Source organism: Ostrea edulis, chromosome 7 (assembly GCF_947568905.1).
Source record: "Ostrea edulis chromosome 7, xbOstEdul1.1, whole genome shotgun sequence".
Lineage (NCBI taxonomy): Eukaryota > Metazoa > Mollusca > Bivalvia > Ostreida > Ostreidae > Ostrea > Ostrea edulis.
In genome coordinates, this window is record NC_079170.1 from 24,760,892 (window position 1) to 24,905,070 (window position 144,179).

Sequence of the window (144,179 nt, forward strand, 5' to 3'; positions counted from 1 at the left end):
TGGATTTTATTTTTTATACACCTTTTTAAACTTTATATATTATAACAGGTTTACTAGATCATATATATATATATATATACACACACATGTATATGTATTGTGTATATATCTCATTGCAATGTCAGGGCCGTAAATTACATGGAGGCGGAGGAGGCAGCTGCCTCCTCCAACTTTTGAGCCCAAAAAAATTTAAAATTTAAAGTTCATTAGAATTTATTTTGTTTCCAATAACTAAGAACATGATACCTCCCTTAAAAAGCATTCCAAATCTTTCTTTTAGAATGAGTTAGTCAAGTAACATCTTACAAGGCCCTAGAATCAAGGATTTTGCACGAAACGTGTTCAGTGTGCACAAAATGTGCTCAGCGGCCCCCAGACCCCCGCCTAATTTCCTGCCTCCTCCAAATTGAAGGTTAATTTACGGCCCTGAATGTACACGTTTTCTTTCTTCTTCATGTTTTACACTTGTATGTTGTCTTGGTTACTGTGAGTAAAAGACCAACAGTCTGGTACAATAAATTTATTACCAGACTGTCAAAAGGCACTGTCCCTTGGTGCCCCCTGTAATCAAGTCAATAATTCATACTTTAAGACTTTGTACCATCGTTTTCATTATAAATGTTAATTATTCTATTCTACCCTCCCCGCTTTAGGCATAAAACATTCAGAACTTGATCCTGCATGTACATGTGTTTTATACTTGCATAATGATGTTGTACTTGCTATTATACTGATTTGATTACAATTTTATATGTATTCACACAACGCTATCATTATCCGCTGTCTCTGAAACTAGCACTGTCCTTAGATGTGTGAAGCAGTTGGGTTATTTTATTGTATATTTCATTTTGTTAATTTAAATTTGGTCTGCAATCAGTATTTCATATATGATTATAGATGTGTGCAGTGCAGAAATGTGAACTCTATCAGTACTTTTGAATGATTGTTATTTATTTTCATTCTTATAATTAATTGCTTGTTAACCTGTAGCAGCCAATAGAGCAGATTAAATTTTTGTCCATGCAGAAAGCCATATTATTCCAACTATCTGTAACAGATAATGATAGTACCCATGCTCAGTGGATTAAAATCCAAGGTAGAGTTTTTAATATACAAGACACTATTGTACATGTACTGGGAACTATATATATTCCACCTATAAATTCTTGTTTAAGCATTTCTGATGATATAGAAAGAAATTTACAATTTATGTCGCCCTTCTCTCCAAGATTGATTGTATATTGTTTAATGCCCCGCTCAAGAATCTTTTACTCATATAGAGATGTCATAATTGCCGGTGAAGTGCTTCAAAATTTAGGCCAATGCTCAGCTCTTATGGCCTTTGCAGGGATCTTTATCATGCCACACCTGCTTTGACACGGACCCGGTTTTTGCAGCCTCATCTGAAGGACTGCCCCATTTAGTCGCCTCTTATGACAAGCAAGGGGGTACTTAGAACGTATTCTAACCTGGATCCCAAAATTTTAAAAAGAATTAGAATAGTAGTTATCATAAAGAAGTTAAAGATGTTGAATTGTTAAGCATGATGGATAAAGAGTTTTAAATAGCAATAGGTCATCTGAATGACTAAGATGATGTAAACGATAATTCAAAACAAATAGCAACAGAAAATGAAATATTCAGAGGTCATGTTTATTACATTAATTATTGAAATCACAAACATGTATACAGCTAGTTTACAAAAAGCTCAATTAAATAAGAATGGTCCAATTACTTAATGTAAAAGTTTATCAAAACTGAATTTTATCTATTCCTTTTTAAAATATTCACAGCTGAAAATCACAGAAGCTTTGTCTAATAAAAATTCCATGAATTAACGTATTTTAATCGCTGACGTTGACAGTGATGGTTTTGCCCTTGGGGTCATCAAATCTGTCCTGTGTGTTGATTGATGACAGCATGGAGAATCCAAAGAGAAGGATGAGAGTGACCACAAGCATGGCAATGATTCCCATCCAGATGACCTCAGTGAAGAAAGGGATGCAATCCCAACCATCCGAGAACTTGGAATTCTTCACACCAAATGGCTGCAGCTGTAAAGATAATACTATATTGTTATTAAGAATACGTTTAAGAAATAAATTTTATTTTTGAAAATACATGAATTATGCGACACTTAACGCCTGTATACTTCATGAAGTGTGTTCGCGCCTAACGAAGAGTATGCTGGTGTGAAGATGTTGCCGTTCATGCCTCCATGTGGTTTCAAAAATAAAATTTAATCTTTAGATAGAATTACATTCTACTTTCATTTTTGTTGGAATTCTGAGTCGTCAAAATAGTTGTACTATATTCATCAAGATTCCTACGCACATTGAATTTGTTCACATTCATGAGGAAATGGCTAATATTCCTATTGGTATAGATATCGAAAGCAAAAACATTGGAAATATAAATATTTGACAGTGTTATCTAAAGTGGATGTGTCCAAAGCATATTCACGCTGATTAATGTAATATATCATGGTATGCAGATTAAAAATATAAATATCAGCAATATTTGTCTATTTCTTTCAGATTTGATTGCCTAGGTGAGTCAGCTCAGTAGGCTGGTGTGATGAACTGAAGATCGTGGGTTGGAGTCCAGCAGGGTTTTTAATTATCCCCCCCCCCCCCTCAGATTACTTTAAATTAAAACTGTATTTTTTGACTAAATGAAGTAAATTAAAAACTTTTCAATTTCAAAATATTGTTGTACGATATATCCTTCATTTTTCATCCACATCAAATCCTCTGGTGTAGCATTTCTCCTTAACAACACTGAAATCTCACCAAGAAAGCAAGACTGAAATCTCACCTAGAAAGCAAGACTGAAATCTCACCTAGAAAGCAACACTGAAATCTCACCTAGAAAGCAACACTGAAATCTCACCTAGAAAGCAAGCAACAAGACAGAGAGATGACCACGAATCCTTCAAATTAGAGTAAGACCTCACCTGGAATCCATCAAATGAGACCGTGACATTTCCCCCTGTGTGTTTTGTCAGCCCTGCTAAGCTGGAGCAGTGGTATGAGAACCCTTCAGGGGCTGAGACACTGTCCATACGAAGGTTGTCCGTTACACTATCATTCAGTGTGATGGTGGTCGAGTTTACTTTCCAGTACCCCGAATAGGCTGACGATGCATTACCCATCGTCATATTCATGCTGGAATATAAAGGTGTACAAAATAAGATTAGAGAGAACACAGCAGCTCAATTTCTATAGTGCTTGTTCAAAATACATAAAAGAATGCAATTACAGAGAAAACTGAACAAAGAACTTGCAAAGGACAGATATTTACATTGTACATTCACTTGCATAAAATTTGCTTTAAATCCATATATAAAATCTATATATAATGTAAAATATACCTCATATCCATTTTCAATTGTGGATCATCATAAATTACGTGCACCCTACAAATGATAAAACCTCAAGTCTTCATTATTTAATCAACAGGCCCTTTCATTAACACAAACAAGAGACCCATGGGCCACATCGCTCACCTGAGCAGCAGTTCCTAGCAATAAACAAACTTGAACAAAACTATCATTATACAAGCAGTTTGGTTCTGAAACAGAAAAAACTTTGCAAAGGTAACGACTAAAAATTCACTAATTATCAAACCTGACAACAAATTCATTAAATATCATATGCCCTTGTAGACGGGTATGACCTTTCAATCACCTGAGGATGCTTTGTGCCATTTAGTTTGGTTCCCTTCACATGGTTCCAAACAACCACTTGCCCACTCACACTGGCGACTATACTTTGCTTGTGAAGGTTAGTATCATTTTATCTCTTAGTTTGCACTCTGGTATTAAATTATGCTATAGCCTATATTCCTACTAAACTTTTGCAACCTTGAGTACATTCTAGTCTCATATGAAAGCAACAGGAGAAATTCTAGGATTATTTTAGCTCAACTATGTTTCAACATCAAACTTCGATGTAATGACTGGTTTCAGTGGTTTGCTACTGATTATAGCAACATGTTAGGAATTAAAGAGAAACTCAAATGGACCTGTATAATCGTATATTTCAGTATTGTGGAATGGCAGAAATATACATGATAGTCTTCACAAAGACTCTTTGGTCCCAAGACCAGGGCCAGTGAATTTTAAGGTCGGGTCAGTGAAAATCAAAATTAAAGCAGTCCACTAGGCTTGTACACTTTTTGTAAGTCACATTCTGTCTTCAATCATTCATAAACAAGCCTGAAGTTATTGATAAACAGATCAAGAACAATATGAACCCCTAATCGTCAATCCCCGATACAATTAAAAAGAATTCAAAATGAAGGAGGAAATAAATTCACTGTACATGTAAAGAATGAACAGGCACCGGTTGGTGACCCTTATTCAACATCTCCAAAAGAGGTATACAAAGCGCACTTACTCGGCAGTGTCATTAGTACAGTTGACTAAATTGCTTCCGATAAATTTATTTGTATCGTTGAGATAGTAAGATACATTGTTGGCCACTATGTTGATGGAGCGTATGTAGACGAGGACACAGGTAAAGTTAAGTAGCGTTCCGTTAGCGATTTTTGTTATGTTGGTGGGCATGTCCGTGCTCAATAAACGCCTCTTCGTCAATGCTGCCTTGTTCTCTGCCTGTAAACAAAATGAAAAAAATGTATCAATTTTATTGTTGAAGGAATTTAATGAGAATATATATTTTCTTACTTGCTTGTGATATATTACTGATATTCAATAATAATAACCAAGCTCATCTTAATGTACCTGTACAACAATGGTCTTACTGAAATACTGTGCTAGAATACTTGCGAAGGAAAACTGGAGGCAATGTCTACTGGAATGTCCTAAATCTTACAATCAAAATAAGATTGGGAAAACTGGGAACAATACAGGGCTTAAAATCACTTGCATGTTGGGCCAATAAACACACTCATTCCTATCTGAAAATTGATTGCTCCCACCCCCCACCCCCATCCGCTTGAAAATTTCCGAAAACATCAGCTTGCAAACACAGTAAGAATGGTCTCTGTTGTTAGATAAAAACTGAAACATCTCAGGAACAAGTTGTCTAGATGTATAAAGGTCGCAATTACCTAAGCACTTATTGACTTGAAACATCAACACGTACCACATCCCTTATTGACAAAAAATCACAATGAAAAATATTACGAGTTCAAACAAGAGGTACTGTGAGCAATGCTCACTAAGAATACCCCCCGCTTACCCCAATCTCCCAAACGGTGTTGGTAATAGGTAAAACTTCAGTATTATGATCCAAAAGGTATCTAGGAACACAGCATCTCCATGCGATGAAAAAAGCCGTTAAAGAATTTAAATGGAAACCATATTGCTACTTTGATGTCCAGTGCACTTGACCTTTGACCTTTTGACCCCAAAATCGATAGGGAACATCTTCATCCCATGGATAGTCCATATGTATGATATGGTGACTGTAGGTGGAAAGGATAACGCTTTAGAGCCCGGAAACCATATTGCTACTTCGATGTCCAGTGCGCTTGACCTTTGACCTTTTGACCCCAAAATCAATAGGGAACATCTTCATTCCATGGGTAATCCATATATATGATATGGTGACGGTAGGTGGAAAGGATAATGCTTTAGAGCCCGGAAACCATTGCGTCTACAGATGGACAGACAGACCGACGGACAACCCGATTCCAGTATACCCCCCCCCCCCCCCCCCCCCCCAACTTGTTGCGGGGGGTATAACTAGAACTGTCCTAACAGAATAATACCCCCTGCAAGGCACTTTGGATGGTAGGAAATAGTGAATTTGTGCTCATTGAAGAACAAATGATTTTTAACATATACATAACTCTCTTACTCTTTTGGATTTTAATGCAGTTTCAAATTGTTTTAATCAAACAAGAAGTAAAGGAGGATTTTAAATACTGTCCAGGATTCTGTTGGCCAATTTTAACACCGAAAGTTTTGTTTTGGACAAGAAATTTTAAACAGAAGTTTTGGAAATTTCAATCAAAACAATCGATCGACGAGGAACAAGAGCGTAGTGAGTCCAAATCAACTCTTGACTTTTCTATGTTTATTGTTGTCAAATGATATACAGTTAAATCCCGGTCCAACTGGAGATTATCTATGTATTTGCTGTGATAAAGAACAAATTTTAAACACAGAATTTGGACCTGGAAAGTTTGAGTGGATCTGCGATTCATGTATAGATATTTGTAGTGGAAATTCCACCGTGGATCTGAGTGTGAATGAAATTTTAACAACTTTACCTAATTAAAGGTATCAAATTTGCTCATGTTAACTTATGTGGCATACTCAATAAGCTTGACCAAATCAAGATTTTACTAAAAGATGGAATATTTGATGTTTTTGCTGTCACAGAGAGCAAACTTGATTGTCATATTTCCGATTCTGAAATTAAAATCAAAGGATACACTGTTATAAGGCAGGGCTCGAAATTAACATATGCCCGTCAGTCTGTGACTGGTTAAAAGTCTGGCGGACTGACTGACATTTGTTTTAGTCAGTCCGATGGGACTGGTTAATTTTCTAAAGCATCATTTTGGAAAATATAAAGTTTATGAAATTTTATTTACACATTTGGCATGCTTCGATCTGTAGATATATGAAGATGTAATATATAAATCCCACATTTAAGTGAACATTGAAATATTGTCTGAGGCATATTGAGTTAAATTTCATTTTAATAACATTAACGAAATATGTTTAATTTTTCTGGAAAACTCTGTTGGACTAGTAAATTTTTCTGCGGACTGGTTGAAATTATACCCCATCAGTCCGGCTGGACTGGTGACATAAAAAGTTAGCTTCAAGCCCTGTAAGGAGGGATCGTAATCGGCATGGAGGAGGTGTACTCATGTTTATTAAAGAAAAATGGACTGTAATGAACATATGCAAAGATGAAAATTTAGAATTTATGACAGTAGATATCAAACTTAATTCGCCAAAAATCAATGTAGGAGTTGTTTACAGACTGCTCGATTCCAATTCACAATGGATAGAGGATTTCGAGGAGCGGATGGAGGATATGTCAACTTCCTGTACCGAACAAGTTATCATGGGCGACTTCAATATAGACCAATTAAAGTCTTCAAGTTTTAAATCCGCGATGGAAACATGCGGTCTTACTCAAATGATAAACGAGCCTATCCGTGTGACGTGCGATAGCAGTACGTTAATAGATCATATATATGTTAACCATCCCGTATTCTATAGCTCCCGTGGAGTAATACCAATCGGGCTGAGCGATCATCACCTTGTATACTCGATACGAAAGAAATTTAAAGCTGTTTCACCACTTGACCATATTCATGTAAAGTATAGAGATCAAAAGAAACTAATTGAAAGAGATTTTATTAACGATCTTAATGTTGTTGATTGGAACTCGCTGAAATCATTACCCGACATCGATAGCATGTGGTCGTCTTTCCATTCTATGTTCATGACAGTTGTCGACAAGCATATGCCCATAAAAGAACGACGTAACTGCAGTGATTCTGAGAAGTGGATAAACGTTGATATTCTTTCAGAAATGCGACAGAGGGATATATTACACCGCCGAGCAATAAAGTCATGTGACGAATCCGACTGGAAATTATATAAGACCGCAAGAAACAGGGTTGTGATTAAAATTAACGATGCTAAACGTGAATTTGTGGAAAGTGCAATAAATCAAGCCAATACAAAACCAAAAGACATGTGGAAAAAATTAAAACAATTCTTAACAAAGAAATCGGCAACTGCTACGCCAACATATTTAGAAATGGACGGACAACCCGTTACAGATACAAAAGAGATGGCCAATACTTTTAACGACTTCTTTTGCGGCATTGGACACAAATATGCAGAGAAATTTGACAGTTCATTGCCTGAAATTGAACAATTAATGCCTAGGGGGTCTTTTATCATTCCAAATATTTCTATTAATTTTGTCAGAAATGAAATAAATGCTATGTCAAATTCGAAAGCTACGGGGTTAGATGCTATTTCTGTAAAGCTGTTGAAAATTAGCTTGGGTGTGATTGGTGAAATTTTAACATATCTGTTAAACATGTCTATAAAAAGTGGTGTGGTTGCATCCGAATGGAAAAAAGCTAGAGTTACCCCTCTTTTTAAATCTGGTGACAATTTTATGGTGAACAATTATCGATCCGTGTCAGTTTTAGCAATCGTGAGCAAAATTATAGAAAGGCATGTTTTTAACTCATTTTACGAGTATTTGGATAAAAACAATCTTTTAACGGAACATCAATCCGGTTTTAGACCAAAACATTCTTGCGAAACAGCACTTCATAACATTATTGATAAATGGTTAAGTAATATAGATAGTGACAAATTAACAGGTGTTCTTTTTATTGATCTTAGTAAAGCCTTTGACACTGTAAACCACCAGGTATTGTTACACAAGCTTTCATCATTTGGTATTTGTCAAAATTCTTTTAAATGGTTTCAGTCTTATCTTATCGGAAGATCACAAAGTGTTAGATGGAAAGGTGTTTTGTCAGATGAAAAAGATGTTACAATAGGAGTGCCTCAGGGGTCCATATTGGGTCCATTGTTCTTCATTTTATTTGTTAACGATTATCTTAAATGCTTAAAGCACTCAAATGTCTCTATATATGCAGATGATACATCTCAGGATGTTTCACATCAATCTATTGATGTTATTGAGCAAAGGTTACATGATGATCTTTTAAACTCTATGAAATGGATGGAAAGTAATAAACTTACGATGAATTTAGAGAAAACACAATGTATGTTGATTGGCACTGCACAAAAACTCTCAAAGTGTAGAAAAATGTGTATCAAAGTAGGAGATATTGTTTTAGATACTGTTAAAACGACCAAACTTCTTGGTGTCCAAATAGATGAATGTCTAACCTGGTCTGTACACATTGATTCTTTATGCAAGAAACTTTCACAGAAAATAGGCATTTTACGTTGTCTGCAAACTTTTATGTCAAATGCAGCATTATTGAAAATTTATAACACTTATATTTCCTCATTTTAACTATTGTTGCACAGTTAGGTGCTCAGCCAAAAACAGGGTTTTTATTGACAGACTTTTTAAGTTACAGAAAAGGGCAGCCAGAATTATATTGAAGGTGAAAGTAACTCAGACTTCTACAGCTGATATTCTTAGTGTTCTTAAATGGATGCCTGTTCATGATTATTTTGTATATAGAAAACTAGTGCTTGCTTTTAAGGTTCTTAATAACATGACACCAGAATATATGAACGTTTTTAGTTTTGTCAGCCAAGTTAGTTCCAGAACAACAAGAAGTAGCAATAGTGGCATTTTGTATTTACCAAAAGTTCAAACTGAATATTATAAACGGTCTTTTAAGGTATCCTCCACAATTTTATGGAATCAGTTGCCCGAGTCTGTCAAAAGCTGTGGTTCTATTACATCTTTTAAATCAGCATATTTGCAACATTATTTCTCAAATAAGTGATATATATGTTTATTTTCCCCCCCAGTGATATTGTGTGTATATTTTATATTATGTTATCTATTTTTCTATTCTCTCATTTATCTGTCTGTGAATATGTTTTATACAGGACCACAATGTAAACTAGTCATTTGTACTAATTGTGCTATCCTGTCTAAATAAAAGAATTTATTATTATGTACTCTGGACAATGACAACTTTTAAATACCCCCACCCAATAATCGAAATAGCAGGAGCACAACTTCATTACTCATATAAGATATACACAGAGTTTTTATTAAATCTGTTCATCAGAGTTAAAGATATACTCTGGACAAATGATGTCTATGGATAGTACACACAGACACGGTGATTCCAGTACCCTCCTCCCCCCAATAAACTTTTTGGGGTGTATAATGGCTATGAGATTTCAGCATCCCCCCCCCCCCCCCCCCTGAACTTTGTGGGGTGTATAATTTCTATATAAATCATTAAATGACTCGACATTTTGTTTTTCTTTAACCCACAATACTTTATTTTTGACTCAGTACTTTCCCCAAAATACATGTAACTTTTTTAAATGAAAAATTCCAAAATGAAATGGTTCAGGACCCTGTACCAAAAAAAGGGCCTATTAAACCATGCAATGCCAGCTGGGTTTTCTAACCTCTTTCAAGGAATACACACATGGTATAACTGTGACAGATGAGGGACTATGTCTTAAAACAAGTCACACATGCTAGGAATAACTGAGGACTTATGTTTCTCTCGTTTCATTGTCTTATTATAAATACATGCAGGGGAAAAGTTAGCATGGGTCTGCCCAAGCCAAAAATGGATATTTTGACTTTAAGAAGCTATTTTTGTTTTTTAGAAAATGAATTCTGTGAACCAATTTTGAGGTTTGAAGCTTTATAAAAATGCCAATAATAGTAAGTAAGTATTGGTTCCGTAACCTAGTCTTAGGTAAAGGTCCTGCGCAATCTACTAACACTTGACTGAAAGGTTCTTCAAAAGCTGGACCTTGTCAATGACTCTAACATCACTGTCATCTCTGTACTACTCTTGCGGACATTTTTGTAAGGCCCACAAATTTACAATCAGTGCACACTCTGCTGATTGGGTAATATAATGATTCAACCAATCAACAAGAAGAATACAATGAGGAGATACTGACCGCTAAGTAAAATTCAAAGTCAAAACTGGATATTGCGTAAAATAAGATTCGTACATGTAAATGGTGAAAATTATTGAACCTTGAAATTTACGGAAGCAGAATCGTTATATAAAGAACAGCAGTGGAAGTTTTCCAGTCTGGAAAGCAGAATTCTGCTTTAAAGTGGAGAAAAATCATATCTGTGTATATACATTTGCAATGTGTCAGGTAATCATGAAATAAAGCTTACACCACTTACAACTTGTGAGTCCCGGGCGGTGTAGACTGCCGTGTACCGGACACCTCCCTTGCTCAGCTGCCTGATCACCTTCCCAATGGCTTCGTCTGCAAATCCCATCATTAGAAATTTACATTCATCAATGGTTGGTCAACAATAAAGCTTTGCTGTTTTATTGCATTAATATTTAAAATCACTGCGATGCACAAGTGAGCTTTCAACTTGACATAAAAGACTATACTTAAAAAAAAACAACAAATAAGTTGTGTCACAATTATAAATAAATTGAACAATGGAACGGTAACTCTGCTGATAATACATATTCCCCCATGTTTTCATTATCTATATACCTCCATAATACAACCTACACAGTCATATTCCTTAATCAAGCATTACTATACCTTTTACTATCATCAATCAGGGCCATAATGCAAACATGATATTTTACACATACATTTATCGTTTTGTTGCTGTTGATCTTACGTGGTCATTGATTTCGTCCGAAATCTTCGTTTTTTTTTATTTCCCGCCGATATCTATTACATTCTGGGATTCCAGGATGTAAAAAGATGTAGTGTGCAGACGCCGATCGAAAATTGTTAATGGCAGCATGTAGCAAACGGAGGTTGGCAGAATTTTTTTTCTTCTAATAACATGTTTGGTTTATGACCCTGACTAATCACCAAAAGACTTTCAATACTACTCCTTTTTTTTTTTTTTTTTTTTTTTTTTTTTACAGTAATTTGAACCTGCCATATGATAATAATGGTAATCACACACACTATATCCAAAAGCATATACCCTGGAACATACTCTGTAGGAAATCAGAATATTGCATGATAGATTCCAAAATTCACAAAATCTATATTCCTGTAAAACTTGTATATGATTGTTAAAAATACATGTACCATTTCTCCTAAAACCTTCCTTCTCATTAGGGCTGTCCAATATTGAGGTCAATGTCACAATGATGAGATTGGGAACATTTGAATCAATGTTAACTTTGCCGATGTCGTGACCTTCCACCTGGTGAACTTTTCCCTTGAACGTCTTGGTCATGTCATCCACAGCGAGGCTGGGAAGGTGAACTGATGGGAGACTGACAGAGGACAACTCATCCATGAAACCCTAGCAAGAACAATTACGAAACATTTATACAACACGGATCAGAGTATATCAGCACTAGAAGAACAATTACGAAACATTTATACAACACAGAGTGTATCAGTGTACTAATAGATCATTCTGCAGACTTAAGGTTATCAATATGGTTCCTTAAAATCCATTAATGGTCTATCAGATTTGAAAGTGACCCACTAAAAACTTATACAGTCATGCCGTAGTCCCACACATCCTCTTGGTCTTCCCAATCTGTGGTACTGACATAATCTTGATTTCTACATCTTCGTCACACATTACTAGAATCCATTGTTATACATTTTACTCTGTATAGAATATTTAATCGTGAGTAATTCCGAGTGCTGCCGACTACAGTACCTCAAGAAAATACAGACATGATAATTTAACTTTACCATAATATATTGAGGTTTGAACATGACTTTGCTATGACAACTTAAAAATATTTAGTGGTTTATTTGACAACCATTTGCAATGACATCACAATGCCAAACTAAGCAGTAACATTGATGTAATAAGGCCATTGAAGTAATTATATTCAAAAGAGCATCTATGGCTGTTTCAGCTCATTAAACCTGACATGCATGGAGAGTTCTATAAACTGGGATATTATTATGGTACCTTAAACAAATCACAGCTAAATTCAATGTAGAATATGTTTATTTATTATTATTATTATTTATTTTTTTTTTTTTACATATTGTGCTGAGGATAATTCATACTGTTGCAAATAATCAACACAGAGATGTCACAATATAAACACTCAACCTTAAACAGATGTCATTTATGAAGAACTCTTTTAAACATCTGGAGGTAGATGTAAATCTGGGTGATAATCACCAAGATATTTAAAATCAACAAGATATTTAAAACCATTTTATAAACAGTACATGTATTAGATATTGACAAATGAAACAAGATGTACTGTGAGCAATGCTCACTAAGAATACCCCGTGCTTACCCCAATCTCCCAAAGGGTGTTGTTAATAGGTATAAATGACCTCTTTCCTGAGTGTAAAAATATGGTATGCATTTGTAGAAGAAAATGGAAGATATAGTCCGAAAAAACAAATCCATGGCATAAACCTATAATTTTGACCTTGAGATCAAAGGTCAAGGTCATAAAGAGGTCATGAATGTACATGACACATAGTCTCATGGTGATACACCCATGTCTTATGGTATGACTATGTCAAAACCCTATAATCAATTTTGACCTTGAGGTCAAAGTTCAAGGTCATACAGGTACATGACACATCGTCTCATGGTGATACACTCATGTGTCAAATATGGTATGCCTATGTCAAAGAACAAAGAAATTATGGCCCGGACACGAATCCATTGTAAAAACCTTTAATTTTGACCTTGAGGTCAAGGTCATATAGAGGTCATGAAGGTACTTGACACATCGTCTCATGGTGATCTACCTGTGTGCCAAATATGGTATGCCTAAGTCAAAGAACAAAGAAGTTATGGCCTGGACACGAATCTGCACAGACAGACAGATGGACGGACGGACAGACAGAGTGATTCCTATATACCCCCCAGAACTTCGTTTGGGGGGTATAATAATACTTTCCCAATCTGATTAAAATAAGATCTTTGATCCACTCCGTTATTGTTATGTCACTACACAAAGCAGTGTAAGCAGTGACGATTTGATTGGCTAAACCAAAGTTGACACTGATGTGACCCCATATGAGACGTCTTCAGATCTTTGTGTAGCGACATAACAATAACGGAGCGGATCAAAGATCTTATTTTAATCAGATTGGATACTTTCCTCATCCGCCATCATTTAGTGTATTTGTTTTAAAAATTAGTCTGATTCTTGTATAGAAAGAAACCATCTATGACATGCAATACTGCATTTCAGAAATGACAATATTATAATCAGTGTGTCATGGGGTGCTGACAATGAATACAAACAATACATTGCTGTGTTGAAACACCTCTTAAATTTTGATAAAAATAGTACCTTAATGTTCTTGAAGACCCCTCCGTCACTCTCCGGATTGTACACATCAGCATGTTGAGTGAAATCCTGGAGGCTTAGCTGTCAGAGAAAGAAAATCAGTAGAATTAGAGTGGAAAATACATATCAGTGGATCAAATGAAAAATATCAGCAACTATGGAATCAATTAAACAAAGTGATAAATGGAAATTCATGAAAAAAGTATGAATGGAATTAAAGGGACTGATTCACAATTTCTGAAAAAAAAATGTTTTGCATTTTTGATGTTAAACATTAAAAATATAACTCATTTAATGTTGATAGCCAAAATTTTGACCTTCTGAATGCAAGAATAAAAGCAATATATTAGCCTTAAATCTGTGTGATGTAAACAAAGACTTGAATCTTTTTATGTATACAAACAAACCAGTGAAATATTAATTTTGTAACATAAAGCATCTCAATTTTGCATAGTCACAAATTTTAACTTTTAGATGACGCATTCTACCCAAAGAATGTTTGAGATGTGAAAGATATAAAAAACTTAGATCGATATCCATTTCTTTTGAAAATTTCGTAAACATTAACATATCACAATCTTTGTTTACAAAACAAATAACAAACTCTCTAAAATGAGCTTCTGTGATAAAGTATAACGTTAATTTTTATGTGAAATCTTTTAAACACATTAGACAGTAGGTTTTGGTCATTAAAAGTGAAAAACAAAATTTTGGGGAAAATCGTGAATCAGTCCCTTTAAAGGGAACAAAACAATGGAAAGAATTTAGAGAAATCAGGAATATTGATGATCGAACAGATCACTGACTTGGTCTTTTAATGCATGTATACATGTGTATTGTATTAACAAATTGAATAGAAAACTTAAACAACTTGTTTTTATTATTGCATGATGATTATAGAAAAGAGAACTATCATCATTGTAAAAATAACATTGTTTCCCGACTTGAAATGATGACAAGGATTCTCTTTCATCAAAATTTTACCTTATCCTGAACGAAGACAACAAGATTTCCATCTTTTCCTTTGGTTAATGGATTGAGGTAGTGCTGGGTAAAGTCTGTTGATACAATAGTTTTACCTGAGTTGGTCTGTGGCAGATCAGCAAGAGATCTGGGCAAAAAAAGTGAAAGTAAGTCAAATAAAGTGCACCGCCACGGCACATGATACGCCCGTCACATATTGTTAACATGAACATATCACCATGAAGAGATAGGTATGCATGGAACCAAATGTCAACCTTCCTTTAAGAATCTTACCCACTTTATGGCCTCATGTGACATTGCTTCAAATATTGATAATGTAAGCTTAATGATTTTTAAAAGGATATAAAAACATTTTCCCAAATGTTTTCAATGAAATGATTAAAGTGCAAGATAGCCCTTTATCCAAGTAAACAACTTACAATAAATGGGAGTACTCAAAAAGGTTGATTTATTCAACATATCAAAAAATACATATATCAGTATCTGCCTTTGTCAAATCTTCAACTATAAAAGTAAAATATGCATGGTGATGTCAATATAAATAAATATAGATTAAAAATGGTTATTTCAAACACTGGTGCATCTCCTACGGTGTAGTTATTAATTATAAAAAAATAATACATCATATATTTCTCAACTGGTTGTGTTAGACTTGAGAAATGCACATCTGCAGCTTTGCTCATTGTATTTTAAGGAATGAAGAACAATGCACAGCGTAATAAAACATCAAACATTAGTCATTATGTTTATTCTTAGACTGTAAAACTGTCATCTTAGTGAGACATGACAATCTGCACCTTGTTGTTGAGATATAAAATAAAAATATATTTTACAATATCATATTAATTCTTAAACTTTATACCAAATTAACTTTCAAAGTAATGGCTACCAATTAGAAGTGTTCTAAAATTTGACAGATCAATTAGAAGGCCAGATTCCTCTGCCCAATTCCCGATTGCAAGAGATATAGATAGCACCTCCTTGATCAGATTGCTGTAACAGAAATCTTCTAAACTCATTAATTAATCTGTAATTTGACAGAATGCAATTTTTCTGTTAGCAAAATGCCTCCTGAATTGCTTGATAATTACACCCATGGGACAAGGGAAATTTCTCTTGTTACTGACACAAAAGAAATAATTTGTTTGTTATATACTGCTGTATAGTACAGTGTATATAATGAAGAATGTGTAGTTTCTTGAATTAACATTTTTTAATATGGTTATTGCAATACTATTTCATCTGTTCAGATTTACACAAATGCCCAATCTGCAGCTTTGTTCATTGTATATCTTTTTTCTGAACAATGCCACAGCCATAACAAAACATCAAAATACTAATCATTAAAATAGGCCTTTATACATATTGCAACCATTTGTTGTCTTAGTGAGAAATGATACTCTGCATATAGGTTGCTGAGAAAAAAAATTAAAAATTATATAGTACAATGTCAAATTAATTTTGAAAATAAAGACTAACCACAACAAACAAATTCACTTTCAAATAATTTCTGGTATATCTGCAATTAAGAGGCTAAGATCTCTCTGCCCAATTCCCTAGAGATAAAGATAACACCTGCTTGATCATGTTGATCAGAGATGCTCTACACAAAACTCATTAATTAGTCTTGTCAAAATGCCCTTTGCATGCTACTCCCATGGGACAAGTGGAATTTCTCATGTTATTGTTAGAAACAAAGGAAACATTACATAGGCTAAAAAAAGCTGTACAGTATATCATAAAAAAAATATGTGTTTTCTTGATGTAACATTTTTGAATGAGGTTTTCTACAAAACTCTTATATGAGTAGGGATTGTACCAATTATAACATACTTTTTTCAAAAAATCACTTCAACTAAATGTCACAGTGACCTTAAAGTACAGTGCGACACACCTTCTACCTAAGATGCATAAGTTGACCAAGTTTCATGATTCTAGATCAAATAGTTTTCAAGTTATGAGCCGGACAGGGTTTTACCATATTTGGCCATATCTTCTTAATTAAAAGTCACAGCGACCTGGTTTTAATGTGCGACACACCTTCTACCCAAGATGTATCAACTGACAAAGTTTGATTATTCTAGGCCTTATAGTATTTAAGTTATGAGCCGGACACGAAAAAGCTAACAGACGGACGGACAGACGGACGGACATGAAGGCCATAACATAATACGGCCCGTCTTAAGACGGGCGTATAAAAATTTATTAAAAACTAAATATGACAATATACATTATTATATAGCAAATGATGGACACACTCCTGTATGCAGTGCATGCCAGATCATGTTTCTGAACCCCTTCAGGACTCCAAAATTAAATAGAGAGTTTGACAAATCAAAATCATTAATGTACACATACAATGGAAGTTTAAGATGGAAATTAAATGAATCTGAGACAGTTGTGAATCAACAATGACTGTATATTTCCAGAGTTTTATAAATCGGTTGGTCCAGCTGGTAAATAATTTTGAAGACAAGTCTGGTTATCTTTGGCTGAACATGCTGAAGGTCTTGTAATACATGTATGTAAATATGTTCAATTAATTTGGATCTTTATTCTCTTTGCATGTATGGTGAAACAAAGTAAATGTTTGACTCTGCATGTTTAAATGAATAATTTCAAGCACCTTTATCACTAGAAGTTATCTTAAAAATTGCTAAAACACATCAAAGATGCGTATGGCTGAGTTGCAGTTTGGAAAATTATGTACGCTTGCATTCACGAAGTAAAAATATGCACGTATTTAATATAGTTTGTAAGTATGAAGCTTTGAATGGCCGCAATAGGTATTTAGTGTGATACTGACCTTGACCTTTGGATTTCAAAAGCAACATGAATCTTGTTTGTCATCAGGATTTGAAGTCTGATAAACATGCACCAGCAAGTAAATATATGAAAGTTAGAGACAAGCTCAAATCTACAGTTTATAGTGAAAAAGAGACCTTGACCTCAAAATAAATAGGAACCTTCCTGTTTTAGATGTGATCATGTTATGTAAGTCTCACAAAGATGCACAAAAAGTATGAAAGTTAGAAACCGGACAAGCTAATTATGGACGCCGCCCGTCTGACTGGACGCCCATCCTTCGCCAAAAGCCGAGATTTGCTAGGGAACTTGGCTAAAAATAATGGTGATGTGGCCTATCAAGTTCGCTATTAGTGCAAGACCTGGCATAAAAAGAAACAAGAGACCCATGGGCCACATCACTCACCTGAGTCACCCTGGCCCATATTTAAAGATTTTTCCCTATATACATGTATTCAAATGCAAAACCTTGATCCCTTATTGTGACCTCTTACCCCCAAAGGCCATGACCTGAACAAACTTGAATCTGCACTATGTCAGGAAGCTTTCATGTAATTTGAACTATTCTGGACCAGTGGTTCTTAAGATTTTTAAATAACCCCATCCTTTTTTTTTTTTTTTTTCATTTTCAAGATATCTCCCCTTTGATGGTCCTTCATTTGAACAAACTGGAATCCCCTTCACCTATGAATGATGTGTACCAAGTTTAATTGAAATTGGTCCAGTGGTTCTGGAGAAGAAGATGAAAATGTGAAAAGTTTATGACAACGGAAAGTTTTCATCAGAAAAGCTCACTTAAACCTTTAGCTCAAATGAGCTAAAAACAGAAAATGGGAAGGTATGGAATTTTAGAAAACTGCCCCAAAGGTCATAAATGGTTGGAGTGAAGAAGTGGGGATGACTTCTGCAGGCAAAAAATTGGAAACGAAAAAGCAGGCAAGCATAGCTAGCTTTATTTCTGGTTTAAAAACATTTTTGCTTGTCAGTAGTGACAGACCATGAAAAACTCCACTGGAAATTTTGAATTCATGCAAAGAAGCAAAGAACAAATCATCAACTGCCACGCATAAACGTGTGTTATCATTAAATGAACCCATAAGACACCAAAATATATATCTAACCTAAGTTATAAAGTGTCGTTTGTAAGGTTTTAAAAACCATTTTTTAACAACAACTGACAGAATAGATAAAGGTATACCAGAAGTACAAAGTGACTCGGATCGCTGCTGTTCTCAGACAGATGAAACATTGTGGGTCATCAAACATACCAGGCATGCAGAAATTTGTGGAAAGAGAGAAAGAAAGAAAGAGTAGACAGAGAGGAAGAAAGAGAGACCTGAATGTGGGAGAGTGATGCAGAATTAATCTCACTGAAGAGTTCCAAGAGTTTAGGATGCCTTGAAATAGATTGGTTAAAAATTACAGTTTTCTTTTTATTGCTTTAAATTTTTATGCTTAATAAATGCTTTGTATAAAGTAATTGTCAATCAGTAAATTCTGTATCTCTAATAGTAGTACAACCTATCATGAAATATACTATCGGAACTCTCCCATGTTGAGAAGTGAATATGAAATGGTGGCCATTTGCAATGGCTTCAAAAATAGCCATCTTTATTTACTGTGTGATTTACACCATGTTTCATTGTAATAGGGAGTTAATAGGATGTTTAAGGCTAAAAGTTGAAACGGACAAGAAATTCAGTTTAACCCATTTTAATCGCAACAAGTGATCAAAGTTCAGACAAAATTTCCCGAATCACTTTGTGTGACACTGGTCCGAGATACGGAAGAGGTGTCAGTCCAAATATCCAGCCTCGACGAATCTCGCTGCAGGAGAGTGAGACTGAGTGAACAAAGCGTGCTAGATAATGAAAGTTGCTGAGAGAAGCGAGACAGATTCAAGTTGAGAAAGAGTATTAAATAATATGCTTTACGGCGTGACCGTGTTTGAGGGCGAAGCAAAAAGTATTAGCATTCGCATGTAGATCAATAACAGGACAAAAAATATCCCGAAAGTACATGTAGCACCTAACGTGTGAGGACAGAGCTCAATCAAAGTATTCTAACTTTAGACATTTTTGATCTGCCTACTCATTGAACGCGGGAAACTATATGCAACTGATGTAAACAGTGCATTGTAACGTCATATTCAGCGTCGGTGTTTAGCAAATTCATAAACATAGGAGGAGACAAGGTACAATTGCGTTACTCGAGACCAGGAGTGATTATAGGCCCTATATGATTAAGAAAATAAGATTTACATGCTTTTACAGATTTTATGTAACATCTCAGAACGACGTGAACTTGGGTACATGAGATTCAAAATGGAGAAATACATGTCCACGCGCTAGTATTCGAATTGACGCCATTGGGACCAAACTTTTCAAGTTCCATAAGTATGGTTTAATTTTTCATTAGTTTTCTATCTTTTCCTTTTAATCGTGTATATACGTGTTGCATATAGGGAGAGCTCCGTTCTCACGGCCCTTCGCCCTCTATTAATTTGTTTTAAAGGTTCGTATTGTTTTCTTAATTTTTCATTCAAGTAACCTTAAACAGGTTGGGAACACTTCCCCTATAGCGAGATATTCTCGCTAAAACGTGATTATCCCTCTTTAGCGAGAAATAAACATGACCATAAACAGGTGTTTTGGCGTCTTTATTGAAAATAATGGAAAATCCCGTGCAACGCTGAATAAGTGCGACACGCACTCAACATGATGCGAATTGTTTCTATGAAATTGACAACATAGTCATGAAATTGCATATCAAAGTTGCTGCGTAAGAGGGAAGCAGTCTGAAATCCAATACACATCGTGAGTGTTTTTGTTTTGATTCATATATTTGCAGAAGTATCAGACATTTTAGCACTTTTTCTTCTTTTCACGTGAATCACGAAAAGATGTACTCCGCGGGTGTTTTTCTCGGTTGTACGGGGTATATTTATTCTCGCTAGAGAGGGATAATCGCGTTTTAGCGAGAATATCTCGCCATAGGGGAAGTGTTCCCAACCTGTTAAATACTGACCAGGAAATATTTGTTCCGACTAGTAAAATTTATCAATTCATCGGTCCATCTGACCACAGAATTTTACTTTATCTAAAAAACTTCAGGGCATTTATTCTTGCAAAGCCTCATAGTCTTAGCAGTGACGACATGCTCCAATAAGGTCACAAATTTTCAACAACATTCCTACGTCTCCATGTTCAGAAAAGTGGGAGGAGTACAAAATTTTAGGGTTCTTTTCATAGTAAATTAATGCACAGATACACCAATAATTCATTTTGAAAAAAAAAAATATTATACCTTGAAGAAGACCATAACAAGACTGGAACTTTACTTGAAAAAGCGAAGGAAATACAACTCAAAATGATTAGTTTTCTTAGTCCTTCCTCCATTTTTTGGCCGATGTCAATAATCACGTGAGATAAATGTAATATATGGAATGAAATAAAGAGACTGTAAAATTCCGGTATCAATCGTTCACGTAATCGTGAAATTTAAAAGTTTTAAAACTATTTCTTAATCATATTAAAGAATTATGATATCTAAAATTAATTGTTGATGAAAATACCTTACCAGCAGATTCTGGTTAAGTCTTAAAGAATCTTTTCTGCTACGGTAAAAAAAAAAGTTGGCGTGTGTTGCTTTCGTTAAATAGCAGAACCTTCTCTGTAACTTCTCGCGATAATTTGCGGTATCTTCCTTTTCACTTTGTCGCCATTATGGGTATGTTGTGTTCTGCACGTGGTTCCCATTTTTGTACAATTTTTGAGAAGTCATTGTAAATATAATTGCAGAGTTAGCGAAATTTTCATTTCACAAGTTATCTTTTCTAATTTCATAGACGAATTAGAGTCAACAATGGCAGCATAACAAGAAATTAGAGCATTTGGAAGGAGCGATTCCTAATTAAAGTTATTTCAAATAAAATGTGCAACAGTGTTACATAGACTTAAGTAACGAGTTAAACTTCATAATAAAGTTATTATTTCCTCGGTGGAAGTGAAAGCTGAGGCACACAGATTAAGCATTGCTGAATGTTAACATACTGCAAAATATTTAAGGAAGAGGTAAAATGCAAGACTCCATACTTTGACAGGTAAACCCAGGGGTTTGAGGACTGCCAGAAAGTTGGTAAATCACCGTCGTGACCAGAAATGGCATGATAACGATTACAAAAAGGCCCATTTACCCTCAAGATGGGTCAAGCCCTTCCAGGGATCTTCCCACGCCAAGGGAATTGTTTTGGAAAAAGTGTAAGTATTGATCGGTATGTTGTCAAAGATGGTGTAAACTTGACCAGGTAAATGGTTAGAAATTTGCTAATTAAAGAGAGTTTTGACTTTTGTCAAACATTGCACAATTGGTGGATCAGTGTATTTCTCAACTCTAGAAAACCTCATGGAATTGAGTTTACGAGAGTTGACTAAATTAATTTATGCATCAAACCAGAACACAGTGTTAATTTTTTCAGTAAAAGTATTATTCTGTATGCAAGTTATTATTGGTGTGTAGGGCTGGGACGATTCAGGGTTAGCTCGATTCGGTTCGGTTTCGATTCAGAACAGCACGGTTCGGTTATTTTCGATTCGGTTCATGTTAGGTCCAATTTATCTAATGACACCACAAAAATTAACAATTTTAATGAGTAGCATATTTGATTTGATTTAATTCAAGTTATATAACTATATGTTGTCATTTGTAAACATCATATCTATTCATAATGGCATTTTATAACTTTGATAGAAAAAAGAAAACACTGACAGTTTATCAAAATTTGTTATATTAATGTGCTGCATAAGTTTTGGATTATTAAACAAATCTATAGTGAATCTAAAATGTATATGATATTGTTTTCATTGATATGCAAAAATTCAACAATTCTATCAATTGAGTCTTTGAAAATCTCTCCTTTATTGATTTACTTTTCTCATGTTAACTGTCAAATCTGTGTTATTACCTACGATGTTGATTTCACTCCACCACTGACAGAAATGCTATATGTCATGTAAAGATAAACTGCAATGATCTTACGGACCATATTCTGTTGGTATCTGAGTGGTGAAAATGCTAACTCTTAACACAGTAGTGATTTAAATCTCCGTTGCATAAAAAACCACATGTTTTCAACATCACTCGGACGCCATATTTGTTGTTTTGGTGTAAGTAAAATCTAAACCGAACCGAAATCCGGAATTTGTAATCGGTGCATCGAATCAAATGGTATGAATCGCGGTGCACCGAAATTTTCGGTGCACCGCACAGCCCTATTGGTGTGTTGTTTTACCAGTCTGCCACTGAAGGAAAAGGGACCATAAATAGTTTGTGTCTGAAGGCAGTCATGAAAATAGCGGTTCATAGAATCACTGAAATAACCGCTAATCACCGAAATTACCAAAGAAATGACCGAAATTACCAATAAAGGGGCTGAAATTACCTCCGTGTATGTTCATCTATGTACTATCTAGTCACACATCAAATTTTATGAAGATTGGTAACAATTTAAAGGAGTTATTAAACCGATTAATGTGAAGCGTAAATTTATACGAGTTTCTTCCCATGTTATATATATTGTATTCATGGTATTGATTTATACAATGTGTGATAAATAGATAAAATAAAATATTTGTCCTGAATTTTATATTGCCATTTGGAACTTACTGGCTATTCATAGTTCGCTTACTGAGTACCTGTCGGTAAAGGGAAGTAACTCAGATTCACACGTCACAATAATCGGTTTTATGGAAACAATTCCTTCAAATCGTTACCAATCTTCATGAAATTTGATGGGTGACTAGATGGTATATAGATGAACATATACTGAGGTAATTTCGGCCCCTTCATTGGTAATTTCGGTCATTTCTTTGGTAATTTCGGTGATTAGCGGTAATTTCGGTGATTCTATGCACCCTGAAAATAGGGTTCGAAATTAACTTTTTCAAGCACTAGCACTTGTCTGTACAGACTAGTGACTATTTATGTTCACTAGTCCGTAAAGCATTTCACTAGTCCGTCCAGTATGTCATATAAAATGATCACATAAATTCATTTTATTCGATAGTATTCAATGAAAACGAACGCTTCACAGCTTTACACAATTCAGTTTCTGACGCCTACGGTAACCATACTTTATTTTGCTTTCACAATCTTCAGCATCTAAGAGACTGACAAATATGCAAAATCTTTACCAATTCAAGATAGATATTCGGATTTTCACTAGTCCGTACAGATTAGTGTCATAGAGAGTTTACTAGACCAACATGATTTTTACTATCCATGGACTTATGGACATGAGGTAATTTCGAACTCTTGAAAAGCAACACCATTTGCAGATGACAATAATGCTTTATATTTATTTTCTCTGCTAATTTGTTACTTCAGAACACAAAGTTTGTTTTGGATTGATGAAGTGAATAATCAAAATTTTGCAGGTTTTATTTTGTTTTTAGTGTCATCAATCTGCTTCTGTTAGATATACAGATAATGAGTTTCATGACAAGTAATCCAAACATTGATTTACAGGGTTGTGATTAGCTTTTGAAACCTTAGAGGCCAAGTGAGCCTGACTTTCAAAAGTTTACAGGCCCACAATTTGATCCAAATTTGAGCCCACTTTGTATATCAATTACCAGTAAAGACCAAACAACTGAAGAATGTTTTTAGTGACAAGACATTACATCTACCGTGTCTGACAGTCATGACTAATTAACAAGCCTATTTTGGAAAAACGATCTTGATTGTTTGTTCTCATTTATGGAACTAAGTAATGGTCTCTGTTAGTATAAATTTCCCCTCTGGGGTTTTGAAACCAATTCGGTAAATTTAGGCAGTTATTTAGGTCACATATATGCTTGACGTTGCGTACTTAGGATCTGCTTTGCACTTAATACGAATAATCTTGGTTAGTATAATGTTTTATTGAAAAGGAAAGTACATCATAAAATGAAAATGTTCTGGAAAATTTGTTCGTCATGTAGGCAAGGTGATTTTTAATATCCAATCGCCCACAGCAGATATAACTGGTATTGGCGAGTGGTTATCCACAACCCTCATTTAAAAGGAGGGAAGTTATCGGATTAACAATTTGACATGTTGTCATACACATCAAATTGATGTAGAAAAGAAAAGAATGCAAAGGAGACATTAATTGACATGCAACATTAAAACATGATTTCTTGGTATGAGTTGTGTACATGTGAAATATTTACATGTATTTTTGTGAAGGGAAAATGCTTGTACTCTTGAGCCTTGTACCATTATGCTAAATTATTAGAATGAAAATCATTAAAACATTTTTCTCTCTTTTAGTGGTGTTGAAGCTAAACAGCCAAACTCTGCCATTAGGAAGTGTGTGAGAGTGCAGCTTATCAAGAATGGGAAGAAAATCACAGCTTTTGTTCCCAATGACGGCTGTCTAAATTACGTAGAGGTATAGACTGATTTAGCGATATAGTCTTCATATTTACTGGATAATAAAAATAAATTTTCATGTATAAAGGGTAATTTTGTAAACCAAGAATCTGTGCCCTGGATGCTGCTAAATAATTTTGAACACACATAAGGCCAATTCAACTTAATTAGTAGATTATCATCTGGGGTCACAAAAAAATATGAGGAGGGTTGGAGGATTTTAATTTTTATTTCCCGAGAAATAAAAATTAATGACAAAATGCATCACACTTGTAAAGTGTTAATCAAGTTAACATTAAAAAAATCCTTGGTAGAAGATATAAAACCAATATTCTGTGACTTTAATCATTCACTCATGTCAATGGGAAGCAAGTTGTATTGAAAATGTAATTTTTGTGAAAATAAAAAAAATCAGGGTGGGTCCTTTTTTGAGGGGCGGGTGGGGATGATAATCTATCAATTGATTTTAATTGGTCTAAGCTTAAAAAATACAAGTTTGTTGATGTGAGACCAATTTTTTAAAATAAATTGTCACTGTCGGTGAATGGGATAATCAAATTGTTAAGTGTGACAATGGCACATTACCAGCTAGTGTTGATGTGGCATTTCTAAAAATATCTTACCACTCTCTAGAAATTCTCTCTGAGCGGACCATTATCTTACCACTCTCTAGAATTCTATCTGAGCTTACCATTATCTTACTACTCTCTAGAAATTCTATCTGAGCTGACCATTTTCTTACCACTCTCTAGAAATTCTATCTGAGCTGACCATTATCTTACTACTCTCTAGAAATTCTATCTGAGCTGACCATTATCTTACTACTCTCTAGAAATTCTATCTGAGCTGACCATTATCTTATCACTCACTAGAAATTCTATATGAGCTGACCATTATCTTACCACTCTCTAGAAATTCTATCTGAGCTTACCATTATCTTACTACTCTCTAGAAATTCTATCTGAGCTGACCAATTTCTTACCACTCTCTAGAAATACTATCTGAGCTGACCATTATTTTGTCACTCTCTAGAAATTCTATCTGAGCTTACCATTATCTTACTACTCTCTAGAAATTCTGAGCTGACCATTTTCTTACCACTCTCTAGAAATACTATCTGAGCTGACCAATTTCTTACCACTCTCTAGAAATACTATCTGAGCTGACCATTATTTTGTCACTCTCTAGAAATTCTATCTGAGCTTACCATTATCTTGCTACTCTCTAGAAATTCTATCTGAGCTGACCATTTTCTTACCACTCTCTAGAAATACTATCTGAGCTGACCATTATTTTGTCACTCTCTAGAAATTCTATCTGAGCTGACCATTATCTTACCACTCTAGAAATTCTATCTGAGACGACCATTATCGTATCGCTCACTAGAAATTCAGTTACAAAATCCATGTCGTATTTGCAATGAAAATACTTAACACTGTTAATGTGAGGAAAGGGGATATCAATTAGATTTATGTGTACTCCATTTGATGCAAACTCAATATGAAAAATATTGTTTATAAACATTTGAATACTTCAGATACATAATATATTGATTTATTTCATCCTTGCACAATAAATATTGACCAGGTTACACACCTTGTCATTGGTGAATATATGTTGTTTATTTGGACATATAAATTCAAACTCTCGAAGAAGAAAAACTATACAATATAAAGGATCAAAATTAACAAATCTTCAAACATGAAATCAATTTCCCAAGGTCATGCTCATGATATTTTGATGTTATAAAACTACTTCATTCTTCAGTATGCTGAATTGAAGCATATTTCGATTGTTGTAGGAAAACGATGAAGTTCTGGTAGCAGGATTCGGAAGAAAAGGTCATGCTGTGGGAGATATTCCTGGTGTACGATTCAAGATTGTCAAGGTGGCCAATGTGTCCCTACTCGCTCTGTTCAAAGGAAAGAAAGAACGACCTAGGTCATAAAATGTACAAACTGTAATAAATGTTTGAGGGAAATGCGTTTTGTATTACTTGTTGAGGAAGGAGAAGGGAAAGCTGAGCATTATCGCTATGGAGATTTATTACTGGTCTTGTGTTTTCCGTCACTATACCAACTTTTATTACGTCCTTACTGTCATAATTCATTTTCTGTTCATTACCTCTAACGGATGCATTGAAATGAAACTTGGTATATAAATACATGAAAATAATGAGGCCAGGTTCTTGTTTAGTTCTGGTTGAATGATCTCCTTGGACAAAGAAAATTTCAGATACATATTTGAGTTTTCATCTCATTATCTGAGTCATACAGGAACATTTGTTTAAAATTAAGGCTATTATAGATATGTAGCAGGAATACACGGGTGAAGTTAGTGTTTGGGTTAGGTTTAAAATATTTTGGCCCCATGGCCTTAGAAAATTTTGAATATTAAGTTTTCGTCCATTTTCTTAATTCTGCATAAATATTTTGAATTTAGATTTGGAACTTAAAATACATCCGGAAATGTGCAGGCCAATTTCTTATTGGTCTGGTTGATTTTTGGAAGAGTTGAGACACTTTAAGTTTGAACAAATTCAAACAGTTCTGTATAAACATTTTGAATTGAGGTATGTCCTTAAAAGGTACGAGTTTTGAAAATGTGAATTTGGCAACCGTCAAATGTTGCCCCTTTTAGAAATATGCAAACTATTAACAGTACATGTATCTCGGTGCATGGACATTTGGGATATGATATACACGGGTCAAGTTGCTACAGGGTTGCAGTAGGAGAATATCCATCAACGCTTCTTGAAGTTTGGAAAAGTTCAATCAGTTTCTCTTCATTATCTTGTTCAAACATGGACTTGTTGAATTGGAATTTGGTAGATCAATATATACTGAGAAGATCAAGTTAACACGTGGATCCAGCCAGATAATTCCTGTTCCATGGACTAACAATTCAGTTTCCACTCATTGTCTCGGTATTGCATGGATATTTTAAATTGAATTTAGGATTGAGATTCATCCTGTAAATGTACAAATTGAGCCGGTCGAGGAATTTGTGGAAGATCGAACTGCACCAATTACTCTTTGAAAATTTTTAAACAAATTGGTTTCCACTAGAAATATCTTATAGAGCACAGAGGATATATACATCTCGGACACCTGTATAATCATGCACTGGGCATTCCAACCTTTATTTTATTTCTCAACTTCATATTTTCATTGTTTTTTACACCGCATATTCCGACAAACCGTGCATGTGAGATCAGAGAGGTTTCACTGTGTGTACATACGTGTGTTTGAGTCATTATCAAAATCCGCCAAAATTTGTGTCCCAAGCACAAAAATCAATTTTGAAAAGCGAAATTTCCAAAACTTTCATATGAAATTAGTAATGTATCATGAGTTTTAATTCTGCAAGTAAAAAAAATATGTTGCAGCCAATTACTTAGGCTGACAACTACCCTTAGAACTTGCAAATACATTGATATTTTGATGTTCCAAGCCATGAAACGGACAAATTGGAGTGTTAAAGTGTATTTTATGCTGCAGATTTCAATTTTTTTTTATATATCATCATTTATTATATGTATGTGTGAATTCCTATAATCATGTGAGTGTTAATAATTTGACAGGTGTTGTTCTGAAATTATCTGTAAAGTATTGTCCCACAGATTTATGTCTTTCCTGTTACAGAAACTGAAATGCAAGGAATAGAAATATGATACATGATCCAAATGGTATTTCAAAACTTTCCCTGCCCTAAGTGTTGTTTTCACTGTACCATGCTACATACAAAATGTGGTTCTGAATGTAAATAAAGGAGAAAAAGTCCCAAGTAGAGAGTACATTGTAGGAGTAGAAAATGTACGAGTCTTTCCTGTTACATTGAAAATAATGCAAAATATGTCCACAAAAAACATTTAATTTGCACTGCAAAGTAGCTTGTTAAGTTTATTTCAAAATTTCAGAATTATAATTTAGTATAGAGATTTAATTAGGGAAAATAAATTAGTTTCACATGAGAATTGTCTCTCCTGTTACTTTCTCTCCTGTTACATCACCTTTTGTAACAGGAGGGACAAGATTTTGTAACAGGAAGGATAAAATTAAATTTTCTTCTATCTGAAAGAAGTAAATATTTTCAATTATTGAATGCAGACTTATTAGAATCTCCATCAAAAGACAATTGTGATTTGGAACTTTTACCATTTTCTGACTTAAAAATCATTCGAGAATAAAGCATTGCTAAATATGTAACAGGAAGGACGGAGTTTGTAACAGGAGGGATGCTCATTAAAATTGTTTCTGTATCTTAAAGTAAATATTGGTTTGAATGATTAAATGCATGCCTATTCAAATCCTCACTAAAAGACATGTATGATTTAGAATTTAAAAAAAAAAGAATTGGTCAGAACATCATTTAAAAATTTAAAAATAGGAAGGACAGATTCTGGCAACAGGACAGACATACTTTCTATTTTAGTTTAAGGACAAAATACTATTTGAACTAATGAAATGTATGCTCATTTGATATTTACTCGTTAAGTAACAAAAAACATACAATCCTGATTTTTTTTCCATAGAAAATATAATTATTGGTTAAATTTGTAATGGATGCAGATGGACAGGGTTGTGTAACAGGGACAGAGAACATAAAACTTCAACACTCACAGTATACATTATTTGAATAGAATGAAATGATTAATTTCTGGCTTTCCTTTAAAATGCATCTAGTATGATATTAAACCTCTTGAATATTTGGCAACATGCTAACATGCAATACCAAAATGTGGCAGCATGAACAGGACAATTGTCACAGAACATATGTATCTATTTTGTTGCAAAAGAGAGAATTGAGACAATCATGGAAACAAAAGTTCTTGTATCACTAAGTTGATACACAGTCATTCTTAATTCCTCTATTTTAAAATTATCCAAATTTTGCAATCCTAATGTGAGATCAGATGATATGCATCACTTTATTTTGACAAGAAACTTAATTACTACAGAAAGTGACATGTTATAGCTATAATTACGGAATTTGATCAGTTAAAAAAAAGACATGCTTACGTACCTTATAATAAACAATGAGACTTGGAGTGGTATTGAAGAAATAAAAGTTTATAACCACAGTTTATCCGTCATCAATATAGGAAGGACCTAGCGAATACTTAATTACTTTGTATTGCTTTTCTCTCTTCAGTTTTGCTAAAACACCAATCAACATTCCTAATCTCATTAGATTGAAATTAAATGTTACAGTATACAATGTAAATATATTAAATTTGAACAACTGGGAGTGCCATCATATTTGTCATGTTTTAATATACATGTATGGACAGGAGAATTATCTCTGTTGTTGTGAAATGGTAATAATTTACTGAACCTTGTTTATCCCATTGTCATCTTTTAGTGCTAACTGATTATGTCTCTCCTGTAACATTCATTTAAGTAGATCAAATGATGGTTTGATGGGTTTTTTAATATATGTATTGTATTTTGCTAAGAAACACTTCAAAGCCTTAAGGTGAGTCAATTTCCAAATGTTCGTTATTCTGACATATCTTAAAAATGTTACTTTAATGCACAAAAGCTCATTCAGTCAAGCTGTCAATCCTGTAACAAAAAAAGAAAATCTTTGATTTCTTTAATTTTCTTCGTAATTTGAAAATACAAATGGTGCAGAATTATCAACAAAACTATTTTGAAAAGTGTGGATTCTTATGTTTAAATAAAAATAATTCTAACAAGTGTGAATTTTCCTTTCTTAGTACCAAAAATGTCTCTACTGTTACAATTTTCTTCCCTCCTGTTATATTTCTTTATTATAGAAAAAAGTTGAGCTTCTGTCTCATAATTTTAATTCAAACATTTCTGTATTTAATTATTCATTTTTCCCATGATTCATCTATAATAGATATAGACAAGAAAATTTATTGATAGATTATAGATTTATAAAAAGTCAATGATTTGTCTGTCCTGTTACGATGACTGTATTTCCTGTTATAAACACTCTCTCCTGTTACAGGTAACATAATCACTAAACTTTCTTTCATCTAATATCATTTTGTGCACCAAAGTCGTTTGAAATATTTCCAAGTTGTTAATATCTACTAAAAAGAGTTTTTCAAAACTGTTTTGCAATAATTTAATAAGTTAATCATTTTAATAATGTACAGATTATCTTGCTGATTAGAAATTGTCACATTTTGCAATGTTCATAGGTATAAATTGTTGTCATTGGTTGTTGTGAGAAGTGTTTTTTATTTTGTTCCACCATCATGTCAATGCAGTTTGCAAAAGTTTCCATAATGATTTTGATTTTTTATTGGCATTTTAAAATTTGTAACAGGAAGGACATATTATGATGAGTGGTGTCTTTTATATATCATCATATTCCAAAATTATGCTGTTTCTTGATCGGAGTTGTATCTTCTTAGGTTCATTATTATGTGTTTTATTTCATCCAACTTAAAAAATAAGGTATCAGAAACTTAAAAATTGTCATTTTTCAGAAGGTTAAATGTCTGCCGATTTTGATAATGACTCGTGTATGTAACAGTGCGTTATTAAAAATTAAAATCAGGCTGTTGAGGGTTCTGTAGTTAATTGTACATTGCAACTCTGAAATAATTGCATCGATAAATATATACATTTATATGAGCTATATATACAAGTGGTAGTAGGAGGTTTCGATGTAGTGTTCTAGACACCCCCCCCCCTACGTTTTCTTTTTTAAGGATGAAAACGGGGATACTGTGATGAGGTTGTGTTCTATGTTAATAAAATGAAGTTCTTCATGAGCCACAATTGCACAATCTGTCTCCAACTGAAGAGGCATTGGTTCACCCAACTTCAAGCTGTCCGATCTTAATAAAAAAAATTGATTTCTTTTAACTTGGCTGCTGCGCTGTTCTGCTATTTCCTTTGCTTCTTTCATTTGATGTTTGAAATTGTCAATACATTTACTGGAAGGTGCGCATCAACAGGCACCCCCCTCCCCAACACGAGTGAATGGGGTCTGGCCAGTTGTGTCATGCTTAAAACAACTGAAAACATAAAAAGTGGAGCTATATATGCATTTTCCCAGTCCTTTTTCTCTTTGTTGATTGAGTGTATATTGTTTAACGTCCCTCTTGAAGCATTTTTAACTCGTGCTGGAGACGCCACCATTGCCGGTGAAGTGCTGCCAAATCTAGGTCTATGCTCGGCGCTTACGGTCTTTCAGCAAGGGGGGAGGGGTCTTTATCGTGAAAGGTGAATATAACGAATAGTGATCAATCTCATGCTGTGACACGGGGCCTCGGTTTTTGTTGTCTCATCCGAAGGACCGCCCCACTTAGTCGCCTCTTACGGCAAGCTAGAGGTTCTGAAGACCTATAATCTAACTCAGATTCCCACGGGATCACTTTGTTGAGAGTGTTAAATGATTAGGAGTTTTTCGACTGAACGATGTTAACTACGATACATATCTCTTGTAATTATTTTGCTAGTGAAGTTAAGTAAGGACATTGGTCGGAGTGAAGCTAGCTGGTGGGTAAAAACCATAATGGACGATCATAACTGATATAGCATCTCTGCAGTTGTATGAGCTATCTGGTTCTTTTTCAGGTATTCTTGAGCATATCGGGTGAAGTGGTCTGTTATGACTAAAATGGACCCGTACAATCCTTTACAGGTTCCCACACTTAGTGGAATATGCTGCATGGAGGAGTTCTATGATGTTGATACTCGACTTCCTCGGAATGCATCGTTCAGTTTTCATATGCAACCATCGTTCTACTACTGGCCAGTAAAACTAGTCTCGAACAAGTAATTGTAATTGTAATTAAAAGATTTATATAGCGCCCTATCAACATTAGTTCTCTAAAGCGCTTTACAAATGTGAAAGAAAAGATAATATAAAATCGATGTGCACATACATGTGAATAAAATATTCATAGTGTCAGAATTAAAATGCATAAATATTATTAATATATAGCGATATGATATGATTACAATTAAGTGAGATAACTCCGCCACGACCTGGGTAGCCAAAGTAGTCATGAAGCCCTCTTATAACTTTTTCCTTCAGCTTTTCTGGTATGTGTGACCTGTGATGCCGTGTATCCATCTATGCTTAGATTTCCATTCTCATTCATTGAAAATGAAACATCCTGTATATGGTTATATGATTGTTATCTTTGGGAATTTCTTTTCGCTTAGGTCGAATTTTTTTCTCCACGGGTGGAATCCAAAACTTTATAAATTACCTGCTCTTCTTTCCAGTCAGTGTCTGCAACTTGTAAAATCTCAATTTCTTCAGTGTCCTGTAACACATCAGATGTCATGCACATTGATTTTATAACATAGGAATCTGTAAGAATTGATCTTTGACATATGGTTGCCAAGGAATCCATTGAAATATTCTTCGTTGCCTCCTCTGAATCTTGTTTATTGGGTAAGCGAGACAAAATATCTGCATCCATGTTTGCTCTGCCAGGATGGCAATGGATTTTAAAATTGTACACCACAAGCGCAGAAACACAGTTATGGCTCGTTGTATCCAGTTATTGTCAGTGCATATCCCATTATGTTACTGTCGGTGTAAACACAGAATTTATGGCAGACCAACCCTAATCGACTACGTACAACCGACTACACGTGTATTATATATATATTTATGACCCGCAACTTTGGTTTTAAAATGGTACATCTGGCAAACATGCATGATCCATGTTATCTAGGACAAAATGTATGTAAGGTAGACAGATAAATAGATAGATAGATAGATAGATAAATAGATAGACAGATAAATAGATAGACAGATAGATAGATAGATAGATAGATACTAAGACAGAAAAAATGACAGACAGACAGACAGACAGATAGATAGATAGACAGACCCAAAATTGCTAAAATCTGAGACAATTTTCTGGCTTGAGACATTGTTAAATACATTACCGTGGTTAGGTATTTTTACTAAAGCATGATCTTTTTAAAAATATATTTATTGGGCTTTATTTTATAAGGATTAAAAATCAATTTTGAAAATTGAAGTGACTCTTGTCCTTTGAGAATCATTGAATAATAGATTTTAAAAAAAAAATGATTTGTACTTGCACAATGCAAACTGAATGATTTCATACCGCGTAAAATTTTCCAAACCATTTCCTTTCCATAGTAATTCGGAATAAAGTTGATCGATCGTACTATCTTCATTTTAAGTTTAGACACCAACTACCAATTTCCGATGAAATGTTTTCCAAAAACAAACAATGAGCCATCGTTTGTAAGTTCAGCTAATTAAGAAATTGTCATATTTTTGTAAGACAACAGAACTTAAACTTTTCGGTAACTTAGTTTATTTACAACTGTTGTTTACATCAAAGATCGCACACTTACGAGCCAGGTTTGATTTTAAACAACAGCTGTTAAATACTTCGCATGTCAAATGTGCAGCGGTGCATTCCTAATTACTTCTGTAATGTCTGGGTTTTTATTTACAAGTGTCATATTCACAATCTTGTTTTCTAGGTAATATTTAAAACTCCACAGTTAAGGAATTAAAATACAACAGCCAGTAAATCTGACGATGTATATACGACAAATAGTCGCAGTTTGTTTAGAATTTAAATCAGTTTCATTGTACACGTCAGTTTTAGCATTCATGAATATGGATAATCATATTAATAGATGTTGAATATATGTATGTATTCACATGCTAGAAAAGTATGTCTACATTTAAAAAGGCCTGTGGGTGAAATGTATCTCTGTTTACTGGACCTTTTAAACCAACTGTGATAAATGCAATGCAAGTACATGAATAAATGTAATTCAGATCAAAACAAATAGCCAAAGAGGTGAAGAACTCATAAGTTTTGCAAACTTGCTTCTGATCCTTTTGTATATATTATAATATACAATATTATGAAATACGTTCAAAACAAAGAGAGAATGCACATCAAGTGAGAATACACCTTTACATTTAATGAAAAAATTACTAGTTCTCAGATATTATGGAAAATATAGAAATGAAGATAGGAGCTCTCCCTATAGGTAACACGTTTATACATGTTTAAAAGGAAAATATAGAAAACTAATGAAAAATTAAACCATACCTATGGAACTTGAAAATTTTGGTCCCAATGGCGTCAATTCGAATACTGTCGCATGGTCATGTTTTTCTCCATTTTAAATCTTGTGTACCCAAGTTCACGTCGTTCTGAGATGTTACATAAAATCCATAAAAGCATGCAAATCTTAGTTTCTTAATCATATGTGCATAATCACTCTGACATTGTAAATCTACTTTAGGAGGAAATAAAGAATGAATGAATGAACTCCTTGATTAATGTGCCCTATGTTTTTGTATTTGCTAAACACCCATGCTGAATATGATGTCACAATGCACTGTTTACATCAATTGCATAGCGTTTCCCGTGTTCAATGAATAGGTGGATCAAAAATGTCTAAAGTTAGAATACTTTGATTGAGCTCTGTGCTCACACGTTAGGTGCTAATATTTCGGGATATATATTTTGTCCTGTTATGGATCTAGATACTAATGCCAAGATTTTTTGCTTTGCCCTCAACCACGGTCACGCCATAAGACATATTATCCTGGATATGATATCTACGACCAAAGAAATTACGTGATATGATAAGAATTCCATGTATTTAATTATTCCCTGAATACTTATCACTTACTTCGTTTGTGTATCAGTTGAATTTGGGTGATGAAACAGCCTATGAGAAACATGCTGAGTACATTTACTTATGCAGTGATGAATATTCGCCCCACTCCCGCATGTAAACAAGTTGTTTCGCATCTTATTATGTATGAGAGTTCTACAAAGGGAAATAACTCGAAAGTATCTCGAAACCGGCGTATTGGAATAAAAAGATTGAAAATGTAAATACTGGTATCTATTTAGCCATTTGATGATGTGATTTAAAAACAATAACAAATAATGTCTCTTCAGTGATGCTCAACCAAAATTTTTGAAATCCGAAATAACAGTAAACTTGTAGGCCGTAAGAGCTATTTTAGGGAAAAAACTGTGTGACTTGACAAAAATTGGCCCCTCAAGTCCCAGACTTGAGCATGTAAAAAAAAATTAACCCCTGCTCCCTGCTATCATGTGCCGCAATATATCTATCACCAGTTATTCCTTGTATGCCATAGAGTTTAGGAAAACATTTCTCTTGAAGTGATGGATTCAAAGTAAGAGAGAATGATGAAGGGGTAAGCATAACATGCGAAAAATATGGAAACAAGTTTCAACGAGAGTTCCAGCGTATGTGGAAAGAAAAGATCCTGTGTGATGCCACTATCATGGTGAGTGACTAAAATCATGAAATTCAATGTTTGTTGCATTTCACTATCAGAGAGATAGATAGATAGATAGATGGATAGATGGGGGAGAGAGAGATGAGCAAAATATTTGATTACCTGGTAAGTTAATACATGATTTGGATTTTCATAAAACTCAGAAGATCACAAAAATTAAAACTTTACCAGTTGCATATTGTTCGTAGTGTAGTATAGGAGAGAGGAGAAAATCTTTGGCTGGACCAGGAATCGAACCCGGAACCCCTGCATAACTAGTCAGGTGCTCTAACCACTGAGCTATCCAGGCCGATATCCACGGTCCGTATAGCCCTAATTACAACATTTCTCCCTCCTTAATCTGTCTTTACCCTCAAAGACACACACAAACCAGGTTCTTTTTCGCCCCTGGCAGGACAACCTGCAAGACCAGGGGTGGTCAACGGCACCAAATGTAGTATATATAGGAGAGAGGAGGAAATCTTTGGCTGGACCGGGAATCGAACCCGGGACCCCTGCATTACTAGTCAGGTGCTCTAACCACTGAGCTATCCAGGCCGATATCCACAGTCCATATAGCCCTATTTACTACATTCCTCCCTCCTTAAGTTGTCTTCACCCTCGAACACACACACAACCCAGGTTCATTTCGCCCCTGGCAGGCCAACCTGCACCACCAGGGGTGGTCAACGGCACCAAATGTAGTATAGGAGAGAGGAGAAAATCTTTGGCTGGACCGAGAATCGAACCCAGGACCCCTGCATTACTAGTCAGGTGCTCTAACCACTGCAATATCCAGGGTCTGTATAGCCCTAATTACTACAGTAGTAATGGACATAACAATGTAGTACTGTGTACAATTTGTTGAAGAAAATATAACAATATGTTTAGGAAATAGGAATGCAGATTTTAGGTCAGTGTCCACTATCCTTAGTTACATGAAAAAAATATTTTTATTACATTTTATTTTCTTCTCCTAGGCCATTGAATTACATGTATCAATAATAGCTTTCCATATTTATAATCATAATTAATGATTTTTCATTCACATGGATATCATCAATTGTGACAGTCATAATTCATTTATACTCATATATGTATGTAAATAATGTTACAGTAATACCTTGCATTGCAAACAATTTCAAAATATTGGAAAGTATTGTATTATGTAAAACAAAAAAAAATTGATTTGAAGAATGACAGTTGATCAGAGAGGTAGTGGACTGTCAGTTTCCAGTTTCAGAATATGCTGATCACATTGTATTGCATTTTACAGACCAAGTCAGGGGAAGATATCCCCACACATCGGACAGTCCTGTCGATGCACAGTGACTATTTCATGGCCATGTTTACTTCTGGTCTCCAGGAAGCACAAGTCTCCAATCCCAAGATAAACTTGACAGAATACCCAGTGGACATCGTGAAAGCTGTACTTAAGTTTATGTACACAGGCAGTTTGACAGGTGAGCTATTTTGTAATTCAGTGGGGCGACTTGTAAAAGCCTTGCGAAATTCTCTGGTTACATTCGCAATTTTGTTGTCTACTTGTTACTTGTGTAATGCCCTGTCTTCTTACAAAATGAACCATTTATTTGTAAATTCTTTTGGCATTGTGAAATTTTCCAACAACATGACTACTTGAAAAGTCTTTTTTTAAAATCCTGCCTAAATATGATTTTTTATGCACACATTATAAAAGTACATTGCTGCACATAGAAATCATCAGATATCTATTCCAGCATTTTTGCTTGAAATATAGCATTTATGTGTTACGCATTTATTTACATTTTTATACGCCCATTGTCAGATGGGACATATTATATAAATATTGCATGTAGTTGAGGGTAACATTGAAAATTTTCACCCCGAGAAAACCATTGTCAACCGAGGCGTAGCCGAGGTTGACAATGGTTTCTCGAGGGGTGAAAATTTCAATGTTACCCTCAACTACATGCAATATTTGTTTTATTATACTGAATGTTATGTAAACTGGAAAGCAGAAAAACTTACGTCTGTTGACATTTAATCAATCACTGTCATGCAATATTTCGTATTTCGATGCGGGTACTCGCGTTTATTACTAACGCTCAAATGACGTCGTCTAGCAATCTACGGCGAACCGTATGCGCATAAATTTGACGCATGTGATAATTTTTTATAATATCACCCGTTGTTAAGTACTGTCACCCATTGCTAGATACTATCACCCTGGGGTGCGTGTTTTCTGTTCTCAGAGAGTAACAATATGTTTTTTCAAATGCTTCTCGATCAATCAGGTTCGAGTATTTTACATGAAAGTATAATAATATGTTATGACGCTTGTCCATGCATCTGTCTGTCTGTCCAAGGTCATGTTTTCTGGACTTTTTTCCATAATGGATGCATGTATGGCTTTGAAATTTGGTCACAATTTCTTCCTCAAGGTGTGTAAGAGTGAGTTTGCATTTCAGCTGGATTGGTGCACCTTGACCTACTTTAGGGCTATAAGTAGGTCAAACGGTTTTCTAGACATTTTTTCATTACAGATACAGATATTGGCCTGAAATTTACTCACAAGCTTACTCTTGAAGGAATACAAGTTCATGAGCATTTTAACTGGATTGGTCCGTCCTTGACCTACTTTCAGGCTAAAAGTAGGTCAAACAGTTTTCCGGACATTTTTTCATTTCGGATACAGCTATTTTCCCGACAAGCTTACTCTTGGAGGAATACATGTACAAGTTCAGGCTGCATTTCAATTGCATTGGTACGCCATGTCTTACTTTAGGGCTAAAAGTAGGTTAAATGATTTTCCAGATTTTTGTTTGTTATGGATATAGGTATTACCCCGAAATTTTGTCACAATCTCCCTCTCAGAGAAATACATAATCAGTTCACTGGTCAGATGGATTGATGCACCGGCTTTTCTATTCCAAATATGTGTGATATCAATTCAGAGTGCATAATAAGCTTACAGGTTTAATTTAACTGTCCGATAGGCATATATTGTACCATTTGTGGTACTCTTGTTTAGTCATAATGCTCCGTGGCCGAGTGGTTAGAGCATCACGCTCAAAAACACACGGCCTCTCACCTCTGTCGTCGCGGGTTCGAATCCCGCTCGTACTGTTAAGTGAGAAAGTTTCCCAGTTTACTTTTGGAAGGTCGGTGGTCTCTTCCCAGGTACCTGGGTTCTCTCTTCCACCAATAAAAACTGGGTGCCACCCAGATAACTGAAAATTTGTTGAGTGTGGCGGAAAACATCAATCAATCAGTAGCTAGTTACTTTGTTATGATACATTTCTGAGTGTAGATAAGCAACATTTGCACTAGCTGACACACAGTCTGTATAGAAATTCATTTGGACATTGGAATGGTTACAAGATCTTGCATATAGTATTTTTTCCAGTAAAATAACTAAAATTTGATAAAGTTATATGCAAACATGTATTTGATTTTTAAAAAAAATTTTGTCCAAGGGAACAAGAATGGGCACACATTAGAGGTCCAAAGCTTTGATGAGCATAATGGTACATGAGTCTCATGTCTACACTTTACTAATATATGATGCAGTTTCATTGATTGACTTACGTTTATTTATAGTAGATTATTAATGCAAGGTGCACCAATTTGCTTTCACAAGGTATTTTCATGAGATTTGGGAGAATTTTTTTTTTTGAAAATCAGTAGATGTGAACCACCGATTTTGCCAATGGAGATATATATATATATATATATATATATATATATATATATATATATATAATTATAATTTAATTCTTATTGTATCCTTTTCTCTGATTGGTCAAATTCCAATTGAGGAACGCAGGTTATTTTTGTATAACCTGGTTTGGTCAGCTGGTTTGGTATGGGCCAGGACACACCCCCTTGACAACCAGATGCCGGAACTACTTTTCTGCATTTCTAGAAACATATCTGCATAAACACAATGAAATCAAAACAATTTAGAAATAAAATGTTTTGTTTGTTTTCTTATATCATTCATTAATTTTTTTTTTTATATAAGCATGATAAACATGGAACTATTTGTTTTGGTGTGATTGTTGTCGTCTGCTATATGTAAACAAGCAAAATGGATGCAAATTTTGACCTGGGCTATGATTTCTGGTTTGGTCAGCTGGTTTGGTATGGGCCGGGACACACCCCCTTGACAACCAGTGACAATCTCTGTGATTCAGTTGCAGATAATGATCATGATGATGAAAATGACTTGAATGTTCTCCAGTATCTCTTTCAAGATGAAATGATAATGGATGAGGTATCTGAAGTAGCATTACAAGATGCATGTGCATCTGTTTCAACTCGTGCAGGATTAATTGATTAACCATGATTTTTACAAATAAAAGTTGCTTTATGGCGTGCTATGAAGGTTTATTGAGTCATCTATTCCACAGGCTTGAACCGGGAAACAGTGCAGGACTATATAATGTTGATGGACCAGCTACAAATGCTGTATCTAAAGAACGCTTGCTGTTCTTACATGGAGGATAACATTGACACCAACAACTGTTTAGGTAACCATGGCAACAGTTTACAACAAAACATGTCTTCTTTGTCAATGCTAGATAAACACGTTATATGCATTTGTAGAACAGAATACTCATGGATGTTGGAAGGAAATTTGAAGTGGGGTGGGTGGGGGTGCTAACCATCACAAAATGCTTCTGACAAGCAAACAATGGGGGAGCAAATACATGTATCTAGGCAGCTTTCTGTTGATACGTATTGCATGTCTGATTGATATCTTACTGGACTATTTTATAAATGTAGATTTTCTCTCAACGGGTCACTGTTTATGTACATTTACGAGTCATATTTTAGGAAGAATTAAAGATCCTCATTTTCAATTCCATTGATAGTCAGTTTGATGACGCTGGATGTTGCTACTTTCAGTTTGACAAGTATGAGTAATCCCTTTTCAGATGTATGGATGTTGCTACTTTCAGTTTCACTTTACAGATGTATGGATATTTGCTCAAAGATTTTCCTGTGGAGAAATGGAAAGAAAAGCTCTGTCTCACGTTAAACATCAATTTAGCTTCATATCAACTCAAGAAAATTTCCAGCATTTAGACTGCGACTCTTTGTTATTTCTCTTAAGACTGGATGATCTTAATATAGGTAAGTATATACATATGTAACTCTATATACTATAAATAATACTATCAATATTTTTCCACTGTCTTTTTCATCGTGTTTGTCACTACATGTATTTGGATACAATGTGAACATTTTCTTTGTCACTTTTTCTTTTGAATTTTCCTTCATTGACCAAATCGACTTGGAGACTCTTGCTTTTAAATTTATGTATTTCCCATGAGTTCAGTATAATCTATGGATTGGGATTTTAAAAAAATCTTTGGTGGTAATTTTGTAGTCAGAGAATCATTTGATTCCGTGTTTTTGTACAGTTCCTTCTCATTTTTTACGATATGGTAAAAAACCCCACCGTAATTAAGGCGCCTCGTAAAACAGTGATTTTTATTGTATAATGGATCCCAACGTAGGAAATGTTAAATAAATAAATGAAAATTTGTATGGATCCCTCTCTCTAAGAAATTGTTTGAAATTGTTTTCCATACAATAAGAAGACAATGAAGAAAAAATATCCTTTGTTTTCTGTTTTTAAATGTGACAACAGGCAGTGAAAGAGTGATTTTGGACTGCATTCAGAGATGGCTGGAATACCATAAAGGAGCAAGCGTGGAGACTATCTGGAACATACTTAAGTGTGTCCGACTCAATCAGGTGACGGAGGAAGAGATTTGTCAGTTTTCTGAGAACATCTTCCAAGGAAAACCCAGCCAAATGCAAGGTACCTTAATCTAGGATGGGAGCAAACCCAAAGTATATATACAACCAGTATTTTATCCATCAAATTTTATTTTTACTACGAACATATACAATTTTACTAACCTGTAAAAATCTAAAACATCATGAATAATAATTGTACAAATAACACCGATATTTTACATCATGAAAAGGTGAAGATAACAAATAGTGGTTGATCTCCTAAATCTTATAAAGAATACAAAATAGAGAGCAGAAGAAAGACATATATATGCACACAAGAGGTGAAATCGGTTGCGTAGGAGGAGTAAACATTCCCTATTGACCTGTGATACCGGTCGTTAACCCTATATTAGGTAGACGGAGTTATCCGTAGTCAAAATCAGTCTGAACAGAACAGACTAACAATTGGTATGAAACACGTCAGACAGCATTCAACACAATGACAGGTTGTATTTGCTTAGATCATTATAACGACCATAGCATTTGCGAAATGCTCGCTTTATATGAGACTGTTTAAACCTCCTGTAATATAAACTTATTTGTCAGTGACCTGCCTCAAATTATAAATTGTTTATACGCAGAACATGATCTCGTGTAGAAAAGCAGTTGAGTTTGTTTATTTGTTTTGTCTCTTGGAGAATTTTCACTCATATTGAGAAGTCACCAGCTGTAGGTAAAGTATCACAAATTTAGACCCATGCTTAGAACTGTTAATCTGCCAAAGCCTGTCGCAACACGGGACCGCCGTTTTTAAGGCCATATCTGAAAGACAGGCGATTCTCACTTCGAAATGCCGAACGTTCGGCGAAGGAGCATTTACTATCTATGTTTACGTCTTAATTTCAATGCAGCCATGGCATGAGTTTGGCTCGAAGTCACGACCTCCCAATTTCAAAGCAAATGCTTTATCACTGAGCTACCGCGACCAGTCGAATAAGATGAAAGATGTATACACCATATGCAGGTGTTTTAAATGGAAAAATTGCTACATAAATATGGGGAGTTGACAATGGGGAAGCTGAAATCAATCCCATTTGTCTTAAGGTTGTTAGTTGTCGTTACATTGTAACATCTATGTTCAATAAAATATATAAAACTGAATCAGATATGGAAGACTCCGTGGTGTCTTTTATGTCGAGTTCTCTGGGCTATCGTCGTCACAAACCACGGTTTTGAGTCCACTCGCGCTCCCTCATGATGGAGAGAATTGTGGGTAACTGACGATGCTGGGTCATGTGGGAGTAGTGGAATGGACACATGAATGAAAATGAGTATTGTTAAAAGATGAAACGTCGTTGATATATCTAAATGTAGAAGTTGAATGCCACAGCAAGACATTTTTCTCCTCATGTAGAAGCTATTTGAATAAAGTCTGCCGTACACGAATACTAATAACAGGTCAATTCATAAAGGAGCATAATTTGTGCTCATAAAAATTCCAACAGACTGTTGGAAGATTTGATCCCCAAATACTATGTAGATATTGTCGATGAGGGACTCCAGCATCTTTTTAATATTAACTTCTGAGTACTTGTTCGTAGAATCAGAGCATTGTTTTGGATGACTGATCTCAAGACTCTCAGTATGAATATTTCGTGTTCCATTTATTGAAGAAGGCGATATCTATGATGTTAAAAAGTCTAATCTTTAATTTATATTCAGTCTTAGAATGGTGGCATAATGTGTTGAAAAGTCATACGTTTTGATGCTGTTGATTTGGGAAAAGTTTTGTAAATTCAAATGTGCTAGGAGTTCTTTGAATGTTTTTAAATCTACATTTGATTTGTACTATTTCTCGTTGGAAGTTTCTCCTTCACAGAAGTTAATACATGTATTTTCTTGAGGAGCAAAGATAGAGTCTTGGTAAACATTTACTGCATTCAGTACACGTATTTCTGTGAGGGTTCTTGTAAAGGTTTGGCATACACTGTATGTGCGTTTTGATTTCTTTTTCTGTAGATTTGCAGAACTACATACAGCATTACAAAACTAGTCGTAAAGATCGACCACGAAATCAGAGAAAGCACATCTTTGTTATTGGTGGTTATTTCCAATCACGGACAGGGTGAGTTGAACATAATATTGCTGTGCATTGGATTAATACCTATAAGAGGTTAAAATTGTTTTTAAAAAGTTTTAAAGTCTTAATCCTTACAATCAAATGAATATGGTTCTAAAAGTCTTTGAATTGTTAGAATGAATTCAAATTGCAATGTGAAATCCCTGTACCTTTGTAATCGTAATCAAGCAGCAGTTTTTAATTATAATGACTAATGGAGTTATAATGACTAATGGCTAAAATCCTTGATTTATACATTCTCTAATTCCAGTCCTTGCTCACCACGTCTTCAAACGGTGGAGCAATATGACGTCATAGAAGACACGTGGAAATCCACCACCCAGTTTCCCGTACTGGCTTCCAGTTTGTACGCGGTGGAGATGTTGGGAAAACTCATTTGTTTTACTTCTTTCTCTACATTTGTTATAGGCGTTTTTGAATTTGATCTGATTCAGCTTAAATGGAAAGACTGTTCTTTGCTATTTCCTGAAAATGCTCTTAAGAGTATCATGGAGTGCTTTAAAGTTACAGGTGCTATTACATACTGTAGTGAGTCCAATGTATTGTTTGTATTGTGTAACAATAACACAAATGCATACAGTATTGACTGTGATAATGGGGACCTGAGAGTGAGCGGAATACAGAATTGGAAATATCCCATGAATCCCTCTTTAGCCTCGTTTGCAGCAGTTGCTCTGAACAAAGATTTGTATGTTCTTGGCGGTGAGGAAAGACTCTCCGTAAGGGACGTCACTCAGGTCAATGACGTTATGAGGTGTAATATTCAGCACAAAAAATGGGATGAAGTAACACCCATGCTAGAAGCCAGGGCCAGTTTTGACGCAGTGAACTTTGGTATGATCGTTTTTGCTATAATTCATGTACATGTATACATGCAATGGATTTTTAATTTCTTCATGGTTATTATGTCTTCAAACTGGTAGTGTCGGGAACATATTGTTTGCTCTTCTTTAGTCCTGAATTTGCCAGCGCGAATTTATGAAAGTGGTTTAACAGATCCAATTTAAACGTTGTGAGCTGATAGGGAATCACAAGGACGGCTGCAATCACTTTTCAAAATGGCCGTTAATTCAAAATAGCTGTCAAAAACGTAAAAAAAAAAAAAATCAATGATTTTTATCATTTTATCGATATGTGTTTGAAAAACACACCAAACGATTATGATGTGAAAATGAGCTGTAGTGTATCTTTTAATTTCTCCTTCACTATGTTCCTCCGTGTTTTGAAAATATATATATTTGTTCATTAGATGCTGAATTGAATGTAGCACACACGGTACGTGTACATGTGCATATAAGAAAGCTGATCATTAGTGCTTTAATTATGCCAATATATGCATATAATGCCATATATAATTTTACATATCACAGCCACAACTCAATGCAAATATAACATTCTGGCATTTACTTAAACCAACTATTACTCGAGTAACTGAGTTTACAGTGCCGCGCTACCTCATGACCCTACTATTTATGTGATTTGATCACGTGACTAAGACAAAGGCCTATTCGAACACTGTGATAGAAAAATACTATACATAATTATAAATATTATAACAACTACAAGTAAGAAAGGGCAATAGAGCTCCATGAATTATGAAGAAAATACGTACATGCATATGATAAAGGAAGACAGCGAACAGTGATCACTCACGAATACAAAATTGAGTGCAAGACAAACACGGGCCCCTGGATATACCAGCGATAGGATCAGGTGCCCAGGAGGAGTAAGATTTAAAGTGCAAAGATGCTGCTATAGGGCACACCTTGGTCATGGTAACTCACTGCGCTCACTAATAGTATTATAGAGAAAATTTACGATATTTTGGTCATAATAACACAGTAATCCCCAGCATTTCCTGTGTTTTACAGATGGCAGGATTTACGTGATTGGTGGGTTTAACACGAGGAGACTTCGGACCGCTGAAATGTACTCACCATTAACAGAACAGTGGACTACAGTTTGTAGCATGAACAAGGAAAGGAGCCATCTTAAAGCTGCCGTGCTGTCCAACAAACTCTATGTGATTGGAGGTTAGTTGTGTCTATATGTTTAATGATGACAGTGCTACTGGTGAAGCAAGCGCAAAAGATCAAGTTACATAAAATTAAGACGTACACTTCTAACTCTCCTATGATGAACCAGCCTGGTCATTTCTAGACTAATACGCTGTACTATAACTTCAAAACAAAGATTGCGTACACTCTAGAAAAAAAGAGGGGCATATTGGTTTGCACCTGTCGGTCGGTTGGTAGACCACATGTCCGCTCAATATCTTGAGAACCATTCACTTGATGATAATGATATTTCATATTAGGGTTGGTTATGAGTAGAAAAGGACCCCTATTGTTTTTCAGGTCAAAGGTCAAGGGTCAATCTACTCTGGACATAGGAATATACTGTCCTCTCAATATCTTAAGAACCCTTTGCTTGACAGACATCAAACTTGGTACACTGGTATATCTTTAGGAGAAGATGACCCCTATTGATTTTGAGGTCACATGGTCAAAGGTCAAGGGTCAAATCAATATAATTAAAATCAGACTTCTTAGATCTGCGCCGTATACTCTGTGTAAGTAGATCTGACATAACCCGATTAGGGGTCATGTTCAGATGAACTTTATATCAGCCAATCAGCATGTCGGCTTTGAAATCATCGGTGTTCACAATTCAAGGAAAATGGCTGTGATTGTTTGGTTGAAAGAAAACATATCGCAGCTAGATGTGATGTTACAATGCACCGTTTACGTTGACTGGCGTTATATTCCTCGCGTTATTTAAGTAAACCATCTTGAAGACTATTCAAATTGTACCCATCCCTATCCATACATAAATCAGAATTCACAATTAATTTAATTTGGGTGTATTTCATATCGTACATTTTGTTGTTGGTATGAACGGAATAGATTAGGCATTATTGCAAAAGTTTAAAATTTGTTATGCGAGAATATACAATTTTACAGTGTGGAATAAACTTCATGGGAGAGAGATTACAGCAATTTGTTTACGAATTGCCAGGAACCACCTAAATAGCCATCATTGTCTGTATGGCGCAATCTGACTGGCTGATAGTTCTCATGAATATTCCAATCGAAAGGTCATGCTGACAAACCCCCTATGGGGTTATGTCAGATCCCATTGTAGCGATTGTGAGTGTATTCTAGGATCTGATTTTAATTAGATTGGGGTCAAACTGGACATTAGAATATACTGTCTGCTCAATATCTTGATAACCCTTTGCTTGACAGACATCAAACTTGATACACTGGTACATCTTCAGGAGAAGATGACTCCTATTGATTTTGAGGTCACATGGTCAAAGGTCAAACTGGACATTAGAATATACTGTCCGCTCAATATCTTGAGACCCTTTGCTTGACAGACATCAAACTTGGTACACCGGTGCATCTTTAGGAGAAGATGACCCCTATTGATTTTTAGGTCACATGGTCAAAGGTCAATGGTTGAACTGGACATAGTAATATGTTGTATCCTATATTTTAAGAATTATTTGCTTGATTGACACCAAACTTGGTACACTGGTACAGCATAAGGAGTAGATGACCCCTATTGAATTTTAGGTCACATGGTCAATCCACTCTTGATATAGGAAGATATTGTCTGCTCAATATTTTGAATTGATGATACTACAATCTATAAAGTGATGTGTGTGTATAACCCTTTTCAATTTTGCACCATGGGGGGGGGGGGGGCATATGTGTTTTACAAACATCTCTTGTTTAGAGTAGTGTCACATATTGCAGAGATTAACAAGATTTTTGTTGAAATTTATCAGTAAATGGCATCATGCAGAGTCGACCAACAGGGAACCAGAGTATTGCGGAATGGGAGTCTTAGAACTAATTCACGAGTTGTTAACTTTCGATATTATCTTTGATAGAATAGATATCTTCTGTATGTTGTGTTAGTCAGTAGAACTCACTGCACTGACTATAACATATGCAGGGATATTTTAGGGTCTGTAGGGGGCCGAAATAAGGCCCCATTCCCAATGCTAAAAAGCAGGTATTTTCCCCAATTTTTGCTTTGAAATTTCCATAGAATGAATACAAATCAAGCAGGGTAGCCAAATCATTCATAAATCTTATTCACAGGCCCACAGATTACAATTTTTGCTTTAAAATTCTTATGCAAACCTAATTTTTTGGCCTCTGCTTATTTGAATGAGGTGAGCTTTGACCAAATTGAAAGTCAGAAGGAGCCCATTTATACCTTAAAGCACTCTGAATTGGGTTTCCCCTATTTCTTTGTAATGTATGAAACATTTTTCCCAATTTCAAGCAAATATCGTTATTTTTTCCAATTGGAAACGCCCTGGCCCTTGAAATCAAGACCTTAAAAGAACCCTGATATAACGTTACATTGGATTTCAGCAAAATTTCCAATTTTCTGGTCCCATGAGGTTCCAAGTTAGAGTAGGTCCTCAGTTCCCCTTGTTTGTCGTAAGAGGTGACTAAATGGGGCGGTCCTTTGGATGAGGCCGCAAATCCCGAGGTCCCTTGTCACAACAGGTACGATAAAGATCCCTCCCTCCTCAAAGGCCGTAAACATCGAGCATAGGCCTAAATTTTGCAGCCCTTCATCGGCAATGGTGAGGTCTCCATATGAGTGAAAAAATTTCGAGTGAGACATTAAACAGTGTAAAAAAAACCCCAAAAATCAAACTAATTTTCGTCCACATATTTGAAGGATTGAAACTGTCTATTTCATATTGCTGTACCATACGTTTCAATGGCGCCCCATAGATTTTCAAATTTAAGGTAAATCGTGATCTCTTGTTTAGAAAAATGTAAATGATAAAAGAAGTAATAATTTCTTACATGCTTGGAGAAATATATGACAAAATCTTTTGATTTATAGAATTATTTTTGTAATGAGTACACGAACAAAAATCTTGCACGCTTCTGTAGTTACGAAATGGAAACTTCGACCAATATTGCTAATATGAAAGTGGCTTGCTTTCATAATAGATGCCACATGGTTCTCAAAAGTGAGAAAGGGTTCGAAGTGCATACTAAGCTTTTTGACACAGGATGCAGCAGATACATATTTGTTGTTTATATAAAGAGAGCACACTTGTTCCATGTGCACTCTTTATAAGCACTTATAGACAAACCTGCCGTCTTGATGCAACATTACTTAAATCTCTACAGAGTTTTGAAACTATCTTTTTTTCCCCATTTGACAGGTAAATCGTACTCTAGATTTGAAGGTGGAGCCCGGAAGGTGTTGAGCACAATGGAGGTTTATGATTCGTACACAGATACCTGGAGTTTTGTACAACCCATGCAACAGAGCAGGTGTATGTTTGGAGCGGTTGTTCACTAGGAATAAGACCCAAAGCAATGTTGGACCAAATATAGCATTGCATGCTTCCAGCTGAGTGTGTGTATGTGTGGAGCCATCGTTTATTGGAAAGAAAGAAAACCCAAAATAATCCCCAATACATTTGATATATATATCTAGATAGGCTACCAACAATAGGGGTCATCCAACATTGAAAGAATAATCATATACAGAAAATTTAATGCAATATTGTGGATATGATAACGACAAAAATTGTCTCTATTTTATGGGTCGTCACACATTGACAGATTATAAACTGTGACTTGTATATTAATGACATAGCTATTGGTGCAGCACATCTGGTGCCTCTTTAGTACCACAAAAAAAACCGGATAGAATTCGTATATCAGGGGTTTGTAGGGTTGGGGATTTTCTTTTTCTAAAATTTAGCTTGAAATATGGTGATTTTTTGTTACTGAGTTTCATTTTATGGAATTATATCTTGGTAATTCTATAGCTAAAGAAAATCCCCCACATCCAACTCTCTAAAATTACTCGATTTCAGGTACGTATAATAGGGTTATTTTTGCCTCATGTTTTTGTCCTTCTACCCTTCAAACGGTTTCATCCCGTTTTAAGTTCGCCCAGACACAGTTGTGTTAAAGAGGGATATAAGAGAGAACAGTTTTGTCCAGTCTTAAAAATTCTCCCTCTGAAAATGAGGGCGAAAGGAGCTAAAATAAAACGAGGGCGAAAATTTCCCTGTTAACAGTAGTTATGTTCACAACAGAATAAATGTGTCTTGTGTGCTGTCAAACACTGGCATATTAATCACGATGTCCTACAATATAATTATATAGATATGCTGCCAACATAGCATATGTCTCGTTTTGGCTGTTTGTCACTGACATAATATAGATTACAGTGATTTGTAATGATGTAGGTATGTTGATTATATAGGAGGTGTCTTGTATGGGGCGAAAAATACTCGCGATGATTTGTAATGCTTGTATGTTAATGTATCTATGCTGATGGTAGAGCTGGTCTTTCTTATTGGCTGTCAAACACTGAATATTTACCGTGTAATGTATTATTGTATCTGTACTGCCAAGAATCACTGACAAAATACCGACAGTGACTCGTGATAATTTGCCAAAATACCGACAGTGACTCGTGACAAAATACCGACAGTGACTCGTGACAAAATACTTGTGACAAAATACCGACAGAGACTCGTGACAAAATACCGGCAGTGACTCGTGACAAAATACTCGTGACAAAATACCGACAGTGACTCGTGACAAAATACCGACAGTGACTCGTGATAATTTGGTTATGGTGATATTGGAGCAGTTGTCTGTTGTGGTCCAATCGATCATTGAGACTATATTCAAAGTGGTACACGCAATAATGAAGCCATGCGGACAGGTAGCGCGTGTCCGTTATGGACCGTTGATCGTAACCACGGTTTTCCCTATGTTAATTATTTATCAGAGCAGGTGTGTGGCTGAAACTGTTGCCAGTCACCAGAAATTGTGATGTGACGTTTGAAATAAAAGAACACTTTCTTTGGAGTTCGTACTTTTGTATTATAATATAACTGTAGCTACGCTGCCAAATATTCAGTAAACAATATTGTAACAATATTATAGGTATGGTGAGAACTAGTTTGACAATTATTTGAAAGTATGATGTAAGCATATACATGTACATTGGTGGTGATATTCTCAGTGTAAAAGAAACTTTCATGCTAGTACTTATTAAAATACTGAATGAACATTTTGTTGAGAAGACATGACACAGGGGGACCTCTTATCCCACCGAGGTCAACTGTGTAACTTTAGTATTATATTTCGTCACAGATGCTGAAGAAATTCGAACGACTCGTTTGTGAAATAACGAATAGCTTGAACATTACGACAGTGACGGGAATTCCGCTTCCTGTTGTGTTATGGAACATCACGACAGTGACGGGAATTCCGCTTCCTGTTGTGTTATTGAACATTACGACAGTGACGGGAATTCCGCTTCCTGTTGTGTTATGGAACATCACGACAGTGACGGGAATTCCGCTTCCTGTTGTGTTATGGAACATTACGACAGTGACGGGAATTCCGCTTCCTGTTGTGTTATTGAACATTACGACAGTGACGGGAATTCTGCTTCCTGTTGTGTTATGGAACATTACGACAGTGACGGGAATTCCGCTTCCTGATGTGTTATTGAACAGTACGACAGTGACGGGAATTCTGCTTCCTGTTGTTATTGAACATTACGACAGTGACGGGAATTCCGCTTCCTGTTGTGTTTAACATTACGACAGTGACGGGAATTCCGCTTCCTGTTGTGTTATTGAACATTACGACAGTGACGGGAATTCCGCTTCCTGTTGTGTTATTGAACATTACGACAGTGACGGGAATTCCGCTTCCTGTTGTGTTATTGAACATTACGACAGTGACGGGAATTCCGCTTCCTGTTGTGTTATTGAACATTACGACAGTGACGGGAATTCCGCTTCCTGTTGTGTTGGACACTATATGGAACACACAGTGAACACAATCACTATCAAGTGTCAAGAAACAACACAGTTTTCTTTGTCCCGTACTGAGGAGAGGTTCTTTCGTTTGTCTACGACATTTCGTTTGTAGGACTCGAGAAGTGTCAAAATCTCCATATTGCCATTCCCCTCAGCAATAGCATAGGGGGTCTTGCCAGCCTGTAATAAGGGGTAATGACATCAGTTTACTGTATACTGCAATGTTTTCGCTCAGACACACTGATAAACGACTTTGCTCTGATTTGAATTTGATTTAAACCTAGCCTAATATTTGTTTCTTTGTGGTTTTACTGGACACGTCCCATATTTTATATATAGATACGGCACCAGTTGGGGGGGGGGGTGTAAGCGCCACAAAATTGGACCTATGCTCGGTGCGTACAGCTACAGCAGTGAGGATATTATCGTGTCAAAGCTTACCATGACCTCCGTGCTGAAGGTCAAATTTTAGAAGACCCGTGATTTTCACCTCTAATGCCGCGGACACCTGGCGAGGGAACAGATTTTGCCTCTGTTAAACGTCTTGGAGTTTGACGTGATATCCATGTTGCGAAGTGATCGCCCAAAGTACTAGACTTTTGCGACCGGTCATAAAACTTTGTATTACCAAAAACGAGTAACAAAGGAATTTGCTTTTACCCTATCTGCATAAGGGGAAGTGGATGATTAAAAAAAAAGGGGGGGGGGCAAGTATTTTTTACACATATAACCATGATTAAATACAGATTTTAGTACAGGAAGTGTTTGATGGGGACCGTGTGTCGCTTTGGAGGTATATATAGGATATCCTCTATAGGTAGATCTCTGCAGATCTGTTTTCTCTTTCAATGATTTGTCTTTCCATATAGCCACTCCTTTCGAATGAAGAACTTAAAAATATGATTTTAAAGTTCACGAGTTTAGGACGTTGATATAAGACCATACTACAAAAGCCACATATTTTGTACATGTGACCGTGAATTTTGTTATATGAGATCATTGAAAAAATATGTGAAATGACCTGTACATTACTTTTTAAACTCTTAATCCAAGTGGCTAAATGGAAGGCGAAGATAACGAACAGTGATCAATCTCATAACTCCTACAAGCAATACAAAATAGATAGTTGGGCAAACATGGACCCCTGGACACACCAGAGGTGGGATCAGTTGCCTAGGAGGAATAAGCATCCCCTGTCGACCGGTTACACTCGCCATGAGCCCTCTATCTTGATCAGGTAGTCAAAATCAGTGTGCCAAGAACGGCCTAACAATCAGTATGAAACACGTCAGACGGCATTTGACTCAAAGATAGGTTGTATTGGCAAACTAGATCGTTATAACGACCATAGAATTTGCGAAATGCTGACTTTAATCGAGACTGTTGAAACCCCTCCACCATCAACTTGTTTTCAGTAGCCTGCCTCGATTTAAATGTATCTCTGTACCATGAATACTTGTTCAAAAGTATCTTTATTTTAAGACGAATAGATTATGCCATTTCCATAGGAATCATCGCAAAGTTAAAAAAAGAAAGAAGTCAATTTTGAAAAAATTATACCGTTGAATTCAAAGTTGTTGGAAATGCTTTGTAATACGTACATTGTTTGGGACAGAAAAGGTCGGACGACAGGAGAGCAGAAGTTTAACCGTCCCGAGCTGACCACGTGAGACAGCCAAATGAAGTGGAGTATTCCCGCTCTGTAAATAAAACAATCTCAGTTTGACTTGTATAACAAAATCACTCATTTTTGTGATGGTCTAATTTTCGCGATCTTTGGATATCAGAATATTCAGGATTGATTGTGATAAGTCCTGTCAAGAATTTTTCACTCATATTGAGACATCACCAGCTGTAGGTGAAGTACCACAAAGCTTAGCGCTCAGGGGTGTATAGCAGTGAGGGTTCTTCATTATGTTTTACGTCCCGTCGAGTTTTCACTCATATTGAGACGTCGCAAGTTGTAGTTGAAGTACCACAAATTTATACCTATGCTTAACACTCGGGGCTATAGCAGTGAGGGTTCCTTATCGTGCTAACGCCTGCCGCGACACGGTACCTGAATATTCAGGAAGACAATCTCTATTGAATACGTAATGAACTAAAAACACTTTATTCCTTTTCTCATTAAAGAAATCATAGTTCAAGGAACTTGGCTTTATCTTTTTGAAGCGCAATAGTTTGTTAACTTGAAAATGATTGACAAATGTTTTTAAAAAAATTGAATGTACAATGTGTTTTCTCAAAAGAGCTACATCACAGTGTTGATCAATTCACCCCTACCAACTACAATTTTGAATCACTGTATCTACAAATTACATATGTTTTCAAGGTCCTATTTTTATGCCCCCGAGACCGAGGATCGGGGGCTGATTGTTTTTGTCCTGTCTGTCATTTTGCAATTCTGTCTGAAACTTTAACCTTAAATTGCTAATAACGTTTAAACAGCAAGTGATAGAGCTTTGATATTTCACACGAGTATTCCTTTAGAGAAAACCTTTCGGTTGGTACTAAACCTTTTGACCTTGACATTTGACCTACTTTTAAAGAAATTGACATTGGTCATAACTTCTAAATGGTAAATATTAGAGCTTTCATATTGTACATGAGCATTTCTTTTGACAAGATCTTTCTACTGGTACCAAGATATTTGTCCTTGTGACATTGGCCATTTTCGGAATTGGCCATTATCGGGGGCATTTGTGTTTCACAAACACATCTTGTTTTTAATGTTTTCAATTCCTCAAAATGCACGGTATATACATTGACTTACGATATGATGGCAGCATACACGTAGGACAGGCTGTTACCTTAAGTGCACGGCTGTTGACATCAGCCCCCTTGTCAACCAGGGTTTGTATTAGCTGGTTTCTGACGATGGGATCATCTCTCATAACAGCCTGATGTATCGGGTATATTCCATTCTGAAAACGATAGCAGTCGTATTGGAAACCATTATGAATTTAATAGATAGACTGTTATTTTAAATACATCAGTCAAAACTTTCATACTACGGCAAATATCATATATATTGATGTTCTGCTATGACGTAATATGGTATTTTGAATTACTACTGTACAAAAATGTATAAACCTTGATGGTTGGACTCGCTGCAGTTTACACTTGCACGAAAGAAAAGAAACAACATTGAAATTTTGATATAACATTTAATTGCTGTTTTAAGATTTAGAAATTCATTTCAAAATTAAGGATTATCTCCCTCATGCATAGCTCTTATCCTTAGACGAATTTGACTCCACTTTTTTGGCACGCTATATTTGGCTATAATAGCTCTAAAACTTCAATGTTATTTCGGATTTCAAACATTTCGGTTGAGCATCACTAAAGAGACATTATTTGTCGAAATGCGCATCTGGTGCATCAAAATTGGTACCGTACAAGTTTTACATATTTTAAGACGTTGAATTGTCTTTAGTTAAAGCTTTCATTTTCCGTCGTAAAAACATATCTTGGTCTTGCATTGTAAACGTATATTTTTCTTGTTTTCATTGGATCTTGTTGCAGCAAATCTAGAAAGATTACGGAAAATTGCTACATATATAGCTCCATCATTTTATTGACCAGGTCATTTGAAGTTTTATCTACAATTGAATGAATTATCATGTGTTTAAAACTACTATAATGAGATATACAGTATACCAGTACTGACATATTTTATTATGCACTATGCAAGTTTCATAGATCGACTTTGCAAAAAAAGACCTCACTAGACCCCCCCCCCCCCCCCCCCCCCCAGATGGAATGCCATAGCGCTACTGTTCCGGCCATATCAAAATCCACAGGTACAGTGTAACGTTCAGTGTACGATCTGAGATTAATTACCCGCATTCCGATAGATAAAGTAACATGGTGACTGCACCCCAACCGTAAAATAGCTCATGGGCTTTAATGGCCCTTGTAATCTTAAACATAGATAAGTCAAAACTAAAAAAATAATCTTGGAGCTGATTCATTAAGGAAATATCTTTTAGTGGGTTAGTCTACCTCTCAGATGACCATTAAAGGACTTTTATATTCAATATAAAGGACCCTTCTCTTCACAACAACGGACCCTACTCTTCACAACAACAGATCCTACTCTCCACTACAACGGACCCTACTCTCCACTACAACAGATCATACTCTCCACTATGACAGATCCTACTCTCCACTACAACAGATCCTACTCTCCACTACAACGGACCCTACTCTCCACTATGACAGATCCTACTCTCCACTACAACGGACCCTACTCTCCACTATGACAGATCCTACTCTCCACTACAACAGACCCTACTCTCCACTACAACAGATCCTACTCTCCACTACAACAGATCCTAGTCTTCACAACAACAGATCCTACTCTCCACTACAACAGACCCTACTCTCCACTACAACAGACCCTACTCTCCACTACAACAGATCCTACTCTCCACTACAACAGATCCTAGTCTTCACAACAACATATCCTACTCTCCACTACAACAGATCCTACTCTCCACTATGACAGATCCTACTCTCCACTACAACAGATCCTACTCTCCACTACAACGGACCCTACTCTCCACTAAAACAGACCCTACTCTCCACTATGACAGATCCTACTCTCCACTACAACAGATCCTACTCTCCACTACAACGGACCCTACTCTCCACTACAACGGACCCTACTCTCCACTATGACATATCCTACTCTCCACTGCAACAAATCCTACCCAATTTCTAACGTCTGCCAGAAAACCACCTTTCTGTAAGACAAGTGTTTCCACTCAAACCGAAAGCACTCCCATGGTGACTAATATCGAATTATACACTTGGAGACCATTCTAACACCACCTGTCTAATGTTTTACTTATTTTGCACAAAGCGATCCTGTTTTTCCTTACCAAGGCATTATTATTTCACATGACCTAAATGTTGATAATACTGCACTACCTCTTTAAGTAGGTATTTTCAAAGATTCATCTAATATGGTAGTTGAGTTGCTTGTCTGATTACCCGTTTCAATTAGAGTTCACCCTTCTCCATTCTGCCTTGCATTATTCGTTAATAATTGTCAATTTTAGTCGATAACCAATGGAAAGGTGAAGATAACGAACATAGATTAATCTCATAACTCCTATAAGGAATATAAAATAAAGAGTGGGGCAAACACGGACCCCTGGACAAATCAGAGGTGGGATCAGATGCTTAGGAAGAGTAAGCATTCCCTGTCGACAGTTTACACCCGCCGTAATGCCTGTATCTCGGTCAGGTAACCGGAGTAATCTGCAATCAAAATCAGTGTGTAAAGGACGACATAACAATTGGTATGAAACGCGTCAGACAACATTTGACCGAATAACAGGTTATATTGGAATATGGATATTTTGGGAGAGCATATAGATAGTATCTAGTGAGTTTGTGATCCTCTTGAAGCCAAGATAGGGATGCTAAAGCCTATGGAGGTAGTGGAGTTGTTGGTTTTTTTTTTTTTTTTTTTTTAGAATTTCCTTTACTCCAAATAAAACTTACAAATTTAATGTACTTGTAATAAAGACAGAGACCTGAATATATTTTCAGGGCTCAATTCAGTATACAATGCATTTCTATTTCTTACAATTAACACTGAACACCCCTCAATATTCACAGTCAATCATCCACTTTGATTTAGATTCAAGTTTGTTAAATTTTGACATTCGGAAGAAGAATGAGATCAATTTAAGGGTACCATGTTCTTACAATGGAATATGTCGAAAGTTTCTGCACACGAACTACGATATTAAACCATTTTGCAAACACATCTCTGTAATATTGATTCATTTAAACCAAAACAAAAAACGTACACAATCAATACAATGCTGTTAGATTTTACTATAAATAAAGACTGGTACATGAAAGGTGAAGATAACGAGCAGTGATCAATTTCATAACTCTTATAAGCAATACAAAATAGTTGGGCAAACACGGGCCCCTGGACAAACCAGAGGTGGGATAAGGTGCCTAGGAGGAGTAAGCATTCCCTGTCGACCGGTCACCCCGCCATGAGCATGACATGTCGAGGTTCAGATAAAGACATTCTTTACGTACATATGTTGATTAACCTAATGAGAACATCGGTGTAACACAGGGGTGTATAGGACTGTCAAACTGAACGCAACATTCGTTATCACTGTTCGTTATCTTCACCTTTCAACACTTGTTATCGCTGTTCGTTATCTTCATCTTTCAAAATTGATTATAACTGTTATCTTCACCTTTCAACATTTATTATAACTGTTTGTTATCTTCACCTTTCAACATTTGTTATAACTGTTCGTTATCTTCACCTTTCAACATTTATTATAACTGTTTGTTATCTTCACCTTTCAACATTTATTATAACTGTTTGTTATCTTCACCTTTCAACATTTATTATAACTGTTTGTTATCTTCACCTTTCAACATTTGTTATAACTGTTCGTTATCTTCACCTTTCAACATTTGTTATCACTGTTCGTTATCTTCACCTTTCATTGGTCTTCAGTTTAAACATATTCTTGGAATTACATTTCACTGTTTGTCCTCTACAATTGTTGTCGGACTTGGGTACTGCAGATAGAGGAAAATATTTAGAATTGTACATACTGCATTTCTGATATTGACATTTGCGTCCGGGTCCTTAATAAGGTCATCAAGTCCATCCTGTTCTTTTCTTAAATCTTTTATTGATGCCTATAATTATAAAAATCATCATTATCATCATCATCATGACTATTGCCAGAAGTTACACATATCATATTAAATTTTCGAAATTAAATCACAGACTAATTATGGGAAAATTACCTATCACGATTATGACTGCATTAATATGAATAATTTTGTTGCGACTATCATGTACGTTATTTTCACACTTGAACAATTATGACTGTCCATAGTATATTGCATTACATACATGAGTCTCAACACAATGTGCTCATATGCCCATATTCAGATTGATATTTGTAACATACGTCATCAAATGATCGCGTCCTTCCCTTTTCTTGAATCCCCTTTGGTACCTTCAAATAAGAACAGATAAAGTGCAATGAAAGGTGAAGATAACGAACAGTGATAAATGTCATAACTCCTATATGCCAGGTGAAGATAATGAACAGTGATCAATCTCATAACTCCGGCAAGCAATACAAAATAGATAGTTGGGCAAACACGGACCCCTGGACACACCAGAGGTGGGATCAGGTGCCTAGGAGGAGTAAGCATCCCCTGTTGACCGGTCACACCCGCCATGAGCCACATATCTTGATCTGGTAAACGGAGTCGAACTAGCATTATCACCATCATTTATATGAGATATATTACCTTCTTCGAATGCCAGTTATTTCATTGTTTAAGGAAGCATTTCCAGATCTTTATTTACAACTAAACACGTAAGTGGATGATTTTTGTTTTGTTTCTATGACCTTTCTCGTATGTTAAAACTACTGGTTTTATAGCTCCTGTGAAGGTATCATTAGGAATAGTTACCTGTTGTTTGTCCGTTGAGATGAAAATCATTTCATTTTTACTTACCGATTTTGTTTACAGTGAAGAACTTGCTGGTTCCACGGCTAAGTGGAAGACCTGTCTGTTCTTTGAATTTCAGTGGTGGCATTACATATGTACCTGTTATTCTACTGTTTGTGCAAAACTTACTAACTCTTTGATAGTGGAGGACGATTTACCGGTTGATTTACTGTAAGCGTAAACATTCCTGGGTATTCGATAGAGGAGGTGGTCTTACCGATTGCTTTGCTGTTAGTGGAAAACTTACTCGCTATTTGACAACCAAGAAGAACTTACCGGTTCCCGTGCTGTTAGGGGAAGTTTCTTCTCCGGTTTCTTGCAAAAACGATTGAATATATAATTATGTACGGAAGAAATATTATATTTCAGGCAAGTATAATTAATTGGTATTAAAATCCATACTTTCAAAAACACTGAATAGAGGAAGTAACTAATCTTTCTTAGTAATGATTTATGCGCTAAGTCCGCTACTTTCAATCATCTTTCAAATTCTCTGTGATATTTAGTAAACTGGAAATCATGACATGAAATGACCACTGCATATTCTATGTGTTGCATATCGGATCAAATGTACCGTCCTGATTAAAATTTTTACTGATTATATCGCACACAGATGATCTGGATTATCCAAACACAGAATCGTATTTACCATTTTCTTCTTTGCTGAAAAATTGGAATAAATATCATTTGAGTGGAACGAATATATTGCAATAGATCAATACTTCCATGTAACAAAGGTCTCAGAACGCTTAAAAGAAATCTCTGACACATTTTGTGATGCTTGAAAGTTAAGATATCTCTTTTGAATAGCTCTTTTTCATTTAGCGTGAAATATATTTTGCCAGATAATACAAGTAACCCCACTAACAAAAAGTAGGAAATAACACAAAACATTCACGATAAATATTTCAAGGTTTTGGTTAATTGTCTTGTGTTCGTGCTATTTGCAAATACCAAATTCAGATTATCTTTTGATTATGCTTTTTTTAATGATTTAACATAAACTTAAACCTAAATGTTTTATAATGTAATGCCATTGAGAAAAAAAAAACAACACCTTTTTACAGTTTTTGTCAATTTTCATTTTTTTTTTATATAAATGTACAAATACATGCTGTATACAGTCATGCTCTACATACTCTGTACTTGTAGTGCTTGTTAATGCACTGCGCTACAGTTTCATCGTTCAATTGTCAATTATATTGTATAATAATGCTTTTGCATTTAAAGAAAAAATGAAAAACAAAACAAAACATGACGCATTTAGTTGGCATGTTTGCCTAAGTCTTGATAATCATTATTGTACAAATATTTAGTTACAGGAAAGATAAGAATCCAAATGATTTCAACAATTGCCCTTTTTCTAAAGAAATGATCAGGCAAAACAACAAAAGAGACACCTTTTGAAAATAATTTATTGTGTTTCAGAAATGCACATATATATCTATGAAAACTGCAAACAATTGATTATCTATAAAGCACTACGTAGACACATTTACAATGTAATTCATACACATTTTAGAATAAAGACTGAATTCTTATTATCTGAATTGGTGCTCACTAATTGCATACAAGTAACTGTGAAACGAAAGCCACTCTAGGAGATGTGGTATATAGAGGACATTAGGACAACCTATTCTGCACAATGTCTCTTGTCCCAATCTCTCACGATGCCACTTTGTCACTGATTGCCTATATGGTTTTTGGTGGGTATCCAAAGGTGTTGGGTCTAATTGAAGCCTTTAATAAAAGTACGAAATCATATTCAGTACTGCGATAAAATGTGTGTGTATATAGGAACGCAAGGAAACTAATTTTGATTTACATTATATAGTAAGATATTTCTGTAACTGATAGTGGTCAACTATTGAAAAAGAAATTGTTGAAATCTCTTTCATGACAACCAGTGTAGATATTAGTTATGTGGTTTTCTTAGCACTCTATCACCCTATCCTAGAAACATCCGTGTTGGTCGTAGACGAGTATCTTAAACAATGTACGAGCTATTGTTTTAGTATTATATGATAAAATGCTTGTTGAATTATTGACAATCGTAGTCAAAAATTACTTGTAAGTTGAAACATTGCGTTGAAATGCAAAGAAAATCCCCTCCTATCTTTTTGTCCCAAAGTCCGAGTATTAATGATTAAATATCAATTGAATTTAAAGGTGGAATCAACACTCTGTGCAATTAACAGTGCCGTATTTAATCAATGTAGGAAGTAATTTCTTAACTGGTTCTGGTTTTATCACAAAACAAAACAATGGAGTTTCTCAACAAGACTTTGTCGTACACTCTAGATAAATGAAAGATATGTATTACCTTTCTCCTCTGTTCTATGTTCTTTTAATAACTTCATCATTTTTTCATCTTTGTTATTATGAGCATAGTCATAAGGAGTCATACCATCCTGCAAACAAACATGGAAATTTAGAATTGTTCTAATACAGTGATATATTCATGTTGGTGATACAATGTGCAAAAAACCGAATATCAATTCCAGGGTTTATTGTCTGTAATCCACAAAAGATTAAGTTAATTCATTAGGCAAATCGATGGTAATTATTTACAGGTAAATTTCATGCTTCAAAAGAATAAGTAATGCATTTTCTGTTTGGAAGACCTGGATACATACGTCATTTTCTATATGCCGCTGTGCTTTATGATCCAGGAGAATCTTGACAGTTCGATGTTGCTTTCGTATCGCCGCCATGTGGAGAGGGGTATTTCCGCCCTGTTAGGAATGGCACTTACTGATAGGTATATTTTGTTTTTCGTTTTCATGTCTACAACACTTTTCAGAAATACAACATACATGTATACTATTTAATGTACACCGATTAATTCAACATTTCTGCATGCTAATACATTTCGATAAACAAAAAGCGCTTTGATTTTAAAAAGACTACCTTTTAATACGCACTATTTTTATATTTGTCTGAAAATTTGCAGTCTAATTAGTGTTCTTTATTGCTTAAAATTTTGATATATGTGCTCTTTCTTTTCTCTTTGTTATTTTCTGACATCTCTTTTAAAATATTGTTTAAAGAGCTGATTCATATATACTTTCAGGAAAAGATATACACATTGCAGTAAGATTGTACACATATAAGAAATGCATTTTTCAAAATAATATTACAAAATATGAATAAGTGATGTTGGGAGATCACGTGATCAACTAACGAGCACTGATTTGGAATAAATGTATGCATTCTGCATGATTAATACTGAAATAAAGCACACATACCTTTAACAATAGCTTTCCCTGCATTCTCTGTAATTTGATATATATTTTTGTAATAAACAACAACTGTATTTCCATTCTTCGAAATTTTCCTGTGTTAATGTATTTGTTAGTTTCAGTAACTCCGAAGCAGTGTCATTGTTCATGGAATATTTCTTATTGATGTATCAGTTACAAATGTTTGTTGTATTGATTTGTAAAGGATGTGACACTACCACGAAAATTACACAGCAATGAAAATAAGTAAATTACAGAAATGAACAAGTCTGAACTTTGAATATTTGCGGGTTTTGTTTTCCTTACAGGTATCGCTCTGGCGTTAACGTCGGCGCCTCTACTGATGAGGCGTTTAACGTGTGTTTCTCGCATTAATGGGTCGTTCTTCATTATGGCCATGTGAATAGGAAATAAACCACTCTGAAATGCATGAGAAGTGAAATTTTAAACTTTACATAGTTATCAATAAATATATTTGGTTATAAATATTTCGATACTTTTATGTTATAAAGAATCTATGATTGCGTGAGAAAATACTACATTGATGGAAGGGAGAGATACGCAAATGAATATTAGGTCTAGTTTTAAAAATACTATAAACCTAGTTTGAGCGCAAGTATTTCATAATGAATAGGTGACAAGAAGGATTTGCGTTGGCGTAACAACATGAATAAGGTAATTAGGACGTCATGTAATTCCTTACCGAGTTCTGGACATTAACGTTGGCGTCGGGGTCCCGCAGTAACTGTTCTAGTTCATCCCCTTGGTTTTCCTGTGATGAAATTGTTATTCAGTATTTCAGTCTTTCAAAGACACAAACATTAACCAAATTCAGTTCGAATACGCCTTCCCAATTCTCAAAGTGACATGTACATGACAGGTTTGAATCAAAATTGTCCCAACGATAAGGTAAGGAATCTACTCACCTGAACATGTTGATAACCAACATTTCTTTTTGCTGTTGGATGCAAATATTTTGTATTATGCATATATTGTATTGCTTTTTCTGGTCAGTAGTATGTAATTTTAGTATTTGATTGGAGGCGTTGCTGTTCAATATTTTGTATTTTATTTCATTGGTGTTGTTACAGATCAAAATTCTGTATTGTATCTGAATATTGCTGTTGCGGAATGATATTACGCATTGTGATATGATTGGATAAATCCGCGGTGCTCTCCGATTGGCTGATACCCAACAACCACGGTGAAATAGAGGAGAATATAGCATAGAGATATGACATTTCAAATTTGATACGATCAATGTGGGTTTGGTCACCTAATGAAGAGTCGTGTCTTTACTCATTTTCGAAAATCTTGCACTATAATTGTAAAAAAGGAGATTTCAGTGACACACGTTTAACGATAACAACATCGAACCCGATCTAATTTTAAATGACCTATTATCTATTGTTTGGTGGATTTTTCATATTTTAGTAGCCGGTTTGTCATAATTATAATGGAACAAAAAATCGCGTCTCTAATCACTTTCAAATAGATTGTAGTATAGCTGTATACAAAAATGACCAGTTTGATATAGTTTTATAAGCTCTAGCTGGTTTCGATGTTGTGAATAATCGAATCATTTCATCTAACAATTGTTGACGTTTTGGAGGTCATCGTAATGCTTTAGCTAATCAAGAAGTAAAATATTGCAGGGCTCGTGAATATTGTACTTTTCAGGATTGATCTAAAATACCAATAATTGTATTGTATTGGTGTTGTTGCCAACCTGAACTAGTATATTGTGTCTTAAAATAAAAGTGAAAATTTCTGAGCTTTCTGGTTGACTTGTGTCAAACAAACTAGAAAAAATAGAATGTAATGTTCACCGGCAAGTGCCCTCGTGATGGTTATAATATTTGATTTTACAGACCAAACATACATTGGAAATTCCCTTGTTGATATCATTGGTTATTATGTTTGTTTGTCCAATTAAAACTCGTGTCTCTACTCACTGCCGACTAGGTCTAGTACTCTAGCTGCAAACTAGTACTCTAGCTGCAAACTAGTACTCTAGCTGCAAACTAGTACTCAAGCTGCAAACTAGTACTCTAGTTGTAAACTAGTACTCTAGCTGTAAACTAGTACTCTAGCTGTATCATGAGGTCTATAACTGCCGGTTTCATGTTTTGAATGATACAATCGTACAATAGAAGAATTATTGACATCGCTGGGCATCGTAAGTATTGTACTTCTGTTACAATTTTAATTTTATTCAAGAAATGAAGGTAGAAGCAAACCACTTTATTTTATCGAAGTTACACATTTTTGGACAAGTAAATTTTTTGCAAGAATTTTGAAAGTACAGCGCCATGTTATTTCGTTATGTTATTTTACGTTTGCAAAACAATTCTATTAGAAATAAAATGATTTTCATCACAATTGACGTCAGAACTGAAATTAAATTGTAGCAATCCATTAGTGCATGATGCTCAGGGTCAATAATCTACAATCCGACTTAATGAAGTTGATATCAATGACCAATATTCATTACATTTAATGATGGCCGTCCTTCTAGATTTTATGAGTAGTGGAAATTACTACCCATATTACTTTTCTGCTCTATTAATTCCATTCTTCTTGTAAACATGGTGATTTCTATCGGTACAAATATCACCAGTTCTTAAAATTAATTTGTACGAATGGGCTATATGCTCAACACATTATGTAGCAAATACACGAAGTTTGTTTTACGACATACTGAAGTAGGACGGCATGGGATAGTGTTGTATCTCAGTCAGTGAATTAGTTAAAATATTAGAAATACAGACGCAACATTTTCACTCTTTTTCTAACAGACAACAGCAGTGCTGTAGCCCGCCATAATGGTAAGTTTGTTTCAGTAGAATTAGCGACGGTAGATTGAGGAAGAATTAACAAATCCCTAATTCGTCCGATACAATGAAGTAGACCTTATATAAGATTTATTGTAAAAGCCATATACATGTATACTGGTAGTACCAGAGATTGCAAACCCACATCGGGAAATGAAATGAATGATTTATTGCAGGCCTGTGCTGCTTGTCCACGTACTTATATTTGCAATGATCATAAATACAATACTAAGAACACAGAGTTAACATTGATGTCAAAGTGAAGTTAGTAATGCTTATAAATTTGGTGTTTCGCAAACATTTTCTTTCAAACCTCACAAGTGAGTTTTATATAGTGTTGTGACACGTGTGGATGATAAATAAACAACAAGGAAACGTTCACCACCCGGAATATATATACCTGATTGGGATCATCTCCTACCAAAGCAAGCAGAGCGTCATTTTAAAGAAGCAAAACTCTGAATTCAACACGTACAACGTCATTTATTGTACTATAACAAGGATATAAAAGTGTTCTGTCTAGATAAATTACTATAGCATTTTTAAATAACATTGTCATTCATGAGCTGAGAAAGGTGTGGGTACATTCTGTTACACAGGGAACATAAAGACACAAGACAGTAGATACATGTAGAACAAATATATCATCAAAGACAGGGTTTATGAAAGAACATCGGTGTGAACTAGTATATTCCCCCGAGATCAAAGGTTAATGAGAAAAGATTGTGACGTCACAATACATATCACGCATGTGCAGAATGTCTTTGTCATAATAGAACACACGTGGAGGATTTGTCCTTACTCCGCTCCACATTCTGTTGTTGCTCCTGCAGCAGCCTCATCATCTCGGCGTTTCCGTTCTGTTCAGCATAGTTGTATGGGGTTTGTCCTTCCTAATAACGACAGAGCAGTATCGATTAGCAAGGTCTCGCTAACGGGTGTTTCAGACAGGATCCTTCACCTCGGGTCACGAGGCAAAGGACACCTACGTGACTTAAATTAGAAAAAAATTGATGTTCGCAACTTTAAAATAATGTATGGGAGAAGAAATATACGAGAGCAGTTACTGTTTCGCAAATAAACATAGGCAATAGAAAACATTTTGAAAACTTATGGGACCCCAGCGAGTATGTCCCAAATGAAAATGTAAAGATAACGATCAGTGATCAATCTCATAAATTCCAACAAAATAGTTAAGAGTAGGGCAAACACGGTCCCCAAGACAAATTTACAATTCATGTACATTAGAAGTAACTGGCCATCTTTTAGAAATGAAAAAAAAAGATTAAAACATAAAAATTACTTACATCGTTAGTCGGTGATATGGCCGGATTATAAGAGAGCAGGATTCTGACCGTGTCCAGTTGATCCCTTGCTGCTGACATATGGAGAGCCGTATTACCAGCCTAGAAACAGTGTATACAATCAGGGGATGGTTTTGAATGACAACAAATCTACTTTTCTAAGAATTTCGAATTCGGTTTGCTATAAGTCTCGCACTTCTTTATCATGGAACCCTCACATATGACAACCAAAAATAAAGCAACACACCAAAAGCCCCCCCCCCCCCCAAAAAAAAAACAATAACATCCCCAAATCCCCAACCAAACAACCAAGCAAACAACAACAAAACTCAACAAAGCAAACATCCCCCCAAATAATGTATGCATGAATATCCCACCAACATTTTCAGATATGAACTTTTGATTACTTTTATTACATAAGATCTGGCAAATGTGATAAATTGTCTGTATTATGTTTTTTGCCAGTTCATTTTTATTAAAATAAAAACTAGAATGACAAAATTACGCCATACATACTAGTATATGACGATAATGAATTGTAAACAATGTGTTAAACATTCGCAACTAAAAAAGAAGACAGAATAGACAATTATATAACATTTGTATCATATAGTAAAGTAGATAGAAAATAAAATGAGAAAGAAAGGTAGTAAAGCCCTTTCAGAGCAATTAGCAGCAGTTAAAGGTACACAATAAACACAAGCTACCATGTGAATAATTTAGTAATGCAAAACAAGAAATGGACCCGAAAACGGATAGGGAACTGCATTGTATGGATATCTGACAATAACAAAAAGTGCCTGATGGTATCAGGAATTTTGGGGTGGTAATTTTTTACCCTTACAGATTCAGAGATGATGATGACTATTATATTGTATCTATCATATGCAGAAGATAGAGCCAATAAACTGTAAATATTGTGAAATAACACGTGGTGCATATGACACGAGGTGCGTGCTGTGTAAATTTTATGACCTCAACCTTTTACCTTCAATAGGGATTTGCCCTGTGCTCGCTATTTCCAAAAACACGAACATAAGATTATTTGAACTTATATACAGGATTTATTTGGAGAAGTTTTCATTCATGTAGAGAGATTTAAGAGTAGGAGAAAGGATGATATATTTTCTACTATGAACTACTCCATGCCATAAGCTTCGTTATTTCCAATGTTAACTCATAAGCATGCAGGAAATACTGAATACAAAGTCACAGAAAAGTTAAAATTTCAAAATCATTTCTACCTCATTATGATCATCATTCTGTCGTAAGGAAAGCACATTTATTGCTTACACCAATTTTATAAGAAATGCCAAACACATGTGTTACGTCACGTGGAAAGTCAGTTTAATCGACAAGTTCTGTAATACGGAAAGTCAATTGAACAAAAGGAGGAATATCAAATTGACAACATACTGTCCTAATGAGAATCTGACTTATTGACGACATATTCCTCCCAAAGCTACTATTACGTATAGAAGAATCTAGTTTTGTTTAAAGTATTTGGATTCGTTTGAAAGACTATTCAATAAATGTCTTATGAAGCCGTAGTTGTAACTTAAGATTGAAACAATTGAATTTTTCTTATTCATATCTATGCATTTTATACATTGCAAGGAGAAATGAGACTCACAGGTATGGCCTTGACGTTGATATCTGCTCCATTGTTCAGAAGTTGTTGCACCATATTGTTTCTGCTGGTAGGATTATTTCTTAATATTGCGACATGTAACGGAAATAATCCCATCTACAAGAAAATAGTGAACTATAGATAAAAAATCGTCCAAACTTCATTTTATGCATTCAGATTAAAACATAACACATTTTATATCTAGCTCAGTAATTGTTTTATACATTTTTACAATGATTTAGAGTAATACCTGAATGTATCTTTTCATTATGAAATATAGTAGCAATCTTTATTTCACTGATAAACATTATTCGTGTAATGCAAAACAAGGAAATAAAACGTATTCTTAGTAATTCATATAAGATAAATCTTAAAAATGGTCTCACCTGGTTCAGGTGTCACTTTGTGAACAATTTAACAAATTGTACCTTCGAAAAATACATGTATTATCGAAATGATATATGTCTACAGTAAGTATAATTTTAAACCGCTATAGAGCTACCTCTCGATGGTAATGAGGAATATTACTGTTAACAAGTTTCAATCTATAATCTATACGATATCAAGAATTTTCTCTACAAACTCTAGATGCTTTTAAATTCTCAATAAAGCTGCAATGCTCGAAGCTGTGTCTGGAATGTGATACATTAAATAAAGTATGTAAATGTAAACTATACATTTAGAATGCATATACATGCATGTGTCCAGGTATCCGTGTTTGCCCAACTATCTATTTTGTATTGCTTATAGGAGTTATGAGATTGATCACTGTTCGTTATCTTCACCTTTCATGCATGCGAATATGAATTCAGGTGGGCACTTTTCTGTACATATATGTAAAATGAACGCATTGTGAGGTGCTAGTTTGTATTTCAATTGTAAACGTAGCAATGTGAAAGGTAAAGATAACGAACAGTGATAAATCTCATAACTCCAATAAGCAATACAAAATAGACATACTAGAGGTGGGATCAGGTGTCTAGGAGGAGTAAGCATCCCCTGTTTTACATTAATGTGTGAAACAATACGTAATGTGCTACATCACCGTGTTGGGTATGTTGAGATTAAAGTAAATGTAGCAATGTATGAGACAATACGTAATCTGTTATATCACCGTGTTAGGTATGTTGAGATTAGCGTCTGGATCTCTCAGTAGGTCATCCAGTTCATCTGGATTTTCCTCCTCTATCACTGACGTAATAGATTCCTGGTAAAGAACAAAAACAACGTTAATTCAGTATCATTATTTGCTCTGTGATGTGAATGTATGAAAGGTGAAGATAACGACCAGTGATCGATCTCATATTTCAGTATTTCGTTGAAAGAAAATCGAAACCTTTCTACGTCGTACGACACATAATTATGATAGACTTCTTATTAAATATAGATGGTATATTGGTTAGTTAATTTGAAATATATAACATGGTACTGGTGGTTCATATCATTCAACTCGACACAAGAGACACACATTTATCACACTTGCTAACAATGATATTGATTATTTGAACAGTTTTGTCCTGGCGACATATACTTTTCATTATAGACAGTAATCATGTACCTTTTTACAAAGTGTAGTTAGGAAATATTTTCTTTTCGTTTTATCTTTTATTCCAAACACATGGATTTTGCATATGATTCAATCTTACATTAATTAGGCAATTATTTTAAAAGGTTTTTTTTTTATCAAAAGATGAAAAATAAAATACGATAAAATAGATTTAAAAAAAAATCATTTCCTTTGTTGATGCCCTTAAGCACAATGCTGAGAGTTGCTCATAGATATAGCTTTTTCTTTAAATGAATATGTCTCTCTTTCTTGTATCTATGGAACAATGGAAGCAGTATATATCATGCTACATAACAGGAAGGGAAGGATTTGATACTACATGCATTTCTGATTACAACAAACATTTCAAATTACAAATCATAAATAATCCAGAGTCGAGATACTGTAAGCGTATATCTAAGTGTAAGTCTGAAATCAAACCATCAATCAAAACTTTTTGTGCGTCCCATTGATGACCTATTTTGATTTTCTTTTTTTATATGTGAAGAAATTGGTCGCAAATGAGATACAAGCAAAAGTTTGATTAAAGCAAATTTACTCCAGAATGTTAGACAGTAACTGGTTAAGGTGATGTCTAAAATTGCGTTACACGGGTTACAGCATGCATCAAATGGCAGGTGATGATTAGGAATCAAAAATAGTAAATCTGAAATAAAATTGTTAATAAGCAAGTACAATCAGGTGCGCCTTTCTCACCCCTCCAGCAGATTCGGGCCTCGCCATAACAGGAGCCGGGACTGGCTGTAATAATTATAGTAATACTATTTTAATTTTAAAAATACTTCTATATTTGTGTAACATATACGTAAAGACTGATACCCATTGTTATGTATATTAACACAGTCTATAATTAGTATAATATGAATATTGGTATTATTTATAAGGATCTATTCTTAAGAAAATTGTCTAGATACAGGTGGGGTATATAAATATAGAAAATAGAATTATGAAGCTCAAAAACTTAAAATATGATTTCAAGTATGTACATGAACATCAAATTCCTGAAAAATAAATTATACGTAAAATATTACTAAATTCAAAATGTCATTTTTCATAAATATAAATCAAACATAATTATAATCAGATGGTTTTTCCATGCTGAAATAAACGTGGAGTACACCCAGAGAAGAAACAGAGAAATACAGTGACTTTGAGTTGTTTAATGGCTGATTCTAGGTACGAGTTGGTAGTGTCAAACGCATTTCTTAATAATTATTGGAAAGTCGCTGAGTTGCTAAGACGGAGCATTGATATCAATCAGACAAGAATTTAGTTGCAAATGTGAGCAAGCTGAAATTCACCTGGAGTTTTGAGATGCTTTCAGACGTGAGTTTGGAATGCATTCTTTCTTATCCAACGGAAAAGGACCAAATTATTGCGCTGTTAATCAAATTGTATGGCGAATATTCTGTGTACATCCAACACAGATCAGACAGCATTTTACATAATTATGACAACTTAAACATGCATGTTTCTAAATATTGAACAGTTTACGGATAAGGAAAACTAGGTCAGATAAATTTACCGAGATTATGTAATTGTTTTCTAACACAATATAACACTTGTTACTTGTCTTGTAATATTATAGTCCAGCTTCCGTTATTCTGGTGATGTGATTATTAACCGATTATCATCGGTTTTCATTGGTATAATTAATTCATTTTACGAGCGGGACAGAGTGTTTGAAATATCACATTACTTCAATGGTGTGAAAATAGCTCTAGTGAAAATATCGCTTTTGATTAACAGGCAAATGGTGACTTTCACTACTAGAAATGTAACAAAATGATATCGAACTCTGATTATGCAGCAAAGTAATAATCATGTCGTGAGTAATAGAATGGAACTAAATATTTCAATTCAAATTTCTCTGTAGGTAAGAAAAATAATTATATAAAGAATATCATTAGATAAAGATAGGGGAAATACATATAAGAATAATTATAAGACAAAAAGAGTTGGTACAATATAAATGTTAGACAATATTAAGCTTACTGTGTCCTCCACGATCCGTGGTGTTTCCTGGTGAATTATACGGAATGACACTCGTGTTATCATTAATAAAAACAGTATGTGATAATTATTATCATTATTAAACACCAGTGACATGCATGATTCAACAAAGTAAATTATTGTGTCTTGATCTACATGACCTTTGAAACAACTAAAATCAAAAGATAACGATGTCATTTTAGAAACATCAGTCACTTAAGCTGTATATTTCTAAATCAGCAACATAAATTTCTAACGGTATGAAAACATATGACAAACGAAAACCAACGGTTTTACTAATGCAGATTTCGATCTTAGCCGTACAATTTGGCAACTTCTATCAAATTGGGTGTTAATATCAGAAATGAAGATACCAAGGATATATTTTATGTTAGGGAAAAAACCCATGATAACCATGCACTTTTCAAGCAAAACACCTCTGATCAGTAACACAACACAACACAAAGGGCAACTAAATTAGATTACCGCAAACATTATCGAATAACATAATATGGTCGTATTCTCTTTAGAGAAGTCGACAGACAGCCTATACGCACTTCTCTTCGGAAACTTTCATGTTTTGATTCTGGAAAACATGTAAATACCGCAACCGGTGACGGTTATGCTTTGTACGACGTTTCGACTCAAACATGCCTGAATTTACATACATGTAACAGAGAAGTTATTTCTTCAACTTTATCAATAATTAATACATCTGTCACAAGGAAACCAACACTTATTAACAGTTAATCCATTTTCAAGTGTTCCCTGTCCCGGGTTTGAATTGCGTGATAATTTCTATGACGGTAGAAAAAAAATCGAAATTTCGAAGTTGGAAAATTAGTCAAAACAGGAAGGTTTGCGAAGAGAAGTGGATGTAGGCTATGCTTGTCCATTTCTCTAAAGAGAATAAATATGGTCGTAGTTAGTGCCCCTACCAATGGTCAAAAATTATACTCGATCATGCAAACCCATGCACTATATTAAACTAAATGATGCATGCACACATTTAATGCTCATCAATACGAATCCGGGATCAGCATGCGACAAACCTCTCGATCGGGTTCGGGATCTCGATTTCCTTCTGGTAATGGCGTGGGTTGAAGGACTCTAGAAGGAGAGAGCGGCGGCAGAGAAGGTGACTCAGAGGCCCGATCGGAGGGCACTGGAGACTACATATATCAATAATCAGACTGTCAGGATGCAGTATCGCATTAACATATCTTATCGTTATTTACAATAACTGTACAAATTCTGTTTTTCACAATAACCCTCTTCTGTTAATATCAATTTCAAAATAATTTAAGGAATATTCAACCGTTGTTATTCGATTGAATTTATGCAAATATAATATATTTAAGTATGGACTAATAAAAATATCAGAGGATTGATAATTTGATCATGGTTTTACGTCGGTTTCGGAATATTTCAGCCATTTTACGGAGGACAATATCTAGAATAATCAATGTGAAGTACAGATCGAGTTAAAGGGGAATTGCATCTGAGAAAGTCATATTTACGCGGATACTAGATTGTCAATGATTGCTGACATAAGGAAAGGTGAAGATAACGAACAGTGAAACCCCTATAAGGAATACAAAAATAGAGAGTTGGGCAAACACGGATCCCTGGATATACCAGAGGTGGGATCAGGTGCCTAGGAGGAGGAAGCATTCCCTGTCTACCGGTCAAATCCACCATGAGTCCTATATCTTGATCAGGTAAACAGAAAAATCTGAAGTCAAATCAGTATTCCAAGAACGGCCTAACAATCGGCATGAAACACTTCAGAAACATTTCATACAAAGATAGGTTGTAGTGGTGAACTAGAAAATGCTGACCTTAAATGATACCTCTGTACCATCGACGTGTTTGCCAGTAGCCTTTCTCTATTTAAAAACTGATCATACGCAGAACAAACTCTTGCGTATTGAATCAATTGAGAGATATAAACCTGTCGACAGGGGATGATTATTCCTCCTAAGCACCTGACCCAGCCCCTTGTGTATTCAGGGGTCTTTATTTGCCCAAATCTCTATTTTGTATTCCTTATAGCAGTTATTAGATTGATCACTGTTGGTTATCTTCACCTTTCGGAAACACCATATGCAGGTGATTATGGATTATTGCTACATAAATGTGGGAAGTTGACGATGGAGAAGCTGAAAATAATCCCGTATGTCATAAAGTTGAGTTGTTAATATTTATTTTCAATAAAATATCCAAGTACGAAGCAGATAATTTAATATTGTTAAACATGAAAGTGTTATATATATGTACATGCTCTATTGAAATTTGCGGATATAATATTATTTATACCACCCAAGTCAACAAGACACTCCCCTGGAGAGGAATAATCCTATGGAATGTGAAGGGTCTATATTTTCTAAATATTGTGATATAAGAAGTCAAAGTTTTTCTGCAATGTCGTTTGATGGGGGTGATAATTTGCAACCAATCGTACATGAAGTATACGATGTTGGTTTTAAATATATGTTGGGATCATAGACATTATAGCTAATTGATACTTCTGTGATATGACTGGCCTGGGTTTTGGGAGAGTCTACGGGGATCGGCGATCTCGGGTCTAAAACAAGCTTTAGGGAGAACAGAGGGCATTGACAACCATTGTGCAAGTGTGTACAAAACTGATTTACGTGTATGTCTTTGGCTTTGATGTGAAAAAATACTGTATAAGTCTGAATCATTATTCGTACAAAATACAGAAAACAACAGTGCTCTGAGTGATCAAAAGGAGGATGGAAAAAGTCAAGGTCATATAAATATGATGATACCATACCTGATAATGAGGCTCAGGGGAGGTCGCTGGTTGAGGCTAAAAACCATAAACACACAGTCATCTACAGCATATACTTATACTATACTAGCGATGATGTCACAAACAGAAGAGAGAATCCTTGAATGATTTAATAATTTTAATAAAATGCAGACATTTTATGTGCAGTGTGTGGTCTTTATAGAATACAGCTGAGAAATTCTGAAAAAGGTCGAATATTCTCTTTCAAGCAGAAACCAAACTCCATTCTTGACATGCGTTGCCGTACTACATCATGCGAGCTAATTACATTTTGATATTGTCTGTTAATCATGTTCAAAACAGGAGGTAACCATCCTTTAATGCTTGTACACTCATTGTGTTGGGTTCAGAAGTTGGATAAAAAGTGTCTCTCTAAAATATGTCCTAAAAGAGACCAAGTTCCAATATAAATGATTTTAAAAAATCCTGCTTGAACAGAGAGTTATAAATCCACAAAATTTTGTTATTATTTCATACAATTGTACTGTTGTTGTGTGAAAAGACAATGAAATGTTGAGGATCTAGATTAAACCTACATATAACGGAGCGTCTACTTTTACAAAAACGTTAAGTACACACGATATAGGGCTGCAGAATTATAGTGTTTGTTGGCAATCATCGCACAAAGCTCTAATGGCGATGCGTGAAAACTGGGTTTTTGTGAATTGAACAAACTATTAAGCACGTTTTACAAAATCTGAGAACATGTTTTCTTAAGTATATCCAAAAAAGGAAATGCATATCTTCAATGTCTGCGTAACCACTGCTTAAAAGTCTTAATGATATTGAATGAGAACTGTCGTAGTTTTAAGTTATGCAAACTAAACCAAATGCTATTTCAAAAATGATGAAGTTATACAAAAGACAAATCTGAGCAAATGTTTTCTCATATTTCTTCACAATAGGGGGCGTACATCTTTCATGAGTGCATAGCTTGAATAATCTTAAATGAATCCGTTACATGTTCTAGACGGTAGGACGGAAAGACGCAGACAAATAAAATAAAAAGGTACAAAGTTTAAAGACAATTTGTCTATACCACTTATCAAAGAATTATAGCTATGACTGGCAGTTGTCGCAAACTACAATGGCATCTACATAAGTATGTACACACTTACAGTGAGTATGGCAGTTTTCTGTCTTCTGAGTAATTTTACGACATCCAAGTATTTCCTGCTTTCTGCTAACGCAAGAGCATCGTTACCATCCTACAAAAATAGCTTCTCCATATAAAAAAGCCTTTCAAATAACCAAAGTTTGTAATTTTCTATTCTGGAGAATTAAATTTACAAGCACAACAATGTGTATAAAGTTAATCGCCATGTATTTGTGAAGGGAATAAGCAAAAACGTTTGCCCACGCGCTTTCATTCGTTTTCAATATGTTAGCAAAAAGCAATCTCTTGTCACTACATTAAAGTAAGTCATATATAGCAATAAAAATGTCTGAAATCAACAGATTGTCAAATAAATTTTTTAAGTGTTGTTTTCGTAAACAAAAGAAGCATCATTTCCACAAATTATATGATTCTGAAATGTTGACCAGTTTGTAGAAATAAAGCTTATTACTTTTACGGAGCAATTTTCTGAAACTAGAAAGAAATAGTAGTTAATGTGAAATAAAAATCCGTCATGATGAATTTACCCCATTGTCAATAGCAAAGCCCATGTGAATTTAAAAAAAGCCTGAATTAATGTTTTACACCTTATAAGGAATTGATGGAATCCCCCCCCCCCCCCCCCCCCCCCGCACAATTGTTCCGCGTATTCTATACCCTCTTAATACACAGTACGTTTTGTTACATTCAGTTTGAGGTTTACTCAGCAAAAAAAAAGAAAAAAAGAAAAAAAGGAAGCAATCTCTTTTGCTAATAATACCTACCAAATCTTTGTGAGTTGGATCCGCTCCCCAATGAAGCAATTGATCCACCACATTGTACATTTGGTTATCTGGTCTCAAACTAGTTTTCTTTATTGCCAAGTTAAGTGGAGTGTCCCCTTCCTAACAAAGATAAAATAAAATACATTAATTAACAGAGATAAATAGAATACGTTAACTAACAGAGATAAAATAGAATGCGTTAACAGAGATAAAACAGAATGCGTTAACACGGATAAAATAGAATACGTTAACTAACAGAGATAAATAGAATACGTTAACTAACAGAGATAAATAGAATACGTTAACTAACAGAGATAAAATAGAATACGTTAACTAACAGAGATAAATAGAATACGTTAACTAACAGAGATAAATAGAATGCGTTAACTAACAGAGATAAAATAGAATACATTAACTAACAGAGATAAATAGAATGCATTAACTAACAGAGATAAAATATAATACGTTAACTAACAGAGATAAATAGAATGCGTTAACTAACAGAGATAAAATATACGTTAACTAACAGAGATAAAATATAATACGTTAACTAACAGAGATAAATAGAATGCGTTAACTAACAGAGATAAATAGAATATGTTAACTAACAGAGATAAATAGAATCCGTTAATTAACAGAGATAAAATAGAATACGTTAACTAACAGAGATAAAATAGAATGCGTTAACTAACAGAGATAAATAGAATGCGTTAACTAACAGAGATAAAATATAATACGTTAACTAACAGAGATAAAATACAATGCGTTAACTAATAGGGATAAAATAGAATGCGTTAAGTTAACATTTTTTCGTGGGAGAGAAATACTAGTAATCTATATATGAACAATATTCACTATCTTCATGAACAAGCCAATAATTATGCAAAATGCAAATATTATTTCTGAAACTGAAAAATTAACTTTAAAACTCATTATACTACATGCATGTCAATTTTTGTTTTCATGCGATCCCTATAATAATATTTTGTTATAATCTGAATGCTTACATAATCCCTGAGGTTAACATCCGCTCCGCCTTCCACCATTTTACTCAGGAGGTTCAGGGCTGGATGTTGGTACAGATTGGTGAACATGTAGTGAATGGCGCCAGCGCCATGCTGCAGGAAACAAAACACACATGTAAACTGCTACAAGATCTCAACAGTGTTGTAATAAAAGAGGTGAAGATAACGAAAAGTGATCAATCTCAGAAATCCCATAAAGAACACAAAATAGATAACAGGGCAAAAACGGACCCCTGGAAACACCAGAGGAGGGATCAGGTGTCTAGGAGGAACAAAGGTGAAGATAATGAACAGTGATCAATCTCAGAAATCCCACAAAATAGATAACAGGGCAAACACGGACCCCTGGAAACACCAGAGGAGGGATCAGGTGTCTAGGAGGAACAAAGGTTAAGATAATGAACAGTGATCAATCTCAGAAATCCCATAAAGAACACAAAATAGATAACTGGGCAAAACGGACCCTTGGAAACACCAGAGGAGGGATCAGGTGTCTAGGAGGAACAAAAGGTGAAGATAACGAACAGTGATCAATCTCATAACTCCTATAAGCAATACAAAATCGAGAGTTGGGCAAACACGGACTCCTGGATATACCAGAGGAGGAGCCATGTGTCTAGGAGGAATAAGCACCCCGTTTTGACCGATCACACCCACCGTGAGCACTCTATCTTGATCAGGTAAACGGATATAATTATACATATACATGTACATGTGTTGATATTACAATATGTAACTTTCTCTAATATAATCAAACTAGACATTCATTTGAACATCTACTCTTCATATTTTAATTTCTGATTTAACTTGTTTCTTTTTATAAGTTATGTTTTCCTGCTTTCAACATTTCACCTGATTTGTGTAGTACTTATACATAAGTATGTCGAGAATAACACGCAACGGTTGATTATCGATCAATCTTTTTTTCGATGAATATAAAATACGCATTAATGACACATGTAAGCATATGCTTACTTTGTTGAGAAAGTTGCAGTCCGCCCCCTGTTGAACACAATCCAGTGCTTCCGTCTCGTTGTTGTCCATCACCGCATCTATCAACCGTCCCTGTTAGCAGATGAAATAAGAAATGAATTTCGATTGGTAACATTGAACATAAGTACATCAAACATCACATTTCAGTAATTTTAGAGCGAAATGGTTGTCTCGCAAGGTAAATGAAAACTAATCTAAGATTATTTTAATCATATTCATATAGAAAATTAGCATATTGATAAATAGAAAAACAGTCGAATCATATCAAATAAATGCACGTGGGATCATAATGTAAGCATTCCATTATTTTTGTGTAGCACCCTACGGCATCCTCGGCTGTCAATACACCTACCCCGTACAAATCTCCTATTGACTTTGTGTAGTAATTTCGGGCTTCCTCGGGAGTCATCGAACCATCTAGAACGTTAGCGAGCTCAAAATATTCTTGAGCCATCGCTAAATCATATGGTGTTCTCAGACTCTAAAAATAGTAAGAAAATTGTTAAACAGTTCAATATATATGATTTATTTCCGGTAATGAAACATACATTAAAGTGTATATTATTGTACAAATGATACAGATAATTTGTTGACGTACCCTGTTTCGTATATCGAGGTCTGGTTTGTGCTCTAGGATCATCAAACATGTCTGGAAAGCCAATCGTAGGACGGCGTGTTTGATGACGAGATGGAGGACAGTGTCCTCTTCTGTGGCGGTTGTGGCGTTCACGTCACTTCCGGTTTTGATAAGGGCAGCGATAATATACTCCATGTCTTCTCTCCCGCTGGTTGCGACAACATGTAACGGCGTCAGACCATCCTGTATTGACAAAGAAGAGAACGTAAAACATCTTGCGACGACAAGGAATATCACCAAACCATCTGTAACGTGTCAATGTAAACAGACAGGGGTGAATGCACAGAGTAGAAGTTAAAATTCTTATTTCCCTTTTTTTGAAATAATTAATTTATGATATGGATTATAAAAATAAGGTACCTTGATCACCATATTGACATTTCCCCCCACCAGTCTGGTTAGCTCCTCGGCTTTCCCTTCCATACAAGCTTTGTAGATCTGTTTCTTTACAGAAAATAAAACTGAGTTAGAAAACTTAACAGTTATACCCAGAGTAACCGTGCATTGTAGAGAGTATGCATTTCAATTATATGCATGCTGTACCGATACTTTTGATTATCAGTGTCTTTTTGTAGGTCTTTAAGAGTGTTTTGTTCTACAACGAAATACGTGTAAGGACAGCCACCACTAAATTTCACTTTTAAACATACATGAGGGCATGAACAGTAACGCTTCACGGTCAGCATACTTTTCACGGTCAGCATACTTTTCACGGTCAGCAAATTTTTCACGATGCGCTAACACGCTTCATGAAGTATGCTGACGAAAAGCCCGGCAGTTCTTGTCCTTATGTATTTTCAAAAATCAAATATATTTCTTAAGTATGCAATTTTATTTTCATTTATTACCATTTCGCATTATTCTATTTCATCTTTATTTCAGTCGATGGTGGTAAACCAACACGCATTTCCTTCGCTTGATGATATAATGGCTATTTATAGATTTGTTGTTAATGTCTGTAATTTCTCCAACACAAATTTCGAAATACATGTCATTTGTATCTCATGCAAAATTAATTCAATGGTCCATGTTTTTTTTAACCGTAATTGATCATGTTTATAAACATAGCATTATTATGCATGTTTCCGTTCTATTTGATTTAACAATGTTTCCAAATATACTGTTTGTATATATTATAGAATTCTTTTTTTTTTTATATACATTAAACGATTCATCTAAATTCATCATCATAGGGAAAGGGGCGAAGCTGTAAATCAGCCTGTGGAAGTCTGTGTTGCATACGGAGATTATTCACGATTTAGTATTTAGGATTCTGTATGCATTAACACCCCTCCCCCCCAAAACAAGCAGTTAACAATTATTGCGACTTTTGATAGTTACAAACATAGGTTTCATCGTCTATATCCCCGAAGAATCTACCGTAAACCGAATATGAACAATCTACCGTAAACCGAATGTGAACAGTCTACCGTAAACCGAATGTGAACAATCTACCGTAAACCGAATGTGAACAATCTACCGTAAACCGAATGTAAACAATCTGAGCGCATGGGATAATTTTATATCATCACCTGTTGTCAAGTATTGCTTACATTTACTAGATATTAAGACACCTCGGGTGTGGTTTCTGTTCCCAGAGGGCAACACTATGGTTTTTTTCAAATGGATCTCGACCTATCAGATTCGGCTAAATGACATAAAGGATGATGAAAAGAAATATCAAAAATTATTAGGCTAGCATATAACCCCCCTCCTTATCATTCACGCTACATGTATGTCCAAATGAAATTGTATGGATGTGATAGTGTTTGAAAACCACGCTTCTATGAATGCCTTGTGGTCAACAGGCAAATAGGAATGCCCCGTGATATCAGCTGCTTATCATGTGACATTCATACCACGTGATTTCCATTTTTTGTTAATGTTGATCACAATTGTATTGTGTGTCGTATAACTGTCCACAGCATCCCCTCCATACAAGTTTTAATAGAACTTAAAAGTTTGATAACTTCATAATATGTTACTACATGTATATTTTCATTAAATGAAAGAAAGCAATGATACATTGTAATTGTATCCATGCTAACGAGTACCCTTATACCGTTTCTGACTGTAGCAGTTGTATTTTATTTTCTTATGATTTCATGTAGATTTTTTAAATCACGAATTGTTTGAACAATTTGTACACTGGAGTTCAGACAAAAAAAAAAAAAAAAAAAAAAAACAACAACAAAAAACCAAACAACCCTTTAAAGTCTGATGCTAAGATTGATCAGCTTATTGCATGATTCTGACATTTGTAAAACAGTCAGACAATGTTATGGATCTTACTGCAGACCAATTCATTTTCTTGCCTGTAACGACTAAAAACCCATTTGCAGAAAGAGAACAATCCCATTAGAGACGGTGTAATATAACATCGTGTCAATCTGGTGTTGATTTCAGAACAATTGACGATCGATGATTATAAAATATTAACATTAAAAGGAAACACACAGTTTTACGTAGCTACAATGTGTAATACCTGTATATGTAAATTACTTAGAAACAGCCAGCTTAGATTGATGATTAAACATCTTAAATCAAATCGAAGACAAAAATGTGCGAAAGGCACGCTCTAGACATGACTGAAATTGTTAAAAATAGTGGACGGTTCGTTGTTTTGTTTGTTATCTAAGGAGCTAGAAATCGTCGAAGGTAAAACCCTCGTTAAAATATTTGTCTACCTCAGTTTTAAGTACCACATACGCTCACGTTGCTGTTGTGTATATTTAAGTATCTACACACTTTCCCGGTGATTTAAATGGATTGCCTTAAAACGTATAGCTGGTTTTTTTCCTGACTGGTTAAATTTACTGTCAATTACCGAGTTTAAATAATATAAATTAAGGCCAGTGTTTTAAACTGGGACATAAGCTGATTAACGATTTGAAAGTATTTTTATTCATTTTTATCATATCATTTATTGTATTCATTTTAATGTATTTTCATATTCGTGTATTTAGATATATAACTCGATAAGTAAAGAATTACATTTAATTACGCGAAAAAATAAGATTAAGGTACTTATTCCCATGCCGACTTGGAACATAAAATGCGGGGTAATGTTGTTTATGGAATATAAACACACATCTTTTTATACAGATGAAAGTGTCTAACACTACAAGAAGGCCGTACTCTTCGATAAAGGTAGATTTGCACACATACCCAAATATGGTTAAAAAAACCCAAAACAACAATACACAAACACACAAGAGCCATCAACAGTCGAAATAAAGAAATAACTCGTCGAAGTTACCGATTAATCATTGCTCGTCAAAAGATTTCTGTCAAAACATAGAGCCCCCGTTCCCAATAACGAATTTGGGTTGCCATCGTCCGATTCTTACCTTTTTGGAATCGGAATCATCCTGATCATTTACAAACATCGACATTTTCTCCGGGTATTGTTTTAGTAAACACAAAGAAACTCCTCATTAAACAAATCGATTCTGTTTTCCCCGACTAAAGTTCCTTAGATGTTTGCTCGCCATCATCTAGCTCCTTAGGAGACACCCGGAAACTTTTACGTCATCGCCCCAGCAGACGATCCCTAAACACGGACACAAGAAATCGAAATCAGAAAGCGTTGGAATTGCTCAGGTTTTCAGTAAGAAAAAAATGGACGAAATATTCTGATAACATATTTCCTTGGCCATTGATAAAATGTTGCTTATTAACGTATGGACGGATTAAGTTTTAGCTGTGATAAACAGGCATTTAAATGTCTGATTTTATCGTCTTGCATACCGGCTAAATTTGATAAGGCCAGCCATTTAGATTGGATACATGCAGTTACATTTAAAACACCGCCATAAGTGGCGCTAGGTGTATTTTAAACGAATTACAAGCCTTGCCAACTCTTATGTGGTTTGTTTTGTTTAAAAAAAATGACAATCACTTTTGAACTATTATTCGTTCTTCAAAACATACTGAAAATAGATACGGAGTATATGGCATGTCAAACGTTTGCAATATTTGATCTTTTTCATTTGAATTGTATAATTTTCCTTCTGTATTCTATATTTTTTTCATTTGAATTGTAAATTAAATGTAAATTAGTGAATACAAGGCTTCCATTTGAAAAGATTAGAAAAGTGCAATATATTTATTTGTTGATTTGGTTTGTTTTTGAAAGTTCATTTAATTAAGGAAATTAATTCAGCGGCGTAGCTAGGTTTTTTTTAAATAGTTATAACCTTTTTCGTAATATGTAATAAAAATTTAACAAAAATATTTGTAGCTACGCCACTGGTCAATTTGATAGTAAAATGTATTATTGAATTATAATTTAAACTCTCTCGTAAAACGCATTGCTTGTTTATAAGACTTTATCAACATTCTTACACAGTATAAAGTAAGTTTCCGTGAAATGGCGCCGTACGATTTTCCAAGATTTGGCCCCTCTACTATTGTTTTATTGCCGCGATAATATTGCCCCGCATCATATAGAGTTACTAAAGTAAACTATAAGAAATTAAAAGGTTTTCTACTAATTTTATACGATATAAAGTAAGTTAGGCCATTTTAAAGTTATTTAGAAGTCGCTTCGCGAGTTTGATACGCACACCACTCCATCTTGAATTATATATAGTATAAAATAAGTGGATCTTACTTTCATTTCTTAAATATCACGACTTTGTGAAGATTACGCTCTTTGACTGTGAGGCAATATATAAAAATAAATAAAACCCAACACAATCTGCACAATGTTGGTTTATACCCAATAACACCCTGTTATTGAATATATTCCTTATGATTTAATTAATCTCTAGATGAATACACTTTTGATTATGTTTTTAGGATGAATATCACACAAAAACTTCAAGCGTCGAGGACATCACGATGCTTTACTTAGCAGATTATGTTGTGTAAAATGGACAGAAATTATTACTATCCCCTATTCTGGAATTTATGAACAGTGATTGTAAGTAATATGATGAATAATTTTAAAGAAAATATAAATATTACATTATGCGAAGCAATATTGCCGCAGCAACAAAATAAAAACAACTCAGCCAAACATACTATGACGTGATTTCTAGGATGGCATATTACGTCAAATTAATTCATACTATAGACCGAGGGATAAATTCTAATAACCAAATAAATTCAGTTTTTTTTTTTTTTTTTTTTTTTTTTTTTTTTTTTTTTTTTTAGATCTGTGCAAAATAAGGAATGATGCTCAGCTATTTAAATTATATATCAGAAAGGAAATTAATTATTGTAATATACGTACGATATACATTGCGGGTTCTAAACATATAAGATTATCCTATCCCAATTATTCATAATACAGAAATGGTATCTCCATGTAAAAAATAGACCGAGGAATAGATACAAGAATATTCAAACACTACTAAGGCCTTCAATTCATAGTCTATAAACATTTCAATTCCCTGGATAATTCCATCTTGTCTATGAGGATCAGAGTTCTAGTAAAACATTACCATCATACTATTGACCCAACTTTAATTAAGTGCCCATTTTCATACACATCGAGAAGATTACTGGATCAAGACTCTAGATACTGCTTTTTGATATGAGCGCAATGACAAAGTAGAAAATGTTTGGATTCTTACTACTCCACATGGGATTAATGTGAATATGACGGAACTCTTCCCCCAATGTACAGAGATGTAAGCGTAGTTATGGACGTTGTTTATACAAAACCGAAATTTACTCTATTTTTTCATTCAATTCACCTCTTCCTTACGTCCACAATCAGCAGGCATGCTATCGAGGCCATCTTAGGACTAATAGATATCTTAAGATAAACTTAGGATGTATCTTAGTCTTAAGTGAGGCTATCGAATCTGTCCTAACTTAAGATATATCCTAAGATTTCTCCTTAAGTTAAGACATCACTAGACCCGTCCTAAGATAAACTTAAGATATGTCTTCATTTTGTATATGCTTAAATATGGCTACTGTCTATTTGTGTGTACAAGGAAGAAGGATAATCCAATTGAAAGGGATAGATTACATATACTAGATGACCATGCCGAGCATCGTGAGTGAAAACCTACTAACGCGACCAATGGTCCATGTTGAAAACTCTCACCGGCCAACAATGACGTCACGTTCACTTCCAGTGTCTCTCCACATAATGGCAGCTCTACGCTTCATTCAAGAGATCGTTGCAGGCGTCCACAATATTTCAAGACAAAGCACAGGAAATGATGTTAATGATTTTACAAATTGTTTAGTCTGATTTTTCAAACATTACATAGATATGCCAGTTGCTGTAACTGAATTAAACCAAATAAAGAACGATTTGCATGAAATTTTTCTCATATATCAAAACATTGTTGTACTTATGTTAAAATCAAATCACCATCCACCAATAAACGCTTAGGCCTATAACTACATCAAGTGGAATGATCTAACTCGTGTTCTGTATGTATATCTACATGTAACAAATTTTAAGACATAATAAGGAGATTTGTTTTGATTAAATGCATAATATTTAATAGAGTCTTGCAGTGGTGTAATGTAAAGGCGAAAGTAGCAGGGGTTTAGTTCCACAGGCCTCTCTCCAGTGTGTGTGTGAGGGTGTGGTCTTATTCAAGAAATTGATTTTAAAAATTAAAATTTTATACACTCAGCTTGTATATCTCTATACAATTTTACAAGTCATAAAACAGTTTAAGTTTCAAGTCACTAATATTATTGTTCATTGGTCTGTAATGCTACGTTTCTTAAGAACTATCCTAAGAATCTCTTAAGTCTATCCTAGTTAGGATAGTCCTAAGAGAGCTTCTATGTCCATCTTAAGGTATGTCTTAGAACCATCCTAAGACTCGTCCCAAGATACATCTTAAGTCATGTCTTAGGACTATTCCTGGGAAACCTTCGATAGCATGCCTGCTGGTCTGCATCACATACGAACAAAACTTTACTCTGATCCCTTGAAAGTTTTGAATAAGTTATATGAAGATACCATTGTAAATCCCTATTTGGATTTTCATCATCAGAATACAGACTGATTTCTGTGATTATGGATGTTACCCATTAGAGACTCTTTAGACTATCACAAGTTACTGTTCATTAGATTTGAAATTACTATCAACATTCTTGGTCATAAAAACGTTCATTTTTGCATTACATCATATTTCAAGTTCAAGTCTACACCATGTATTTCCTACAAATATACTTTCTTCCAATGCAACCGAACTTTTTAATTACAAAATTTTCAGTGCTTAGATATACATTCGATAAATGTAATATCCACCTCCATGTTCTTGTTCTTCTTTAAACTACAATGACACTTCAAATCACTGATATTAAAAGGTCCGAAATTCAGAAAGCCCCAATCCTTCAATAAATGACAGTGAGTCATCTCTGTTATTATTTCAGATTCTGCCAGACGACATGCTAAATATGAAGAGGAAAAACTTGAGTTCTAATATCGTATTAGACATGTCAACACAAAAATTTGTACCAGCTATCTTTCTATGTTTAGGAAAGTTTATGTGGGGAAAGAATATTGACCAGAAGTTTTTGTCTTTCAAATGATTCGATACACGAGAGTCAATTCTGCTTTTGATTAATTTTCAAATTACCGACAAATAAGATGGTCTTACAGAACTTTCAACAGTTTCGATGCAAATACAAGCCACAATCTAATTAAAATCAGATCTTCTCTAACTGTTACACCGGAAAAGGATCTGACAGCATTGCATTTAAGTTCATGTAATTTCACCTTTCACACTTGACTACTCAAATGACGGTTTTCGCTAACATGAAAGTTTTGCTGTTATATCGGAACATACTTGACATTTATTATACGCATGACAAGGCACTCGGATCACCTCGGCCGATTCCATCTCACCTCGGATGTATGCTGTTTTTCGCCATAGTACGTATACCACTGACGTATAACAACATATTTAACGTCACTGATCAACTGAAAAAACTGACAGCTTTCACGAAATACAGTTCTTTCCATCATATATATAACACTCTCAATGCTTGTAACTGTCTCTCTTTGAGATTCGTGTTTTTCAAAATAGTGGGCACTTTTCTAAGGCAAACTTGACAAATTCATTTTTTTTTAAAAAGCCCACTTTTGATAACTATTTTCTAAAAGCGGCAGTTTTTCGGGGAGAGTAAATAGACGATCGCATCACAGATGTTAGGAGTAGCCACATACAATGTATCAATCCACGTCATACATCCGTGGTTAAATGTAGGGTACCGGAATCTGCCGATATTTGCTGAATGATGTCAACGATTACCGAGAAGCATGGGAGAATAACCGAAGAAGATGGCGATATTAGAATCCCACAGAAAATATATCTTAACGATAATGGATGTGTAATATCCAAGATCTTCGTTTGCTCTTCCTTTAACGCTGATATTTGGAATTCATTTAAACTTTTCTTGGATCGACACCATTTTGTATGAACTTGTAATCCAAATACGCTTCAGTAAAAAGATTCCTGACTGGTCTCTAATTCTTTGTCAAGTCATTATCATTGGTAGAATGTAAAACTTATACGGTATGATACTTATACGGACTTATACGGGATGATTTCAGCTTCTCCATCGTCAACTTCCCATATTTATGTAGCAATATTCCATTATCACCTGCATATGGTGTTTATATATCTCAACTGATTCTGCGTATAGTCAGTTTTTAAATCGAGGTAAGCTACTGACAAACAAGTTGATGGTACAAGGGTTTCAACAGTCTCGATTGAAGTCAGCATTTCGCAAATTCTATGGTCGTTATAACGATCTAGTTCGTCAGTACAACCTCGCATTGGGTCGAATGCTGTCTGACGTGTTTCATACCGATTGTTAAGCCGTTCTTGGCACACTGATTTTGACTGCGGATAACTCCGTTTACCTGATCAGGATATACGGCTCAAGGCGGGTGTGACCGGTCAACAGGGGATGCTTTCTCCTCCTAGGCACCTGATCCCACCTCTGGTGTGTCCAGGGGTCCGTGTTTGCCCAGCTATCTATTTTGTATTGCTTATAGGAGTTATCTTCACCTTGCACGGTACCAATTTTGATGCACCAGAGGCACATTTCGACAAATAATGTCTCTTCAGTGATGCTCAATCGAAATTTTTGAAATCCGAAATAATAAACTTGTAAGAGTTATTTTAGGGAAAAACAGAGTGTCAAAAAACTGGAGTAAAATTCGTCTAAGGATAAGAGCTATGCATGAGGGAGATAATTCTTATTTTGAAATGAATATTTATTCATGAGACTGGGGTCAATAACATGACAACATGACCTCAAATGCAATCCTGTCAGATCCGTCTCCAGTGCAACGCATAGAGAAGATCTGATTGATACAAGCTATCACTTCATCAAATGATGTCTGGCGTGTTTCATATATTGTTAGGCCGTTCTTTACCTAATGATTTCTACTACGTATTACTCCGTTTACCTGATGAAGATATAGGGCTCACGTCGGGAGTGACCGGTCGACAGGAGTTACTTACTCCTCCTGGCATCTGATCCCACCTCTTGTGTATCCAGGGGACCGTGTTTGTCCAACTGTCAATTTTGTATTTCTCATTGGAGTTATGAGATTGATCAATGTTTGTTACCTTCACCTTTTCATCTCAACTCTAGTATCTTCTCTTAAGGTGGCACACTAATTGTTTTAATAGTTTCTCAAATCATTACGAATTGATTTAATCATAAAAGATATGATAATAAATATTAAATATTTATGCCAAAAAAAGAGAGAAAATGTGCAAATTTGTATAAAACATGATTTTCAAAAAAGAAGAAGAAAATTCAACACATATGAACAAAAGACTCTGGCAGATTTGAACTCGAGATCTGTGGTTCACCAGCCTAATGCTTTAGCCACTGAGCTACGACAGATAGACAAACAAATCGATTAATACAAATAATTTCACAAAACGTAGTGTCACAAAGATTATAAGCTTTACTGTAGTGAGCTACCTTAATTTTGTATTCTTTATAAAATTCCAGAGAACGTTTAGGAAATTTGAAAGCACAAAACTTTCCTAAAATTATATTGCAGGACTTTTCAGCACTTTGGACAACCACGATGATTTAAAATAAATAGACGTTTTTACATTATAAAAGTCTTGAATAAAATTTGAATTCAGAAATATTCATATCATGTGATCAGTCATCAAAAACTACTTTGTTGAACACCATTCTGATTCTACGCAGAAGTACTGTGGAGTTGATACTGGAGTTTCTTATTAACATGATCAACATTTATCAATTTCATATATCCCAATGAACTCGTAATAAAAACCTTCACATTTGGATATTTTACTGAAAATAGACATCAAATACAAATTAACACCTCAACTTTATGACAAACGGCATGATTTAACCTTCTCCATCGTCAACTTTACAAACCTTTGTAGCAATATTCAATTATTATCTCCATTTGGTGTTCTGATATTCTCAACTGATGCGATATACAAGAAATGTTCTGTGTATGAAAGGTGAAAATAACGAACAGTGATCAATGTCATAACTCCTATAAGCAATACAAAATAGATAGTTGGGCAAACACGGACCCCTGAACACACCAGAGATAAGGTGCCTAGGAGGAGTAAGCATCCCCTGTCGAAATGTTTTGAATCGCGGCAACTGTCAAATAAGTTGATATTACATGGGTTTCAAATTCTATGGTTATCATTTTGATCAGGGCTGCGTTCAAGATCGTAGCACTAAAGTTATATATCATTTACTGATAATACATATATTATATTTTCCCTACAATATGCACTTTGATGGCTTTGAAGTTTTAAGAATACTGTTGCTGAATATTAGAATTTACGTTAGATATTTAGAACAGGAAATGTTTCTAAATTTTTAGCCCTTGGAACCAATGGTATTCTTAACTGTGATTCAGGTGACCGATAAGGCCTGTGGGCCTCTTGTTGGATATTTGACATTATGAACTCCTTTTGAAAATTCCTTCATAATAATTTGCCTGTTAAAAGTGGTTTGTTTTATATGTGTTTGTATGTGTGTGTGTATACACATATTTCTAGTATATGCGTGTATGTTGATATTTACACTGCCCACCATAAATAAGTATACACTAACCAAAATATGTTACTTGCGCATAAAATATGGGCTAAATCATGAAAGGTGAAGATAACGAACAGTTGTCAATCTCATAACTCCTATAAGCAATACGAAATAGATAGTTGGGCAAACACTAATCCCTGGACACACCAGAGGTGGGATCAGGTGCCTGGGAGAGTAAGCATCCCCTGTTGACCGGTCAAACCCGCCGTCTGGTTCTAGGGGTCCCTAGGAGTTATGAGGTTGATCACTGTTTGTTATCTTCACCTTGCATCCTTCGGTGTAAAATACATAACTCTTATATATAAATTGAAGACACTGGACGTCTAACTTTTTATATCCTTATTTTCTATCAAAATACCCTATTTCTGAGTTTTTCAATTCTCTAAAAAGAGATACTATGAAAATGTTAACTAGACACCATTTCAAACTAATTACTAATGGATATCATTGTGTATTTGATGTATGGTTTTAAGATGCTTTGATTTTTCACCTCAAATGAATATCACAATTTAACAGACTATGCCAAAAATATTAAATGGTGCATCAAAATTGGTAGTGTATAAGTTTTACATTATGACCCCTGGGTCGAGGCCTCTGCTGGTGGACTGTTAGTCCCCGAGGGTCTCTACAGCCCAGTAGCTAAGTACTTCGTTACTAGCTTGAAAATACGGATATATATTTAATTGCTGGGATAAAATTTAGAAATTCATTTCAAAATTAAGGATGATATCTCCCTCATGCATAGCTCTGATCCTTGGACGAATTTCTCTCCAGGTTTTTGGCACTCTAGTTTTCCTTTCAGCTCTTACAAGTTTTTTGTCATTTCTAATTTCCAAAATTTCGGCTTGAGCATCACCGAAGAGACATTATTTGTCGAAATGCGCATCTGGTGCATCAAAATTGGTACCGTATAAGTTTTACATCATTCATCTTTCATTGTTTCAAATATATTGAGTTGTACCCTTAACTGATTATTTTATTTAGATGAATAGAAAGATATACATAGTGAATTCGGCTCTTTTTCATTATAGTGAATATATTTCTTGCCTATTAGTGTACAAAGCTTATACGTATAATAATATATGGTTGGTAGTGTATACGTTTCAAGTTATTTAGGTTAAAGATCAGCCCCACTTGAACTATAACCATAACTCCTTCCTTCTTTTCCAATGTAGTTTTGTCCAAAACTCGTGTATTTCAATTCATGTTAACTCTTGTCTTTTAGCTTTCTTTCGATGTATTCCTGTATATAATGTTATGCCTTGTTTGGGTTCTAAATTAGATTCATTGATTGTTGTTTTCTTTCACACTCAACAATTTTTCAGTTATCTGGTGGCGCTCAGTTTTTATTGGTGGAAGAGAGAACCCAGATACAATGTACCTGGGAAGAGACCACCGACCTTCCGAAAGTAAACAGGGAAACTTTTTCACTTACCGGCGCGAGCGGAATTCGAACCCGCGTCGACCAGAGGTGAGAGGCCGTGTGATTTTGAGGCTCTAAATAAAAAATAAATCCATTGCATTGTGTTGAATATCACAGTTTCATAACAGATACTGTTTGCCATGTACATGCTCATTTTAACAGGCAAGTGTTTTTTTACATGCAGAATTCGAAACCGAAAGTTAGTATGTGTGATTCATGTGTACATAGGATCAGCTGACAACAATTGGTCTTTTCTTCCACATACACTAAATGTGGGGCTTTCTCTTGGTATATGATAGATAACATACTTTATTTTGCATATACTTGATCTCCTTGCTTACCGTATTTCAGTACATGTCATGTCAATAATACAACTATGATATTGACACGTAACTATGCGTTGCTGCCTCAGAGCTTCCTCAGCTGACCTACCCGGAAGTGTTCCAGGCACGATAACTCTATTCACAATTCGATATCAGAAAGAAACCATTGCCTGTCATGAATTGTATATAAAAGCTCTCAGCCGGTAATGTTTATTTCGCAATCTGTTTTTATTTTGCTCGCTCAAGGAAGCGTGAACCACAAAATGGCGCCGGTATGCTCTACTTCCGGTTTGTTATAACATGTGAAAACTAATGATAGCATCATACACAGAAGTATCTTTTTCTGTAAAAGCATAAGATACTTGACATCAATGTAGGCTTAATTTGATATGGAAGTTTCCTAGAGCAGTGGAAGCACTATGATAGTTTGTCATAGTTTGTATTTTCATAAGCTGCTACTTTTACTAGCAGCTACAACATACGTAACAATGGAATATACGGGAGGGGCTTATGTGGCGGAAATCACCACATAATTTGTACTTTTTAGAACTTGGCAATTACGATTATTGTCTACCATGCGCTGTCAAAGCATTATTATTATATTAATTGTATTGATTGTTTTATTTGTCGGATTTGTTAACTTGTTTAACATATCTCTTTGTATCTATGTTAAAATACGCTTGTGATTTATTTCCTCAATAAATAACCATTCTAATTCTTGGCAAAGGTGTTGTGACTCATTTTTATAATGGAGCTATATTTGTGCCAAATAGAGCGCCGCTCGAACAACAATACTTCAATTCGACTGTTAATTTTAATGGTTTTCATTTAATATATTCATATTGTATTTCACTTTGTAGACGGTGAATTTGTTTTCTGTGGCTAGTCAGCTAGGACAGTGACCAGTATTGTGTAGTCGTTATTTGTGAGGCTGATATGATAATCAATCAAAAAGATTTGCTTTCTCACCCTTATCAGTATTAATTAGGGTGAACATTTTTTTAATTTGTTGATTGCTGTCTGCTGTCAGAAGGCTGTCTGACGTGTTTTATAACGATTGTTAGGTCGTTCGTGGCACGCTGATTTTGACTAAGGGTACCTCCACTTACCTGATCAAGATATAGAGCTCATGGCGGATGTGACCGGTTGACAGGGGATTCTTATTCCTCATAGGCACCTGATCCAACCTCTGGTGTGTCCAGGGGTCCGTGTTTGCCCAACATTATATTTTGTATTGCTTATAGGAGTTACGAGATTTATCACTCTTCGTTATCATCGCCTTTCATTAGATGCTTTAGAAATACAATCAAGAATGAGAGATTTGTTTGATTTTAGCATCTTTACTGCATATGACAACAACATATTGCGGGCGTTTTTTTTATTTCAAAAGGTCAGTACAGCTCCACAAATTATATCCATTTCAATATATGACCATCGAAATATCACTTCCGTTGACCAGCGTTGCTGAGGTGAATATAATGTCATGTAAAATGTAATAATGTCAATCATGTAGGTTTATTGAATTTGCGTTGGGAAACTGTTTGAAATAGCAATGTTATTGCTTAATATACATTGCACTTGAAGATTGTGAATAGTTATCAGTGTGCGTTAGAAGTCATAACACTGACATCGGGCGTAACCAAATTGACAACCGCTTTGCCTGCACACTCCATATGCATAACCACGAACTTTACAGTCGGTAAAGCATGTGAAGCAGTTCAGAATGTTGATACAGGAATCGGAAGATTGAGCGTCTGTCTCCGTAACCATGGTAGCTATGATCATCAAGCTCAGGCATCCGACGATAAGGCTGACCGAAAAATTCATCTGCAATATACGGAATTCAAATATATTTCTATCGTTTTTGAAACATTTTTTCTTTACGTAATTATTGACTGATCTTCTGAAAACAAATTGTTATTTTTTATTGTTTGCTGTCATATGCGTCTTGGTCAAGGATATTGCCTATACGTAAACAATGGAGGAAATTCGAATCACGAATGAATATTTCTCTCCGATTTATGATGTCTCTATGTACATTTTTTAAATGTTTCATGAAGCTTTATTACATGTGTCATTACCACAGAACATTAATTCATCCACGTTTTAAGAAATGTCTTATCCCACTAATTCCTCATATATAATTATATAAAGCATATAATTGCTGTTACAAAATTTAGAAATTCATTTCAAAATTAAGGATTATCTCCCTCACGCATAGCTCTTATCCTTAGACGAATTTGACTCCACTTTTTTGGCACACAGTTTTTCCTTCAAATAGCTCTAAATCGTCATTGTTATTTCGGATTTCAAACATTTCGGTTGAGCATCACTGAAGAGACATTATTTGTCGAAATGCGCATCTGATGCATCAAAATTAGTACCGTATAAGTTTTACATTATGACCCCTGGGTCGAGGCCTCTGCTGGTGGACTGTTAGTCCCCGAGGGTATATACAGCCCAGTAGCTAAGTATTTCGTTACTAGCTTGAAAATACGGATGTATATTTAATTGCTGTTACAAAATTTAGAAATTCATTTCAAAATTAAGGATTATCTCCCTCACGCATAGCTCTTATCCTTAAACGAATTTGACTCCACTTTTTTGGCACACAGTTTTTCCTTAAAATAGCTCTAAATTCTCATTGTTATTTCGGATTTCAAACATTTCAGTTGAGCATCACTGAAGAGACATTATTTGTCGAAATGCGCATCTGATGCATCAAAATTAGTACCGTATAAGTTTTACATTATGACCCCTGGGTCGAGGCCTCTGCTGGTGGACTGTTAGTCCCCGAGGGTATATACAGCCCAGTAGCTAAGTATTTCGTTACTAGCTTGAAAATACGGATGTATATTTAATTGCTGTTACAAAATTTAGAAATTCATTTCAAAATTAAGGATTATCTCCCTCACGCATAGCTCTTATCCTTAAACGAATTTGACTCCACTTTTTTGGCACACAGTTTTTCCTTAAAATAGCTCTAAATTCTCATTGTTATTTCGGATTTCAAACATTTCAGTTGAGCATCACTGAAGAGACATTATTTGTCGAAATGCGCATCTGGTGCATCAAAATTAGTACCGTATAAGTTTTACATATAACAAGGCTTGCAACCCAATCTACCTCTCTGTGTACTCCATTAGAGATATTTGTTGATTGAAAGTTATTCATACTGCTTTCTAGATGGTTTCAGAGCCCCTTCACTCCCAGTAATTCTTCTTTAATGATTAAAAGCCTCGAATAAAAGCTGTCTATCCGTTGTATACTTTTAATATTTATTTCTGTCGATAGTCATCTCATTCAAATCTCTAATCACGGAAGTGCGTAAACAGTACAAAACTAAAAACGGAATAAGGGCTATCCGAATTAATCTCGAGTTCCCAAAGATGCGATATATAATCTTTATTCCCATAAAAGATTTTGACTCCATATTGCGGCCCCAACCTACCCCCACTGTGTCACGATAAAAGCACGGTACGACGTCACAAATATAAAAAACCATGGTAAAAATTTTGTTTCCCTATATATTCCCATATAAAACTTTCCCCTATTGTGGCGACACCCTACTCCCTGTATATGGAGAAAATCTTACCATTCTATTCATGAGTTTGATATCAGGTGATCTTTAAGTTATGAATATTCATTAAGCACAACTTTTTGAAAAGTTATTGTACCTCGTACATTTAAAGAGGCATGGACACGATTTAAGCTGAAAATTTTCAAATTCTATTTTTCCATTTTCAATGTTTAGAATGGTCAAATGAGGAATTTCTAATGTTCAGCAATTATTTTAATGTCAGTTGTCGAGGTACATAAGACATACAGAACTCATGGTTTTTTATGCAAACAAGGCTCGTGCGAAGTCTTTGTTTACAAAGGTTCAATATACTAGTAAACATTACGTTTAACGCATATTTTCCCCCAAATTTACAAGTTAATTCTGAACACAATTAAATAGTTTCTAATGTTTCACATCTCTTTTTGTAAACCTGCAATTTTCTATTAAGCAATCCATATGTAAACAAAACCATGGCACGAGGCTTGTGTACATAACAAAGAATTGTGAGTATTGTGTCACTTGTAACTTAACAGCTTATATTCAAAGTTTGGTTGACAATTAGAAATACTTAATTGAAGCATTGTAAACAATAACAATAGAAAAATGAAATTAGAAAATTTTCAGGTCAAATCGTGTCCATGCCCCCTTGATGACGACTCATCATGTGAAAATTAATTTCAAAGAACCTGTAAGTTTAGACAATATAATATCAAAACTACGAAAGAAAATCTTAAAAATGATAAAATACTTCCCGGTACTTACAAGTTAGCCACGTGATATTGCACAGAGGACCCCGTTCGAAAAGTCAATGTATGTACCCCACCCCACAAATTCAACATTATAGTCCTTCGGACAATCCCATCACGCAATTCTATCTCTTAAAAGTATTAATGTTTTATTATGACCGCCTGTGCATATGCATTTTCACTGATCAATGCTACGAAGATGTTGCATCAAGTTTCTCTGAAGCATCATACAAATATAAATGGTGGTAAAACAGGTTGTTGATATCCCCTTTTTATGCCTTATGACGTCAGTACAAGTATCGAGGACAGCAAAACTGACGTTTCTATTTTAAAAAATGAATATTGTGTGTATGATTGTTGCTTCTAAATTCTTAATTTTAGGTGTCGATATCCAAATGCCAAAATGCTACAAATGAAAAGGGTGGTGTTGATTTGAAAACCAATTTATTTGAAAAACATCTCAGTAAAGTCAACATATTCCGGAAAACCCCCACTTTTCCGATGCTGGAATCAGTGGTCCTTGTTTTATATTCGTTGCTTTTTGAGGTGAAAAAGTTGACCTTTCGTGATATTCCAAAATTCTTGAAATGTTTATAATGGATTGAATGGAACTCTTTGCTTCAATACTTTAATCATAAATGGAACTCCGAATATTGTACCAGTTACATTAAAGTTGTTTCATTGAAAAATACAAACGTGAAGAATGGGATGTGATGCTGGAAACGTGTGTTTATGCAGAGGTTAGTCTACACATTGCGATTTCACATATTTCCTTTTATTAATCTTTTTTATTTAATGACCGATAGTTCACATCCAAGACGGCGGCATGCACATTAGCTACGTGGTAAGAATTTCTCCATATGATAATCTTGATTTCAACTTACTTCAATCTGCATTACCATCTGGGGTGCTTGCATATTGATATGATCATTCACGACCCAGTTGTTATTGAAAAGAAATTTTTCCTATTTATTTCTATTTAAAACTTTGATCCTGTAGTGTGGCCCTCTCATACCCTAGGGGTGAAGAGTTGAGCATACTTCCTCTGCACTGCCTGAGGATGCTTGCATATTGATATGAGTATTCATGGCCCTGCTGGTATTTTTCCTATGTATTTTCCCGTGTAAATTTTTTATACCATATCATGGTCCCACCCTACTCCTGGGGACCACAGTTTGAATATATATTACCTGGTAATGCTTGCATATTAACATGATTAATCATGGTTCTGTTGTTCTAGCGAAGATTTTAAAGATTTATCCTATATATCCCCTTTTAAAGATTTGATATCCTACTATTGCCCCATTCTACCCACAGGGGCCATGATTTGAGCAAACGTCAAAATGCACTACCTCGGGATGATTGCATATTAATACGAGTATTCCTGCTGTAAGACTTTAAAAGGTATTTCCTATAGATTTCTATATCGAAATTTGATCCCTTATTATGACTTCCCATTACCCCAGAGACCACAATTTGAACAAACCTGAATCTGCAGTACCTGGGAATGCTTGTATATTGATATAATTAATCATGGCCATGTTGTTCTTGAGGAGAATATTTTTAAAGATTTACCCTATATATTACCATGGAAAAAAATTATCCCTTATTGTGGCCTGACCCTACCTCCAAGGACCTTGCTTTGAAAAGTGAAGATAACGAACAGTGATCAATCTCATAACTCCTGTAAGCAATACAAAATAGATAGTTGGGCAAACACGGACCCCTGGATATACCAGAAATGGGATCAGGTGCATAGGAGGAGTAAGCATCCCCTGTCGACCGGTCACACCCGCCGTGAACCCTATATCTTGCATTTAGCAAATTCTATGGTCGTTATAACGATCTAGTTTGGCAATACAAGCTATCGTTGGGTCAAATGCTGCCTGAGGTGTTTCATACCGATTGTTAGGCCGTTCTTGGCACACTAATTTTGACTACGGATAACTCCGTTTAGTTGATCAAGATATAGGGCTCACGGCCGGTGTGACCGGTCGACAGGGGATGCTTACTCCTCCTAGGCACCTGATCGCACCTCTGGTGTGTCCAGTAGTCCGTGTTTGCGTAACTATATATTTTGTATTGCTTATAGGAGTTATGAGATTGATCACTGTTGATTATCTTCACCTTTCATATATTAGCAATCTTTCAGTAGGACGGTCTTAAAGGGATGGAAAGGACCATATTTGCCGTAGTGGTGCATCCCTCTTGAGACATCATGTTATACATACACTCTTTTATTTTCATTACATATTATTTTATCCTTTAAGACTGTCTACAATGTATATATTACCCATAATTATTCATTATTATAACTATACGGTCAATTTTCCACTACATTCTGTATACATTATTCCTTAAACAATTTCTATGTTATTCTACTGATGCTATATCTACATCAACGTTGTATATGATATTTCTATGACTTTGAAAAATACTTGTAACAAATATTTGATATATATTATTATACATATAGTGGTTTTATGCATTTTTATATAAATTATATATATATGCCTTACATAAAATAATAATCATAATAAATTACATTCAATCCAATGGGCCCCTGGCACCATTGGTGATAATTATGCGGGAGTATCCGAGGATATATAATCCCAACTGACATTATGTATACTTTCAAATAAATGATGGAATTAAAAAAATTAATGAATAAAAGATACCACAAAAAGTTTAAATATCTATTTTGAAAATCAATTTATTCTTACCTTGAACATGATGAAGATATAGCAAAGAATCTCAGGGATGATTTCTACAGCAAAGTAAAGTGCGTATTGCCCACTTAAGCGCCCCCACCATCTATATATACAACTTTACATTAATTATAATTGCAAATTTACGTCTTGGAAATCACAGTTGTTTTATTCTTGTTGTATGCATATAAATTGACTTCCTTGTGCACACAAACAATTTTAACCAAACTGCCATTTCTTATGACCTTAAATGTGAAGAATCCCACGTAAAAATAGTAAACTGCTAATTTACTATTTTCTCTTTGATCTTGGTGCATAAAATTGCAGCCATTGTTTGTTGTCAACGTATAATGGTGTTATGGTTTTTGATTGATGTACTGATTTTGATGAGTTGGAGGATATGAACAGAGAGAATATCTAATGTGTTTTTGGCACATTTAGTATCAATCAAACAGATTAATAGAAGAAAATCATTCATTTAAACTAAACAAATATTGTAACATATGATCAAACTGCACATACAAAATTTTGAAAACTCCATCTTCACTAAAATCAGAATATAATAGGTAGTGACATAGAATAGTATAATTTTCATCTGAAATAACTCCATTCTATTCGTTTTATTTTTAAATATTACTTACGTATTCTCTGATGAAATCCTGGCCAGGCGCCGGAGGATCACAGCTCGCGCGCATTTTAGCGTTTTAAAATTCTTATTTTTGTCCATAATATTTTGTCAACGAATAAAGTATTTAATTACGATAGAGATACGGGGCGTCGAATGAGGCTCCTGTACTTGAATTATGTTCAACAGATTAACAAAATTTATAGCAAATAAAAGAATAATAAAACAAATCCACACAATTGGTAGACAAAACCATCTTTCAGTAAACAAGAGTCACTTTTGTCATGACGAAAATCATTTTTGTGGACAAAATTAAATTTTGTATCATCAGTTAAGTTTGTATGCAAACTAGTTTAGTTTGGATTCTGCAAACTAATTTGAAAACAAAACTGGGAAATGTTCAGACAAAAGTCAATTTCGTGAGACAAAAATGAATTTTGTTAGACGAAATTGAAATTACCTAGGAGGAGTAAGCATCTCCTGTCGACCGGTCACACCCGCCGTGAGCCCTATAATAATAATAATGATAAATCTTGTGAGGCAAAATCACTGAAATATTAACTACGAAATTAACTATATGCGTTCTACATAATCGGGCAATGATTCAAGGGGAGATAATTATATACACTACAACGAAATGGCGGTCCTCGCCTTATTTCCTTGGTAAAGTTAATCGGACTTGGAAGGTATGGTAGTAAACAAATATTTGTTGAATATAGACATGATTATTACGCTTACTTTAGTTCATGTGTCCTTGAAATAATATTTTTCATAGATTTTGAAATACTTCAACCCCGATTCTTTGTTCAGTAATCGGCAAGTACTTGATATCATAACCTGCCTCATCTTTTGCAAAAACAAGAGATTCCAGACCGGAGCATGCGCCTCTCACAGGAAGTCGGGAAAGAGTCTGCTGATAAATGTGAGCTGGGTCTTTAAAAAAAAGGTAGAAAAATCAGTCAATGGCATTTCCATAATGAAAAAGAAAGTTTAAAGCTCACAGGGCTCAAGGCGGGTGTGACCGGTCGACAGGGGATGCTTACTCCTCCTAGGCACCTGGTCTCACCTCTGGTGTGTTCAGGGGTCCGTGTTTGCCCTACTATCTATTTGTATTGCTTATAGGGGTTATGAGATTGGTCACTGTTCGTTATCTTCACCTTTCATGCCTATATGATCTGAAATCATATGCAGATAGTGTCTGGTATCATCAAGTGGGGAGAGGAAATTGATCTCCATGAACTTTATCGTCTTTGATAAACATTTTACTAATATTGACTTCTGTTAGAAAAAGAGAAAACTCGCCGGAAAACTACGTTTTTATATAAAAATCATTTGCAGAACAAAGTGGAGGACAGAGAGCACAGAAAGTAAAATAATGAAATTAATTAATTGAAAACACAAATAACTTTCATTGTATGTTGTGTGCTGTAGACTGCAAACTGGTTTACATTCATGTTCGAAAAAAAAATGATAGTTACTTTCGTTGTAGTGAGGCTTTTCGTTTGATGACAGCAATACGTTTCAGCTGATCTGAGCTGAAAGCTCAAGTGAGCTTTCTGATTGTCTGTTATCCGTTGTCTGTAACCTTTTCATATTTTCGACTAGTCTCCAGAACCACTGGGTCAATTTCAACCAAACGTGGTAAACAGCATTCGATGGTAAAGGGCTTTTAAGTTTGTTGAAATGAAGGGTTGTGTTCTTCTTCAAAGGGGATATAATCACAAAAATGTAAAAAGAGGGTTGGTTCATTCAAAAATCTTCTCAAAAACCACTGGGCCATGAGAGCTGAAATTTACATGACAGCTTTCTGACATAGTGCAATTTGAAGTCTGCTAAATGCAATAGCCCCCGGGGGTAGGATGAGACCATAATAGGGAGTTAAAGTTTTACATGCAAATACATAAGGACAATCTATAAGAATCTTTTTCTCAAGAACCACAAGGCCAGGATAGTACAAATCGATATGAAAGCTTTCTGACATGGCCCAAATTCAAGTTTTTAAAAATCCTGACCCACGTTGTAGGTTCGGTTCACAATAGAGATAAAAGTTTTACATGCGAATATATAAGGCAAATCTTTAAGTATGGCCCAAGGTGACTCATGTCAGCGATGTGGGCCTTGGGCGTATTGTATCTCTGACTCACCACTAAAATATGCTAGATAACAGTGTGTTCTATATCACAAGTTAAATCTAATTTGATGCAATCTGGCCTCTCATTACAGCATTACAGAGAGAGAGAGAGAGAGAGAGAGAGAGAGAGAGAGAGAGAGAGAGCGCGCAGAACGTTAAAAACATAATCATGGAATAACCTTCATGAGGTGATTTAATGTTTTGTTGGAAATCTCTCGAAAACTGAATATAACAGAGCTGTTATAATATCCAGTGAGGATAGTTTTAAAAAGGGCTTATTTTGAGTTATTTTGGACTTTTCGGGTATGCAAGATATTGTTGATATACTTCTAGATAGAAAGATTTCTTAACAAAAAATAACTAATTCCACTCAGGTAGGTTATTCGGGTAGGGGATCCTGAACCCAGGCACCTGTGGTTTGTTTTAGTACATTGAAGTCTTGGTAGATCTTCATCTAGCAACTCTTGTAACCTGTCTATATTAATGTCTTCGTCACGCATGCCACGTGTTGCAGCCATCATGACATTTAGTACCCGGTATTTTCTTCGCTTGTACTGCAATGAGAGACCTTCTTACAAAATCGTGATGGGAGTTTTCATTTGGATTCTGTAAACAAATTTGCATATAAAATTAACTTCTGTTAGACAAAATGGGCTTTTGAGACACAATATTCAATTTTGTGTTAATTTTTCACTTTTTTCGAACAAAATCAACTTTGTCCACGCAAAAATCGATTTTGAGTACAAAATCACTAGAGCCTCATTTGGCGTCTCGAAATCAACATTTTGTGTATGAATTCAAGTTTGCGCACAAAATTTACTCTTGTTACGTAATTTGCAAATTAGAGAACAAAAGTCAATTTTGTAGGCAAAAAAGTTCATACATGTATTTCCATATCTAATCGACAAAAATGAATTTTGTCATGACAAAATTGAATTTTGCCTACAAAGATGAATTTTATTTAGACAAAAATGATATTTGTCCATTGAAAATTTATTTGTCATTACAAAATTAAAGTTATAAAAAAGTACATGTATAACATATTTTTGTAAGACAAAAATGACCTTGTTATGATGGAATTCAATTTTGTTAACACAAAATTGATTTTATTACTAAAAGAACAAGTCCCAATTGGCACCTAGTAAGATAGACACTTGCTGAAAAATTCAGCTTAGTGCGTGCTTTATGTTTCATTCTTTCATACGGGACAGCCCTCGTATTTAGGTGATAGGTGAGTTTCAGCGACTGTTTGAATAGATATATATATACGACATGTTACTGTAAATATCCATGTAAGAATTGCATGCAATAATTGATCATGGTTTCTCAAAACTACTTCTCGTGCTTTTCGAAAGGACGCCTCCTGTCAAAAAAGAATTTACAATAAATATTATTAAGTATTTCAGATCTGGGAATGAATCACATCCGAGTTTCTTTATGTTTCTTAAAACATTATAATTTATGTATTTGTTTGCTATGTTGATTGTAATACCAATTAAGTTTTTCACAGATACAGGAAATAATAAGATTGACATTAATTCAAACATTATAAAAAAAAACTTCCTTCGCACATGACAGATATGAAGCACGTTTTTTTTTATCCACGCTTAGTGAATACCAATGACTTAATAATGAATCAAGCAATGCATTTAAGTTTTTAAAGTAAATGGGATGATATATTTCGAACCTTTTCTCCCCGTTGTATTGAATGAAAAGTGAAGATAACGAACAGTAATCACTCTCATACATGTAATTCCTATAGCAAAATAGAGTTAGGCAAACACGGATCCTTGGACACAGCAGAGGTGGGGGTCAGGTGCCTAGGAGGAGTGAATGGAGCGCGTTTGTTGTCCATGTAATTTATGTCAGTGTGAAGAGACTGGAGATATATCCCGTATACTTTCAAAATATAAAAAAAACATTTAATCATTTATTACATTTGCATTTTATTATTATTACTAATTGATGTTCGGTCAAATGTATTCATATCTATTGATAAATTATCATATAATACCTAGAATAAGTGGAGTTTATTTAACATTAAAGAGTGTTTGCATTTTAATGTTGACATACATCGAAAATTTCTAAACAAATATTGACGTTTTCTCCAAAACTATTTCAGCATTTGGGAATTTTGATTGAGCGAGGAAGCAGATATGGTAAATATGGGAGAAATGGCTATACAATATGTTGAAAGTACCAATGTAATTTTACACTTCTCGTGATTTATCACGATTTTTAGTAGTCTATATTTCATTTATTTATGTGGCTAGAATCTTGAAATGCAAAAATAAAAAGATCTCAAAAGCTATTCATTTTATTTTGAAATGGTGTACAAAATTTCGTTTCCTGATGAGTGTGTTTCACGTACAAAGAAGGAATACTTAATTTCCCTGTTTAGATATAGGCACACACTACATATTTCTTTGTTTCTAGCGACAACGGAATATGCAAGCTTGATACGGCCTTATTGTTCCCTATATCCGAGTTTTGTGCACGTCATGTAGGCATACCGGTCCACAGGAGATGCTTACTCCTCCTGGGCACCTGATCCCACCTCTGGTATATCCAGGGGTCCGTGTTTGTCCAACTCTCTATTTTGTATTGCTTATAGGAGGTATGAGATTGATCATTGTTCGTTATCTTCGCCTTTCATAGACAGGTACACATACATCGTAACAGATCGTCGATGAATTTGGGACATACCTAGGACAGTGCGTCAATTCCTAGGAAAATAGTTGACCTTGACATTAGATACAATAAGAAAAAAGCTTTTATTGCAGCTACTCGTGCAATTTGTCTTTAGAGAATTCGAGAAAAATCCCAACGTAGTGTAGAATGTGGTTTGTATAGATTGTGTAAGGGAAGCAATCGTTCATTACTTAGTGTTTGACACTGTTTTAGATGACAGTGATGAAGACATACAGGATGATCACCACCGTTCCTGACCAAAATTATAAAAAGGGAGAATGTTGAAACAAATGCTGTGACTTTTGAAAACGAAATATGCATTAGATCTTATAAATCAAGTAAATTGTATTCATTGTTTCTAGCATTGTGAAGGGAGATTCACTGCTTTACTTGCATCCTCGGTATGTCTCTTTAGAGATACCAGACAAAAACACAATTATCTTGTAAGAAAATTATAAACTCCAACACTCATTCCCTTTCAATTCCTTCAATTAGATATGGATAATAAAATGAAACCATTATCCGACTTCTATACCAGGAAAAACATAAAGAGCAGTATATAGTCTCGTGTTATTGAAAGTGGGTTACAAGTATTAAAGCAAAATCCATACATGGGTGCTTCACATACTGGATTTATGCAATGCAGGTACTGTGGAGTTGGATCGATAGAGATACAGTGCACACAAACGTGCACCAACACAATCACACACGATTTAATTCCTGAAGAAGTCGCTACAATGGACACAATTATTTTGTGTATATGGGTGTTAACAACAATAATGTTAAGTTGAAAACGAACACATCTCGGTATTACCAAATCCAAACAAACTTGAAATGTGTGAAAAAAGAGAGGCAATTTTGTCTTTTATACACAGAAAGTTTTTTTCCTGTGGATAGAATTTCATTTAACAATCCGTTGTGTAAAATTTCTTCTTTAAAGAGGTTCGCACCTGCGATTTGGAGTAATGTCAATTTTTTGGGAAGTGTATTTTTGATTTCTACATTGAAGGAGAATTAGGAAATTAAAAAGAAAAACTGGGGTCGCAACGCTTGTTATTGAACTATAGTGTTCTAAACATGACCTTTTTGCACTTAAAATTTATTCAATTAAACTTGACATTTCTGTCGGTGTCAACACAACATAAGCAACACAAATCAATCATTACATAAAATAGATACATAATCATGTCTTCTAACACTACAGATAAAAATAATAAATTAATACTAGTAATGGAAATAAATAATGACCTTTTGTACTTAATGTACGAAAAACTTCATGATATCAAAATTGATAATTTAAAAGGACATATTAGAAGTAATGTCAATTTCTAAAATTTTACACAATTTTCTAGGTCTGGTTTTACAAATTAAAACGCAACTTAAAAAGTGAGGGTTGGAGATCAAATTTTTAAATTATTGGCGAAAATACTGAATTTTTATACAAAATTCCGAGTGAATTAATTAAAACGTTTTTAGGAATCGATGTTCTGTTTGGAAAAATGCATCAACCAAGTTAATAAATTACAACATTTGAACTAGTTCCAAGTCTCAACTACCTGTATCAAAAATCATAAAACTGAAATACACGTATAGGGGTATAAAAATAGAAGATACATTGGATGAAACAGAAACTGTAATATCATGCAGAATGAGAACTTTTTGATTAATAAATCCTTCCGCCATAACATATAGTCCCTGTGAAACCCTTTCAAAATTTGAATTGACACAAAAATTACAACTGGATAGGGTTCATTAATAAATGTGTAATATGTTTGCACCAATGGGGTCAATATTTAACTAGTAAATACTTAGTTGTAACATTCTGCGTAGTTGTACTCAAAAGCTCAGGTTCTAGCTTCCTTAAAGAGAATCGCATCTGATGTTTGGAGTAATGTCAATTTTGGGAAGTGTATATTTAATTTCTACGTTGAAGGAGAATTAGGAAACTGAAAAGAAAACCTGGGGTCGCAATGTTTGTTATTGATCTACAGCGTTCTAAACAATACCTTTTTGCATTTAAAATTTATTTAATTAAACTTGATTTGTCTGTTGGTGTCAACACAATGTAAGCAACAGATATCAATCATTACATAAAATAGATACATAATCATGTCTTCTATCAATACAGATAAAAAAAATTTAATACTAGCAATAGAAATAAATAATGACCTTTTTGCACTTGATATACGAACAAATTTATGATACATGTATCAAAATTGAGAGTATAAAAGAACATATTAGGAGTAATGTCAATTTCTACAATTTCACATAATTGTCAAGGTCTTGTCTTAAAATTTAAAATGGAACTCCCAAAAATGGGGGCTGGAGACCAGATTCTTGAATTATTGGCGAAAATATAGAATTTTCATACAAAATTTCGAGTAAATTAATTTAAACTTTTGAAAGAATCGGTGTTCTATTTGGAAGCATATATGAACCAAATTCAATAAATTACAACATTTGAACTAGTTCCAAGTCTCAACTACTTGTATCATAAATCATAAAACTGATATACACGTATAGGAGTATAAAAATAGAATATATATTGGATGAAACAGAAACGGTAATATCATACACATTTAGAACTTTTTCATTAATCAATCCGTTCCTCCACAAAATATAGTACCTGCAAAACCCTTTCCAAAATTTGAATTGACACAAATTGTTTCACCTAGATACAGTTCAGTAATATATGTGTAATATGTTTGCACCAATGGGATCAGTATTAAATCAGTAAATACTTAATTGTAGCATCCTGTGCAGTTGTGTTCAAAAGCGCCGGAGCTAACTTACTTTATGAATACACAATTCGTTATCTCGAAGGGAAAACAGAAATAGAATTATACACAGGAAATTGCTCATTCTAGTTTTCTATTAAATTTGTATAATCATAAATTCGTTCACATTTCTTGAAATAATCTGTATTCACATCGAAATCCAAAAAAACTTATTGAGCGATGTAGATTAATTTACCCATTTAAATAAATATTTTTGGGGCTGGACTGGTTGATTGAAAAATGAAAGACAATCTTTATCAATATGCATTTCGATCTTCGGGTATTGCCCCCTCCACACACCCAAGAAGACAGATATCGTCCCAAATGAATCTTTTTTGCCAGTCAGTACAATGTACATCAAAGACTACTTTTATGTTGGTCCTATTTCATAATATCAAATGAAGGTAGAATACATATTTGACTAAATATAAAAGCATAGTGGTGTCCAATAAAATTCTTTTTACCCTTATTAATCTAGCAAGAACAATACAGATGATAATAATGCTAATACTGCGAATACAATGCTGACAAAAGGGTTGAATTATATTCCAAAATATAATTACATATATGAAAAAAACAGTCTGTCATTTGCAGAACAACAGTGCATCAACAATGTATGTAAACTATGATTTTTTCCTCAGAAGTCTGCATACAATCTACATTAATCTTAAAGTCAATACTGTGACGGGCTTGCATTATGATAATGGAATACAGTTTCCGGGACATTTATTAGGAAGAATACAGTAAATCATATACCTTGGTCAAGCGGGAGAGTTTATATCTTAAAATTGAAATTGAAAGTACAATCAAAAATGAATTCTGGGTCTTTCATGTCCCGTATCTTGATGGCATACACTGACCTATTGCATTGTATCCTAATGAAAGGTGAAGATAACGAACGGTGATCAATCTCATAACTCATACAAGCAATACAAAATAGATAGTTGGGCAAACACGGACCCCTGGACACACCAGATGTGGGATCAGGTGCCTTGGAGGAGTAAGTATCCCCTATCGACCAGTCACACCCGCCGTGAGACCTATATCCTGATCAGGTAAACGGAGTTATCCGTAGTCAAACTCAGTGTGCCAAGAACGGCCTAACAATCGGTATGAAACATGTCAGACAGCATTTGACCTAATGATAGGTTGTATTGTCGAACTAGATCGTTATAACGACCATAGAATTTGCGAAATGCTGATGATTTCAATCGAGACTGTTGAAAGTTCGAGGGCGTCCCACTAAACATAGAACCCTGGTTATTTTTCATTATTACACGTGTGTACACTGTTTGACGACATTGGTTAATGATGATAGTGCATATGAAAATCAATCTAACAAATCTTTATCCATTTGTAACCCAAACAAGTTGTTGGTGCAGGGGTTTCAACAATCTTGTTTAGAGTCAGCATTTCGCAAATTCTATGGTCGTTATAACGATCTAGTTTCACTGTGGCCAAACGTCATTTGAATACAATCATTTATACGCATGATACAATTGTGCTATTAACGCATAGTACAATCAACCCCAAGACACTCTACTATGAACAGAGATGTCAGTCATGAGGTGCAAGAACGTGACGCATATTCTTCTTACATACAATTCTTAAAAATTATATAGGATACCAGAAGAATTTCTTGTTCGAATGATAAATAACATTCGCACAGATACCCTAGCTCTGGCTCAAACATTTAAACACAGATTATGTAGAAAAATTTGTGTGAATTGATCTCGGCCGTTTGTTTTTAGAAAACAGAAAAACTCAGCTAAATTCAATTACTTAAGTGAAAAGTCAACATCATTACAAAGGTATATCATCAACCACAAACTTTCCAATTAAGACAATGTTAATTTAAACATAACACTGGATACATATATTCATATGTTGATTCGATATATCCATGCAAGCTCGAAATAAAACGCACCACATTCTTCCACTTTTACTTCATACTTAGATATTTTATTGTAGGTATACATTAACGGCAAACTAACAACCCAACCTGATGACAAACGGGATGATTGCCGCTTCTCCATCGTCAACTTCTTATATTTATGTAGCAATATTCCATTATCACCTGTATTTGGAGTTTATATCTCTCAACTGATTCGATACACAAGAGCGTGTTCTCCGTATGGTCAGTTTTTAAATCGAGGCAAGTTACAGACAAACAAGTTGATAGTACAGGGGTTTCAACAATCTCGTTTAAAGTCAGCATTTTGCAATTCTATGGTCGTTATAACGATATAATTTGCCAAGACAACCTATCATTGGGTTAAATGTTGTCTGACGTGTTTCATACCGATTGTTAGACCATTATTGGCAAACTCATTTTGACTACGGATAACTCCGTTTACCTGATAAAGATATAGGTCTTACGGCGGGTGTGACCGGTCGACAGGGATGCTTACTTCTACTAGGCACCTGATCACATCTGTGATTGTCCAGGTGTCCTTGTTTGTCCAACTATCTATTTTGTATTGCTTATGGGATTTATGAGATTGATCACTTTACGTTATCTTCACCTAGAACATAACCATTTTCTGAAAATATAAAGTAGCATACAACCATTTCCAAATGCATTAACAATTTGCAATGATACATGTTTTTAAAGTTATCATTTATGATGGAATCTTGCATTGAATTCCTTTTTTACGACGTAAATCAGGGTTTTAGGTTGTATTCCATGGACACCATTTCTTATAGCATGTAAACCACACGGGCTCGGTCAGACTGGCTGTATTATTACCATAGAAATAGATAAAGTCTTCACCAGTAGGATTTCTCAGCGTGCATAGACCATGTATGGGAAACATAATATCAATATTCACGGAAGTGAATATCTCTCTGAAAAGTGATCAAGATTAGTCCATTTGGTCATCCCAAAATGATTGATTAATTGTATATATTTTAACGAACTCTCGAGAATTTTTCACTCATATGGAGACGTTCATAAACAATATAGTTGGAAGCAATTAGTATCAACAAATTAAATACATCTATATCCATCTAAATACAGACTGTACGTTATAGACAACACAATTCTGAATAGAGATGTACATATACATATAAAAAACATTCACAACAATAAGCACCCAGAACTGGCTTTTGATTGCCATCTGAAAATAAATGATATCGTTATCCCGATTACTAAGTTAATAAACGCTTGTACTGAACTTGAAATCGGAGGTCTCGACACACCAGTGACACTACAAATTTGCCAAATGACACCAAATTTAGTGTTAATTGAAAATAATGAAGTAAAATTGTGTTAACAATCGATGCTCTTTGTAAAGAGATATTTTGATTGTTTCTTTGACTCAGACACAGAAAACCACTGAAAAATGTTTTCGTCATAGGCATCAATCAATTTATACATTACCTGCTAATAATATAACTATTGCATTCATGTAAAACTTATACGGTACCAGTTTTGATGCACCAGATGCGCATTTCGACAAATAATGTCTCTTCAGTGATGCTCAACCGAAATGTTTGAAATCCGAAATAACAAAGAAGTTTTAGAGCTATTATAGGGAAAAACAGTGTGCCAAAAAAGTGGAGTCAAATTCGTCTAAGGATAAGAGCTATGCGTGAGGGAGATAATCCTTAATTTTGAAATGAATTTCTAAATTTTATAACAGCAATTAAATATACATCCGTATTTTCAAGCTAGTGACGAAGTACTTAGCTACTGGGCTGTAGAGACCCTCGGGGACTAACAGTCCACCAGAAGAGGTCTTGACCCAGGGGTCATAATGTAAAACATCTGCTGCATGCTCTTTATTCAATATTAATTGTACCCTCTTCCACATTTCCCAGAAACCTTTAATTCGTTATTTCAGTGAATATATCTATACGATTTTATACACCACCATTCGTCACGATTAATCAAGGAACAGGCTTTTTGACATCATGTACAGCTGCTTCCTCAATAAAAATAGATCCCCGAGATCAGCCATCTTTGTTAAGCATATTTCTGATTCTACGTAGAAATTCTATGAAGTATACTTAAAAAGCCGTTGTGGTTTCTCCTTGACAATATCTACATGATTTTTAGAGATTGTCTTCCAACAATCTGTTGGAATTCCCATGTGTACAAACTGTACGCGTCTTTACTAGATAATGTGTTTTGAAATTCAAATGAGGGAGAAAATTTTTCCTTTGGCCTTCAACACGACATTGAGATAAATCAACAACGTTTTATTTATTTACACTATTCAATCTCATTCATATGTTGATTAGATATATACCATCGAACTCGAAACACAACAAAGTTTTTCTCGTCCGCATTAAATTTGGATGTTTTACTGAACATAGACATTAACGGCAAACTAGCGATTTAACCTCAGTTGTGTCAACTTCCCATAGTTTCATTATCACCTGTATGTGGTGTTTATGTCGCTTAACTGATTACAAACACTGACTGAAATCTGTGTATGACCAATTTGTAAACCCAGGCAAGCTACTACATGCAAGGTGAAGATAACGAACAGTGATCAATCTCATTGTGTATATTCATGAAGGTACATGTAACAAATACGTTTATGTTACTGGGGTTTCAACAAACTCGTTTCAAGTCAGCATTTCACAAATGGTATGGTCGTTATAATGATCGTTTTAGCAAATAAAACCTGTAATTAGCCCGAATGTTGTCTGATGTGCTTCATGCCATTTTTATATAATGATTTTGACTACGTATTACTCTATTTACATGATCAAGAGAAGGGGTTCCCAGTCAACAGGGAATGCTTTCTCCTCCTCGGCACCCTATCTCACCTCCTATGTATCTTAGGGTCCGTGTTTATCATAATCTCAATTTTGTATTCTTTATAGGATTTCTGAGATTGATTACTCATCGTTATTTTCACCTTTTTACATTGATACCGTAATTATATATATTAATGCATGACAGATATTTGAACATTAACACAAGTAATTAACAATTGAGGTATTGCGTAGTTAGTAACGAAATGATTGATGATTCTTATTCTATTTTGCCAATCAAAATAAAACGTGTTGTGTGCAGCATACATCATTGTCATTGGAATTTTCATTTGTGTCACTTTTCTGTGTTCTTTTCTACTGTTCCCTGATTTGAACTGCGAACAGTGTTTGTACGTTGAGTTGTCATGCTCTATCACCTGTATATTACTCACATTCCACTAACAATTTTTCTCTTCAACATTTTGAATACATGGATTATTGTACTGTATGAACAATTGATGATAACGAACAGTGATGAATATTAAATCCTATTAAGAATACAAAATTATGAAAAGAGCAAACACGGACCCCCGGACATACCAGGAGGTGAGATCAGGTGTCTAAGAGGAGTAAGCATCCCCTGTTGACGGGTCACACCCACTGTGAGTCCTATTTCTTGATCAGGAAAACGGAGTAATCCGTAGTCAAGTGTATGGATATCTTTTTAATTATTATCCCTATTATTCATTGACACCAAATTGTCATCTCTCTCAAATTCGTAACATCCCACTGAAAGATTCACAATCCGCACTCGATTAATGGACATCTTGTTGCATAGCAATGATACTCTTATTTTCAAAGTTGAAGTTACATGATTAGTCAGAGATTAGAATGGCTCACTATCCGTTACGATAGCTAACTTTTGTAGATTCAAATACCCTTTATAACCGTCACATAATGAAAATTCGTATTTGGATATCATAAAAGTTTAACGAATGTGAGTTAACATGTTCTACTGTAAGTTCCTTTACTCGGTCATTTTGCCACATAATAAAGCATGTTTCCCGACTAAATTGGTACTGGATATTTTCATGAACCATCTAGCAGTTAAGATTTTGTAGGAAAATATTTAAAATAAAGGAAAAATTTACAAATAATGAAATTATGACACTATTTGAAGTGAAGATTTGTACTAGGTTTATACTAAAATGCAAGATAAAACTTTTGATTACTCAGATTTATTAAAGATGCGTTGTGCAGTTTAAGATGAAAAACGCTATGTACAAAATGTAGGAAATCCGTTCAGCATTTCATTTGTACAACAGGTCTTCCACTATGAATAAAAAGTGACAATATCGAACAGTGATCAATCTCATAACATTGTAAATATTACAAAATAACGAGTAGGACAAATACGGATCCTAGACACACTGGACGTGAAATTAGGTGCGTAAGAGGAGTCTCCATCCCCTGTTGAATACAGAAGATCAGTTACAATTTCACTAAAAAAAATTTGTTTCTACTTGTTGAAGATAGAAAGCACTGATATATTTTGATTTCCTATTCAGCAATATACGATGCAATTCAGTTGGGCAAAAAAAGCGAGAGATCCTCAATACAAGACCCCAGCAATACACAGTACTCATTAACCCACCGGTCAAGATGGTCATGTGCGAAGTAGATTTTCTCCGCAATTATTTTCTCCATCGAGTTGGACTGCTAAATTTGGCTGATAGATGGATGTTTCTCTACTTTCCTCAGCCGGCTGCAGTCAGCAGATCACATGGACGCATTCAGTGCTCCCATTTGATGCTTGTGTACGTTTTGCTTAAGCCAGAGTAATGGGTATGATATGATTGTCTTTCATTTAAGAAGATGATACTATATTTTAGAAGCATTTAATTTTGTTCAAAGTGTCATACTAAATCATGAATATAATCTCAGCGTTGAGGTCTTACGAAAAAGGACTAAGACCATGTTTAGCTATATCGGCCCTGTGGTGTGTTAAAAAATAAAGCAGAATGAATTGAAATAAAATTGTTATCATTTGATAATATAATCTTTATACCATCGCGACGTACCAAGATTTCCCCACCAAAACGTCAGCTTGTGGAATTCTATACAAAACAAAACCGGTATCGGTCTGGTTTTCTGCAGAAATCTCCACTTTTTTCAAATTTAGTCATATAATTCATATAAATCACGACCTTCGATCCAGAAACTGACTGTAGTTTATCAAAATCTATCAATACAAATAAATTTTGCACGAACGATTTTTTGGATCGAAAGGTGTGCTGTTGATGAATATCAACTTTGAATTAAATCAAGAGCAATCCGGAATTATTTATGTTTGTGAGAGTTGTGGGTATTTTATTAATTATGTTGCTTTGAAAAATTAAAACAACATACTTATGTGGAGTCTACATCATTTCCATGCAGAATACACCCCTATGTGGTGTTTTTATCACAGGTTTGTGCAGGAATTCTAAAAGCTATAGAATTTTGATGCGTAAACAAACGAATCTGCTGTCCGACAAATCGGACCTTCAATGCTATAGAAAGTTTTTATTTAGACGACACCAACAGAATTACTAAGATCAAAATGAAAAGAATTTATAGAACATGCATTGATATAACTAAAACTATTGCCGATATATCGAAAGTATAACGTTAACTAGGGCAAGTAAATGTATGAAGGATTTTTGAGTGAATGACGTCATAGACGTCTATCGGGAGATCCGGGTTCAATTCCTACCCGTGTCGATTTTTTTTTAAATCATACTGTTAACTACATTTTTCTTTGCGTTATTGAAAAATTAATTTCTTTCAAGACACTGAAGATGAAATTATACCTGAATACAAATAAAAATCAATAGGCCTATGCAATCACAGAACACCAAGAAAATATGCAAGGATTACAGATTACATTTTTTAAAATTAATTGAAAAAAACAAACCAAAATACTTTATTTTCGGACTTGATTTTATTTCAAAGTATGAACCAGCAAAAGATAATGGAAAGGAAAGTTTTTCCAATGCATCTAATGTACAGAAGAAAAGTCAGAAAAAATGTGAATCCATTAGCTATTCGTCATTTCCTGCAGAGTAAGAACTTTCTTGTTGAAACCACCACATGCTATATTGTGTAGCAAGTGTAGACATGTGTGTCAGTAAATTCACATCCAACAAAATTGTCACAACCAATCTCGGCCACTTCCTGAGACAAAGTCTCTACAGACAATTTCAATACCTCTCGACAGAACCAGGCCTGGGGTAATGGTTATTAAATGACAGCCAGTTTCAATGTAATGGGGGTGTAATGGACCATTTTTGCATTACAAGTAATGGAAATGTAATGCATACTGTACTGCACATTATTTTTCATTACATTTACACTACTTCAAATATTTGATGATATTTTGAAGATTTAGAATAATTCATTATATTAGTGATTGACTGAAGCATTTGAAACATTGATGACAATCAAATGCAATGAATAACTTAATAGATATGTTTCCTAACATTGCTGAATATTTTGTGTACTTATATTAAAAATCATAATACAGAAATAATTTTTCTGCCATTTCTTTAATATCTGACAGTATGTTATGTAAACGTGTAATGTAAATTCTCTCTCAAGTAATGTAATACATTATATTTCAAAATAGGAGTAATGGTAATGTGAAATTTTCTAGGTAATGTAAGACGTTACATTGCTATGTAATTGACCTCAAGCCTGGATAGAACACCTTCTCATGCATATATGCAAGTGCCTTGGACCCCAACTTGTCATTTCCTCTTTTACAAGATTTTCAGCATTTCTTCATAGAGATCATAATTCCAACTGCAAGGTGTCCAAGATGATGAATTCAGTGGACACAAGTATGTATATAACTAGAAGTTTAAAGTCCAGTATTTTATTTTTACAACCAACTTCTTTTTACAGTGGATTCCCCCATAGGGTACCCCACAATCGGTTCCGTTCCGTTTCGTTCCGTTCCGCAAAGTACCAATAGCCTTGAATTCAGACCTGACCAGTGTTTTTGACAATTTGTTAACTTTTGACTCTACACTTTTTATCAGGACAACCATTCTTGAACTCATTCAAAAAGTACATTTATTATGACATTCATATTTCAACATGCAGATTTTCATTTGAATCATCAAATATAAATTCTTCCAATTAATAACACCCCCCCCCAAAAAAAACCCACTTTAAAAACCTCCACAGGTATATTTCAAATGACATAGAACCATGGTATCAGAATGTCTCTGGAAGTGCCATGGGTTAATAAGGGTTAAACTTCAGAGTCGACATGTTTCTTCCAAGCAATATAGTCTTGTTTGGATCCAGTTTTTCCAGTTCTGATATAACTGCCTGATACTGTACAATGTAGGTGTCAATCTGGTCCCCCTATTGTGGGAATCTGTTTCCACATAACTGCTGTATAATCTGGTACCTTGCTATTGGCAGGCACAACAAGGAAGCTATTCCTGCAGTGATGTCGAACACTTATCCGCATGTGTCACTGATGCCACTATCATTGATGAATCTGATGGCAGTGATGATAGCATTATTGAGGAGTAGGAATATGGATTCTTGTCAATCTGATTCATGTCACCCTTGCCATAAATTTTTGCTGTACATATTATATCATCCTGAAATTCAAATTACTCCAGTATTATATCATCATCAAAACTATATCATAAATGAAAGGTGAAGATAACAAACAGTGATCAATCTCATAACTCCTACAAGCAATACAAAATAGAGAGTTGGGTAAACACGGACCCCTGTATTATAATATTCATATAAAAGTTGTACTTTCATGCCTTCATGTATTTTCATTGATACAGTGTATAGAATTCAGAAAAATTACATTTATGTATTCGGTGGGAGATTGACATGTCTCCAACTAAACAATAGAGGACAGTTTAGCTACATGTACATTTCTGCATAAATAATTATATACACAAACATTTCATTTGAATTTGATTCCCCATCTAATAATTTTTGTTGTAGCTAATGTTGATATATTATCTTACTTCACAATTATCAGCAAATTCATAAAATATTTTTATCTTTCATACTCTTTCTTGTGGTAGATGTATGGAAAAATTTAATATTCAATAATATAAAGGAGATTTAAGCTAACAAAAAATTATATGCTTAAATCATGGTAGTACTCATGAAATTCAACATTCTCTGAGTGATTCTATGTCTAATCCCAATGCAGGCATGTAAGTTGTAAGCGTAATTGTTGAAATTAAGTTTGACATGTTTACAATTTATCTTGAAATAAGGCATATTTAAATTATAAAACCAAACTGTTCTTATGATTTTCCTGGCTTAATGGTGCTTTTAAGTATTTAAAAATTATTGAATGTAAAAATCATTCCGACTTTTCTAATCCATGTTTCCGCGTAAGGCCAAAAAAAAAATATATATGTTAATTGGTTTCCACTTTCCCGACCTACCCTAATCAAAAATTTCTGTTGACCCTAACACATTTTTTTCTATTCTCACAGATTTTGCAAATGTCATCACTACAACAAGAATATATTTATTGACTTATGAAGTTATTTATTATGCACTAATACCAGACAGATTCCAAAACACAGAAACAGTTTTTGTTTACAGTAAATTGAAGAAATGTATCGATTCATCATATAACTTTTATTTGATTACTAAATAATCACTAAGCTAAGTTTAAACATAGTAGAATACTAGAATACCAAATCATTCGAAAATTATTCAACCTATAACCCCCCACAGGCCTACATGTTACCCCAGAGACATATACCATTGTGGAAATATACATCTATATACAATTATATGTCTCTTTAACCTATACAAATACTTTTTAGACCATACAATGATACATGAAAAGTTCAAAGTGTAAAGTGAGTCAAACATCATGTAAGAAAATTCAAATAGACCCGAGAAGGTCATGCACTCGGAATTGAAAATGGCATGATCGTGAATCAGTTGATTTTTCTGATCAGTTGATATACATACAATTTTAAATCTTAACAATATATAATTATAATAGATAAACAATAAATATATGTTGACAACAGTTAACAGATTTGTTGTGGGATTTCCAACAGCCCAATGCGTGAATATTATGAGTTTATGTCAACACACCACAGGCGCACCATACTATACGTTCCATGCGACTTGTTTATTATTTTTAAGAGCAATTGGTACACCTATTTGGTTATACAGTTTAACGAGTAGAGGTGAAGTATATTCATATTTCTAAAACTTACGTTGAAATGCGATGAGTACATCCTCTGCAACTTCCACGAAAAGCGCAAACAGGCTAATGGCGCGGCGTGTGAAAATGGCCGAATGAAGGATTGAAAAATATGGTGTGCCATTCGGGCTATAAGTAAAATAACCTTCTTGCGTATTTGGGAAAGAAAATTTCTTTTTCAAGATCTTATTATATATTAAACCAATCATTGCATAATCATGTTTTACAATACGTTACCACTTCTAATAATATATAGCGACGTTGTATGACGCAATCTTAAAAAGTAGCGCAAATTATAGGATTTATACTAGTAATGTAAACCTAAAAATTGTGTTCTTTCACCAACTCTACATATAAAAACCAGTACATTACAGGAAAAGAACATGTTAGAGAATATTTCTAACAAAAAATTATTCACTTTGGACGTTAGGCCGAATTTTGATAAACATGGTCTTAGTCCTTTGATCGATGATTTTCAGAGTTGAAATATCTGATGTAAAAAATCCAGTTCATAAAAGTCAGTACAACTTCCAATCCATTCACTCATTGCATCACAACTTGCATGACAACTCTTTAACAAAGTTGATTTTAGAAGTTGTAGCGACAAAAATGAGTTTTTGTTTTTATCGAGTGAACAAAACTAATTACAGATCATAACATACACTAGTCCTCTTTCACGAGCCCGGTTTACATTTGCGATTCCAAGTTCACAACCTTGTTAAGGAGTAGCATTTGCACATACATGTAGTATGTTATGCTGCGATACCAGCATGAAAGGCGAAGATAACGAACAGTGATCAATCTTATATCATACAGTAGCATACAATACACACAATAACTCCGTTTACCTGATCGAAATATAGGGCTCATGGCGGGTGTGACTGGTCGACAGAGTATACTTACTCCTCCTAGGCATCGTATCCCACCTCTGGTTTATCCGGGGGTCCGTGTTTGCCCAACTCTCCATTTTGTATTGCTTACAAGAGTTATGAGATTGATCACTGTTCGTTATCTTCACCTTTCACAAAATTCCCTGTGTACGTTTTTTCCGGTCAGTTCTGGAGCTGACTGACCATTTAAATCAAAATAAAATCTTGTTAGTTCCTTTTTGTATGATTGATAGCAATCTATGAATTAAATTCCATTGTTTTTCCGAAAATGGAGTTCAAAGGAATAAAATAATTTGTTAAGAAGTGCATTGGAAAATTATTTTCTTATTCTTAGACGAATTTGACTCCACTTTTTTGGCACACTGTTTTCCCCTATAATATCTCTAAAACTTCATTGTTATTTCGGATTTCAAACATTTCGGTTGAGCATCACTGAAGAGACATTATTTATCGAAATGCGCATCTGGTGCATCAAAATTGGTACCGTATAAGTTTTACATTGTAAACAAGTGGTGGAGTTTCCCGCTTGTGAATTTTTCACTCATATGGAGACATGACTATTGCCAGTAAGGCTGCAAAATTTACACCTATGCTCGGCCCCCCTCGGGAGAATTGGAATAAAATATAATATTTATATACTAAATTACAGTAATCAAAATTAAACAGGCGAATCTTTTCATGTATCTTTTCATTCTTGGAAATATTGCTCCTAAAACATCATTGGTTTCCTCAGAAAGATGGATTAAGTAAATTTAGAAAATTGAATCACTGTAATTGATAGTTAGAACAATCGTCAATTCAACAAATTATCTGATTTCTGGGAGAACTAATATACAATTCTTGAAACTTGGAAACATTTATTCGAGTGACATATGTGACGAATTTGGAATAATGTTGGTTATTTGTTTTATTTTGTTAAAGTTACTTGTTGTACCCTCAGCATGTAAATACTCCAATTTAAGGTTCCTTTTCCTAGTGAGATTCGGACGATTGTTTAGATCCACGCTTTTTTGTTTTTTGTTTGTTTTATTTTATTTTATTTTTTTAATATTTTTTTTCTCTTACACATCTTAAACTTCCTCTTTTACCCTATCAACTAAACCCATCAAGGAAAAGTTTCAAAATGCAGTTACACCATATTGAAAATGTGAACTCTAAACTTATGTAATTATTTCTTTCCTGTGTACTGTGTAATACAATGGTTAAAAGACGTGAAACATAGTATAAGAACGTTCATGCATTGGTGATTTTCCTGATTATACAATAGATTGTTATTGCCTAAAATGTCGAACCGACTCATTTCATATCCAATGTATTTGATACAATTGTGTTGATACATGTACGACCATCTGTTGTGAATACGCAAAAAGAATATATGATGGTATGTGGAGAAAAAAAATCAGGGAAGTAATTGGATTATCTATAGCTAATGCCTTTATTTTATTCCATGGTAAATACATTAACTTATACATGCCATCAAATATACACAACATTTTTTCTGTTCATTGCAAAAGTTCCAATGTTGGGTTAAATACATTTTCAATGCTGAACTAAATGAGGTTACAATGAATATAATACAGGTGTCCATAGCTCTGATATATATGGAAAATTAATTCTAGCATGGAACATTTCAAGTACTAATAAATGGAGGATAAAGTATCTAAATACGCACGGATTCTATCCAGATATTGTCTAACATTATAACCATAAATTAAACCTCAATCGATCCCACGCATTATTGCAATCAATTAATTTTATAAACGTTTTTAAAACTGTTTTCAAGTATTTTGACTCACCATTAGCCTTTAAAATGACAAATCAAACACGTTTTCCATTTCCTAAAGTCCCTCTGTAGCTGGTCTCTAAATTTCGTATCAAAATAACCATAAATGAAAGGATTGACAATGTGATTCAGAAATATAAATCGAGCTAAATAGATCCAAGCGACTGTTTGACCTTCCGACAGTGTAATGAAATTGAAATCTTCAATAGCATACACCAGGATCAAGATGACAAGTGGTGGGATGTAGGACAACACGTAAGCAATGATTATCACAAGGAACATTATTGTGATTCGTCTCTGCACGGATTCCCCTTTGGATTTGGAGTGTTTATTTTCTGTGTTTTTATCCTGATTATCCGGACCCTTTTGATGATGATGATCGATTTTTGAAGTAGTGTCTGATGGCTCTTGAATAGTCACATGATGTACTTTTTTATGACTGTTATATTTTATCTCACTCAGTTTTATCGGCCTACTTTCTTTTCTTTCTTTTATGTGTTCTACACTGCCCATTTCTGTTTCAGTCGACTGGGTTGCATTGGACGACTCTGTTTCAGATATAGGATTGGTTTCTTTACTTTTCTCGATTACTTTCAATTTAGATCGAAAAGAAAGTTTTACCTGTTTTAAGACAGGGGCATACAGTCCGGCCGTAACAACAAGGTTAGCGACCATTATGAGAGCCAATAATCCAAAATACGCAGTAATTCTGGGTGACGAATCAACTGAAAATTTGCAGATTTCTGTTGTTACGTTGTGGTTCATAAACGTATCCACCGTCTGTAGAACTCCGGATGTTGCCAAAAGAGGAGCAGAATACAATACTGCAAACCCACACGCTAGTGCAAACAAAATTCTCTTCCAAAATAACGTCATTTTTGGACCAAATGGTTTGCACACTAGGAGGTACCTTTGAATGGATATAATGAGTAAGACGTGGGCAGAGGCTCCTGGTAGACATGTCTGTAAAAAGGATAATAGTCGACAAGCGGCATCGTTTGGGTAATTGTAGAAAAACGTATTATCCATGATGTAGAAAGGAGGGCTAGTGAAACATGCCGCAAGATCAACAACAGCCAGTAACGGGATGAAGTAGCGCTCCCTTCTCTCCTTGATACGGAACAGGTAGAAAATAGCAATAGTAGAGTTTCCAATGATCCCGATCACAGCACCAATTAAAATCAGGATAGAACTGCTGAGATAAATATCGGAATATCTCTTTAATAACAGTGACTGATAATACGTGTCGTTTCCCATTGCAACAAAATGTCAATGCAAATAGGAAGTTGATATGCATCAGGTACGCTTTGCTTCCTCGTCATGCATCCAATTAGTTCTTTATGACTTTAAATAGCTGCGGTTTGATATCGTAATGACGATCGCGACACAGAATAGTGTTGATATAGCCAATCCCATGCATACATGACTGTATATAAAATGTTACATAACATTTACTATTTCAGATAGGGGGATCGTTGAAGATCACTGATGCTTAAAATTTTTGCGTTACTATATTCATATACATCACTCTCGTGGAGATCCGAGTCAGAATAGGTCCTCAGTACCCCTTGATTGTCGTAAGAGGTAACTACATGGGGTGGTCATTCGGATGAGACCGCAAAAACCGAGGACCCGTGTCACATCAGGTGTGGTACGATAAAGAACCCTCCCTTCTTAAAGGCCATGAGCGCGTATCAATTTATTTAGCGCATGCACTTGTGACGAAGCTGTTTTTGTTGATATCATTTGTTTTCCTCAGTAATAAGGAATAAGTAACGTCATAATGTGACGTCATATTTATATCAACACGGTGCATATCACATACAATTGGAACTTACATTCGCATTCTCAGAATATGTACCGGGACAGTTTTATTGGATACCGTGTATCTGAGTCCTTTATGAATAGAATCGCTGAAATACGCATTGAGGATCTTCCAAAAAATTCATTTTTCTTTCCAATGCAAGGTGAAGATAACGAACAGTGATCAATCTCATAACAATACTTCGTTACATACATGCATTTACCAAAGGAGATTATAAAGATATAAGTGTGTATTTACATTATCAAAATGAAAATTGATGTACATGTTAATTGTTCATTTCCAAATGTGATCAATACAAAATATCTTTTTTGAAACAGAGTGATAATGTAAAACTTATACGGTACCAATTTTGATGCACTAGATGCGCATTTCGACAAATAATGTCTCCTCAGTGATGCTCAACCGAAATGTTTGAAATCCGAAATAACAATGAAGTTTTAAAGCTATTATAGCGAAAAACAGTGTGCCAAAAAAGTGGAGTCAAATTTGTCAAAGGATAAGAGCTATGCATGAGGGAGATAATCCTTATTTTTTTTTTTAATTCAGTGGCTATTGAGCTTATCATTTTGGTACACCAAAAATAGATACCTTTCATTTTACCCTGAAAAGTGCAGAATTCATAGATATTACACTGAGTTTGGGTATTGTGTAATGTCGAATCGATGTTCCGGTGTGCATGTTGTAAGGATGTCAAATGTGGGCAGATACACATTTAGGCAATTATTTTGACTACGGATAACTCCATTTACCTGATCAAGATATAGGGTTCACGGCGGGTTCACGACAGGGGATGCTTACCCCTCCTAGGCATCTAATCCTACCTCTGGTGTGTCCAGGGGTCCGTGTTTCCCCGACTCTCTTTGTATTGCGGTGTTATGAGATCACTGTTCCTTGTCTTCGCCTATTATTTACAAAATTCACATACCTATTCTCACTCCGCCATAATTTTGTGTTCGTAGTGCTCAAATATTCCGCATATAAAATTCCAGTTTTGTTTAAATAGATCGATTGAACTCAAACATTATGACAGATTAATTGGATGTGCTGTTTTCATGCATAGTGAAAGAAATTCCCAACCATCATGCTACTACTGTGTTGATGTATTGTGGAGAACGACAAACGTTTTACAGTTTCAAAAAAGTAAGCGCATTTAATCTGCATGTAATTAATAATAAATGGATCACTGTTACTTAACGTCTGAAAGAAGAATATTTTTCCTCATATCTATACGTAACAGAAGTAGACGAATTGCCAAAACTGAAGATCTCCGCTATAGTCGATGTAGTGAGATTTATTTATCATATTAACTCTTATTGTGAAGATGTAAATCTGTTTTCAGGGCGCCACCTAATTCCTAAATGAATTATTCAGGGTGTCACCTAATTCTCAGATAAATTATATCATGTACAATTTACAACTACATGTATAATTATACACTTTTTAATCTTAACATGTTTTGTACATACATGTAATATATATTGTAAGACGTAAAATATAACTCATAAAAAGTAATAACTTGCATGTAATTTTGTATGGGATCGTGCAAAGTTAAAATCGAAGCATTTTGGATTAACTTTGATTTGATTCATTATTTTCATCAATAAATAATCAAAGACATTTAGTGAAATCAAGAGAAGATTGAAATCGATAACTTTCCACAGATTGTTGTGTAATATAAATCCCAGCTTCACAATACTATGCCCTTTCTCTTCTGATGTTTTCATCATGCCTGATTTCAACTAAGAGTTATGTGTATTTCAATAAAGTTCAATTGCTTTTCGTTGCCAGTTACTGCCTTTATCATATACATATTCATACATATAATTAATCAAGATGTGTAATTAGTAAAGAATGTGTTTACAATTAGGAATCGATTCTCATGTAATTTATTCATACATTGTAGTTTAAGATATAGTTTGCAAAGGGAACCACATAAAACGAAGGAACTAAAGTTAGTTACATGGGGAAATTGGTCTCCAACTATATATTGATACCATTTCCCCCAGAAAATTCCCGAACCACTAATTCTCCTTGTGGCGAATCTCTCATGCGTTTTGTTGTTTTCCTTTACAAAGTGTACAAATTACTTAAAGAAACAGAGAAAAAAGCACCTAAAACAGTTGCTGCATACACACCATTTTTATATGTGTATCGATTATCTCTCATGTACCCCTGTCGGTTTCGGTCCCCCAATACTGCATGATCCGCATGTGTTAAATAGCTTAGACGGTATGTCTAATGACATTGGCAAGTCTTTTTCGTAAGCTGTACACAAATTGTGAATTGCTAAGTGTACAGCACCTACAGTATGAAAAATTTCAAAAGCATTATACTTACACGAGTTTTGGAAAGATAGCACGTCAATGGGATGGACAATGGTACGTCAAGTTGTGAGTTTTGGATCATCAATAACTCATTTCGACATTATTTTGTAATCAGATCATTGCATAATAATCAAAAATGCAAATGAATCGTAATTGATCTGAATTCTATCTAAATTCATTTAGTGTGTCCATTGTTTCATGAAAAGTAGTAATCTATAGGGATTTATTTGAACTTACTGAAATTAATAAATGGATGGGATCTTTCTCGCAAATGAAAGACTTAGGAAAATGTACTTTCTTACAGATGATCCAAAACTGCATGCATTATTGAGGACTTTGATTTTTCCCCCATTCTGTATTTCATTTCTGTGGGAAGTTTCTCCCTATAGAAATGTCTCAATAATGGAAATCTAACAAACTTACATCCATTGTGTGACCTTTTAAACAATATCAACATTTTATACCAGCTATACATACACGTTATGGTATGAGGATGTACTTTAGATGACCAGCTGCATGCATAGTACATTGTGTTTAGATTCGAAATTCATATTTCGTATGAACGGAATCTATTTGAAAGATCGCAAGCTCAACAGGAATCACTAACCGTTTCTAAATTGAGGCAATCTACTGACAAATAAGTTAAAGTTGCAGGTGTCTCAACAGTGTCGTTTAAAGTCAGATTTTGCCAATTATATGGTCCTTGTCATTGCGGCAAACGCTTTCTGAAGTGTGTCATACCAGTTGTTACTCCGTTTACCTGATCACAAAATAGGGTTCATGGCGGATGTGACCGGTCAACAGGCGACTCTTGACATGTCCAGGAGTCCTGTGTTTGCCCAACTGTTCATTTTGTATTGTTTATAGAAGTTATGAAATTGATCACTGTTTGTTATCTTCACCTTTCATATTGACAAAAAAATCAAAAGATGACAAGGATTTGATTAAGATTATATCCAAAATAAACAATGCTCAGGAAATATTTTATCGTTAGAATCTTCATGTTTTGAACATGAACCCCTGGATATACCAGAGCTGGGATCAGGTGCTTAGGAAGAGTAAGTATCCCATGTTGGCCAGTGACATTCGCCGTCAGCCCTTGATCAGGTAAACGGAGTTATCCGTAGTCAACATCAGGGAGCCAAGGACCGTCTAACAACCCATATGAAACAAGACAGACAACATTTGTATCAAATAAGAAATTATTGGAGTTCTCTTAGCATAAGAATGAATAGGATTAATGACACATTCACAAATTTACCTTTTGGTGTTATACTGATATGAAAGGTAAATATAACGAACAGTAATCAATCTCATATGTGTTGAAGCTAAATAGATTTTTTTTTATTAAAAACATTTCCCTCTTGTCTATTTCATCTTATTTTAAAAAGTGAGTTAGATATTATAATCTGAATGTAAATAGAAATACATTACAATAAATTGAGTTTCCGAAAGCAATACAGCATTAAGCATAATATCATTTTACACGAAATTACAGTCTTGGTCAACCAACAATGGTAATCACATTATCGGCAGCAAGACACTGTACAGGTGTGCCTGTAGATTGTAACAGCGTCAAGAATGTTTCTTCTCCGGATCAAATCCAGGACCTCTAGCACGTTAATCCAATAGTTTATCGATCGATCCAAATCGTTAATCCCCTAGCCAAACCTAACAGAAGACTTTAAATGTAACATGAGAGAGAGAGAGAGAGAGAGAGAGAGAGAGAGAGAGAGAGAGAGAGAGAGATTCCGACTCTCTCTCGAAATACCGGTGTCGGTGGAGCGACGTATTGATGCAACCATTCTCATCTACCTGAAAGTGTCCAGGTCTTAAGTCCCTACGCAGGCACTAAAAGTAACAGAGTCAAGACGATCATGAATCTAATACTATCACATAGTTACTGGGATATTACATGTATTATTTGTTGTTCTAGGGCCCTGTTTAAATGCCCAGTCAGGAATGAATGTCATATTAAGCAATGTCTGTCCATCAGGTAGACTACAACATCAACAGTCCTGCAACGATGATAGCGACACGCTGTTTCGTAAGTCAAGTTTATGTTTTAATACATCAAACACGCCATGTAACCTATTGAAGATTCGATGAAGATCTTTCATTCACACTTGAAGAATTCTTGAATATGTTAAATATAATTTTGTTGAAAAGTTTTACATAAGAACATGAGTTTGATTATTTTATGAAAGACGACCAGGTTAACATTTAAATAAAACAAATAGCTTAGGAAAGTTCTATAATTAAAATCTTTTTCTCATAAAGGATAAATTCTGCACTAATCTTTTTTATGTATAAGTTAAGATTGGTGAAATAAGATCTGCACTGAAATATTTTTGGTATACGAAAACATTTTTAGAATGCAGCTAAAACAAATATATCGGATCATATATCGTTTGGTAAACCCTGATATCTGGTTTAATGTTTTTTCTCTTTTGTATCAGTTGGATCTTGTCATATATTTAACCTGACTTACTGTTCAGACCACATGAAGTACTATTCGTTATTTGAATCGGTTCACTAGAATTTACTATTGTTATTGTAATCCTACTCTTACTTTTATTGGATGATAGTCCATGATGCGCTTAATTGTGATATTGCAAGTATTCATCTGAGTGTCAATAATGCTAGCCTTCAGTTTCTTAATTTGACGAGAATATGAATAGATCATCAACATGAAACAATTAAATTAAGTGAGTTATTGCGCATGTACTGGTGAATGTCTTCACTCAGTGGATGTAAATTTTCAAGCTCATATATTTCTTACCTAAGAATGTACGAACATTAAATAATGTAAATGTGATGATTTCGATGGTTTCAACTGTTAATATTAAACGTTGCTCCACAAAAAATGAATTGCATTGAGGGAATATATCAGTTCTCATACGAGATTGATTATGAGGGAGGCGGAATCTGTAATAACTCAAAAAGTCTGATAAAAGCATGTCAAGATGACGGATCCCCACCACAGATAACCAGGTTTTTGATATCACATACGTCAGTTGTCCTGAAGAATCCACATCATTTGTAAGGAGTGAGTATCTATAACTACAACAGGCTATAGACAATATTTCTGTCTTTTATTTGATTTCCATGTATTTATCCTTACTGATAGAATTCTTAAAATGAAAGTAAATATATGTACCAGTGCTTATCCAATGCAAATCAATTTGTAAGTTCAAATTTTCAATCGTTTCTTTCAGTTATTGTAATGATGCAATCTGTCGCGGTAGTTTACTTGTAGAGCAATCGTTTCGTAACTGGGAGGTCGTGCATTCGAGTCCCGCTCGTGTCATGGCCGCATCAGACCTAAAACGCTAAAATAAGTAGTGATTGCTCCTTCGCCAAACGCTCGCAATTTAGAAGTGAGAATGACAGGTTTTTCGGATATAAATTTAAAAACAGGGGCAGGTGTTGGCACGCTAAAGAATCCTCACTGCTACGGCCATGAGCGCTAAGCATAGGTCTAATTTTTAAAACTTCACCTACAGCTGGTGACGTCACAATATGAGTGACAGTTCTTGACTGGTCGTAAAAACAAGTAATCAATCAATTACCTTGATCTGCTAGATTTCTCATAGGAATAAATTGCGTTCCATTATTAGCTGACCTGTTTTTTGTGTTCTTGAAAGGCAGAGTTTATTCAAAAGTTTTTACGTGAAAAGAAAATATATTTTGCTGTGGTTTTCAACACGACATTTAGATATATCAACTATCAATACTTGCGATTTCCATTAGTGGAATTCTTCAAAATTAAAGGCGCGTAAAGTCGTGCTACCGGGACAAAGTAAACATTAGGCACACGTAATATGGCATTGAATACGAATTATAACCAACTGCATACCACAACACTGATCAAAATTCTAAAGTTAAAAGTTATAGACAACACAATTTTGAATAGAGTTATACATATACATATCAAAAGCATCCACAACAACCAGCTTTCGATTGCCATCTGAAAATAAATGACATCGTTATCCCGATTACCAAGTTAACTAACGCTTGTACTAAACTTGAAATCGGAGGTCTCGACACACAAATGACACTACGAATTTGCCAAATAACACCAACTTTAGTGTTAATTGAAAATAATAAAGTAAAATTGTGTGAACATTCGATGCTCTTTGTAAAGAGATATGTTGATTGTTTCTTTGACTGAGACACAGAAAACCACTTAAGACTGTTTTATTCACTCATCAATCCACTTATACATTTGACTGCTGATAACTCCGTTTACCTGATCAGGATATAGGACTCACGGCGAGTGTGACCCGTCAACAGGGGATGCTTACTCCTCCTAGGCACCTGATCCCACCTCTGGTGTGTCCAGGAGTCCGTGTTTGCCCAACTATCTATTTTGTATTGCTTGCAGGAGTTATGAGATTGATCACTGTTCGTTATCTTCGCCTTGCTAATAATATAACTATTAAATTCATCTGCTGCATGCTCTTTATTCAATATTAATTTTACCCTCTGCCACATTTCTCAGAAACCTTTAATTCGTCATTTCAGTCAATATAGCCTTCCTGGAATACAAGTAATCAACGATTTTATACACCACCATTCTTCACGATTAATCAAGGAACAGGATTTTTGACATCATGTACAGCTGCTTCCTGAATAAAAATAAATCTCCGAGATCAGCCATCCAAAAATGACTTAGTTAAGCATATTGCTGAATGTAGGTAGAAATATTATGAAGTATACTTTAAAGCCTTTGTAGTTCCTCCTTGACAATATTTACGTAATTTTTAGAGATTGTCTTCCAACAATCGATTGGAATTCCCATGTGTGGAAACTGTGCGCTCCTTTACTAGATAATCTGTTTTAAAATTCATGTGAGGGAGAAAAATGAATTCTTCCTTTAGCCTTCAACACGACATTGGGATAAATCAACGACGTTTTATCTCTTTACACTATTCAATTTCATTCATATGTTGATTTGATATATAACATCGAACTCGAAACGCAACAAAGTTTTTTCTCGTCTGCTTTAATTTAGACGTTTTATTGAACATAGACATCAACGGCAAACTAACGATTCAACCTCAGTAATGTCAATTTCCCATAGTTTCAATATCACCTGTATGTGGTGTTTATGTCGCTTAACTGATTACAAACACTGACTGAAATCTGTGTATGATCAATTTGTAAACCCAGGCAAGCTACTACATGTAACAAATAAATTGATGTTACTGGGGTTTTAAGAAACTTGTTTCAAGTCAGCATTTCACAAATGGTATGGTCGTTATAATGATCGTTTTAGCAAATAAAACCTGTAATCAGCCCGAATGTTGTTTGATGTGCTTCATGCCATTTTTATATAATGACTTTGACTACGTATTACTCTATTTACATGATCAAGAGAAGGGGTTCCCAGTCAACAGGGGATGCTTCCTCCTCCTCGGCACCCTATCTCACCTCCTATGTATCTTAGGGTCCGTGTTTATCATAATCTCAATTTTGTATTCTTTATAGGATTTCGGAGATTGATTACTCATTGTTATTTTCACCTTTTTACATTGATACCGTAATTACATATATTAATGCGTGACAGATATTTGAACATTGACACAAGTAATTAACAATTGAAGTATTGCGTAGTTAGGGGTAACGAAATGATTGATGTTTCTTATTGTATTTTTCCAATCAGAGTAAAACGTGTTGTGTGCAGCATACATCATTTTGACTGGATTTTTCATTGGTATTACTTTTCTTTGTTCATTTCTACTAACCCTTGAACAGTGTTTGTACGTTGGGTTATTGTGCTTTCTAATCTGTCTCTTACTCATATATCAACAACAATATTTCTCGTCAACATTTTGAATGCATGGGTTATTGGTATACTTGTACTGTATGAACAGTGGCGATAACGAACAGTAATTAATCTTAAATCACATTAAGAATACAAAATTATGAAAAGAGCAAACACGGACCCCGGACATACCAGGAGGTGAGATCAGGTGTCTAAGAGGAGTAAGCTTCCCCTGTTGACGGGTCACACCCACTGTGAACCCTATTTCTTGATCAGGAAAACAAAGTAATCCATAGTCAAGCGTATGGATATCTTTTTAATTATCATCCCTATTATTCATTGACTCTCATTATCTCCAAAATGTCATCTCTCTCAAATTTGTAATATCCCACTGAAAGAATCACAATCCGCACTCGATTAATGGACATCTTGTTGCATAGGAATGGTAATTTTATTTTCAAAGTTGAAGTTACATGATTAGTCAGAGATTAGAATGGCTCACTATCCGTTACGATAGCTAACGTTTGTAGATTCAAATACCCTTTATAACCGTCACATAATGAAAATTCGTATTTGGATATCATAAGAGTTTAACGAATGTGAGGTAACATGTTCTACTGTAAGTTCCTTTACTCTGTCATTTTGCCACATAATAAAGCATGTTTCCCGACTAAATTGGTACTGGATATTTTCATGAACCATCTAGCAGTTAAGATTTTGTAGGAAAATATTTAAAATAAAGGAAAAATTTACAAATAATGAAATTATGACACTATTTGAAGTGAAGATTTGTACAAGGTTTATACTAAAATTCAAGATAAAACTTTTGATTACTCACATTCATTAAAGATGCGTTGTGCAGTTTAGGATAAAAACGCTATGTACAAAATGTAGGAAATCCGTTTAGCATTTCATTTGTACAACAGGTCTTCCACTATGAAAAAAAGTAAAAATATCGAACAGTGATCATTCTCATAACATTGTCAATATTACGAAATAAAGAGTAGGACAAATACGGATCCTAGACACACTGGACGTGCAATTAGGTGCCTAGGAGAAGTATCCATCCCCTGTTGAATACAGAAGATCAGTTACAATTTCACCAAAAAAAAATTTGTTTCTACTTGTTGAAGATAGAAAGCACAGATATATTTTGATTTCCCATTCAGCAATATACGATGCAATTCAGTTGGGCAAAAAAGCGAGAGATCCTCAATACAAGACCCCAGCAATACACAATACTCATTAACCCACCGGTCAAGATGGTCATGTGCGAAGTAGATTTTCTCCGCAATTATTTTCTCCATCGAGTTGGACTGCTAAATTTGGCTGATAGATGGATGTTTCTCTACTTTCCTCAGCCGGCTGCAGTCAGCAGATCACATGAACGCATTCAGTGCTCCCATTTGATTTTTGTGTACGTTTTCCTTAAGCCAGAGTAATGGGTATGATATGATTGTCTTTCATTTCAGAAGATGATACTATATTTTAGAAGCATTTAATTTTGTTCAAAGTGTCATACTAAATCATGAATATAATCTCAGCGTTGAGGTCTTACGATAAATTTGATCGATGATTTTCAGAGTTCAAATATCTGATGTAAAAAATCCAGTTCATAAAAGTCAGTACAACTTCCAATCCATTCACTCATTGCATCACAACTTGCATGACAACTCTTTAACAAAGTTGATTTTAGAAGTTGTAGCGACAAAAATGAGTTTTTGTTTTTATCGAGTGAACAAAACTAATTACAGACCATAACATACACTAGTCCTCTTTCACGAGTCCGGTTTACATTTGCGATTCCAAGTTCACAACCTTGTTAAGGAGTAGCATTTGCACACACATGTAGTATGTTATGCTGCGATACCAGCATGAAAGGCGAAGATAACGAACAGTGATCAATCTTATATCATACAGTAGCATACAATACACACAATAACTCCGTTTACCTGATCGAAATATAGGGCTCATGGCGGGTGTGACTGGTCGACAGGGTATACTTACTCCTCCTAGGCATCGTATCCCACCTCTGGTTTATCCGGGGGTCCGTGTTTGCCCAACTCTCCATTTTGTATTGCTTACAAGAGTTATGAGATTGATCACTGTTCGTTATCTTCACCTTTCACAAATTTCCCTGTGTACGTTTTTTTCCGGTCAGTTCTCCCCTATAATATCTCTAAAACTTCATTGTTATTTCGGATTTCAAACATTTCGGTTGAGCATCACTGAAGAGACATTATTTATCGAAATGCGCATCTGGTGCATCAAAATTGGTACCGTATAAGTTTTACATTGTAAACAAGTGGCGGAGTCTCCCGCTTGTGAATTTTGCACTCATATGGAGACGTGACTATTGCCAGTAAGGCCAGTAAGGCTGCAAAATTTACGCCTATGCTCGGGACTTAGGGACTTCCAACAGGGAGGGATCTTCATCGTGTCACACCTGCTGTGACACGGGGCCTCAGTTTTTGAGGTATCATCCGAAGGACCGCCTGATTTAGTCGCCTCTTACGACAAGCAAGCGGTACCCATTCTATCCAGGTCCCCCTCGGGAGAATTGGAATAAAATCATGTAACCTAGAGTTTACTTCAAAACATATTAAAAAAAAACCAAGTCCATTTTCGTTATTTTCGCCTCTCAGTCATACTTTTTATTGACTTGTGAATAGAATGATGTGATGTGTGGTCAAAATTCTACAATTTTCTACACAATCATAAAGTTTAAAAAGAAATCTTGTACGGTTATACGCCATTTTTATCAGGTCAATTCATAAATAGAAATGCACTACAGTTAACATTTCATAATTAGCACAGAGGAGCAAACTGGAAGATAGCAACACTCATGTTCATTTTTACGTCAATCATCGGAGCGAGAGCGTTTAATGTCACATCTACATTTGTATCGCCTCTTTCTCGGACATCGCCTCGTTCGCTTGCAATGACCATCCTCTCCAAAAAGCAATTGACATTTTCTTTTACATGGTGCAGAATAACAGCTACGCCTTCTCTTGTAGCATTCTCCGATGTAATGTCTACCTTCAGCCCATGAGTCCAATAGACACACCAGTGCTAGGACTCCAAGAATAATGATTGTGCTTGGTTTCATCTAAGAGAAAACATATCCAATTTGAAACACAAAGTGAAAGAATATGATCAAATATATAACTTAGTATACTCGGCTCAATCCTTTAAGTGATTTGCTGTTACCAGCAACCAACAATACAGATGAACCGTGGTATTTTCAACATTTCATCAGAAGGTACATATGTGTTATTAATTTAATAACTTGTTCTAAATAGTTACTTACATTCGGTTGAGTTCAGTATTCAGTGTCGTATGCGTGAGGTATCCTGGTCAACGATATATTAGTTTATTTTTTTATATATCATCGTGGTCGTATATATGCAGATGTTCCAACGATTATCTTCGAGCAAGATCATTCATCATTTCAAAATTATAATGAAATAGAAGCCTTACAGTGCTTCGAAATGCAATTTTAATTCAACGTTACGGGTTAAAATGACAAAATACAGATAGAGTTGTGGAAATTTCCAGTTCTAGATACACAAAGCACAGTGTAATTGGATAAAGAGGGAAATTAAGTTCAGTCTTCACAAAAAACCCTCTTTTTCCAGCTACACTATATGTAAACTAGCGGGCATGCTTTATACATATTCAAAGGTCTGCCTCTAAGTATAGCCACATCTAAGTATTCAACTCCTGATACATTTCATGAACACAGTAGTCTTCCAAATACAGTAAAACTCCAATATAGCGAAAACGGATATAGCGAAATTACGGCTTTTGCGAAGTGTATATACATGCAATACATCTGCAAGTTTATGACGTGGAAGGATAACACAGGTGTATTTGAGCCCTTCATAACAAATAAAACCCCACAATTCAAGGTAATCCATGTGATCATCACTTACCATTTTATCCTGAGGTATTCAAGAATTCTAAAGAAAGAAACTCATTCTGCATGACAACGAACGAATAGCTAGTGACATGAGAGAGTTTGACAGCATTCAGATGTCCAATTTAAGATCTACGGGACTGTAGTGCGGAATAAGTTGGATAAAAAAGTAGTAACTTGCGTTAACCTTGGATATATTGTATATACACACCACTCTGTCACTGGGAGTTTTACCAGTCATCTCATAAGTCATATTTACAATATAAAATGTAAATGCCTTTCAATATCAAGAACTAGTATCTCATCTATTGTAATTCTAAATACTTGAAAATGCGTCGTTGAAACAGGGGACTGTCTCAGACATTTTATTCAAATAACCACCGGTCTACAATCAACAGTAAAAGGCTGATATAAACAATACCCTCTAGCATCCGCGGTCACTGATGGAAGACCATTGCAGTTACAATTAGTGATCACGATCCGTGTTGATCTTGTGCAGAATTAAAAGACAAAGAATAATGAGGAATGCATGAGTTGAAGTCATGTACATTCCGCGTTGATGGTATAAATAAACAGATTGTAAATTGGTTTGAGCAGCGAGTAAATGGAGAAGTGGAAAACTATACATGTAATTATTATTTTGTACAGTCACTATAACATGCATTTCTTAATTTCACATTATGAAGCTGTATATACCAGTACTATAAAATAATAGTTGCATTGTCATGACATTCATATCAATCAACAATTATTGACTCTCTAGGAGAGTAAATTCCCAGGAAGATACATCACCTAACACTATGTGATATTTCCCTCCAAAAAGGAAACGTATTCATTTGATAATCCCCATTACAATTTTGGTAATTACAGCAGATTACAATAAAAATGTTAACTTTATCGGAGCTGTGAATTTTGATATCATCTTCAAGAGTGGAAATAAATGCCAGGGATTTTTAAATCAAATTTTTTTAAAGTGAATCTAGAATGAAAAGTATAAATCCTATAAGCAATACGAAATAAAGAGTTGGGCAAACAGGGATCCCTGGAAATACCAGAAGTGAGTTCAGGTGCCTAGAAGGAGTAAACATCCCCTGTTGACCGGTCACTCCCGCCGCCAGACGAATCTAGAGATTTAAAGTTACATACGTACTAATGACTACAAAAATTGTCTCCAAACTAACATTGCTAAAAGGGTATGCTACACCAGAGAAATTTGATATAGATGAAAAGTGAAGGATATGTACAACAGTATTTTGAAATTGAAAACTTTCAAATTTACTTTATTTAGTCAAACTATGCAGGTTTAGTTGAAAGCAACCTGAGAAAAAGTTAAAACCCCTGCTGGGCTCGAACACGTGATCTACAGTTCAGCAGTCGACGTGCCAACCTTCTGAGCTACTCAACGTCATTTAGCATTGGACCTCATGGCGGATTGGTTTTTCCAAATAAGAAATCCTTATAACAACCATAGACTTCTGAAAATGCTGACTTTAAATAAACTCTTGAAACCCCCTGTAAATTAAACTTCTTTGAGAATAGCTTTTCCCCAGGATAAAAATTGATCATACGTAGACCATGTCCTTGCATATGGAATCGGTGGATCTACATGAAAGGTGACTATAACTAACAGTGATCAATCTCACAACTCCTATAAGCAATACAAAATAGATAGTTGGGCAAACACGAACCCCTAGACACACCAGAGATGGGATCAGGTGCCCAAGAGGAGTAAGCATCCCCTGTCGACAGGTCACAACCGCCGTGAGCGCTATATCTTGATCACGTAAACGGAGTTATCTGTAGTCACATCAGTGTGCAAAGAACGGCCTAACAATCGGTATGAAACACGTCAGACAGCATCTGACCCAATGATAAGGTGTATTGGCAAACTAGATCGTTATAACGACCATAGAATTTGCGAAATATTTACTTTAATTGAGAATCATGAAACCCCTGTACCATCAACTTGTTTGTCAGTAGCTTGCCTCGATTTAAAAACTGACCATACGCAGAACAAGCTCTTGCATATCGAATCAGTTGAGAGATATAAACACAATATGCAGGTGATAATGGGATATTGCTACACGAATATGGGAAGTTGACGATGGAGAAGCTGAAATCACCCTGCTTGTCATACAGTTGAGTTGTCAGTTTGCCGGTAACGTTTACTTTCAATAAAATATCTAAGTATGAAGCAGAAGTGAACGGCTCTCTGGTGTCTTTTATTTCGAGCCCTATATCCCGTGAGCCCTATATCCCGATCAGGTAAACGGAGTTACCTTATTCGACATCTAAATGTCGAATTGAAGGCCACAGCAAGAGATTTTTATTCTCATTTACAAGTTGAGGAATAAATTATGCTTCATATGAATATAAAAACAGGTCAGCTAACAAAGGAACACAATTCGTGCCCATGGGAATTTCAATAGACTGTTGGAAGACCTGATCACCAAAGATGTTGTCCCGAAGATGTTGTCAATGAGGAACTCAAGCATATTTTATATTTCAACTTACATAAACACCAAACGAAGTAATAAGTAAATATTGCTACACAAATATGGAGTTGACGATGACGAAGCTGAAGTCATTCCGTTAGTTTAATTGTTAGTTTGTAGTTAACCTCTATGATCAGTAAAACATCCATTAGGAAGACTGGTCTATCCAAATGTTCCCCAAGAGACTTCTGAAGTTACCACAATATACCTTGTATAAATTGTTTTCACAGAAGGCAACACAATTAATGCAGAGCACTATTCCCCCCTAGACGTTCTTTAAACATACCTATAAATGTACAATAATTTAATACAATATAATACAATACAGAGTATATACTTAACAATAATAATGATGATAATAATAAAAAATAATAACAAAAATAATACAATGTTCAATATTCCAATGATTGGAAAAGATAAATCGTTTGGTCTTAACTACGTTTCTTATAGAATGTTTAAAACTTGAACGTGCTCATCATACAGATACCGCTAATTTACATCAGAGTGGTACACATAGTATTAAAGATTTATTTCAAAGAATTTTTTTCTTCTGAATATACAGGGATGCATCATTATCGGATTGAGATTCTAAACAGCATTTCTAGACGAATGAATAACGGGCAACCATGATCATATGGATAACCAGGAATCAGGCAATAGCAAACTTTTTATAAGAAAAAGGATCTGTAAAATCGCAAGCAATATTTATCAGGAGAATGAAGCACGAAAAATTAAATAAATAACAGAACGTTTTAGAACAAAAATGTGTTTTAGATGTGTTCAAACACTGCGGGGGCATCCACGATGTATAAATAATGGCGAAGATGATGAATTGTGAGCAACATCGAATACAATCCTCGCTAGAATTGATGCTTGTTTTTACGGTTTATGAATACGGAGTAACTATTTCAAGGAAGTATTACCCCTTATAGTGAATCGATACTAATACTTGGTGATAAGAAAGCATTGTTCGATATGTTTTATATGATGACATTTTAAATATTTTTTGTAATATAAGTGGCATAGTATTTTCTAATTGTACACAGAGGATATAAGTTACTAGCAACTGATTTTGGAATTTAGTTTTATATTAGCAGTAGTATTAGAACGTATTTTCTATGTGAACTCTAAGTAGTTTCTTTTTCAATGTTAACATTTTCTAGAAAATGACAAGAACCATGGGAAAATAAAGACTGAGGAATTTAATTTTGACTTTCTTTTGTGTGTACCCAAATCATGTCATATATTTTGTCTTCGATGGGTTTAAAATCATTTGATTTTGAAAACACCATGTTATAATTCGACAGCTATCTGAATAAAGAAATATGGACAATAAAGCATTGTTACTTTTATGTATTTTCCATTATCAGCTAAAAGATTCAAGATGTTCATTATATAACGAAATATCATTGATATATAAGAAAAATAGCAAGGGGCCCACGATAGATCCCTGTGACACTCCCATTGTAATACTTAAGGTGTAAGAGAATATCGAACCAATCTACACTATAGACTATAACGAACAGTGATCAATGTCATAATTCCTATAAGGAGTACGCAATAGAGAGTTGGGCAAAAACGGACCCCTGGATATACCAGAGGTGGAATCAGGTGCCTAGAAGGAGTAAGCATCCCCTGTCGACCTTTCACACCCGCCGTCAGCCCTATATCTTGAACAGGTAAACGGAGTTATCCGTAGTAAAAATCAGTATGCCAAGAATGCTTCCGAAATTAAGAAGACGGAATATGAGCAATTTGCGAATTTGAAACAAACGAAAGGCGACGGACAAATTTTGATTAGAATACACCACTTGAGCGTATGGTTTCGGTGAGCAAAACTATTGCATTATTTCTGTATCTCACACATTATGGAACAATATGTTAATTATTGTTAAAACTGGTTGTAACGTTACACATCTCCGCCGGTAGTCTCTTCATAAGATTGTGGTTGTGTTGTGATTGCTGTTGGTTTCTCCACGTCGTTTACATTTGGTTCCTGATCGGAAGAGGCTGGTAGCTCAGATTCAGCAACTGGGAGCTGACTATCTGGTGAACCATTGACAGTATTAACGACGCTCGGTCCCTGAGACTCCATCTGACGTCTCTGCTCCAATTCATACCTTCTCTGATTTTGTCGCCTTCGGCGCCCCTTGATATCACAGCAATCCGTTGTAATGCAACATAAACCCCAGCCGCTACCTAGTAGGAAAAATATGAATACTTCTTCACTAGCATGACAGATCATAAATCGCAGTGTTTGGATAGAGCTTAATAATCAGACAGAGAAAGCTAATGGGTGCAAAGTGCGCGCTCTAACCCACTAGGTTACCAGGACCGGTAACATTCATAGTTAGAAATACAATTCACTCCAACAGATGATATTAAGAAAATTTATCTTGCATATATCAACATAGAACTTATACATAGTAAATGATGTCTTTTAAATATAAACCTATCCCGTAGGGATCCGGGTTAGAATAGGTCCTCAGTACCCCTTGCTTGTCGTAGAAGGCGACTAAATGGGGCGGTCCTTCGGAAGAGACCGCAAAAACCGAGGCCCCGTGTCAAAGCAGGTGTGGCACGATAAAGATCCCTCCCTGCCCAAAGGTCATACGCGCCGAGCATAGGCCGAAATTTTGCAGCCCTTCACCGGCAGTGGTGACGTCTCCATATGAGTGAAATATTCTCGAGAGGGACGTTAAACAATATTCAATCAATCAATCAATTAAATGTAAACGTGAAAATTCAAAGGTCAAATAGTCATTTGTTCAATTTTTAAAATCAATTTAACAATCATGTGAGTAATCGGAAGTCATTCAGTGAAGAGGGGACACCCGGGATAGTACAAGGTCTGTGGTATGACATCCGCAATTTTGTAAAATTAATTTATAACCACTTCGACTTAATACCATGCACCATTCACAACAAAATGACATGGTATGACCCTTATAACTAGTAATGCTCTCAAAGAAAATGTATTTATGATGATAAAGTATTTGATAACATAAGCTCACCTCTTCCTTGCACGGCATGACCATCTAAACTGTCATCATCTGAAAATAATTACATTCCACTGAATGAGTTAATTCAAGCCTTCATCCAAGCTTTGTTTCATTCTACAATGAAATGATACCATTCTTGTCCCCAACCTCTGTTGGGTCAAACAGGGAGATGACACTGCACAGTTTTTGGTGATATAAGAATGTTTCATATCCAAGTAGACTGACCTACTGTAACATATCTGTCAATTATACACATGTACCGAGTGAGTGAAATAATTTTTACGGAAGGAACAATGATTCTTTCTTTGATGAAGCGCGTTATTCAATCTGTCTGCTTACTGTTCGGTGTTAATAGCATACTAGATTTCAGGAAAATAAATCATTAATGGCTTAAATATATTAGGATCTGAGTTACCTAAGTACAAAAGAGAAAGCATAACATATAAAGTGTTATGTAATATCTGAGATTCGAGCATACTGAAACCTAAAATTTATACGAGTATTTATCAGATTTCCCCATATTTTCTTCCATATTCTGATGACTGACGTGGTGATAACGAACAATGATTAATCTCGTAACTCCTGCAAAGGAGTAGGACAAATACGGGCACCTGGATATACCAAATGTGGGAAATGTTGCCTAGGAGGCGTAAGCATCCCCTGTCGACCGGTTACACCCGTCGTGAGCCCTATGTCTTGACCAGCTAAACGGAATAATCCGTGTCCGTAGTCAAAATCAGTGTGTCAAGAACGCCTAACAATTGATATGAACACGTTAGACAGCATTTAATCCAATGGTGGGCCGTACTGATAAACCATATCGTTATAATGACCAATTAATTTGCGAAATGTTGACTTAAACGAGACAGTTGAACCCCCTGCAAGAACTTTATACAGTAGGCTTTAAAACCTGACCATACGTAGAACAAGCTCTTATGTATCGAATCAGTTTAGAGACATAAGCACCATACCGCTATGCAGGTCATAATGGAATATTCCTACACAAATATGGGAGGTTGATGATGGAGAATCTGAACAATGTGGAAGGATTATGATTTGAAATTACTCTATTTCGGTTCCGGTCCGGAAGTGAGTTTGGTTTGAAAAAAAAAACCCACTTTAATAGCTATAATATAAGAAAGTTGTCTTCCAGCGTTGACTTTTGTAATCGATTATTCTTGAGATATGTCATAAACACCGACATATTTCGGAAAAAAATTAACAATCGGAATGCTTTTTATTCGAAAAAATTCTTTTAACGAAATTTGTCAGTGGCTTGGAGAAGAAGTTAAATCTATGACTAACTTTGATAAGACAATCTCAATTGAACCGATGGTTGAAGACAAAATGGGATGCATTTATTCATCATTATTATGTTAACAAAATTATATACTATTCACGCACCATTGACGGAATCACTCCCGCGACATCCACCATCACCTCCACAGCCGTCACAGCAACCACATTTAAACCAATTGTCGCACTCACATTTACCACAATCGCAACAGTCGTCACAATCACAGCTTACACAATCACAGTCACCACAATCACAACCATCGCAATCACAGTCACCGACGTCACAGCCATCGCAATCACAATCGCCCATGTCACCAAAGCTACCGAAATCTCCGTCGCCGTCGTCAGACATTGTTACCTAAGGATAAATGTAGATAGTAAACAAGAGGCTCACAGGCCATAACGGCTACCTGAGTATCAAGCAACAACTTTTCAATGAGCAGCTCAAGTTCTGTCTTTCTTTTTTTAAATGAAAATAAATTGCCTTTAGATTTCCGGATTCATTTTTTTTCTTCAAAATCGTGTACTCTACAAATGTATCTCTATTGTGTGATTATCGCTTTCTGGTCTCATTATCTTATTTAGTAGTCATATAATCCGTGATAATGGATAAATAATAAAAACAAGTCCTCCTATTCTTTATAACAATACATACGGTATTTTGTCACAATGCACCAAAGTGTAGGAGATTAATTGATCACATAAAAATCATCGTTACTCTTTTAATTCATAGAGCTGGATTCCTGATACAGGGGTAGGGAATTTAATAATTTTGGTAGAGGGCTACATGTTTTTTTATAAGCATGTATGTATATATGTAAGACTCTAAAGTGCGATAGTCGCTCCAAAGTGCATACAAACTGCATAATGTCTAAAGGTTTTGATGTCGACCATTAGGTCATAGGAATCATGCATTACACAATTTCAGTTTCACTTACCTCAAACATGTTCCATACGAAATTTGATTTAAAAAAATGGCCATGCAAGAATTGTTTATGTTCAAATGTAACGCATACAGGTCAACGACGGACAACTACAAATCGCAGTGAGTAAACCTAAGTGATTAGAATAACCAAATATTATATTAATTATTATCATATTAATTCAGGTTTTGTAATTTTGAATTGTCTGAAGCAGCCTCTCTCTCGCTCTCTCTCTCTTCTCTCTCTCTCTCTCTCTCTCTCTCTCTCTCTCTCTCTCTCTCTCTCTCTCTCTCTCTCTCTCTCTCTCTTCTTGGTTTGTAGTCTGCGTAACAATATGCAATATAAGAGTAAGATGTATTGTTGAAAAGTTTAAAGTATTCTAAAGGAATCCTTTGATGAATAAAAATTCGTTAATTTAGTACGTATTAGTTAAATATTACTGTTTTGTTTGAGTGAGAATTTCTCGAGATCGCGATTACTGTATTCGTTTTTGCATCAATTTCTCCCATCTTCGTTAATTTCTGCACTTTGAGGAAAGTTGAAACATAAAATCATCAATTCACTGTTTTTGGCTTTCAACCTCATACGCGATGTATAGTAATTTAGATTTTTTTTTTAGTTTTAAAAACTTTTGGTATTTAGACAGAATGATTATAGTTTTCGAACTACACGCATGAAAGATTATTACATCACGGTTCCGCCCCAGTCTCCAGATTTTTAAACCTGAATAAGCAACTTGAATGAAAGATTATACCAACTGACATTCTCTCTTGTTTATCTGTTTATTACGTAGCCAATGGCGGATCCATACATTTCCGGACGGAAAGGGGGTGGGTGGGTTGGAAGTTATAAGAAGTGAAGTCTTTGGGAACTGTCATGAAGCCCCCAATGTATCCAGAACTTAGCCCTAGTGGATGTTCCAGGCCCCCCCCCCCCCCCAAAAGCTGCTGAACTTTGACAAAATTTGACGTACGTATTCTGATGTTTTGGACATACATATTACGAAATATCACACACACACACACACACACACACACACACACACACACACACACACACACACACACACACACACACACACATGTACAAAATATATATAATAAAATATCAAACAGGAGAGGAAGGGGCGCCTGCACGGGGCGTCGGCACTGGATGCGCCTTTTGTATCTTAACTTCGACCAGAATAGATATAGATAGATAAATAGATATTTAACTAGATGGATAGATACATGTAAATATATGTATTTCTGCTTTTACTCCCATATGTACAGGATATGGCAAAATTTCAAAAATTTGTGGATCCGCCCATGTCTGTATGAAGAGATGTGAAACTTCTAAGTGTTGTGTCAAAACAAACTGAATGTGTACATGTATGCCCTTTAGCAGAAT

At 35.0% G+C, this 144,179-nt stretch overlaps 6 protein-coding genes, 3 long non-coding RNA genes and 1 other non-coding gene across 23 annotated transcripts; 2 read left to right on the forward strand and 8 right to left on the reverse strand.

The window, feature by feature from the left end:
• Positions 1–1,632: 1,632 nt before the first annotated feature.
• On the reverse strand, positions 1,633–21,216 carry LOC125653507 (V-type proton ATPase subunit S1-like). Of its 2 annotated transcripts, none has more exons than XM_048883054.2 (9): positions 21,028–21,216; positions 14,917–15,043; positions 13,936–14,013; positions 11,729–11,948; positions 10,842–10,927; positions 4,401–4,618; positions 3,374–3,418; positions 2,957–3,167; positions 1,633–2,054 (listed from the first exon to the last, which is right to left on the reverse strand). In XM_048883054.2, the coding sequence occupies exons 1-9, from the start codon at positions 21,117–21,119 to the stop codon at positions 1,845–1,847; spliced, it is 1,287 nt and encodes a 428-aa protein (XP_048739011.2). In that variant the 5' UTR covers positions 21,120–21,216; the 3' UTR covers positions 1,633–1,844. The 2 variants fall into 2 exon arrangements, with proteins under 2 accessions (XP_048739011.2, XP_048739010.2); XM_048883053.2 differs by having other exon boundaries at positions 10,833–10,927; positions 21,028–21,173.
• A 128-nt stretch (positions 21,217–21,344) lies between these two features.
• Positions 21,345–27,115, forward strand: LOC125653519 (40S ribosomal protein S23). Its single transcript, XM_048883083.2, has 4 exons — positions 21,345–21,450; positions 21,824–21,980; positions 25,033–25,153; positions 26,936–27,115. Exons 1-4 carry the CDS (start codon positions 21,447–21,449, stop codon positions 27,080–27,082), a joined length of 429 nt encoding a protein of 142 aa, XP_048739040.1. The 5' UTR covers positions 21,345–21,446; the 3' UTR covers positions 27,083–27,115.
• A 7,180-nt stretch (positions 27,116–34,295) lies between these two features.
• Positions 34,296–51,150, forward strand: LOC125653504 (kelch-like protein 3). Its single transcript, XM_048883038.2, has 10 exons — positions 34,296–34,356; positions 36,279–36,405; positions 37,673–37,859; positions 40,791–40,910; positions 41,356–41,517; positions 42,038–42,211; positions 44,149–44,254; positions 44,520–45,103; positions 46,141–46,302; positions 49,479–51,150. The coding sequence occupies exons 1-10, from the start codon at positions 34,343–34,345 to the stop codon at positions 49,616–49,618; spliced, it is 1,776 nt and encodes a 591-aa protein (XP_048738995.2). The 5' UTR covers positions 34,296–34,342; the 3' UTR covers positions 49,619–51,150.
• Positions 36,882–36,955, reverse strand: Trnat-agu (transfer RNA threonine (anticodon AGU)). Its single transcript has one exon. It is a non-coding gene; the product is annotated as a tRNA-Thr (tRNA).
• A 759-nt stretch (positions 51,151–51,909) lies between the features above and the next one.
• Positions 51,910–63,271, reverse strand: LOC125653512 (ankyrin-1-like). Its single transcript, XM_048883066.2, has 12 exons — positions 63,188–63,271; positions 62,888–62,914; positions 62,276–62,374; positions 61,963–62,050; positions 61,191–61,195; positions 60,899–60,913; positions 59,916–59,945; positions 59,087–59,134; positions 58,722–58,808; positions 54,926–55,039; positions 53,717–53,815; positions 51,910–52,295 (listed from the first exon to the last, which is right to left on the reverse strand). Exons 1-12 carry the CDS (start codon positions 63,269–63,271, stop codon positions 52,152–52,154), a joined length of 840 nt encoding a protein of 279 aa, XP_048739023.2. The 3' UTR covers positions 51,910–52,151.
• A 2,907-nt stretch (positions 63,272–66,178) lies between these two features.
• Positions 66,179–83,268, reverse strand: LOC125653505 (poly [ADP-ribose] polymerase tankyrase-1-like). 13 transcript variants are annotated; one of them, XM_048883041.2, is made up of 17 exons: positions 82,913–83,266; positions 79,923–80,000; positions 79,524–79,745; positions 79,278–79,406; positions 78,908–78,997; positions 77,915–78,025; positions 76,908–77,027; positions 76,145–76,234; positions 75,009–75,044; positions 73,261–73,380; positions 72,212–72,238; positions 70,913–70,957; positions 69,764–69,856; positions 68,653–68,766; positions 68,264–68,281; positions 67,023–67,121; positions 66,179–66,608 (listed from the first exon to the last, which is right to left on the reverse strand). In XM_048883041.2, the coding sequence occupies exons 1-17, from the start codon at positions 82,955–82,957 to the stop codon at positions 66,483–66,485; spliced, it is 1,563 nt and encodes a 520-aa protein (XP_048738998.2). In that variant the 5' UTR covers positions 82,958–83,266; the 3' UTR covers positions 66,179–66,482. The 13 variants fall into 13 exon arrangements, with proteins under 13 accessions (XP_048738998.2, XP_048738996.2, XP_048738999.2 ...); XM_048883039.2 differs by having other exon boundaries at positions 79,923–80,006; XM_048883042.2 differs by lacking the exon at positions 68,264–68,281 and having other exon boundaries at positions 79,923–80,006; positions 82,913–83,268.
• Positions 83,269–93,856: 10,588 nt separating this feature from the next.
• On the reverse strand, positions 93,857–99,473 carry LOC125657159 (uncharacterized). Its single transcript, XR_007363215.2, has 2 exons — positions 99,389–99,473; positions 93,857–94,184 (listed from the first exon to the last, which is right to left on the reverse strand). It is a non-coding gene; the product is annotated as an uncharacterized LOC125657159 (long non-coding RNA).
• Positions 99,474–116,397: 16,924 nt separating this feature from the next.
• LOC130047953 (uncharacterized) lies at positions 116,398–119,019 on the reverse strand. Its single transcript, XR_008796770.1, has 2 exons — positions 118,577–119,019; positions 116,398–116,962 (listed from the first exon to the last, which is right to left on the reverse strand). It is a non-coding gene; the product is annotated as an uncharacterized LOC130047953 (long non-coding RNA).
• Positions 119,020–120,243: 1,224 nt separating this feature from the next.
• Positions 120,244–122,509, reverse strand: LOC125655069 (5-hydroxytryptamine receptor 1A-like). Its single transcript, XM_048885224.2, has one exon. It carries the CDS (start codon positions 122,491–122,493, stop codon positions 121,252–121,254), a length of 1,242 nt encoding a protein of 413 aa, XP_048741181.2. The 5' UTR covers positions 122,494–122,509; the 3' UTR covers positions 120,244–121,251.
• An 11,268-nt stretch (positions 122,510–133,777) lies between these two features.
• On the reverse strand, positions 133,778–134,530 carry LOC130047954 (uncharacterized). The gene is made up of 2 exons (XR_008796771.1): positions 134,466–134,530; positions 133,778–134,264 (listed from the first exon to the last, which is right to left on the reverse strand). It is a non-coding gene; the product is annotated as an uncharacterized LOC130047954 (long non-coding RNA).
• Between the last annotated feature and the right edge of the window lie 9,649 nt (positions 134,531–144,179).

Bases quoted from the DNA above. Each gene is read 5' to 3' on its own strand.
- LOC125653507 (XM_048883053.2), bottom strand. From the start codon at position 21,119: ATGGAGGAAGGACTAAGAAAACTAATCATTTTGAGTTGTATTTCCTTC. The intron at 14,014-14,916 runs GTAAAATTTTGA...TTTCTCTGACAG, and splicing joins TTGTCTTCGTTCAGGATAAG to CTAAGCCTCCAGGATTTCAC. The intron at 10,928-11,728 runs GTACATGTATTT...TGGGATTTGCAG, and splicing joins GGAAGGTTTTAGGAGAAATG to ACGAAGCCATTGGGAAGGTG.
- LOC125653519 (XM_048883083.2), top strand. The intron at 21,981-25,032 runs GTAAGTATTGAT...TCTCTCTTTTAG, and splicing joins GGAATTGTTTTGGAAAAAGT to TGGTGTTGAAGCTAAACAGC. The intron at 25,154-26,935 runs GTATAGACTGAT...CGATTGTTGTAG, and splicing joins GCTGTCTAAATTACGTAGAG to GAAAACGATGAAGTTCTGGT.
- LOC125653504 (XM_048883038.2), top strand. The intron at 40,911-41,355 runs GTAACCATGGCA...TTCACTTTACAG, and splicing joins TGACACCAACAACTGTTTAG to ATGTATGGATATTTGCTCAA. The intron at 41,518-42,037 runs GTAAGTATATAC...ATGTGACAACAG, and splicing joins ACTGGATGATCTTAATATAG to GCAGTGAAAGAGTGATTTTG.
- LOC125653512 (XM_048883066.2), bottom strand. From the start codon at position 63,271: ATGAAGAACGACCCATTAATGCGAGAAACACACGTTAAACGCCTCATC. The intron at 62,375-62,887 runs GTATGTGTGCTT...CATTCCTAACAG, and splicing joins AGGGAAAGCTATTGTTAAAG to GGCGGAAATACCCCTCTCCA. The intron at 53,816-54,925 runs GTAACAGCCTGT...TTTTATTTACAG, and splicing joins TCAACAGCCGTGCACTTAAG to AGCGGGAATACTCCACTTCA.
- LOC125653505 (XM_048883039.2), bottom strand. From the start codon at position 82,957: ATGTCGATGTTTGTAAATGATCAGGATGATTCCGATTCCAAAAAG. The intron at 78,026-78,907 runs GTAAGCATATGC...TGTTTCCTGCAG, and splicing joins ACTGCAACTTTCTCAACAAA to CATGGCGCTGGCGCCATTCA. The intron at 75,045-76,144 runs GTAAGTGTGTAC...TATGGTTTTTAG, and splicing joins AGAAAACTGCCATACTCACT to CCTCAACCAGCGACCTCCCC.
- LOC125655069 (XM_048885224.2), bottom strand. From the start codon at position 122,493: ATGGGAAACGACACGTATTATCAGTCACTGTTATTAAAGAGATATTCC.